This window comes from Dromiciops gliroides, chromosome 1 (assembly GCF_019393635.1).
Source record: "Dromiciops gliroides isolate mDroGli1 chromosome 1, mDroGli1.pri, whole genome shotgun sequence".
Lineage (NCBI taxonomy): Eukaryota > Metazoa > Chordata > Mammalia > Microbiotheria > Microbiotheriidae > Dromiciops > Dromiciops gliroides.
Window position 1 is genome coordinate 17839588 of NC_057861.1, and position 143411 is coordinate 17982998.

The following is a 143411-nucleotide window of genomic DNA, read 5'->3' on the forward strand; positions in this document are numbered from 1 at the left end:
CCCCCATTGCCCCCCCCAAAAAAAAAAAAGAAGTTGGTGAGGGGAGAGAGAGGTAAAAATCTAACTATCTCTAAGAGACCCAAGCATCCGACCCGCCAAGCCAAGGTCAGGAACCCAAAAGCCTCTCCTCAAGGGCTTCTCCTAGAATCCCCCTTGTGAAATCGGAAACAGGGCTGTGTACACACACACACACACACACACACACACACACACACACACACACACACACACACACACACACACCTCCAAGCTGATTGGTTGGTAGCTCTGATTGACAGGTCCCATGGGTGGTTCTATAGATGTAACTTCCTGACACCAAAGTCACATGGTTTTCAAATCACATGGTTTCTCCTCATGGCTGAGCTTCCCTGCAATATCTCTCCTAGCAGGGGGTGTCATTCCAATTCTCACAGTAGGAAGGAAGGAAGGAAGGAAGGAAGGAAGGAAGGAAGGAAGGAAGGAAGGAAGGAAGGAAGGAAGGAAGGAAGGAAGGAAGGAAGGAAGGAAGGAAGGAAGGAAGGAAGGAAGGAAGGAGGGAAGGAGGGAAGGAGGGAAGGAGGGAGGGAGGGAGAGAAGGAAGGAAAGGAAGAAGGGAAGGAGGGAGGAATGACTGAGCAAGTGATTTTACTTCCCAGTCTCCACTTTCTCCCTTTGTAAAATGAAGAGATTGACTGTTTGGTGTCTGAAGTCCCAGCTCTAGATCTAATATCCTATTGTGAAAAGAGAAAAGGATCTGGGGTTCCCACATCTCAAAATGAAATATTTGTAAAGTACGGCACATAGTGGGTGCTTAAGAAATGCTTATTCTCTTCCCCCTTCCATTTTTTCTAAAGGTCACTAGCTTTCACCAGTGGTCCCATGACCATCCTGGGCCCCTCCCGGACTCCTCAGTCTTATTAAAACTGGAGGACAGAATCTGTGAAGCAAAGCCTTTCATGACTGGGGAGTGGCACAGGTGCTACAATCTTCCTCCGGAAGTAGTTCTATGCAAAATACATAAAGATAAGAGCAAGTTGCATGGCTCAGTGGATAGAGTGCTGGGCCTGGCACCAGGAAGACCTGAGTAGGAATCCAGCCTCAGATACTTTTACTGCCTGTGTGAGCCTGTCTTTACCCTCTGCCAGCCTCAGCTTCCTTAACTTTAAAATGGGATAACTATAGCATCTACTTCCCACGGTTGTCGTGAGGATCCCATGAGATAAGATTTATAAAGTGCTTAGTACCCTGCCAGTCCTAGAGTGGTTGTGTGAGGAGAGCCCGAGCTGTGCTGACTAGTGTTAGGATGGGCAGTTCTCAGGTTCACCCAGCAGCAGCTGGCACAGGAGGGCTTTAGTACTGGAGTAACCTGAAGTGAGGAAGTATCTTCCAGACACCACAGTGAGGGAGAATTCACTACCACTCAAGTTGACCCATTCCACTTTGGAATGACAGGACCCTATATGTAGAGTTAGAAAGGATTCTGAGTGCTTCCAGACTAATGACCTTATTTTATAGATAAGAAACTGAAGCTCTGAAAGGTCCAGTGACTTGCCCAAGGTCACACAGCCTGACAACTCTACATATTAAGCAGTTTAGGGGTGGTCTGAAGTCCAAGACTACTAACTTGCACATGTAGAAGCTTTGTATTTCTCCTAATTGTAGGCTCTTACTGAAAGTCAGCATGAAGGGTTGCCTCTATGTAATCCATGATGTCTCTTCCTCTTCAGAAAGCATCTTGCATAGTTTGTTCATTCGACAAGCACTTACTAAGTGTCTCCTCTGTACCAAGTCCTGTGCGGGGTGACATAAATGAAACAATCCCTGCCCTCAAGAAGCTTATGTTCTGTTGAAGGGGAAATAAAAAATTTAAACAGAATTAAACAAAACATTAGATGCAACATTATGAACTAGATGATGGGATCCAAATGGTCCGCCTCTGAGCCCCTGGGGGTTTCACTCGTGGATTAAGGGAACCTCAAGGTCAACAGCAATTCACTCATAATGAACCTGCTCTGTCCTCGGCAGGGAGGCTCCTGTGGGAAAGGGACAACCCTAAGCTATGGCTCCGATGTGGACCTGGTCATTTTCCTGAGCTGCTTCTACAGCTTCCGAGAGCAGGCCAAGCTCCGAGGTCACATCATCTCACACGTGGAGGAGAGACTCACCAGGTGTCGGAAGAGCCTGGCCTTTGACATTCGGAGCATCACTGTGAGACAGAACGGGCATAGGAAGGCGGCTCCTCGATCCCTGTCCTTCTACATCCAGGCAAAGAGAAGGAGTGAGCCTATTAAAGTGAACATGCTGCCAGCCTTCGATGCCCTGGGTAAGGGTAGAGTGTCACCTCCTCGAGGGTGCTAGGCAACCATGCCAGGCTGCAAGGTAGGAGGTCTAAAGGGAGTGCTCTAAAGCCGCTTAAGCAAAGTCAAATTAAGCCACTTATCATCCAGGCACTGGACTAGGTGCTGAAGATTGCAAGGAAAGTCCCTGCCCTCAAGGAGCCTTAATGGGGAAGATAACATCTAAAGAACTAGGAACATACAAGATCCATACACAGTCAATGGAGGTAACCCCGAATAGGGAAGGCATTAGCTGCTGGGGGAACTGGGGAAGACCTCCAGCAGAAGAAGGTGGGATTTCAGCTGAGTCTTGAAGAAAGAGGTGAAAGTCAGAAGGAAAAGTGGAGCCCCAGAGTCTGGAATTTGTGTGTGAGCCCCATGTTGGCCAGTATAGCTAAATCACAAAAGTGGAGGGGAGGAAAATGCCAGGTCATGAAGAGCTTTCCATGCCAAAGAGAGGACTTTTATATTTGATCCTAGAGGTGATAGGGAGGCACTGGAGTTCACTGAGCAGGGCAGGCATGGCCAGGCATCTATAGTTTAGAAAAATCAAGAGGCCAGAGGCAGAATAACAGTTTGGCAGCTGTGTGTGACATAGATGGGAGAGACTAGAGAGGAGTCCAATTTGAAGGCTATCAGACTACTCCATATGGGATGTGCTGATGGCCTGAATTAAAAAGAGCTAGCATTGGGGCAGCTAGATGGCGCAGTGGATAGAGCACCAGCTCTGGAGTCAGGAGTACCTGAGTTCAAATCCGGCCTCAGACACTTAAAAAAAAACCTTAATAGCTGTGTGACCTTGGGCAAGTCACTTAACCCCAATTGCCTCACAAAAAAAAAAAAAGAGCTAGCATTTATCTAGCACTTTGAGAGTCAATAACTGAGAAAGACAGAGATCTAGATAGACAGACAGGCAAACAGATAGATGATGATGATGATGATGATATAGATAGATAGATATCTAGATATCTAGATATCTAGATAGATAGATAGATAGATAGATAGATAGATAGATAGATAGATAGATAGATAGATAGATAGATAGATAGATAGATAATCAGCTTAGTTGCACAATGGATAGAACACTGGGACAAATCCAGCCTGACACTAGCTGTGTGATACTGGACAAGTCAATTCACCTTCTCTACCTCAGTTTCTTCGTCTCTAAAATGAGCTGGAGAAGGAAATGGCAAACCATTCTAGTATCTTTGCCAAGAAAACCCCAAATGGGGCCACAAAGAGCTGGACGCAACTAAAAAACAACTTTAAAAAATGACTGAGAAAATGGGAGTGTCCTGGATGGAATAACAATAGCAACAATAACAATAGATAGCACAGATATCACTTCAAGGTTTACATATCTTATTTCGTTTGGACAAATATAAGGAAGTTAGGGAGACAGATGAGTTTGGAGAATGGAAGAGTAGATGATGAATTCTGTTTTACAAAAGCTGAATGGCCACCTTTTGAGAGGGCATCTTGTAGGGAGACATCTTGTTCAGGTACAGGTGGAACTCAGGGGTGTACAAGACCTAACAATCAGAGAGTCGATTGTTAAATTTTTTCAAGGTTAGCATTTACACCTTGGAAATGGCAAGCTACAAATCAAGATTTGATTTATTGTTTTGTAGCTTGTCTAGGTTTAAGGAAGTGATGGAGAAAATCTTAATGATAACATTTTCATGTTATTAACATGAAATTATTAACATGGAGTAGCATGCTAATAACATAATAATAAGTTATAGAGAAAATGTTATAAGCATGTGGGACATATTTTTTTCAGACAACCAGCAGTTGAGCTAGTAAATGCTTAAAGTCACTTTTACCTCTGATATTGTGATTCTGAGTATCTGGGGGATTTGGCTTCAGTGAGTCCATATTTCAGTGAGTTCAGCCAGCCCCACTTCCTAAGAGAAGGAATCCTCCAACCTTGCTAGACCTTGTCCTGAGAGATCTTCCTGTCCCTTAATCCAGGATTTACTCTGTGTTCTCTCACAACAGGAAATCTTGCCCCAGATGAGAAGCCACCTTCCGAGGTCTATGAAAATCTAATAAACAGCCAAAGCAAGGCTGGTGAATTCTCTTCATCCTTCACTGAATTACAGAGGAATTTTTTCAAGCACAGGCCAGCCAAACTGAAGGCTCTTCTTCGACTGGTAAAGCACTGGTACATGAAAGTGAGTGGCATGGTGGAAGAAGGGTGGGCAAGGGGGTCCCCACTGCAGTGACCATTTCCTAGGGTCATGTTGTTGCACAGTCAGCAAGGAGACTCTATAGCATGTTTTCTGTGGTTTGAGGAAGATCCAGGTTCAAAACTCTAACCCTCACAGGCACAGTTTATGAGTTGTGTGACCCTAGCCAAGTCCTCTAACTTCTCCAGTCCCCAGCTTCATCTTTAAAATGGAGCTAGTAAGAGAATCTACCTCAGTTTTTTGTTAGGTTCAAAGAAGAAAATGTTTGTCAAGGGCTTTGCAAATTTCAAAGAAACAAACAAATGGGCAGTCTGTTTTATCAGAGAGAGGGGGGGATCTTAGAGATCATTTAGTCCAGCACCAGCTCCAACCTCATTTTAGAAATGAGGCAAAGATCCACAGAGGAAAAGTCATTGGCCGAGAGGGACCCAGATTAAATAAGAACCAGGATAGCTATGTGGCCTTAGGCAAGTTGCTTTACCTCTCTCAGCCTCAGTTTCCCCATCTGGAAAATGGGAAGAATAATAGCACCTACCTCCCAGAGTTGTCATGAGGATCAAATGAGATAATATTGGCAAAGTGCCTAGCACCTAGTGGGTGCTTTATTAAGGCCTATTCCTTTCTCTCCCCTTCTTTCTATATAGAGAAAGAAATAAAGTATTTATTAAATGTTTATAATGTGCTAGATACTATGCTAAGCAGAATGGAACTAATATTGGCCTAATTCCCAGGGGGCCTCTGTCTCTGGCTTCTACCTGGATTCAAAGTCCCCAGAGCTAACAGGGTGACCCATGGAGATGACATACTAAGGTCTTGAAATTCTCTCTTAACACGGAAGTCCATAAGAGGAGCCCTTAATTCCTACATCTAAAAGTGGTATGTAGGCCCTTAGAAAGGTTAACAGGGATGACAAAAGAACCAATCAAGCTTAATCAGGACCAGCTCATTCTAGGCTCATTCCACTTAGAGTGATTGTACTGATAAATCAAAGGAAGAATAATAGGTAGCTAGCACTTTACAAATATTATCACATTTCATCTGCACAACAAGCCTGAGAGGTAGGTGTTATCATTATTCCCACTTTACAGTTGTGAAAATTGAGGCAAACAGAGGTTAAGTATCTTAACACTTAACTGAAGCAAATAGAGATCAGTCAATCATTCAAAAAATTTTTATTAAGCATTTTCTATATACCAAGCACTGTACTAATCTGTGTAGATACAAAGAAAGGCTAGGCAGTCTCTGCTCTTGAGGGGCTCAGTCTAACAGGGGATACAATATGCAAGCAACTGTGTACAGACGAGCTATGTGTAGGAGAAATTGGAAATAATCAACAGAGAGAAGGCACTAAAATTAAAGGGGATCAGGGAAAGGCTTCCTGTAGAAGGTGGGATTTTAACTGGGACTTGGAGGAAACCAAGAGACAGAGATGAGGAAGAAGGGCATTCTAAGCATGAAGGACAGTCAGAGAAAATACCTAGTCAAGAGTTAGAGCATCTTGTTTGAGGAACAGCTGGGAGACCTGTGTCCTATCCATAGTCCTATTCTGCAAGTTCAGTGTGTCAGTGGTATAACGTGGCATCCCCCCAAAACTAATCTGCCCTAGACTGCATCGAGACACAATGTCTAGAACAACAGAGGAAGCATTTCTGCTATGGGCTGTCCTGGCCAGCCACACCTATAGCACAGTTCCAAAAATGACATTGTAGTGAAGTCAAGTTATGACTTGCCCAAAAGAGGTTTACTAAGACTGTGAGAAGACCACAGACTGTGGCATGTGGGCACTGGTTGAAAGAATGAAGAATGGGTTAGTCTGAAGAAGAAAGAAGCTGAGAGAAGTACCAGGGCTGTCCTCAAGTGGTTGAAAGGCTACCTTTTTGAGAACCAAGAGCAATGAAGGGGGGAAGGTGTAGAGACACCATCCTGAAATCAGGAGAAACTTCCTATCAATGAGGGCTGTCCTGAAGTGGAAGGCTTTCTAGGAGGTGGTGGGCAGTCCTTCAAGGGAGATCTTTAAGCAGAGGCCAGATGGTCCTTTGTCAGGGATACCGGAGAAGAGAACCTTGGCTAAATATGGATTGAGTTCACTTGATACCTCTCAACTCTTGTTTCCTGAGATGGTGGCTCTGTAGAATCTTCGGCATAGGAAGTAGGATACCTCAGCCAATGGAGAGTGGCCAGATGGACCCAAGATTTCCCTTCTTATTGAAATTTTTACTTTTCCCAGAGCAAAGGCAGCTTTCTCTAAGCCCAGACTCACTCCCTGCTGGCCAGATCTTTGGGCCTGTGCCAGACAATTTGGTGCATTGTCAGTTAAGAGGGTGTAGAGGTTAGAGTGCCAGACCTTGACTCAGGAAGACCTGAGTTCAAATGCTGCCTCAAACACATACTAGCTGTGTGGCTCTGGACAAGTTAACTTAATCTTTATCAGCCTCAGTTTTCTCAGGGGTGAAATGGGGGTGATAATAATATTTATTTCACAGGACTGACCTTTTGTCAAGGATACCAGAGTCTTAAAAGAGACAATATTTATCAAGTTCCTTGTAAACTTTAAAACTATTTACATTTTGCCAATGAAATAAATAAATAAATAAATAAAAATAAGCAAGCAAGCAAGAGCATTGAAGGTGATCTTGTAAACCCTAGGAATTGAGTGTCATTAAAACCCTTGATGCTGGGGCAGCTAGATGCCGCAGTGGTTAAAGCACCGCCCTGGATTCAGGAGTACCTGAGTTCAAATCCAGCCTCAAACACTTGACACTTACTAGCTGTGTGACCCTGGGCAAGTCACTTAACCCCCATTTCCTGCAAAAAAAACACAAACAAACAAAAAAAAAAACCCTTGATGCTAGGAGTTCTTTCTGGATTTTTGTCAAGAGTATCACCTCCTAGGGGGGCAGCTAGGTAGCACAGTGGATAAAGCACCAGCCCCAGGTTCAGGAGGGCCTGTGTTCAAATCCAGCCTCAGACACTTGACACTTACTAGCTGTGTGACTCTGGGCAAGTCACTTAACCCTCACTGCCCCGCAAAAAAAAAAAAAGAAAAGAAAAGAAAAAAGAAAGAAAGAAAAAGAAAAAAAGAAAGTATAACTTCCTTCTAATAGCCTAGGTTCACTAACTCAGCATCATCGTCAGTGCCTCACTTTCTCTTGCCCCATCATGGTCAGTCAAGTTATCATGTCTTATTTCTAGCTCTACAATCTCTTTTTTTTCCTACCCTTTTGTCTACTCACATAGGCACCTCGTTCATTCAGGCCTTTATCACCTCTCATCTAGATTACTCTAATAGCTCTCTATTGGTACCCCTGTCTCTAGGCTTTCCCTTCACAGTTCTATCCTCCACGCAGTTATCAAAATGATATTACCAGGGGCAGCTAGGTGGTACAGTGGATAGAGCACCGGCCCTGGAGTCAGGAGGACCTGAGTTCAAATCCAGAATCAGACACTTTACACTTACTAGCTGTGTGATCCTGGGCAAGTCACTTAACCCTCATTGCCCAGAAAAAAAAAAAAAGATATTACTAAAGCATAAGTCAAATTGTGACAGACCTGGGTTCACTGATATCCAGTGGCAAGCTTTTCACAATTTAGCTCCAATCTACCTTTCTAAACGCATTGTATATTACTTACTTTCCAATATTTTATAGTCCAACCAAATGGGTCTTCTTACCATTGCACACATATGGTTCTCTATCTCCAATCTTGTCATCCCTGGGACCTAGCACAGTGCCTGGCATCAAGAAAGTGTTAGTGCTTGATGCTTTTTCATTCATTAATAAATGTGCGTTGACTGAATGATTGACTGTAACTCATGAAGGATGGTCTTGCTGTTTTTTCATAGAAAGTGAAAGCTAAATGCCCCCGAACCTTTCTGCCCCCCAAATATGCCCTGGAACTGCTAACCGTCCATGCTTGGGAAATGGGCACTCAGAAAGCTGAGAACTTCAGAACTGACGAAGGCTTCGTGACTGTAATGGAGCTGCTCCGGGATTATGAAAACATTTGCATCTATTGGACCACAAATTACAATTTCCAAAATGCCATCGTTCGAGACTTTGTGAAACAGAAATTAAAGAAGACTAGGTGCCTGGCTCCCTTCTCCCTCCCTCTGTTCTCTGGCAGGAGGGGATATGAGAGGGAAGAGAGGGGAAGAAAGGGGAGGGAAGGGGGGGGGGCTTCTTCTTTTCACGTGGGGAAGGCATGAGATCAGGAAAATCAAAGCTACCAGAACACATAGGAGATGAGATGGTGAAGGTTTTTGTAAAGTGAAAGGGTAAAATGGAGCTGATATGGGTAGGACTAAATTGCTTATATCAAGTACCTCACCCCCTCTCTCCATAAAAACCCAGCTGGCAGATGGGTGCCTCCTCCCATAATAATAAAAATGGCACCTACTTCCCAGGGTTATTGTGAGGATCAAGTGACATAATACTGGTAAGGTACTCAGCACATAGTAGGCACTTAAATGCTTATTCCTTTCCCCTTCTACTCCCCTATCCTCTGATTCTCCTCCTACTCCAAGGGGAAGCATCTGAATGCCCACAGGTCAGGGAGGTTGTGGGGTGAACGTAGACTTCTGGAATGGGCTCAGTTTTAAGTCCCACAGACTCTATGGTATGAAAAGTGGGAATAGCCCAGCTGGCAAGCATCATCCAATGCAGTCCTGGAAATGGTGCTTGCTTCTCTTTCAAAGAGAAGTAAAGGGAGCTCAAGTTGGAAGCAGTCATCTAATGTAATCCTTACCCCTAAAGGAATCCCCTCTCTAAGAAGTCATCCAGCCTTACCTTAGAGAATTACATTAAGGGGAAATTGCATCAGTCTTTATTCAAGAAACCCCTTCCACTTTAGAAAAGCTGCTCTCTCTCTCTCTCTCTCTCTCTCTCTCTCTCTCTCTCTCTCTCTCTCTCTCTCTCTCTCTCTCTCTCCCTCCCCCCTTCCCCCTTTCAGTTTTCTTGTTCTCTCTCCTTTCTTCTCATTTTCTCATTCTCATTTTCTCTCCTCCCCCTTCTCTCTCCCCATTTCTCTTTCTCTCCTTTCTCTCTCTCCCTCTCCCCCCTTTCTCTCTCTCTCCTTCTCCCACTTTCATTTTTCTCATTTTCTCTCCTTTCCTCTCATTTTCATTCTTTCTCTCATATTATCATTCACATTTCCTCTCCTCCTCCTCTCTCCTCTCTCCCTCCTCTCTTTCATTTTTCTAATTCTATCTCCTCTTTCTCATGCTCATTTTCTCTCCTCTCCTTTCTCTCCCTTCTTTCTCTCTCTCCTCTCTTCTTTATCCTCTCTCTCTCTCTCTCTCTCTCTCTCTCTCTCTCTCTCTCTCTCTCTCTCTCTCTCTCTCTCTCCCCACCCCCACTCTCTCATTGCTCCTTCTTCTGCTGTCTAGGGCCAAATGAAATATTACATTGTTCTTTCACATGACATAGTTAACACCCCCAATTCCTTCACACAGTGATCATTACATGGATTCCAGTTCTCTCCACTCCTCAAGCCATGTTCCAAATGAGCCCAAGAAAATAAGTGTCTGAGGCTGAATTTTAATTCAAGTCTTCCTGACTCCAGGCATAGCTCTCTTTCCACTGCACCAGTTCATTATCTATGGAACAAGGATACTACTGGTTCTGCTTGGCCTCACAGGACAGAACTGGAAGCAATAGGTTTAAGTTCAATGCAACAGAAGTGATAGGGCTAGGTGATAGGGCAGGGCACCATCATGAACTTACCTCTCTGTTCCAGACCCATTATCTTGGACCCAGCCGACCCTACCAACAATGTGGGAGAGGGAAGGAGATGGGATTTGTTGGCCCAGGAAGCTACCTACTGCTTGAAACAGGACTGCTGCTATGATGAGAATGATGAAGAAATCACAGGCTGGGGTGTCCAGGTACAAACCTCCCTCCCCATGGCCTGGCCTCATCACCCACTCTGCCTCTGGACTGGACCCCAGCCCCTCTAACATTCCCAGGTCTTCTGGGACCCTCTTAAGGAAGAATCTGAACAGGATCAGCTATTTTATCACCTCCATGCCCCAAAGGGACAGCCTGGAGTGAGCTCAGTAGGGCAAGGAATCTGGCAGAGAGATCAGGGTCAGAATTTGAACTTGGTTCTTCTTACTCCAAAGCCAGAGTTCTTTCCACTGTACTGACTCTCCAATGATCATCCCAGTAACAGTCCCAGGCCTGGCTCCCCCTCAGCATGGAGAGTCAGTTAAGATCCTAGAATTATTGGATGTTAGGAATGGAAGGCAACCCTGTAAGTAGGAATTCCAGTATCTGGGGCAAATTCATTGGGTTAATTTTGCTGCTAATACTCACTTTCAAATTTGGTTGATAGAGGTGACCAGGCCCAGAGGAGGAGCATAGAACACCTACCCCCTTAGGGAAGAGTCACCCATTAATGTCTGTGTGAAAAGGCCAAGGAGAAACCAGTGATAGCATCAGGACCTTGGGATGGGGGTAGGGGTGGGGAGGGTGCAGTGATAGCCTGGGACTGGGTGAAGGAGAGGAGGAAGGGAAGGGATTATACCAAGAGATGCAAATACCCTCCAAAAAATGTCAACACTCTGGGTAAATGCCTTGGTGGACCCATCCTTGTTACAGAAAATGGGAATTAAGAGATTGCCTAGGTGGCATAGTGGATAAAGCACCAGCCCTGCATTCAGGAGGAGCTGAGTTCAAATCCAACCTCAGACACCTGACAATTACTAGCTGTGTCACCCTGGGCAAGTCACTTAACCCTTTTTTTGCCCTGCAAAAAAAAAAGGAAAGAAAGAAAGAAAAAGAGAGAGAGAGAGATGACCTAAAAAGTTTTTGAGAGGCAATATGGTAGAATGCAGTCAAGAGGAGCAGAGTTTGACTCCTGTGCCTACCATATATTAGCTATTCAACAGTCCCTAATCTCTGAATCTTCCTTTATCTACCTGTGAAATGTCACTGATGATAATCCTGCCTGCAGCACCTGCCTCTGGGGTCTTATGTGAGCCTCTAGTGAGACTGGGTGTGTAAAATACACTGTAAATATCTGACTGTTACCTCTATACATCAGATTTCTATCTCCTAACCAGATTCCTTCCTTTTCGAGGTGAGGAAACTGAAGACTAAAGAGCAGTAAGAACTTATTCATGGTAAAGGCAAAATTTGAACTCCACTCCTCCCAATCTTCTCATTCCAGTCCCAGAAATCTTCCCATTCCCAGGACTGTGGATAGAAACACACCTATCTAAGTACTAAACATTCTGAAAATAAAAGGAATTGTTAGGTGGCAGCTCAGTGGGACAATGGATAGAGCATTTGATTTCAACTCAAGAAGACCCAAGCTCAAATACAGCCTCAGATACTTGCTAGCTGTGTGATCCTGGACAAAGTCAATTAACCTCTGTCTCCCTCAGTTTCCTCAACTGGAACATGGATTTAATAATAGAACCTACTTCACAGGGTTGTTGTGCGGATCAAATGAGATATTTATAAAAGGCTTAGCAAAGTGCTTAGAACATGGTAGGTGCTATGTAAATGCTAACATTGTTTTTAGGTCTAGTTGTCACTATGAATAGTGTGTCTGGTTCGGTAGGCCACCAAATGTCCCTGTTCCCATCCCTAGGAATGGAGGATGGTGGTGTTTTCTGAGGTAGTGGATACATCTCCCCACCAAGAATCATTGATGTCCTTTTTTCTCCCTCTTTACCAGGGAGCCAGAAATGTTCAGGTGGTCCTGAGACAGTCCGATTGGGAAAACTGGACACTCTGGGTGAATCCCTATGACCAAACCTGGAAGATGAAAGAAACAATCAAACAAGAACGAGCACTCACAGGTCAGCTACGTCTGTCCTTCCAAGATCCAAGTGGTGAAAGGCAGCTCCTCAGAGGAAGTGACACGTTAGCTCAATATGGGATCTTCTACCGAATCGTTATCTATTTACTGGAAACCTTCAGCCCTGAGATCCAGATCTTTGTGAAGGGCCCCGATAACCACAGCAAGGTTTATGCAGCTGACCCTGATAACTATATCCAGGACCTGAAGCAGAAGATTGAGGATGCAAGGGGGCCTCCAATGGAGTGCCAAGTACTAGAGTTCGAAGGTCAAAGACTTCGTGATTACAAGTGCCTCAGGGATTATGGGATCCAGGACAGTGACACCATCATCATGAGTAAACGCTGACCTCCAAAGAACTGAGAGAAATAATTATCTCACTCTTATATTAATCATCAATTACTGAATCAGGACCAAGATTTTTTTCCTCCTTATTTCTTCATTCAAAGGAAATAAAACTAGGCTTTTTAATCTCTGAAGGATAGATGAGATTGCCCAAATCACCAGGGATTTGTTGATGCTTTTGAATCCTAGGAGGAAGATTACAACCAACTAGAAAACTTTACAAAGAGTTTAATCCAAGGTGAATTCTGATCCATTGTGTTCCATTCAGGCAGGCTCTGGTAGAGGAGTAGATCATTTTTCTAGATTGATGGAGGCTAGGGGTGGTCTGGGAGCAAGAGTGATCAAAGTCATGACCCCCAGCCTCTCATTAGAATAAGTGTATCTCATTAATTGTTGACCAATCAGAGTTGATTGTTGCATGTAGGGAGAACTCACTTTTCCAAGGGCATAAAAGCCTTGAGAGGGCAGTACAAGTGGTCTTTTGGCATAGAATAGTGCCAATGAACCCTTTTATGAATTGTTCTCTAGCAATAATTCATGAAATAATTAATTGCAGAGAAACTCTATGTCTCTCCAACTTTTTATATGTCACCAAACACAGACTTCTATGGGATACACTTCAGGACAAGAAGATCCAGAAAACAACAGTGAATCCCAGGGATAGCTGGAGAAGAAGCAAGTTATCATTTCAGTATGATTCAAATAATAACTATTATTATATAATTAATGATATTGTCCTAATAGTTATTATTGGTAAAGGTTAATGTCATTATTCAAATAACAAGGGAAATTTCATTCAGTTGTAGAAATTAGGAGAAAACCTTACTGCATTGTTTAAACCTAGGCCTGTGTAGATGGGAAGATGGACAACCTCTACCTGTTATTTAGAGACCGTTAACATAGAACCTAGTTACACTCACCAAAAACTGCAATTTTGTTGCAAGGAGTTTTCTCACAATTAAGCAACCCATATGCCTTATCTGGAAACAGGCAAGGTACTGGTTAATCAGTTGTTTCCATGTTCCATTGATTGAATGAAAAAACCCTTGCAGGGAGTAGAACACCAATTTTTCTAATTTCAAGAAATTGCACCTTTTCGCTTTCCAATCCTCCCAATCTTCTCATTCCAGTCCCAGAGATCTTCCAATTCCCAGGACTGTGGATAGAAACATACCTGTCTAAGTACTAAAGATTCTGAAAATAAAAGGAATTGTTAGATGGCAGCTCAGTGCAACAGTGGATAGAGCATTTGATTTCAACTCAAGAAGACCTGAGCTCAAATTCAGCCTCAGCACTGCTTAATAAATTGAAGTGCTTGGAAGCTCAAACGTTTGTTTCCTGTCATTTTATCATTCATCTGACTCACACAAAAATACACAGATCTGGGTCGACTGGTCGATGGGTGGATGCGTCGATGGGGCGATGGGTAGACAGACAAGGGAGCACCAGACAAGCAAATGGACAGATAGATCAATCCATGGATCAACAGATGAAAGATATGCAGACAAGGCAGCGACAGATTGACAGATTGACAGACAGACAGATATGTTGTGGGTTGTGGACTATCCACCTGGTTTGGGAGGGCTCTGTCGCCCAAAGAACTGGAGGCTCACTATGAGTCTTGTAATTTAGAAAACTTTATTATTAGAAGAGAGGAATATATGGCTGGGAGACAGTCACTGGGGAGATTGGCTCTCTGAGCAAGAAAAGAGCTGATCTCTTTCTATGTTTACAAAGAAAGATGTCCAGACAACTGGAAGAGGGTGTGTAGACTTTGAATCAGCACCCATACATCTCAAGATATCATCTTTGTTCCTTGCAGACCCGGGTCTCTGAGTCGGGCTCACTGCATTGCTGAGGTGGGAGACACAGAGCTGTTGTTCACTTCAGCTGTCTTTGTCTTTGCACGTCCATGGTTTCAGGATTTCTTCCGACTTGGGGTCTCTTTCAGTTTCTTGGGGTCCCGTGCGCCACTGCACCCACTACATTCCCCCTTCTCTTCTTGTTGGCGAGACAGGGGCAATGTCCTGTCTTCTGTAGGTAGCTTCCTCGAGGTGGAAAAATGGGTTGTAGACAGGAGCCCTGCGAGAGGCCCCGGCCTGGTCTGGGAATGCTTTCTGCTTCGTCCCCCAGCCGCCCGGTGCCCGCTCCCTCGGCGTGCCTCACGCGCGGTGTGGCGGAGCCCACAGCTGTCGCTAGCGATCCGGCTGCTCGGCGGCGGCGTCTTTCGTGTGGATAAAGTCTTCCAGAAAGTGCAGCTGCTGAGTGATTTCGGCGTCCAGCAAGTCGTCGTCCACGGCTTCCTCCAGGTTGGCCAGAAAAGTCAGGAAGTTCGAGTTGCCCAGGCGGGCCACCACCGCGGGGTGCGTGGCAAGGGCCCGGAAGCCTGCTGGCGGTCGAACGTCCTCAAGCACCTGGCTCAAGTGCTGCAGCTGGCTCTCCAGCTGGCCCGGGGACAGCTCCGCCAAGGCCGCCACCGTGGCCTCCACGGCGTCTGCCGACCACTCGGCCGCCTCTCCCTTTTCCTCCAGCTCGCGCAGGCCAGCCTGCAGCTTGGCCAGCCGCAGGCAGACCAGCGCGGGCTGCAGTTGGCTCAGAGAGGCGCTGACCTTCTCCAGGGCCTCCAGGAACTGCTGCCAGCCCATGAGGTCTTGCACTTGCCACACCCAGGGACTGTCTCTGACCCAACCGGGAATCACCGTCAGGACGGCGCGATGGATGATCTGCAGGTTCTCCAGCTCATACAGAAAGCCTTCCTCTTGCAGGATGCTCAGGCTCTCTCCAACGGCTTCAAGCTTCTCTCTGCACGACATTCTCAACCAAGATGCTGCTGCTGCTGGGGCTGCTGCTTTGCGTGTTCTTCTCTTTCTAGTCCTCCTACTTGTTCTTCTAGGAGATTATCCGATCCTCACACCTCAACTCTGCTTCAGTCTGCTTTGCTCAGCTCCGGGGTTCAGAATGAGTGAGGCCTGCTGGACAGGAGGCCCTTTATAGAGGACTGAAGTGGGAGGGGCCGGTAGGCAGGGCTGAGGATTTCTCTCCAAGTCTTCTCCCCGGGAGCTGAATTCACACCTCACTGCCAAAGGCCTTGTCTTGCCTAGTCATGCCCCACCTCTACTGTCTTTTCCCTTCCCCCACACCCAGCTCCTCCCTCGGTCCCTGTTTGGCCCAGCCTCCTCTCCATCCTCTTCACTGGCCTCCCCTGAGGCTTGGGGTGGCTGGGCACAGCTGCTGGCCTGTATACATGGCTCTCTGGGGAAGCCCTTGCCTCCTTGGTGTACAGGCCTTGGGAATTCTGGGGAGTGCACACCTTGGGTGAACCTGGGGACAGAGGCCATCCAAGACCCCCAAAGGAAACTGCCACCCTGATTCACTTGAGTGACTGTGGATCCTGCAGCAGGTGGCATTGGCAAGGCCAGTGGGGCAAAGGAGCTCTGCTTCCCTGGGGACTGCGCCTAGCTGCTTTCCTCACCTGCTCCATCCATTCACTCCACACCAATTTTCTCCCTTCTCTCTCCCATCTCTGCCGTGAGCTCAAGGGCTTCCCTGGGCTTCACCAGGGCTCAGGTCCTCCAGGCTAAACATTCAGAATTAGCTCCTTTGCTCCTCTTCTGGGACGGTTTCTCCCATTTCTTTCACAGATCGATGCATTTCCCTAGGACCAGGGCTCTCCCACCACTCTTGGTCTCCACTCAAATGCTCAACAGCACCCCCACCCAACTCTCTTCAGAGACTTTCCTCCAGTGGACAAGGGTTTCCAGTCACTCAGGCCACTGTAACCCAAAGGACTGCTACAGCTTCAGGACCTACCCTTCCACACCCCAGGGACCAGCTCCCGGGTCCAGAAAAGAGGACTGACTATTTCATTATCCGTGCACTCACCCTCAAAACCTGGGGGACACACAGGAAACCTCCCAACTCCAGCCATCAGCCCAGTAGGTTGCCTGCCTAACCTCAGCTTCCAATGAAGACAAAAGCGACTCAGACTCAATCGGTGTCATACACCTCTCCAAAGAGTCAAAAGAAAAACACAACAGAAAAATGGGTGGTTTGGATGTCCCTGTTGATTAAGGAGAGAGGGAGGGAAGGGTCTGGTCGGTGAGGTCCGAGGGTCACAGATGTGTCTGGGTAGCTGCTTCAAGTTGGACAGGGCTATAGGGCAGTCTCTAGACTTTGGGGGGAGGAGTAGAATTCTTTGTAGGCCTGATCCAGAGGGTGCAGAGGTTTCCAGGAAGTGGTCATTGCTACCCACTATGGTGGGTTGAAAGCCTTGAGCCTGGACAAAACACATTTTACCAAGAGGCTGAAGAGACAAGGGCCAAAAATCAAAAGGATAAGAACCAATATTGCTAGAGGAAGAAAGGGGCCAACCAAGACAGAGTCCAGGAACTCCAGGATCCCAAGTTAGGAGTGAAGAGCTGTTCAGGAGTGTCCTTCTTGGGGGGCAGCTAGGTGGTGCAGTGGATTAAGCCCGGGCCCTGAATTCAGGAGGACCTGAGTTCAAATCTGGCCTCAGACACTTGACACTTACTAACTGTGGGACCCTGGGCAAGTCACTTAACCCCCATTGGCCAGCAAAAACAAACAAACAAAACGAACAAAAAAAGGAGTGCCTTTCTTAAAAAAACCAAACAAACAAACAAACAAAACAGCCACAAACAAATACTCTACATTGCCTATAACATCTGCAAGTGTTTCAGGGCACCTCTTCAGGACAGTTACTTCCCCTGTTCAAGTTTACTTGTAGAGACTCCTCAAACATTCTTGTTCAAAATCCTTTGCATAAGAAATCCCAATACAAAGTAGTGTAGTCTCTCATATTTTACTCAGGTCTTTATAATTTCTGTTTAGATTGGCAAGCCTTTTGGTAGTTCAAATCTAAATACTCGTTGATATAAAGTCATTACCCTTTAATTCACTTAATCAAAGCTTTCCTCAGGAAGAACAGAAACATATGAGGATCTCATCCTCACATAAAATCTACCTTACGTAATGACCTTTCATAAGATAACCATAAACCAATTTACATAAAATTCACCAAGTTAACTTCAATTGTAGTAAAAGACTGAGGATGACACTTAAGTAATTCATTTCAGATCAGTGCATGTCACACATAAGATGTCCATAATAAACCTTTTTTGTATTATAGGACATTCTTTCCATATGACTTTTATTTCCACATTACACATAAACTCAAATCCAGTTGACCTTTCCATGGGTGTAACAAACATTTTACAATTATCCACCTCTAAGAAAACTGGTTGCATTAAAATTCTTTTCTTAAAAACAAACTTGGGGCAGCTAGGTGGCAAAGTGGATAGAGTCCTGGCCCTGAAATCAGGAGGACCTGAGTTCAAAACCAGCCTCAGACACTTAACACTTAGTAGCTGTGTGACCCCGGGCAAGTCACTTAACCCCCATTGCCTCACCAAAAGAAAAAAAAAACCTTAACATGTTTCTGATTCAGTTTTAATAATTAATAGGATTGGGAGCAGCTAAGTGTCACAGTGGATAAAGCCCTGGCCCTGGATTCAGGAGGACCTGAGTTCAAATCTGGCCTCAGATACTGGACACTTACTAGCTGTGTGACTCTCTCTGGGCAAGTCCCTTAACCCTCATCACCCAGCAAAAACCAAGAAAAAAATGAATAAGATAATAGTTTGGTCCCCAACACTACTGCATCCATACCTAATTATTCTTACATCAGTTTTTAAAAACAAAACATTTGAGGAACTTGTTTTATACACAGAAGATGCATAACTAGTAACAGACAGATAAAGCAAAATTCTCATGCACTTTAGTTGTTTAAAATATAGAAAGGGCTAGAATTTCTAGGCTAAATACTTTAAATCTTATATCTGCATCTCACTATAGTAACCCATGTATTGTAGTATTAACCTAAGGGATGAAGACACAATATTGTGTTCATACTGATCACATGATATGATTATAGGAATTTGCCATAAAAGAAGAGGGACAAAGCTCTTAGGGAATAATGCTACCCTTAATTTCATGTCCATTCCAGGCAAAAGTTATATAGATAGCCAATTGCACTGGGCCAGGCTCAAAATCAGCCAGGTCAGATATTTAACATTCCATGTGTCATATTGGGAAATTGAGTCAGGAGAATCCTTCCTCAGCCTTTCCCAAAATTCATTCTTCCAGACTTTCCCTTGAAAACTCCACCTGCAACATAAAAACCCCAGAGGGTTACTGGCATCATGGCTCATATTTGCTTAACTATACTCCTTGAAAAAAAAAAACTCCTTGATGATCATACCTGGAGTAAGACTCATAATAATAGCAGTTAACAGTGCCAAAATATCTTCAATAGCAAGTTCCAATAATCAGTGCTGTGATTGAATCCATCTCTCAAAGATCACATATCCTAGGTAGCAAGCATTAATTATAATCTCTCATTGGTAACAATAAGAGATTCATCTTAAAAAAGAATCACAACTTATCTTATACATATGGAAAGTTTAGGCACTAATTTAACGATTGATTAATGCCAACAAATTCAGTTCAAAACAACAAGAGTTTTTTCACAGCTTATTACAGTAATTTAAATGGCTTAGTATTAGTTTAATAACCAATTGATTGATTCAATATTGCAATAGCAAACTTCCACTTTGTTTACCCTGATAATGGAAATATGCTATGAGAGTTATAAGCAGGGCATAACAATCCTAAGAATGAAACTCAATGAGAATATTCAGGGTCTCAGAAAATCTTTTCTCTAAATTAATGAAGCCTCACAAATCACAGTAGGTTTAATCATAATTGTTATCAAAATCAAATTGCCGTTGCAATAAATTAGCTTACAAATAAGATAGCAGGCCTTCTAAAATCCCACAGGTTTTAATTGAACACACACATATATATGTGTGTGTGTGTGTGTGTGTGTGTGTGTGTGTGTGTAGTAACAGTTGGAATGATGCCACCTGCTGGAGACTTACTATAGGAAAGCTCTGCCATGAGGAGAAGGCCTCTGAGGACAAGCCATGTGGCTTTTCTTTGGCGTCAGGAAGTGGCGTTTGCTTGTAGTAGGAAGAGGGAGTGAGGCTGGCTCTCTCAATTTCTTTCATCAGGACTCTGGTGGAGAGTGGAGCTAGAAATGTGCTCTCCCTTTAATAGATAGATGAATCTAGGCCTCTTTCTCTCTCTTCATCAAATTCTTATTCTCCTTAATAAATGCTTAAAAGTCTAAACTCTTGCTAAAGCTTATAATTTATTGGCGACCACTCATTAGATATTTTAGGCAGTATAGCTAGAATTTTAGCCCCTTACAATATATATGTGTGTGTGTATGCATATGTGTGTATATGTATATATTATGTATATGTATATATATTTTTTTCTTAAATATTTCTTCCTGAAAGTACATTTCTTTTGAGAAAAAGCTTAAAATTTATCCTGATATTAAAAGGAATATTCACCAATCACAGCTTAGAGCTAGATATAGTTATTTTCAATTCTCATGGAGTTGCAATGAGCGATAAAAATTTACAGGTATACACACACGTGTAAAAGGTTTCACATAACATCTTTCATTTGCTTTTTTTCCCTTTTCTTCTTCTTAAGTTTAAACTTATACTGGTGTAAAGACCAATCATTAGAAATTACTTATATATAATAAGCAAACTCATAAATTCTTAGTAAGACCACTCCTTGTTTAGGAATTTCATAACCTGTAAAGAATTCTTTTCTCAGGGCAGATGACCTTGCTCACACAGATGGTTTCAAGAAACCTGACAAGTTTAAAAATGAAGAGGAGTCTACAAGGTCTCTTTTTTGTGTCTTTTCCCATACAGTAATTACCAACTTTCCCTTTATTTCCAAAATTCTTTCAATACTTACTGAGTTTCATCTCTCAGTAATGAACCTAATTAGCAGGATTTTAAAAATCCATATAGTACATAATCTATTACAAAGAGAGGTAGGAGTCTCATATAATTTACTGTTGTTTCCAATTTTAACACACACACACACACAAGAGTGGGATATGGTGGATGGATGAATCAATTCAGACTCTGAAGCTGAGGTCCCTGTTATTGCTAGACCACTCTGCCCTTACTCTATCCCATTGCTAAAGCACACTCCTCCACCCTTGTTCTAAGTCCAAGCAGGGTGTTGTAGCAATCTCCCTGAGAGACACATATTTTGCCTTACTGAACATGGTGTACCCCAACTCCCTCCTCCTTGCTGTCTCCTGTTAGTGCAGCCCCACACTAGAACCACCCCTCCCTTCTCGAATTCCAAAGCCCTAGCTCCTGGTACCACCCCTCCCCTCTTTGGTGGTTTCACAACCACCTGCACCCTTTCCCTCTCCCCTTTCCCCAGCTGAACATGCCTTCATACCCTGATCACGAGCTCAACACTCATACCAGGTTGGGATAGGATTGGATGTTAGATTGTGAGCCCACCTAGTGCACAAGGGGACTGCCCTCTCAAACTTCTATAAAAACCCAACTCCTGAGCTCATCAGGGCGCATTCCTCATTCCTTGCATGGGGTCACCATTCTCACAAGAATGAAATAAAGCTGTCTCTGCTTTTCTTGGTGGTCTCCTTGAATTGTTTAAGTAAACTGAAGCAATTGTCCTATACACACACTAATTCAAAAGTTACCTTAAAACTGACCAGTACTTTAGTTTGCAAGACTCCATAAATTTGGAACATCTAGTTGGATATTTATTACTTGTTTGGTTCTTCCCACATTCACACAGCCTTTTTCTTGCTTTGTGAGCCAAGAAATGGTTAAGCACCAGTTCTTCATCTTGAAACTTTGCACTGGCAAAGCTCCCAAATCTGTCTCTAAATAACCAATTGTTGCAGGTAGGTGCTTAAAGTGACAGTATGTGTATTCTTTTTTTTTTCCTCAAAATTTCCAAACTGTTCTCACTTTCTCTGTTCACATTGTCAGTGCAAACAGTGTATAACTTTCTTTCTACTTACTTTAACCAATCATAAAATAATCTTTGTTTCCCTGAACACACTTTCTCTCTCCATTTTTCACCACCCCCACCTCCAACACTGCTGCAATCAGTATCAGGGAGTGAAGGAGGAAGAGAAAGAGAGAAAAAGACTTTCTGTTTCACTTTTTAAAATGTCTATGTAGAGGGCAGCTAGGTGGCACAGTGGATAAAGCACCAGCCCTGGGTTTGGGAGGACCTGAGTTCAAATCCTGCCTGAGACACTTGACACTTACCAGCTGTGTGACCTTGGGAAAGTCACTTAACCTCCATTGTCCCACAAAAAAAATATCTATGTAACTACTTGATCAAAACAATAATGCCAAATATCTTAGTTAAGGGTGTAAGTTCTTAATCCCAGTACTTCAGAACACATGGTCAGTAGACCAATAGCTTCCTAACTCATTCATTTTAACCATATATATTTTTTAATTTGACATCTAGATTATAAGAGAAATTGCTTTTCTACCAGAGTTGATAAAATTGTTTAAAATTTAGAAGCATTGTACTTTAAAACAATGTTAGGAATTTTTAAAACTTGAAACAAAACCAATCAATTCCCAATCAGCTGTTCTTAGTTTAGTTGCCTGTGCTTTTGCTCTATACTTTACACAGAACAAGTTAGGGTTTAAATGTGCAGGCTTTTTTTCCTTCTTCAGCAGCACTGGAAAGCAGAGGCACTTAAGGTACTTGGTTTAATGATGAGAGGGAGTGTCACGTTTCACAGGAGTTAAATAATTATCAAGTTGAATAGCACAAGAAGATGTTTAAGATTGTATATAATGATTACAATAAATAATAACCAATATCTTACTAAAGCCCTATATATTTTTTTCAAAGTTAAACCCAGTGAGAGTGCTGCACTGGGGGAGGGAGGAGGGAAGAGGTAGAATGGTGTGAAATCCCATATGAAAGAAACAGGAAAGGGTTTATGGAGTGGGGGGAGTGATGGGGGAGGATCAGGGCAGCAAATGAACCTTACACTCATCAGAATTGGCTCAAAGACCTTAATCTCATCAGAGTTGGCTCAAGGAGGGAATAGCATTCACTCTCAATTGGATGTAATGATCTATCTAGCCCTGCAGGAGGGTGGGAGGGGTGGGGAATGAGGGGAGAGGGGTGAAAGAAGGAAGGGTGGATTGGGGGAGGGGGCAGCCAGAAGCAAAGGCCCTTTGAGGAGGGATAGGGTAACCATACTGTTTTTACTTTTTTTTCTTTTTTGAGGTATTTCCTTTTTTTCTGATTCTTCTTTTACAACATAACTAATGCAGAAATGATTAATGTGATTGTACATATATAAGCTATATCAGATTGCTTTCTGTCCTGGGGAGGTGGGAGGTAAGGAAGAGAGGGAGAAAAATTTGGAACTCAAAATTTTATAAAAACAAATGGTGAGAGGGCAGCTAGTGGCACAGTGTATAAAGCACAGGCCCTGGATTCAGGAGGACCTGAGTTCAATTCTGGCCTCAGACACTTGATACTTTTTCGCTTGCTCTGGCCCAGATTTTCCAATAAAGCGGATTTCATGTGGACATTCACATAGGGTTCTTTGCAAATGCCTCAAAATGTTTGGGGATCAAATGTTCCATATTTGGGCCATTCTTCCTGTAATTCCTCATGCCACATAAAACACAGTCTGATAAGCTCTCCTCCAGTCATGGTTGTATTTAGCCTAAGTTTTCCCTTATTCCAATCCATGAGTAGCTTTCCTAATGGGGAATCCCAGGGAATCCTCTTTATCCTAATATCATCCAGGACATGCCAAATTTTCCATACCACACAACAAAGCCACACAAAACCAAAAATAGGAATAAAAAATATTCATTAAATTCAAACTGGCCAACATCTCTGATTAGTGAAGCTAAAGCTAGAAAAGGGGTACTTAGGAAGTTTAAAAGATCCATTTGAAAATTTAAGGTTAAAACAGCTGATACTTAGCAGTACTTTCCAATTTAAGGGGACAGGGGAGGGGAAATCTTACCCAACCAGAAGATCAGAAGATGAACATTTGGCTTATCTCTTCGTGGTTGCCAAACTGTGTAATTTAAATTTCTACACATAGGTTCTAATCTGTCCCCCCAGTTTTGGGGGGAAACTGACTAAAATCACTGATAAACAAGTTTAGGTTTTTAAGGGTTTATTGAAAGATAGTAAAAGAAAAGAGAAAGATTGAGAACAGAATTCCTATAACCTGGCAATCCTAGCTTTCCTAATCTCCTCCTTCTGAAGTCTTGTCTCCACCATGGCAATGTCTCAAAGCCAAAGAGATGGAGCTTCCTCTTCAGCCTCCACTTCCTCCTTCCTGTTCTCCTCCCAGAAATGGGAGGTTCTTCAAGCTGATTGGTTGACTGGGCCTGAAGGTAGTCAAAGTTCAAAGTTGTTAGCTTTTGAGAACCATGCTTTCTTAAGTACCCTTAAGTACCAGCCAGGTATGCTTAGAATCTAGTTAACTAGAAGTCAGCCAGTAATCCAGTCAGCAGTCAGTTACTTTATCCAATTCAACCAGTTTAAATTAATCTTCAGGTGGGCTCCTGAGTATCTGCTAAATCTCATCTATCACATTCCATTATCTTGACACAGAGGAGAAATTCAATTTGTTCTGTTTGGCTCCAGAAGAAAGAAATAGGAGCAATGGGTAGTGTGATGAAATGATGGAATTTAGCAGATATTCAAAGACCCACCTGGAGATTAATCTATACTGATTGAATCAAGTGAGAGTGATTGACTGCTAATTAAGCCTACTTTAAGTTAATTGGATTGTAATCACACCTGGCTATCCCTTAATAAAACAATGTGGCATACCCCAAATTCTGACTGCTTAAATTCTTTAACCTTAACAATCTTTTCCTTCTTCGGGTAAACTGTTTGTTTGTTTTGAACCATGAGTTTAGTGAGTCTATTTATGGTATTATGTTTAAAACCTATTGCTTGATTTATCAATGGACATATTGAATATTGAGTCTTATTTCTTTTTAATGAATTGTTTATCACTTTAAGTATCTGTTACTGTCATACTAGATAGAGAATTCATGTATAAGATAATGTGTTTACTTGCTAAAAGAAGATTATGTAATAATGTCTAATATTATCAGTCATTTACATTCATATATCATTTACATGTCATTGTGACTATGTATATTGTGGGTATGGTTTGGAATTATTGTATATATTACAAGTACATTATCAGTTATGCAGCATAACATGCATTTTTACCATCATACTGTCTTTGGTGAAATTAATATGAGATTTATGAATTATGGAAACTTATCATCTCAGAGACTAACTGCTCTTACAATGAGTTTGATATAGGCCCTGTAGAGAATATATGTACAACAGGAGGAGAGACAGGTACATGTAAGTCTATGGTTTGCTTATGATGGCAACTATATAGACCACAATTGCTGGACACAGTCCAGTTTCTTCCTCTCTCCCTTCTAAAAGTTTTCTTTTTCTTTCACTAAGTCTGATGGCATAGTCAGAATCCATCCACCTAAAGCCTAGGACAATTACTGGATGTCTCGAAACCATGAGATGTGGTATGATAACCTTTCCATAACATTTTCAGGTGTCATGAACACATTACTAAATTTGGCTTTGATCCAGACACATGGTGGTAAGAAGTGTTATAGATTGCATAACTACCTCAACCCTCTATTATATAAAGGAGGGAATGTAATGGAATGTACTAAATTTGATCATTGACAACCCTATGCTAAGGTTTAGTAAAAAATCCAGCAGTTCAGTTAAAGAAGAAGAATCCAGCTTTCCAGACCAGAATCCAGCTTCCTCCTGATGACATCTTACCACTCCAAGAAGACAAGAGAACTGAGAAAAGACTTACAAAGACTTAATTATTTTTTTACTGTTTCATCTAGGAACACCTGTTCCTAGAAGAAACAAAGGGGGGGGGGAATGTGATGAAATAATGGGATTTAGCAGATACTCAAAGACCCACCTGGAGATTAATCTATACTGATTGAATCAAGTGAGAGTGATTGACTGCTAATTACGCCTACTTTAAGTTAATTGGATTGTAATCACACCTGACTATCCCTTAAGAAGGTATTGTTCTCAGAAACTAGACTGTGAACTCAACTTGAGAACACCTTCAAAGACAATGGATTTGGATGACGCCAACCAATCACCTTGAAGTAGTGTGTAAGGACCGCCTCTGTTTCAGATGTATAAAAAAGCTTCCACAAACAGCTTGTGAAGGGAGTTCCTGATTAAAGCAGGCTCGTGGAGGAGGACTTCAGGAAGAACCCAATCAGGCTGGAACTCTAGGCTAGACTGGATCTGAAGCTTCTGATTTAAGGCGACCACACTTTAGATTTTAAACATCACAGTAGAAGTAGCAAAGAGCCCAGTTTTGGCTTGACCCTCACAATTAAAGTTATCCTCAAAGGGAAGTATATTGCTTTCAGAAGTAGATTCCCCCTGCCTTCTTTGGAGGTCTTCAGGTAGAGGGTAGCCAAGCAATTCCCTTCATGAGTTGGACTAAGTGGCAGCTTCCAATTCTCAAATTATTCTGCGAAGGAAAAGTTTATGGATGGCACCAGATTTGAGAGTGGTCCCATGGGTAGTCCTTAGCTTAAGCATTCAAGAGTTTCAAGAAATAGAGCATAGGACCTTCTGGAGCTATGGTCAATAACCTGGGTCCATGGACTTATCTTTCAAATTTATTGATAGATGTCTTTCAATAGAATTGTTTTCCTTTGCAATCCATTGTATTTTATTTTATATATTGAATAAAACTATTCTGAGAAAGGGTCCACAGGCTTCACCAGACTTCCAAAAGGATTGACAGAACCCCTGTTTAGAGAGAAAAGATGTTTTGACAGGGTGAGCTCCTTGAAGAAGGAAAAGGCATAGTTTGCATAATTCCTGTACAGGTTCCTGTTTGGAGAGCAATATTATATATGTTGTCAACAAGGTGACATTAAACATTTGACATTTCTTCACATTTATTTCCCAGCTTATATGATGTATCCCTTCAAGTAAACTGGGGCTCCTTGAAGGCCAGGGACACTTTATTTTGGGGTTTTTTTCTTTCCCAGTACCCATCTTAAGCCTACCCAGTAGGCTCTTAATAATTGTTTAGAGAAAGCTAGATGGCACAGTTGGGTAGAGTACCTGGTCTGGAGTCAGGAAGACCTAAGTTCCAACCCAGCCTCAGACACTTATTAGCTGCATGACCTTGAGAAAGTCATTTCACCCTATTTGTCTCCATTTCCTCACCAGTAAAATGAGCTGGAGAAGGAAATAGCAAACCACTCCAGTATCTTTACCAAGAAAATCCCAAATGGGGTCACAAAGAGTCTGACACAACCGGAAATAATTCAACAACAACAACAATAGATGTTTGTTAAATTGAATCTTAGGGGCAGCTAGGTGGCGCAGTGGATAGAGCACCGGCCCTAGAGTCAGGAGTACCTGAGTTCAAATCCGGCCTCAGACACTTAACACTTACTAGCTGTGTGACCCTGGGCAAGTCACTTAACTCCAATTGCCTCACTAAAAAAGAAAGAGAAAGAAAGAAAGAAAGAAAGAAAGAAAGAAAGAAAGAAAGAAAGAAAGAAAGAAAGAAAGAAAGAAAGAAAGAAAGAAAGAAAGAAAGAAAGAAAGAAAGAAAGAAAGAAAGAAAGAAAGAAAGAAAGAAAGAAAATAAATTGAATCTTTATTCAGTCCCTGGGATGACAGCCAGAGACCATAGTCTTTGAGTGATAGAAACAATAGTACTAAAGTAAACTTTGAGTCTTCAAACATTTCTAGGACTAGAAGGAGCCCCCAAAACCACTAGTTCAACCCTCTCATTTTATATATAAGAAAACTGAGACCCAGGGAGGTGTGGTGACTTGCCTAAGGTTACACAGGTAGTAAGTGGCAGAACTGGGATTCAAACCCAGGGACTCTGAGGTCATTAAAAGAAAAAAAGGAACCTAAGTGAGAAATGAAACTGATCACGAAACTGATCTGCTGCAGAGTCCAAATGAGGAAATGAGGAAGTGTCTTTTATCACCTTCCAAATGCTACACAAACGTAACTTGGTTTCACACTATTTATCTTCATGACTCAGCACCACAACTCATGGGTACTGAGGGCAAGAGATAATGGGCCCCAAGCCAGAAAACTGATAGAAGTGCCTTTCATGTGATTACAGTTTCCAAACATCAGTCAATTAAAAAACATCTATTAGGAGTTCTCTATGTGCCAGCCACTGTCCCAAATACTGACAAGACAAAGAAAGGTTAAAAGTCTCTATCTCCAACATAGAGGCAAATAAGTATGCACATATGTAGGGCTGGGTGGTAGAATAACTTGAGTTAAGCAAGCATGCTTTATTATTAAGTTGTTTTTCAGTCATGTCTGACTCTTCCTGACCCCATTTGGGGTTTTCTTGGCAAAGATCCTGGAGTGGTTTGCCATTTCCTTCTCCAGCTCATTTTACAGATGAGGAAACTGAATCAAACAGGGTGAAGTAACTTGCCCAGGGTCACACAGCTAGGAAGTGTCTGAGGCTGGATTTGAACTCAGGTCTTTCTGATTCCAGGACAGGCATTCCATCCACTGAGCCACCTAGCTTCTATCCACTTAAAATAAATGACAAGAAACTACACCCTAATATTTTTGTCAGATAAGAGCAGTCAATAAGGGCTTTGAACTATGTGTTAATTCACTGATCATAAGTCCAAAATATCCTTCATCGATTTTCAGATCCTTGAATAGCTTTAGATGAAAGGGCATGGGAAATACATTGGCATTGACTGAAGAAACTTGCCATGTTCAGAGTTACAAATTGACTTGCTGTTTTATAGATGAACTCCACCCTGGAAGTAACCAAGAAGTGTATTCATAGCAGCCAAGTGTGTCCAAATTACCCTTTTATTCCACATTCCAAACTGAATTTGATGGGCAAACGCTTTGTAGCAACTACTCTAAGTTTGAGACCACTCTCCCCAGGGTCTGAAGTGGTTCTGGGAAGAGTGTGCCTCTGGACATGGAGGTAGGGTGAGGAAGAGATACTTTATCCATCTGCTCTTTTCTCTATCTTCTCAGTAAATATCCCTTTTGTAAAATCTAATTGAAGTAATTGGTTAAATGATATTGAGACACTCATCAATGGTATTGAAGAGGTATTAAGTGGCACTGGTTAGAAGATATTGAAGAGGGGGCAGCTAGTTGGTGCAGTGGATAGAGCACTGGCCCTGGATTCAGGAGGACCTGAGTTCAAATCCGACCTCAGACACTTAACATTTATTAGCTGTGTGACCCTGGGCAAGTCACTTAACCCCAATTGCCTCACCAAAAAAAATAAAATAAAATAAAAATAAAAAAAGATATTGAAGAGATATGTGGCAATTGGTATTAGAGGCAACATACTGAAAATATGACTTGGGTTGATAGCTTGAAGAAGCAATGACTTGTGATCACTTAGTGCCCCTCCTGAGAACCCTGAGGTCTATATATAGTTTTATTCTAAGAACCTCAATGAGAGTGGGAGTTGGGGGGCAGCTAGGTGGCACAGTGGCTAAAGCACCAGCCCTGGATTCAGGAGGACCTGAGTTCAAATCCAGCCTCAGACACTTGACACTAGCTGTGAGACCCTGGGCAAGTCACTTAACCCCTATTACCCTGCCCCCCCCCAAAAAAAAGTATTAATGGGAGTGGGAATTGGGATAAGTACCACTAGACCACATAAACATTATAATTGAATTGTTCCATGACTCAAGCAGTAGCTGTTCATGGGAATACAAGCCCTTCGCAAAGTAAAAATTGTTCCTTTCTTTAAACTAGAATCTGGCACATAAAAATGAATAAATGTTTGTGGATTGGTTGATTGATTCAGTATCAACTTGAAAGTAAGTCTCCTGTGGAGTGTCCCAGGTACTTGGCTTTGCATAGTTTAACTTTTCTTTGTTTGATTGTTTTTAACATTGGATAAAGGTTTACATGACAAGCCGGTCAGATTTTTGGATAATACAAAGCTAGGAGAAATGGCTATCCCATCAGATGACAAAAGTAGGATTTTTTTAATCCTTGACAAGTTAGAGCATTGATCTGAATAGAACAAATGCAAAGTCTTACATTTAGGTTAGAAATATTCAAACTCAAGGAACAGCTAGGTGGCACAGTGAATAGAGCACCAGCCCTGGATTCAGGAGGACCTGAGTTCAAATCCGGCCTCAGATACTTGGCACTTACTAGCTGTGTGACCCTGGGCAAGTCACTTAATCTCAATTGCCTCACCAAAAAAATAATAATAATAATAATAATTCAGGCTCACAAGCACAAGATGGGCAAGGCATGTCTAAACAATGGTTCCTTTGGAAAAAAGATCTGGAGGTTTCAGGGAACCCAAAGGTCAATCTGAGTCACTAGTGTAATGTAGCAGAATCTGAACTACAAGAGAGCATGCAGGAATAAGGAAGAAAAGTTATTCCTATTGTTCTCTGCTCTGCTCTGTCATGCCCAGACTATCCCTGGAATACTAAATTCAGTACTGAGAGTAGCACAGCCTCAGGTGGAGTGTCTGAAAATGGACCTTGGACCTTAGACCCAATGTGTGCCTAATCCTTTTTTCTGAGGTGCTCTTCCAATTGAACTGACTCCAAGGTGTAAAAAAAAGAAACTGGGAAGCCTTTCTCGGCAAATAAATCAACCTTTAATAAGAGAAACAAAGATGGGGTCTACAATTCAACCAGGAAAGTCTGAGACCCCAAGATAACAAAATCCATGGCTCTTAATAGGTCTCTTGATTTATATATGGTACAGCAAAGTCCTCTAGAAGCTGATTCATGCAAGATTACGTTTTATAAGTCATTATCTGCTAACTTTATGATGTCCCAACTTTGTTCTTTCCATGATGTCTCAATTAGCCCTTTACAATTATTTTAATATAAAGATTAATACATAGGTATGCTTGTTATGGTCACATACTTAAGATACACACTTTATGATGATTTAGTTACACTTCTAAGGTTAACTAACACAGGATTTTTCCCTAAGACATCAAAGTTTGGATATACACAGGTTTTTACCCAGGACTATGTTCTTACTATAAATCACAGTAATTTGTTATCCTAAAGATTATAGCTGATAAAAGATTAGCAAGTATAGGGCAAAGCGGTCAAGACATTGATTATTGACCTTTTTCCTTTCAAAGGTGACTTAATTACATTTAAGGATCATAAGATCACTGACTTAGCCCTGGTCATATAATGCAATTCCATTTAACCAATATGGCATCTGAAGCCCTGAGAGAAGTGACTCACCCAAGGTCATACAGTAGTAAGTGACTGAGATGGGATTCCAACCCAGGTCTCCTGACTCAAATCTAAAGTTCTTGCTACTACTGCAATATGTCTTGGGAGAAAACTAACAACTAAATGTGAAGGATTTATGGAATCCCTTCATCAAAAAGGGAGGAATAAAAAGAAAAAACAAACAGGAATAGTTTGAAAGAGAGAGGACTCTATTGGTAATGACTGGGCAGGGACAGCCATGAGTGGGGATGCCCTTCCCTGTCTCCCCCACCCCATCTGTTTGAGCACAGGCCATTAGGGTCCCACAGGTCTGCTGGCAAAAGGGCTCCTTTCCCAAAAACTTCCTGCCAATAACTCTCCATCCTTTATAGATGGACACTAAAAATCCCACCCCCGACCCAAAAGAAGAGAATCCAGAATTCCCACTTCAATGTCACCCTCCATCCTCCTCCCTGCTTCCACATAATGATGGGCCAGGTCTATCAAGGCTTTCTAACCTGCAGAATGAATATGTATGCCCATTTTTCAGAGAGTCACCAACTCCACTCATTCTGGTAAATTGGAGGACCACCCAAACTTACCATCTATGCTGCCATTTTGTCCTAAGGTCCTCTGGGCTATACCATAGTGAGAAATAATTCACTTGGACCCCTCCTCTATTCCAATCAGTATTAATCAATTTGATACGATTCCATAGGGATAGTGATTATAAGTTCTATATATTAGGCCCCAGAGCTATAAGCTTCAGATTGTAAGTTCAAGTGCTTAATCTTAGGAAGCTAAGTAGAGGCACTCCATCCTTATTTTTTCCTTGTCATGGTGACCATGCCCAGTGTGGCAGAGGTGACTTAATTACATGGCAAGTCCTCCAACTTATTTTTGTACCTCCAGACCTCTCTCTCTTGTCCATCATGAGCAGGTGAACATCATATGACCATTTAGTCAGTGGAGATGCCCCATGTTTCACCCAACCTGACACCCCCCCTCCCTAATTTGTCATTTTGGGCCCTCAAAAGCAAGGTCCATCAACCAATGGAGTTCTGCATTTCACCATGCCTCTTTTGCATATTTGGGAATCAAACTCTATAAAGATAAGGCCCTGGAAGAAGAGGGATCTCAGATTGTGAGAAAGATCTGAGGTCCACTTCATTAGAAGGGCCCATGGACCTTTTAATCAAGTGCCATTAGCTCAGAACTCTGCCTCAGTCTCTTTATTGCAGGTTGGGCGATTTCAATCCTCACACCATCTGCCCTGTCACTATGCCCTCCAGACCTCTGGGCACTATCAAATGATCTGCCAATGTACCCAGTGGTCTCCTGGGTCTTGCTGTCTAGCCTCTCTCTGCACGCTTAGGACCTCTGGGCCTTTCCATTCATCCTGCAGCTAAACCCTGTTACGTGTATTCCAGTAGTATGAGCTACTGGAGAGCAAGGGCTGTCATGATTTTTTTCTCCTTGTATCCTAAGTTATCCAGTGCTTGGTACACAGGTAGCACTTAATAAATGCTTTTTCATTCACTCCACTCATTCAAGTGTCAAGTGACTGTGAGATTTATGATCTAATATCCAATCACATGACATTACCATGGTCAAGTCCCAGAGCTGTGCTCCCATCCTTCTTGGTCCGGTTGAGGAGAAGGAGTTAAGTCCTTCCAGGTAGATTGTGTTCTGGGAGGGCAAATCCTGAGGTTCTGAATCAGGGCTACCTTGAGAAGAGACAGAGAGTTTCAGTTTCCCAGCAAATTCCAAACTGAGAAGGAAAGTGAAAACACTCCTTCTGACCTTTAATCTGATTGGTGGAGTGGGGGTGGGTGAAGTCTGGGAAGTTAAAGCCTCCTTTAAAAAGAGCTTCTGCAGAGAGAGGTCTGAGTATTTTTCTGGAGCTTTTCACCCAGCCTGGCAGAGACAGAGATGTTAAAGGGCTTGTATGACACCCCTGCTGAGGAGCTCGATGTCTTTGTGGCTGAAGTGCTTCAGCCAGATACAGAGTGGAAGAAGGAGCTCCAAGATGTTTTTAACAGGATGGCGAGATTCTTTAAAGAGCAGTGTTTCCAGGACTGTTCCATAGGAAACCAACAGGTCAAGGTGATGAAGGTGGTGAAGGTAAGAACAAGTTCCATTCTTCAGAATAGGCAAACACAACCCCACCTAAGAATAGGAGGAAGGGTGATATCATGGCAGAAGGAACACTGGCTCTGAGGTCAGAAACCCTGGGTTCAAATCTTACCTCTGATACTTCCTACCTGTGTGACTTTGGACAAGTCATTTAATCTCATAGGCCTCTGTTTCTTCCACTATAAAATTAGAGGATTAGATCTATGATCCTAAGTCACTAAGACTTTTCAAAGAACATGAGCATCAGTGATAGCCAGGGAATCGGATAGGAAGAAGAAAAGTATTTGAGGTTCACCTTGTGTGGGGGGTGAGAGAAAAGAGACATGAGGACCTGGGATCACCTGCTCCTTACTTCACAAGTAGATGTTACCCTGAACCCTTAAGCCAGCCATTAATTTCCCCAATAGGACATATCCACTATGACCTACTCTATACATATTCCCTCTCTCCTCTGTCCACTGCTGCTGGCTCTAGGTAAAAAGGTGAGCTCTCTCCAGGAACTACTCTGGGTCCACTTTCTGATTCCTCTGAATCAAGTGGCACAGAGATATTTGATAAATTAAGGCCAAACCCCTTGATCCAGGCTCATCCCCCACCCAGCAACCCAGTTTCCTCTTTGGGAAAATGTGAACAACCTCTAAAAAGTTTGAGCATACTCTCTGAATAGTTCCAGAACAAGCTAAAGTTTACCACTATCTCCTCTAATGCCAACTCCTCTGTCTCTTTGATAAAATCCTTCCTCTGCCTCTCATATCCTCTGTTCTCAGCTCCCACTCCACTCTCTTCCACACATTTCCCTTAGGATTGTGCTATGCTTTTAGACTTCTCTTCTGTTACCTATATTTACTTCCATCTTTTCTGCATGGCTTTTAAAAATCTAAGTTCATGAGTTTCCTTTGGATTCACAATAGTTTTTTTTTAGATAACTCACCTTTTATCTTCATCAGAACTCATTTTGGGAGTCCTCAGTGAAGAAAGACCCAAACATGAATTTCTTGGATAAACTTCTCGTCCTTTCTCAATCCTATCTATCTTCCTCCTTCCTCGAGTGCCAAAGATCAAAATCTCTCAAATCAGAAAGTCTAGGAATTTCTGACTATCTAATTGCCGCAGTTCAAGGGGCAGGGAATGTGGCTTTCTCCAGTCTCTGGACTATGTGTTACAGTGGATAGGGCACTGGGCCTGGAGTCAGGAAGACCCGAGTTCAAATACAACCTCAGACATTTACTAGCTGTGTGGTTCAGGGCAAGCCACTTGATCTCTGTCTGACTCAATTTCCTCAACTGTAAAGTGGAGACAATAGTACCTACCTCTCAAAATTATTGAGGATCAAATAAAATGATGTTTCTAAAATTCTTAGTATACTGTCTGGCACACAGTAGGCACTAAATAAATGCTTCTTTTCTCTCTTCCTCTCTGGTATCATGAGGACAGAGATGGTCCAAAAGATATTTTCCATAATGGAGACCAAAGGGCCTTTCTGAGCCTATGACACAATGAAAAGAAAAGTGACAGAGTCAGAGAACAAGGGCTCAAATCCTGGCTCTGTCATTTACTACCTGTGTGACCTTGGGCAAGCTATGTCTCTTCATTTGTAAAATGATGATTTTGGACTCAATGACTTGCACCATCCCTTGGAGCTCTATACCTAGGATGTTGTGATTCATAAATGCTCCAGCTTAGAGGCCTTAGAGAATTCCACTTTGGTAACAAAGGCAACTCGATTTCCATCCCACCCCAGATGATAATGAACCTGGTCTTTCTTTGGTAGGGAGGCTCCTTCTCCAAGGGTACAGACATAAAACACATATCTGATGTGGACGTGCTCCTTTTCCTGAATTGCTTCTCCAGCTACAAAGACCAATACAAACACCGACATACCATCATTGAATTCATGATGGAGAAACTCGAGGAATGCCAAAAAAGCATAGCCTATGATATTACCAACATCTCTAAACAAGAGTCCTCAAAGAGGTCCGTGCCCCCACGATCCCTGAACTTCGATGTCCAGTCAAAAAAGAGGAAGAAATTGATCCATGTGGATGTGCTGCCAGTCTTTGATGCTCTAGGTAAGAACAAACTAATGCCTTCTTGAAAAGACAGTCTTTCTAGGACAAGGGTTCTTAACCAGGGGTTCACAAAGGAATTGGACAGCTTTCATAGAGGGTGGGGAGGGGGTAGAGACAGTTCCACAAACATGGGTGGAAAAAAATTGCATCTTCATTTTAATATAAAACTAATAAGGCTGAAAAGATAGATTGGAGCCAGATTGTGAAGGTCTATCGATGTCAAATTGAGGCATTTTATCCTAGGGATGTTAGGAAACCACTGAGCATTTTTGAGTAGGGAAGTGATATGGCCAGATTTTGTTTTAAGATGATTATTATATCCACACAATGTCTTCCCCCCCCCCCCGTCAGGAGATTCAGGACTTACTAAGCAGCAGGTCTATGAAAAACTAATCAAGGAGAAAGGGTACCCTGGAGAGTTCACTCCATCCTTCAGTGAACTGCAAAGAAGTTTTGTGAAAGATCGTCCGACCAAGCTGAAGAGCCTTCTTCGACTAGTGAAACACTGGTACCGACAGGTAAGATGGGTGAGGCAACCAGAGGCTTCACAGTGGCTTCTGGGTGTCAGGGGAGAAACAGCCTGGAAAGACAAGGGTGGGCAAGGGAAATGGCAGCGTCTTTGTGATAAAGAGAAGGATGTGACCATAAAGGTGCCTTTGGACGCATTACAACATTCCTCTGGCAAGAGCATTGAGTGTTTTCCCCCAGGTTTGAATCCTGGCTCTACTATTGATAACCTGGGAGACCTGAGGCAGATCATTTCATTTCTCTAGATTTCTGGTTCCTTATCTCTAAAATGATAGAGTTGGACTAGATAATCTCCAAGGTCCCTTCCAACCATAAATGTTAGAGTCTTGTGAGATGTCCACTCAGGTATAAAGACTGCTAAGTCGCATTGCTAAATCAACAACAACAACAAAAAAAAACTCGGTTGGTGCTGTCTTGGGTGCTGATTAAATGATCCATGACCTCAAGAAGCTGGCATTCTGTCAGGGGAAATACTATGTATATGTTCAAACATATACCCCAAAATACAAGGTGTGTTTGCTATTAAATAGAAACAAAATAAATAAAGTAGTTTTCCTTGTAATTCTTTGTATTTTATTTCATGCATTGTAAAATTCAATCTTTGGGGCTTCGTTGGGCCCCAAAAGGGTCCAGGAAACAAAAATAGTGAAGAATCGATGATATAAGGTCTATATCAAACAATCAATAAGCATGCATTGTGTTTGCCGTGTCCCAAGAACTGTGTTCCGCACCCCCACACACACACCCACCACCAAAGATACAAAGTGAAAGAGTCCCTAGCCTCAAGGAAGCAGTTAGGTAGCATAGCAGATAAAGCACAAGACTTGGATTGAGGCAGATGAGTTCAAGTCTTGCCTCAGACATTTCCTGGCTCTGTGGCCCTGGGTAAGTCATTTAACTTTTCCTGGCCCCAGTTTCCTCATCTGTAAAATGGAAATGATTCTAACACCTGGCAATCTCCTAGAGCTGTTGTGAGAATCATATCTGGGTAAAAGGCTTTATAAATCTGAAAGGACAATTCTGGGGAGATGGCATGCACATAGATAGATAGGTCTATACAAGATATATACAGAGTAGATACAAGGTAGCTTTAGAAGGGAAGGCTCTAGGAACAGGGAGGAGAGAGGGAAAGGTATCTTGCATAAGGTGGCATCTGAGCTCTAAACGTTGAAGAAAGTCACAGATCCTAAAAGGCAGAGGTGAGGAGGAAGCATGTACCAGGCATGTACATGCATGTACATGCCGCCTTCACCTTCATCTAAGAGAGCCAGTGGAGAGACAGGAAATGAAGCATTGTGTTTGAGGGCAGAAAGACGTGTCAGGTTGTCTAGAACATGTAATACATGAAAAGGAGCAAAAAGTTTGGAAATGTAGAGAAGAGCCCAGTTGTGAAGGGATAGGTCCATAAATGCCTAAGAAAGGAGTTTGTATTTCATCCTAGAAGCAATAAGGAGCCCCTGAAGTTTGTTGAGTAAGAGAATAACATGGTCAGTCCTGTGTTTTGGAGGTGGGGGGAAATCACCTTGTCAGCTAAGTAGAGGATAGATTAAAGTGAGCAAAGACTGAGTCCGGGGGACCAGTTAAAAGGCTATTTCAATAATCCAGATGTGAGGTGATAAGGTCCTGGTTCAGGGCAGTGGCTATGTGAGTGGAGAGGATGGGATATAGGTGAGAGACGTTTTGGATAGAAACCACAAGAGGTGATAAGATATATGGGTCAAGTGAGAGTGAACAGTTGAGGATAACGATGAAGTTGCAAACCTAGGTAACTAGAAAGAGGATGTCCTTTAATTAAATAAAAGAAGAGAACCTCAAGTAGAAGGTGGGTGTCTGTGCTGAGCTTATGAAGAAAACTGGAGATTCTAAGAGACAGGAGTGAGATGGGAGAGCATTCCAATGTGAGGACTAAAATCTAATGTGTGGTCGCCTTACCTGCCCCCAGTAGGGGGTGGGGCGAAGAACTAGCTAAGTTTACTTATAAATTCAGCAACAGTTTAGGCTTTTAAACATTTATTAAAGTATATTAGGGGTTAGCAAAGAGAGAGAGAGAAAGCCGCCTTCACCTTCATCTAAGAGAGAACATGTGAAGTTCCAAAAGTTAGGAAACCTGGCTACCTTCCTCCTTCTGCCACCATGAGCTTCTTCCCTAACCAAAGAGAGCGAGTCCCATCCAGTTGTCCTGGAAACCCCCTGTCACACAGGAAGCAGGGAAGTCCCCACACAGAGCTCCAAGTTAATTAGCTGGTCCATTGATTGACATGACTTACAGGTGGTTCTATGAATAGAGGTAACTTCCAGATGCCAGGAAAGGTCATCTCGGCAGGGGGGTGGTGCCCTGGTTCTCACACCAGGCATGGGAAACCACTGAGATGGGAGATAGAGAGGTGTGTAAGGAACAGCAAGGACAGTTTGGCTGGACCAACAAGTACACAAAAAGGGCTAAACAATGTAAGATAAGGGTAAGTTAGGGTCAAGTTCTAACTAAAATATATTTATTGCTTACAAGTGGTTGCTTTCACAGTATCTCCTAAATCCCAGAAAAGGTATGACTTGTTTCCCTTAGGCCATTTCTACAGGACTGTCTTTGACCTCAGCAGCCCTCTCCCAGCCCAAATTCTGTCCCCCTCTGATGACCCAAGAGAAAAATTAAGACCTTACCACATGACGCTTATATGACCTAATAAATCTTTAGACACTAAAACTGTTGTTGCTGCACCTTGACCTGAAAGCAATGTTCATATCAAATATGATAAATGTTTAATACAATGCCTGGCACATGGTAAGTGCCCACTAAGTTCTTGCTCTCTTCCCACCTTCTCCCTTTTAGTGTAATGTATAGATATGATTAGGCTATGGTGAAAGTGGGGCTCAGAGATGTCTTATCAATACCCAGAAATCTTAGGAAAGAGTGAAAATGAAATTCATGGGACCCTTGAAATTCAAGAGACAAGCTAAGTTTCTAAGTTATCTCAAATAATTCAAATGGGTGAGAAACATGTAGAGAAAAGTTGGATGGAGGAGACCTTGGACTTTACTTAGCAGTATTCCCAATCTGCAGTCCTAAAACTCCTTGATCTCAAAATGTCCCTATCTCTTTTAATAGTATGTGAAGAACAAATACCAAGGAAAGCATCTGCCCCCAAAATATGCCCTGGAGCTGCTGACTATCTATGCCTGGGAGACAGGAACCAAAGAGGCAGAGAACTTCAATCTAGCTGAAGGATTTGCCACTGTGATGAAGTTGCTGAAGGATTACAAAGATATATGTATCTACTGGACTAAATATTACAAGTTCAAAACTCCACTAGTCAGCCACTTTGTGAAAAAGCAGCTGAGGTACATACCACAAACCAAGGATAAAAAAAGGTAAGTAACTCTCCTCTCCTTGCCTCTGTTCCCTATGGGTGATGATCAGTGGGGACTAAAGATGAGCTGTCAAATAGCAATAGCTGTCAATCATTCCAGGTGATGTGAGAGCTCTGGGCCTGGAGTCAAGAAGACCTGAGTTCAAATCTAGTCTCAGGCACTTACCAGCTGTGTGACCTTGGGCAAGTCATTCAACTTTTGTCTTCCTTGAATTTCCAAACTGTAAAATGGGGATAATGATAGCACCTGCCTTCTGGGGTTGTTGTGAGGATCAAATGAGAGTGTATTTATAAAGTGTTTGGCACAGTGCCTAGAACATAGTAGGTGTTATATTAAAATCTTAGCTAGTTGAGTCACACAGTGACCCTGTAAGGTAATTGTTACCATTATTTATTGCATTTTTACGGATGAGGAAATTGAGGTTCTGAGAAATTTTTCCAGCTAAACCCTGGGGTTTTTGTATTTCAGGCAAAAACAGGGTATGAGAAACTCTTAGATGAGCGAATCCAAGTATATTCTAATACTTGTGTCTGAATATGGAGGGGAAATCAGAGAAAGATTAAACTCAGATATTTGCCTTCCATGCTCAAAGAGGCGATAACAACTAGCAGATCCTAAGTCCTTTGTTCCAAGATGCCTGCAAGGGTCTAGTGGCCTGCCTCAGTATCTCCCTTCTCTGCCAGAGCTCAGGTCACCTTCCATTTACTACTTTCACCTGTAGTCACTGTGTTGCCCATTCTTTCCAGATAAGCTAGTTAAGTGCCAGGTGGGACTTGCCATCTACCCTTGCTGCTGCTCAGCTCATAGGCTCCCCACTCCTTTCAGTCTGCTCTCTTGCCAATTATGGAAGTCTCTTTAAGAATTTGGGGGGGGGCAGCTAGGTGGCCCAGTGGATAGAGCACTGGCCCTGGATTCAGGAGGACCTGAGTTCAAATCTGGCCTCAGACACCTCAGACACTTGACACTTACTAACTGTGCGACCCTGGGCAAGTCACTTAACCCCAATTGTCTCACCAAAAAGAAAAAGAAAAAAAAAAAGAATTCCTGGGTGTGACTCAGGCATATCTTCTGGCTCACAGATTGTGATAACCCAAGATTTCTTAAAGGGTTGAGAAAGAATGCTTGTTCTCTGAACTACAAACCCCAGGATAACCAATCTCAAATCGCTAAGTATATAAGGAAACAGTTCCCTCAGCTGGTTTCAGTGTAAAATGGGATGATCTTCTCCTGAATTCGCTCCTTTCCTGTTGGGAGATGACAGCAGTCTCTGCTGCTATATAAGGGTACCACAAAATTTCCTTGTATTCCTTACAAATGGCCCCCACAACCCCTTAAATCTACTAAAAGGGATACAAAGCACCTTATAATCATTGACCCACTTAACAGTGATCCAAATTTTCAGCTAGTGCCTCTTTGATAAGTAAGTGAGAAGAAAAGTAGCATTCTCTTCAAATACAATTACTCTGCAATTTCACCAGCACAATCCATCATTCCTTGGCAAGAGAGTCATTTAGTCATCCCTTAACTTCTATGCCAGGAATTTGTAAGGTCCTGGAGGAAATGGAAAAGGGGGAAGGAGAGCAGCAGTCATGCAGAACCTGACAGATGGAAAATGAACTCTTCTTCTGCTCTGCTCTCTCTCTCTCTCTCTCTCTCTCTCTCTCTCTCTCTCTCTCTCTCTATCTATCTATCTATCTATCTATCTATCTATCTATCTATCTCTATCTCCTTCCCTCCCTCTTTCATTCTTCCTCAGAAGTCTACAAAACACTGTCCCATGGAGCCAAGTACAGAAGGCACTGGGATAGTCTGCTACAGTCTCTTATCTTTACAACAGTATTCATAGCACATGTATCATACAAATGTAAGATGAAGGGGTTCGACTAGGATCTCCAAGGTCCTTTCAAGCTCAACATCTGTGACCCCATTAACTAATCATGGGATCATAGATTTAGAGTTAGAAGGAACATTAGAGGCCACTGAGTTGTACCCCCTCATTTTATAAATGAGGAAACTGAGGCCCAGAGGGATTAAGTAACTTGCCAAGGGTAATACAGGGAATAAGTATCTGAGGTAGGTGTGATCCCAGGTCTTCCTAACCCTGAGTCCAATGCCCAATCCATAGCACCATATTGTCTCCAACAACCTACATAATAAGAAGTATGATAGTAGAGGGTTCTTGTAAGTTTAAATGGAGAGAGTGGCAAGGATGGGCAAGAAATTAGTCAATTGTATCAAATTCCTCACCTCAAAAAACCCATTCCCTCAAGGAACCAGGGACATAAGGTTTGGAGAAGGCCTCACTTTCTGACTGAAAACTTCCTCTTCTCCCTTCTTCTTCTTCTTACCCCAAGGGTTGTTTCAGGAGGTAGTGAGTTCTCCATCAATGGAACAAGAGTTCCATTGTCTTGAAGACAAGAAGCTAGATAAACATTGGCCAAGGACATTGCAGAAGGTATTCAGGGTTCAAGGACAGCTTAGAAGTGCAATTGATAGAGTTCCAGGCCTGGAGTCAGGAAGACCTGGGTTCAAAACCAGCCTCAGACATGTACTAACTGTGAGATCCTAGACAAGTCACTTAGTCCTGTTTGCCTCCATTTCTTCATCTATAAATGAGCTGGAGACTGAAATGGCAAAATACTCCAGTATCTTTGCCAAGAAGATTCCAAATGAGGTCATAAAGAGTGAGACATGACTGACATGACTGAAGAATAACATGACCAATGGCAGTATCAGCTGCTAAAGAGAATTCTAAACACAAAAAACTCTGACTTCAAATACCAGCATTGGTACTTCCTAGCTGTATTCTATTTTGTTGGGTTGAATCAACCCAACACAGCAAGCATTTATTGAACATCTACTATGTGCCAGACATGCATTAGATACAGAGAATACAAAGACAAAACAAAATAGACCTTCTTTCAAGGAGCTTTCATTCTCCTAGGGGGAAACATATACATTAATAAGAATAACAACCCCAAAAATATGTATCTATTTTTGGTTGTACCAGATCTATGATTTCTTCTGTGAATGAAACTTCCCATGAGGAAACTCCTTCTACCAGCACAGATCAGCACTTTCTCTAAAACCCATAGTATGAGAAATTTGCCTGGGCCACTGAGAGGTTAAGTGACTTACCTAGCATCTCAGACAAGAGGACTGGCCAAAGCCTGGCCACTTAATCAGCAGAAACATACCAAGAGTTGTTTGAACAGTACAGAGTTGAGGTGAAATACAAAAGACTTAATGAATAGGCCTACAGACAGTGTTACATTTTCATAACAGTATCAGCCTTCCAAAAGATTGTAACAATGATTATAAGCCAAATTACTGGATGTTGGGGGTTTTGTTTTGTTTTGTTTTGTTTTTCTATATTAGCCACTTTGCTAAAGAAAACATAAGAAAAATAAAATTTTTTTAAATGCTTCAATCTGCATTCAGAGTTCATCAGTTCTCTCTTCAGAGGTGGAAAGCATTTTTCAACATGGGTCCTTTGGAATTGTCTTTGATCATTGTCTTGATCAGAGTAGCTAAGTCTTTCATGGTTGATCATTGTTACAATATTGCTTTTACTGTATACAATGTTCTCCTGGTTCTGTTCACTTCATCTTGTATCAGTTCATGTGTCTTCTAGGTTTTTTTCTGAAACCATCTTGCTCATCATTTCTTATAGCACAATAGTATTCCATCACAATCATAGACCACAATTTGTTCAACCTGTCCCCAATTGATGAATATCCCCTCACTTTAATGGAATGGTTTCTTTTTTTAAATAAAGTATTTTATTGTTTTCCCATTACATGTAAAGATAGTTCTCAACTTTTGTTTATACAAGCTTTCCAATTTCAGATTTTCCTCCCTCCCTCCCCTCTTCCCCCCCCCCAGACAGCAGGTAATCTGATATAGGTGTTATATATATATATATATATATATATATATATATATATATATACACATAATAACATTAAACATATTTCTGCATTAGTCATGTTATAAGAGAAAAATCAGAGCAATGATAAAAATCCTCAAAATAGTAAAACAGCACCAAAAACAAAAGAAATAGTATGGTTCATTCAGCATCTATACTCCACAGTTCTTTTTTTTCATGGATTTGGAGATCCTCTTCTATCATGAGTTCCCTGGAACTCTTCTGTACCATTGCATTGGTGAGAAGAATATAGTCCATCACAGTAGGTCAACACACAATGTTGATGATACTGTGTACAATGTTCTTCTGGTTCTGCTCATCTCACTCATCATCAGTCCACGCAAGACCCTCCAGGTTTCTCTGAACTCCTCCTGCTCATCATTTCTTACGGCACAATAGTATTCCATTGCATTCATATAGCACAACCTGTCCAGCCATTCCCCAATTAATGGGCATCCCCTCAACTTTAATGGAATGTTTTTTGATGGAAATAGTAATTAAGCAAGTCATTTCCTTCTCTGAGATTTGAGGGGAGAAAAATGAGAACCACAACTATTTTTAACATTTTGATGGACTAACAATATAGACATCTCCCAACCACCTGGTGGTCTGATATTAGAAAGTCCCCAATCTATATAAAAAATATGGTAAAGTGGAAGGTCTCATTCACTACTCTAACAGTTACTTGCTGTCCTTCAATAAGAGACTGAAGTTTTGTCTAAAAGGACTTCTTTCAAAATTGTAAAAGTCATTTTCCCTTGTCTCTTGCTCTTGAACATGCAATCTTTTCTTATTCTGAAATATATCCTGTCACTTATATTCAAAATACTCTCCTTTTCTGCCTTGACTGATCCCCCTCTTTCTCTACCTCTCCCTTGCCTGAAAAATGCTTTACTTTTCTATCCTAGATTGCTACAGAATACTACTAATTGGCTGTATACTCTAAGTGAGCTTGAACAGTTCTAAAAAAAAAAGTGGCAGTGGGGAGGACAGCTAGGTGGTACAGTGGATAAAGCACTGGCCCTGGATTCAGGAGGACCTGAATTCAAATCTGGCCTCAGACATTTGACACTTACTAGCTGTTTGACCCTGGGCAAGTCACTTAACTCTCATTGCCCCACAAAAAAAAATAGCAAATTCAGATTTCTGGGGTACAGTGCTTTATCCACTGTGCCACCTAGTTACTCCCTGAATTTGCTATTATTAAGAGCAGATTACTTGGCATGCTAATAAATCTCTTTACTTTCAATTTGGCTTCCTGTCTTTGACCCATGGTTATCAGACCACCCCCATGGGTATACCTCACTCAAGAGATTGAGAGGATTGCCCAACAGCTTCCATTGCTTTATCTATAAAATGAAGAGGTTGGACATAATGATGAAGATAATAATAGTTAGCATTTATATAGCACTTACTATGTACCAGGCACTGTTCTAGGTACTTTACAATTATTACCTCATTTGATCTTCACAACAACCCTGGAAGATAGATACTATAATTATCTCAATTTTTCAGTTGGGGAAATTGAGGCAAACAGAAATTAAGTGGCTTGCCCAGGGTCACACAAGTAGTAAGTGTCTGAGGCTGGATTTGAACTCAAGTCTTCCTGACTCCAAGCCTGGCATTCTATACCCTGTGGCACCTAGCTACTTAAATTGCCTCTAAGGTCTCTTCCTGCACAAAATCTATGACCCTATTATCTTCTAATTATTTTCCAATTTTAAATTCTATGATCCTCAGCTAGGAGGGGGAAAATACTCTAGCCTGGCCCAAATGGTTCCAACAGAGCTGGACAAGGATCCATCCTGAACAAAAGTGACAATTTTCTTTGGTATTATAGGCCAGTCATCTTGGACCCAGCAGACCCCACCAACAAAGTAGGAAATAGATCAGAGTGGGACCTGGTAGCAAAGGAGGCTTCTCACTGCCTTCGCCAGGCCTGCTTTCAAATGAAAAATGGAAGGCACATCTCAAGCTGGAATGTAAAGGTAATGACTCTCCCTTTGGAGCTGCAGAGACCTCTATCTATTTCCTCCCCTCCTCATAGACTCTAATGTGACTGTGGGATTCCTTGGGTCCAACAAAGCCTTCCTGTGAATGCAGTCTGGGCTAGATGAGCCGAACTCCATTCCCAGGATTGATTCTTCCTGGGACTGGAATAATTTTTCTTTAACTATAGGATCTCTGTAGTTGAGGGCATGGAAATGGGTGACAAAGAATATTCAGTGTATTTCCCACAAGGGCTTGCTGGGACCTAGGGCAATAGAGACCCATGGACAACCAAAGCTACTTAACATTCTCTCTCTCTCTCTCTCTCTCTCTCTCTCTCTCTCTCTCTCTCTCTCTCTCTCTCTCTCTCTCTTCCCCAGGGAGCAAGAAATATAGAGGTCATTCTAACACGTCCTAATTTTTGGACATTGAAATACTGTGTGAATCCCTATGACCCCATCCAAAAGATGAAAGAAGAGATTGAAAGAGTTAAAAATATCCCTATAGATGATCAGCGGCTCTCCTTCAAGGAACCCAAGAGAAAGCCCAAGGTATTGATGGCACACAGCACCCTGGAAGAATATGAGATCTTCTACCAAATCAAAATCCAAGTGCTGGTCATCAGTTCTGCCAGATGCAAAATCCATGTGCAATTTCCTGATGACACCTGCCAAACCTACCCCCTTGAAAGCAGAGATACTGTCCTGACGGTGAAACAGCAGATTGAAGAGCAGGAAAGGCAGCCAGTGACAGAGCAGGTCCTGATATTCCAAGGCGAATTCCTTCGACAGAAAAGATGTCTCAGATACTATGGCATTAAAGATGGTGACACCCTGGAGTTAGAGTTGAAGACCAGAAAGCAAAAGAAGAAATTGAAGGCCAGGAAAGGAAAGGAGGTGTTGGTAATAGATTAGCAGTCATGGGGACATCCTCATGCTCCCATCACTGAAGCAAGTCCTGACTCTGACTCCTCCTCTTCCTTCCCCACCCCTCCTTCTCCCTTCCATATCAGAAGTGGGACATGCCAGACAGTGGCTCCCCTGAGTGTTGGACTGGGATAATTCTTTAAAGGGGTGAGAAGACTGTGTAACTGTGTTGCTACCCAAAATATAAAAAGGCCCAGCTAAGTGAAAATTTGTGTCAGCAGCTACATCTCAGTTCTCAATGCCCTCTAGAAAGTACCTGCCTAACTGCTGTGATGATTCTGGAGAAGAAGGGGAAGGAAGGAATGGTTAGTTTTGACCTGATATCTTTTTAAATTGTTTCTTTTTCTCTCTTCTTAAATTGAATTTTTCATTTCATTTTGCACCTCATAAATTCTTTTTATTGCATTTCTTTCTTTCTTTTTTGTAGGGCAATGAGGGTTAAGTGACTTGCCCAGGGTCACATAGCTAGTTCATGTCAAGTGTCTAAGGCTGGATTTGAATTCAGGTCCTCCTGAATGCAGAGCCAGTGCTTTATCCACTGTACCACCTAGCTGTCTCTTTATTGCATTTCAACCCTCAAGCCTGAAATTCCTGAAATGGCTTAATTTAGACCTGGCTCAGAATAGAAGGAAAGGAGCCAGGGATGGTAGGATTGGACATTCTCTTTTAGGCTGCCCTTCTAGCCAGCCCCTCAATCCTTCTGCTCTTGCTCTGTCATCCTATCCTACCCCGATTTTACATGAGGAAGAGATGCCTCTAGGGAGGGCCTGGATGAATATGTTATGTTGTGTGTTCTGGGTCCATTGTTGGCTCTACAGATCAATAAAACTTGTCTCTTTTCAGACTTATCTTCTTGTTGGTGCCTCTGGATCCTTGTGTCCAACAAGAGGCATCGGGCAGGGAGGAAGCATCATAGGCCCCAGGGAACAGGGTCACATATGGGAGATCTGTGACCCATATCGCCAAATGTAAACTGGTGTGCACACACTTCAATCCATAATGAATTCCTGGAAAAAGACTCAAGAAGGTCATAAGTGAATGAGCAAATAAGTATTTATTAAATGCTTCCTGTGTACTAAACACTGAAGCCACAAATACAACAGTGACCATAGTCCCTGCTTTTCCTGAGCTCACACTCTAATTGGGCAAGACAACACATATAAGAGAGCTAATTTGCAAAGTCAATGGAAATCCCCAGAAGTCCTAAAGGTTCATCAAGAGGGTAGATGGCAAGGCCCAGGGGCCTTTGGGGTGTATCAGCCAGTCAGATGGCAGTGCCTAGAAGTCTGGAGGATGCTGCAGCAGGGCAGATAACAAAGCTTTGATGTCCACCATCTTACTGGAAGGGTTATAGTTGGTGATTCCCTGCTAATCTAAGTGGTAAGAACATCCCTGGATGCCTGGACTATTGCAACAACTGCTGGGGGGAGGGGGGTCTGTATGGCTCCAGTCTCTCCCCACTCCAGTGCATCCCCAACTCTGCTATCAAAATGGTCTTCCTAAAGCTCAGGTCTGCCTGTGGCATCTCTTCCCTTCCCCCTCCTCCTCTCCTTTGGCCACTCAATAAACTCCAGTGTTTCCTCAGAGGGATACATGGGAGCCTGCTCCTACCAACTGTCTATGTGACCCTGGGCAAGTCATTTGATCACTGAAACACATTAAGAACATAAATTTCTGAGTTGGTGCTAACCTACGTTAATTCATGGAGTTTTACCATCTGGGAGTTCCCCTGTGCCAAAAAAAATCAAGGGACACATTCCTATCTCTATCCTATTCTCTGTCTATTTATTCTATGCATACTGATACATATCTTTGTTGTCTCCTCCATTAGAATATAAACTCCTTGCTAGTAGCAATTTTTCATCCCTTGTGTTTGTGTCCCTCAGAGTCTAGCACATAATAGATATTAATAAATGATTGTTGATTGATTAACTGATGAATTGGGAGCCACCTACATGAGGAATGATGAGTCAATCTCTCCAGACCCATTGATCAGCCTCCAGATAGTGAAGAACCAACAATTGAAATTCTCTATAATTTCTCCTCCCACCAGCCCAGTGCAAAATTAGTGTCATCTTAAAATTAATTAAGAGAAGTATAGTGTCCATGATGGGGGAGATGATAGTCCTCTACCCTGTATGGAGTGTTCAGGGAGGACTAGCACCTCTGGTGTGAGGGCTCACCAAGCACTTTTCAGGGCTACTCCTCTACCTTTGGTGTTCACCTGTCACCCAATTCTCACCCATGGCTCAAAGAAGCATAGCATGTGCAGCGGCCACACCCTGATAAAACTGTCTCAGCAGATGGGTTCAATCAGATTGAGGGTAACCAGTGGGCCTCAAAACTACCAGTGAGTTAGGGGAATTTCTACCCCAATAATTGAAGACTTCCCCCTCCACCATTGAAATGAGTGGATAAGAACAATTTGTTCTAATGGAGCACATAGAGCTGGGTCAGATATCAAAGATCCCAAGGTCATCCGCTGCATCCCAGTGTTCTTGACTTTTGTCTTGCCACTGGACTTCGATGACTCTGGAAGAGAGAGTGAGGCTGATGACTTTGTGCAGCTCTGCCTTGATTTAATCGAATTCATGCATGAGTCAAGACATCACCCCATGATGTCCTTGATCCTCTTTGAAAAATCAAGGATGAATAACAACATAAGGGCAGCTAGGTGGCACAGTGGCTAGAGCACCGGCCCTGGAGTCAGGAGGACCTGAGTTCAAATCCGGCCTCAGACACTTGACACTTACTAGCTGTGTGACCCTGGACAAGTCACAACTCCAATTGCCTCACCAAAAAAAAAAAAAAAACCAACTCAATTGAATACCAACATGAGCTACAGCCAGAATATTCTGGAAACTTCTAGATGTCTCATTTTAGGAAGAATGTTAACAAGCTGGAGAGCTTCCAGAAGAGATCATTGGATAGGGGAAAGAGAAAACTGCCAATTGTTATGCATCAACCTAGATAACAGAGAAAAATGACACTATGCATCAAATAGCTATTGAAATGCAAAAATACTGAGGCAAAAAACATCCCAGAAAGAAACCAGCAGTAAAAATACATAGCCTCCAACATCCAAGCACAAATGCACAAAGTTTAGACAATAGTAGTACAGACAGAAGTCTTTACAGGAAAATGAAATTTTGAACTCATAGGTACCACCTTGACTTGGTAGAATGATACCAGTATTATTCCAGACATAGGAACTCTGGCAGGATATACCTCATTTAAAGCAACTTAATAAGCAGATTAGAGGGTGGGGTGGAGAGACAAAGAACTTATATTGGGGCAGCTAGGTGGCACAGTGGATAAAGCATCGGCCCTGGATTTAGGAGGACCTGAGTTCAAATCCGGCCTCAAACACTTGATACTTACTAGCTGTGTGACCCTGGGCAAGTCACTTAACCCTCATTGCCCCACACACACAAAAAAAAAAGAACTTATATTAAGAAAACTTACTCACATAAAGAATTCTGAGAACCAAGCAGTAGAAGTTGGGAGGTGAGGCTGGGGACAAATAGAGAATGGTGGGGAACATTTAGGTGAAGATCAAAGGAGAAATGTGTTTTTTTAATCCAGAGTGTATCATAGAGCTCAGCTTTCTTAAGCTGTGGGTCATGACCCCATATGGGGCCATTTAATTGAAATGTGGGGGGGGGGGGTCACAAAAATTTTGGAAGCAGTAAATGGTTATATATACCTATTTTACATACTTATGTGCCTGGGGTTGAGTAAAAATTTCTCAACCTACCACAGAGCACTGAGGAATTGGGGAAACCCATACCAAAAGTCTGATATAGTAGTGTTGGGGGACTCTAGCTATGCAAACATCTGCTAGAGTGCTTTCTCAGCTTGGTCCCAGAGGATAGAACTTGGAACGATGAATGGACAGTGGTAACATGGCAGATTTAGGCTGGATAGAAGGAAAAACTTCCTGAAGGCTGTTCGACAATCAAATGCAATGTTTCAAAAGGTCAAGTATTGCATTGGAGGGTCTCAGGCAAAGGTTTGATGACCACTTGTTAGGGAGATTGTAGAGGGAATTCTTGCTTGGATTCTAATTGAATGAGATGTTTGCTATGGTCCCTTCCAACTTTGTGATTCTGGAAGAGTCGGGTCACACTGATCAACTAAATGGAGGACTGAACATCTTCTTTTGATTCTCTCAAACCTGTTCCAAATTCAAATAATGTGTAAGTAATAAAAGTCATTGTAGCTGTCTCCATAATAAAATAACAACAGAGGCACAATTGAGAGATTTCTCTCTGAAAGAACACAAGAAAAGGGGGAAGGATAGAAGATAGATCTTAATTTGAAACTAAAATGTAATGTTCTGAAAAAGAAAAAATGTAAAGATTTAGAAAATTAAATTTTAAAACTAACAAAACAAATTGAAGAGGTAGAGTAAAGGGTAGAGTACTTGACTGAAAAGGGGAAAGGGGGAGGATTAGATAACTAAATTAAAAGGAAATTAATAAGTTAAGCAAAATTTCAAAACTAGGGAAAGATGTGACGCATGGGTAAGGAGGAAATCTTGAGGATGAGGGGAAGAGAGCCTATGAGAATAGGGTTGCCTTCAAGTAAATAAAGTAAAAACAATTAAAAAGACAAAGTACTATCCTTACAGAGGCAAAGGAATTTTTTAAAACATAATTAAGAAAAACACTATTAGAGACAAATGGAGAAAAATATAAGCCATTATAACTTTAAGTGTGAATGTATTAAACAATCGAATACAATGAAAAACGATTTACAGACTACAAAACCTAACAATCTGTTGCTTACAAGAAACACACCTAAAAAGCAAAGACATACATAGAATAAAAATGACAAAACAAAATTTACTTTATATCAGGTGAATCCAAAAAATGAGGAATTGCAATTGTGCTATCAGACAAAGAATAAAGAAACAATTGCAACATAAAAAGAGATTAAGCAAGAAAACTTTATTATGCTGAAAGGACTCATAGACAATGAGACAATTTCAGTATTAAACTGATATGCTCCAAATTACTTAGCATTTAAATTCATAAAGGAACAGTGAGCTGAATTACAAGAAGACACGGACTAATACAATAACAGGAGACTTTAATGTTCTCAAAGTTTTGCACAGATCCAATGGAAAGATAAAGAAAAACAATAAAAAATTGAATAGCTGAAGAAACTAGGGCTAAAAGAGTTATAATATGGGATTATGAAAGAATGAATGCATTTCTTAAAATCACGTGGAACTTTTGCAAAAATTGATCATGTAGTATGTCACAGAGATATTTCATATAAATATAAAAAGACAGAAATAGTAAGTACATTCTTCATAGACAATGTTAATTAACAATAAAAATGTTAATCACTTTGAAGAACACAAACAAAAGACACAGGCTCAAATGGAGATTTAACATCAAAATCCTCAAAAATTAGTAAATTTTTAAAAATCATTAATAATTATGTGAAAGAAAAATTATAATGATGAAACAACATGCAAAAATTTCTGGGCTGGAACTAAAACAATCTTTGAGGGGAAAGGTATAAAAATTACAATAACAAACTAGAAAAAGACAGGATTAACAAGTTGAATGTGTATTTTTAAAATGAAGCCAACAAATAAACCTAAAATAGTATAAAAGAGATGATTAAAAACTAGAGGATTAATAAATAAATAGGAAACCAAGGTAGAAAACAATAGAAATGATAAATGCAACTAAAAACTGGTTATTTGAAAAGACTAACAACATTAATAAACCTTTATCCAACCTTACTAAAAAGAAAAGGACAGAAAAATCAAATCAATAAACTAGCAAATTAACAATGTGAAATCATAACAAAATCAGAAAAAAAAATAAAATGACCAGACTCAACCTTGAAATTTTGTCCTAGAAAGGGTCAGTGTGATTTGGGATTTCCAGACAGGAAAACCAAAAAATGAAACTCAAAGAGTGATAAACATGGCAAGAGATCACCTTAAGGTGGCATAGAAAAAGAGAGTTCATTGAGACTCCATATGGGCATCCCCTAGCTATGCATTTGACCCTAAGAAAGGGAAAACTGATCCTTGCTTCAAAGATCCTTCTTCCTCTTCTCCAACCCTTGAGTCTCATGGGATCAGGCCCAAGAATTGGAGCATTTAAGAACTTCTGATTATAAGACTAATGAATGCTAGAGTGGAGAGTCATCTTAAAGAGAAAGGCCAGTAGAACAACTTGGAACTATGTCCAAAGGTGTGCTAAAAAAAAAACTGTGCATACTCTTTGACCCAACAATACCACTACTAGGTCCTTATCCCAAAGAGATCAAAGAAAAAGGAAAGAGGCCTATATGTACAAAAAATATTTAAAGCAGCTCTTTTTGTGATGGCAAAGAATTAGAAATTGAGGGGACACCCATCAATTGGGTAATGGCTTAACAAGTTGTGGTATATGATTGTGATGGAATACTATTGTGCTATATATAAAAATGATGAGCAAGATGGTTTCAGAAAAAAACTGAAAATTTATATGAACTGATGCAAAGTGAAGAGAGCAGAACCAGGAAATCATTGTACACAGTAACACCAATATTGTAAGGATGATCAACTGTGAGAGACAAATACTATGATTGATACAATAAGACAAAAATAATGCCAAAGGACTCATGATGAAAAATACTCTCCACCTCCAGAGAGAGAACTGATGAATTCTGAGTGCACATTGAAGCATACTTTTTTACTTACTTTATTTTTCTTGCTTGGGAGGGTGGGGGAATGGGAGGGAAGCAAGATGGACAATACAGAAATATGTTTTGCATGACTTTACATGTATAATTGATTTCATATTGGTTACCCTCTAAATGGGGGGGGTGGGAGGGCTGGAGAGAGAGAACTGAGAATTCAAAATGTTTAAAACAATGTTAAAATAAAGTATAATTATTTAAAGAGAGAGGTGGGGGCAGGGGCAGAAAATAGTCTGGGAGATGCTTACCTGGAGCTGCTTCCAAAGCTAGGAACAGGAATCATTGTGGGTCTATTGGAAATACTGTCCCTGAAATTGGATGCCTTTCTTTGAGGCTCAGAAACTCTAACCAGCCAAGAACTGGAAGGAAGTAGGGATCAAGGGAGTTATGTGGGAACCATGTTTCCAGAACTAGCTTGTGTTATGTGAGGAGATTCAGGTGAAGAAAGTAATAAAGATGAGAAGATGGGGCATCCCAGGGAATGAGGGCACCTGACCTCTTGCAGCAGGTTACCTGAACTTCCCAATATCCAGGACAGTATAAAAACCCAGGGAACCAAGCCAAAAAAAGAGGACGGTTTATGATTCCCCATAAAACAAAAGAAAGAGTGTTGGGGCAGCTAGGTAGCTCAGTGGATAGAAGTGAAGGACCTGAAGTCAGAAAGACTCATCTTCCTGAGTTCAAATGTGGCCTCAAACATTTACTAGCTGTGTGACTCAGAGCAAGAGAGAGGAAGGAAGGAAGGAAGGAAGGCATAGTGGGGCAGCTAGGTGGCAAAGTGAATAGAATATTGGCCCTAGAATAAGAAGGACCTGAGTTCAAATCTGACCATTGACACTTACTAGCTGTGTGACCCTAGGCAAGTCACTTAACCCCATTGCCTCCCTCCCAAAAGATGGGGGAAGGGGAGGGGGCAGCAAGGTGGCACAGTGGATAAAGCACTGGCCCTGAATTCAGGAGGACTTGAGTTCAAATACAGCCTCAGATACTTGACACTTACTAGTTGTGTGACCCTGGGCAAGTCACTTAACCCTCATTGCCCCACAAAAGAAAAAGAAAAAGAAAGTTTGTTATAGAAACCTATTATCACCACGAACTTTCCACTTCTACAGGATATAATATGGAATGTACCTGGAAGCCAAATTGTGAAGGGTCTTATTACACCATTTCCTTAGTGTGGGAATTCATTCCATCAAAATTCTAGGGAAGTGTTAGCAGTTTGTGTTACCATGAAGTCACTCGCCCAAGGTCACTCAGCTAGTAAGTGACAAAGGTCAGATCTGTATTCAGAACTTCCCAGCCTCCATGAGGCAGCAATGGAAAAAAATAACTTTAACTTTGCATGGTGAGCTTGGTGACACCCAACCTGAGTTTGAATCCTGACTGCCTCAATTCACCTCTGCTTCCAAGTTCTCCATCTACATCCCCATGACCAACATGCTAATCTCAATGCTAATATTTGCCTTAAATAACAAACTAAGGGGCAGCTAGGTGGTGCTACAGTGGATAAAGCACCAGCCCTGGATTCAGGAGGACTTGAGTTCAAATCCAGCCTCAGACACTTAACACTTACTAGCTGTGTGACCTTGGGCAAGTCACTTAACCCTCATTGCCCCACCCAAAAAAAAAAACAATCAAGCAAACAAACACAAGCTAAAGTGTATTTTCATTTTTAAGAGAGGCTTCTGACAGAGCCATGCAGCTGAACCTGCCCTGTCTTCCATCTTCATTACCCTTCTCACACTCTGTGATCCAACCAAACTGGACTCTTCACAATCCCTGACACGTAACACTCCCTTCTTCCTGCATCTTCCTGGCCATCCCTCATGCCAGGAATACCTTCCCTCCTTCCCTCTGCCTCTTAGATCAGTGACATCAGACTTAAATAAGAAGCAGGCACTGAACCTGCCAGTAAGGATCCCTCTGGGCTCCATATTGACTTAGAAAATCACAAATTAACACTATCTCTTGCAGGAAGGGCGTTCTATTTTAATTTATTTTATTAAATATCTCCCAAAGACATTTTCATCTGGTTCAGGCCACAGTGAGGACTAAATATTTGACATTTCTGTTTTAGAATACCTGGTTTCCTTCAAAACTCAGTTTAGGTGCCCCCTTCTATGTGGAGCTCTTTCTAATCTCAGAGACACTAGAGAAAGAAAGCCAGGTTGCCCAGTGGTTAGAGTACAGGGCCTGAAGGAGACAAATGGAGTGTGACCTTGGGCAAGTTGCTGAGTTCAAATTTGGCCTCAGATATTTACTTAGCTGTGGGATCCTGTGTAAGTCACTTACCCTCTGCCTCATTTTTCTCAACTGCAAAATGGGGGTCATAATAATAACAACCTCCTGGAATAGTTGTGAGGGTCAATGGGGTCATTTTTGTGAAGTGCTTAACACCGGGCTGGACACTTAATAAATGCCTGTTTCCTCCCCACTGGCACCCTTCTAAATATCTCCCCCCAAAATAGTTTATATTCATTTAGTATAGCCTCATATAGGTACATGTAAACTACTTCAGGGCAGAAGCAGTTTGATTTTTGACTTTGCAAAGTACATTATAGAAGGGCAGTGAGGTGGCACAGTGAATAGAGCACTGACCCTGGAGTCAGGAGGACCCGAGTTCAAATCCAACCTCAGACACTTGACATTTAATAGCTGTGTGTCCCTGGGCAAGTCACTTAACCCTGACTGCCTCACCAAAAACAAAGTACAGTGCCTGATACAGGGTAGGTACTTATTCATTAAATTAATGATTGATTGACCTATAGAAATTGCTCACTGCTAATAAAAGTTCAAGCCATTGCAAGAGGTTTTCTTGGGATAAAAGGAGTCTTCCCCTCAATTCATGATTCTATGGGCTGCTGGTTACTCAACCCATTTGTTGTTGAGTCATTTTTCAGTTGTGTCCTACTCTCCATGTTCCCATTTGGGGTTTTCTTGGCAAAGATACTGGAATGGCTTATCATTTCCTTCTACAGCTCATTTTACAGATAAGGAAACTGAGGCAAACAGGATGAAGTGACTTGCCCAGGGTCACAAAGGTAGTAAGTGTCTGAGGCTAGATTTGAACTCAGGAAAAGGAATCTTCCTAATTCTAAACCCTACACTCTATCCACTGCACCACCTAGCAGCCCTACTGTGAGGGATAATCAATCCTCTTTTCAATAATCCTCAGGAACTCATCATCAATGTGACAAAAGGCTCTCTTATTTCCTTCTTGTGAGGAGGCACCCTAGTGTGCAGCCAATAGGTGCCCCTAATGGAGGCTCGCAGGCCCCATTTTATCCCCTAGTCCCTAGCACGAATAGACCCTCCCCTTTTTCATCACTAATTGATTACTTGAGGGTTACAATCTACCAGCAAAGACTAGCTAATTGAAATGTAGTATTCCCAACCATAATTATGGACATAATTGAGACCAGTTGGACCTAATTGAGACCAGCTCTGGGCTCCTAGAACCATGTGATTTTGTTTGCCGGAGGGGGAAGGAAAGGATCTGAGATCTTTGTCCTACAAGCAGGTGAGGAGGGGTATGATTGACTGTTATATCCTCATTGAGAGGAGACAACTACCCATTTTCTCACACCTACCCAACCCATACCAGAGGCTAGTCCAGCCTGCAAGCAGGACTGCCCCTTCCTTTGGGGAGGGGGAAAGGAAATTGGGTAGAGTTGCGGCAAGAATGAGAGGGCTATGGAAAGAGAGGAAGGTTGGGTAAACAGGGATATTTGACCCTTGGCAAGTCACTTAACCTCGGTCTCCCTTAGACTCCTCAACTGTAAAATGGGAATCATAAAAGTTTGGAGTGTGTGATGCAGTCCAGAGAAAGTGCTTGAAGAAAATGGAGCATCAAGGACATTTCCAAAGAGAAAGTGCCTTTAGCAAGAGCTGAATAGTCGCCTACCTAGGGAAAAATGAGTCAGACTTCAAAGAGTTTGTATCTAAAAGTCATAGAAAGGAAACTCAGAAAGCAGAAAAATGAAACTAATGTGTTTAGTGGCTAGTAAAAGGCCAGCCCCCAAGGGGGTTCCAGAGGACATCCAGGCAGGGGCTGTGACTTAGCAGACACCCTTTGCTCCAGACTTCAATTCCAAGAATAGAAGCCCCAGCTGTGAACTGATTCCATAAAAGTTCCCCATTTTCCTGGCACTTTTCCTATCAAGGCAGAGTAAGAAGAGGCAGAGCTACCTTAAGGAGGAAGACAAGGGTTGAGCTGGACAGCCATTTATCTGTAGCCCTACCCAGCCCTAAGCACAGATGGAGTCACCTCTGAGCCTGTTTGATGTTCCTGCAGAGAAGTTGGATGCCTTCATAGCCCATGAACTCCTCCCTACCAAAGAGTTCAAAGAAGGGGTTCATGATGTCTTCCAGGAGATACAGAGACTCTTTCACGGTTGGTATTTGAAGGCTCCAGAGGCCAGGGTGCTGAAGGTGATAAAGGTGAGAGCTGCCCCTGGGGGTGGGGTGGACTATACTGCTGTGCCATAGGAATTGCTGCCTCTCCTCCTATTCCCCCTACCATGAGAGCCACAAACACAATCCAGGAGTCAGTTGGTCAAGTCAAGTCAACAAACATTGATTAAATGCCTAATATGTGCTGGGCATTGTGTAAGGGCTAGAGATATACAGAAAGGCAAAAAAAAAAAATCTTTTTCCTCAAGGATTTTACAATCTAGTAGGTGAGACAACATGCAAATAACACATACAAACAAGATATATACAGAATGGGGACATCACCGAGGGAAGGGGATTTGGAAAGGCTTATTTCAGAAGGTGGGATCCTCTCTGATGCCTGAAGGGAGGAATCTAGGGAATCCAGGGCACAGAGATGAGGAGGGACAGCGGTGCATCTAGATTAAAATTTTGCAAGAGTAGTCCCAAACTCCCTATTCCCCACTTCTCTCCATCAATATCTCTGGGCTCTACCTTCCCTTCTGCCCTCCAGCACTCAGGCAGAACCAGTCTTAAAAGTGACAGATTCTCTAGGTCCTGCTATAGCCAAGCCTTGGTCCATTCACCATACCAAAATGCCTCTATCTACCTCTGAACCTACACCTCATTCTTGCTTATCTAGTTTCCTCTGTATATAATTCTTTGATCCCAAGCAATTCTTCACCTAATTTGCTAAACTAATTGGGACCAACCTACTAATCTATTGTGTACCCAACATTCTAAACTATTGTGCACTCAATTTGTTCACAGCAAATGTGCCCAACTTGCTAATGTTCTCCCAACTAGCTAAATAAGGAACACCAATTTGTTTAACTACATGCTAATTTGTTTAACTAAGCAAATGTGCAGAAACTTACTAAGTTAATATCTCCTGGCTTAGTAGACTAATGGATTGCTAAACTACTAAGCTACCTCATGAGTACCCTGCTAAGCTGATATGGTCCCATCTTGGTAAACAAATTGGCATGAATGTCTTGAACTAGTGTGCCCAAATTGATAAACTAATGTTTACCCAATTGCTAAACCAATGGGTATCAATCTGCTAAGATAACACATTAATAATATTTTCTTTTTCTCAATTACATGTTAAAAACAACTTTTATCATTTATATTTTAAAATTTTGAATTCCAAATTCTCTCCCTCCCTCCCCTACCCCTTCCCTGAGACAGTAAGCAATTTTATATAGGTTATCTATGTGCAGTGACATAAAATATATTTCCATATTAGTCATGTTGTAAAAGAAGTCACAAACCAGAAAAAAAAACCTAAAAGAAAATAAGAGAAGTAACAAATCATCTGCTTCAATCTGTGTTCAGACTCCACCATCTCTTTCTCTGGAGGTAGACAGAATTTTTCAGTATGAGTCCTTGGATCATTGTATAACTGAAAATAATAGCTAGGTCATTCATAGCTGATAATCTAATATTGCTGTTACTGTGTACAATGTTCTCTTGGTTCTGTTCATTTCACTTTCCATCTATTCATGTAAGTCTTTCCAGGTTTTTATGAAGTCATCCTACTCATCATTTCTTATAGCACAACAATATCCCATTATAATCTTATGCCACAGCTTGTTCAGCCATTCCCCAACTGATGGTTATCCTTTCAATTTCCAATTCTCTGGCACCACAAAAAGTTGCCATAAATATTTTCATACAAATTGGTCCTTTTCCCCTTTTTTGATCTCTTTGGGTTACAGACAAGAGTAGTGGTAAATGCCTAACATTTTGAGTTACGAGGCACCAAATTACTCAACTAAGATGTTCCCAACTTGTTAAACTAATGTGTGTCTAACTTGCCAAGCAAATGGGCACCAGCTTTCTAAGCTAATATGCTTCCAACATTCTCACCTAATTGACACAACTACCTAAATGAAGAAGTTCTCTATTTGCCTACCTAATGACACCAACGAGGGAACTCAACATGTTCTCTACTTATTAAATGACTGTGTGTCCAACTGACTAAGAGTCCTAGGTCTGTTCCTCTAGTCCTGCCACTTCTCCCACTTCCTATTTTCTGTTTACTGCATTTGTCCTGTGGCAGCTTGAGGAGGGTACAAATCCCCAGAGGATGTGACTAAGTGTGATACTGGGGAGGAAATAGAACCTCGGTGCTTTCTAGAAGCCTTGTACCATCTGGCTGCACGACATCCTGTGGGCAGCTCCCAGAGGTGGTCCTGGATACACCATAGGCTAAAGAGGACATGCCTGGGACCAGAGATACCTAGAGCTAGAGGACCAACATCTGGGTTGGTATTTGTAAATGATAAGAGCTTCACCAAATCAATTAAACAATTAATAAGGATATATTGAGTATGTTCAAGAATAAATCAAGTATGTTCAGCCCTGGGATAGGTATTGTGAGAGATGCACAGAGTGTGACCTTAGTTGAGTCATTACCCTCTGCAAATGCCAATTCCCTTCTCTGGAATATGAAAGGGTTAGACTAAGTGACACACACAGAAGCTTTCAGTTCCAAATTTATGGTTTTACAAGAGATGGAAGGAACAGTCCCTGCCCTCAGAAACAGAGCTCTCTATCTGGGTCCTCCAATAAGCATTAACTGAATTTACTTTGTGCCAGACACTATTCTAGGTAGGGACAAGGGATAAAACATAAATAATCCCTTCCCACAAAAAGCTTCTACTCAATCACAAAGAAGCAACATAAATACAGATAAGTAAGTACAAAATATGTACTAAACAACAACAACCCAACCCACATGTTACTCTCAGGAGTCAAGAGAGCTAGTTGCAATCCCAGCTCAGTGGCTGGACAGGGATGGGAGCTTGGGCAAGTCACTGGATATCAGTTAGTTGCAGAGAGAATCATAGTAAAGGTGAAGGTCACCTTCAAAGCCATCTAGTTCAATGTCTTCATTTTGCAGATGAAGACCAGAGACATGAAGTGAACAGTATGGAGTTAAATGACTAGTGGATGCTAGAAGTCAGACTGGAACCCAAGTCTTCTTGATCCCAAGGCCAGCTCTGAAAACACTAGGCCATGCTGCCTCTCATCCCATGCTACAGATGAGGAAATTGAGGCTCAGAAGGGGATGTAAAGAGAAAGGAAGAAGCACTTTTTGGGGGGAGGGGAAAAGCATTTAATTTTCTTTTGTTCTGCCATTTATGTAGTATTTTTTCCAATTACATGTAAAGATAATTTTAACAGTCATTTTTACAAAATTTTCAGTTCCAATTTTTTTCCCTTCCTCTCTCCCCTCCCCTCTCCCTAAACTGGTAAGCAATTTGATATATGTTATATATGTACAACCATGAAAAACATATTTCCAAATTAGGTATGTTGTGAAAGAAGAAACAGACTGAAAGAAAAAAAAACACAAAAAAAAGAAAGTAGAAGTAGTCTTCCTTTATCTACATTCAGATTCCATCAGCTCTTTCTCTGGATGTGGAGAGCATTTTACCTCATGAGGCCTTTAGAATTATTTTGGATCATTGTATTGCTGAGAGGAACTAAATTATGCATAGTTGATCATTGAACAATATTGCTGTTACTGTGTACAATGTTCTCCTGCGTTTGTTCATTTCACTTTGCATCATTTCATGTAAGTCTTTCCAGGTTTTTTTTAAGTCACCTGCTCATCATTTCTTAAAGCACAATAATATTCCATAACATTCATATACCATAGCTTGTTCAGCCATTCCCCAGTTGATGGGCATCCCCTCAATTTCCAATTCTTTGCCACCACAAAAATAGCAGCTATAAATATTTTTGTACATGTGGGTCCTTTTCTTTTTTATGATCTCTTTGTGATACAGAACTTGTCATGGTATTTCTGGACCAAAGGATATGCACAGTTTGATCGCCCTTTGGGCACAGTTCCAAATCGTTCTCCAGAATAGTTGGATCAGTTCACAACTCTTCCAACAATGAATTAATGTTCCAATTTTCCCACATCTTCTCCAACATTTGTCATTTTCCTCTTCTGTCATATTAGCTAATCTGATAGATGTGAAATGGTACCTCAAAGTTGTTTTTATTTGCATTTCTTTAATCAAAAGTGATTTACAGGGGGCAGCTAGGTGGCACAGTGGACAAAGCACCAGCCCTAGATTCAGGAGAACCTGAGTTCAAATGTGGCCTCAGACACTTGACACTTACTAGCTGTGTGACCCTGGGCAAGTCACTTAACCCTCATTGCCCCACCAAAAAAAAAGTGATTTAGAGCTTTTCTTTATATGATTACAAATAGTTTTGATTTTTCATCTAACAACTAACTGTTCAAAAGGACATCTCCAACCTAATCCTTTTAATCCTTCAAGAAGACAGGAGGTCCACAGGCATCATGCATTACACATTTTCAAACTTTTTTTAATGTATTCATTAATTTTGTAGATTTTCTTCTTCTTTCTTTAAACTTCTTTAAACTTTATTCTTCAACTTTAAAAACAATACTATTTGTTATTTTGGATGACTTTCTGGGAGAATCAGATGAAATGATACTAAGGATTAGTATGAAGATAAAAAAGGCATTAATAAAAATGTATTTTTAGGGGCAGCTAGGTGGCGCAGTGGATAAGAGCACCAGCCCTGGAGTCAGGAGTACCTGAGTTCAAATCCGGCCTCAGACACTTAACACTTACTAGCTGTGTGACCCTAGGCAAGTCACTTAACCCCAACTGCCTCACTAAAAAAAAAAAAAATGTATTTTTAAAACTTCCTGTTCATACCCTTTGCCCATTTATCAATTGGGGAATGGCTTGTAGAAATAAATACTTTTTGAGAACCTACTATGTACCAGTCATTATAAACATATTTTTATATTTTATGTATTATTTATAATCTCCCCTATTGGACTGTGAGTAAAGCATCTTATATATGTCATTTCATTTGCCTTACAACAATCCTGTGAAGCTTAGACTCTAAACTCCTTGAGAGCAGGGATGTTTTTGTATGTGTTTCTTTGTATAGTTAATGCTTAGTAGGTACCTTGCACACCGTAAGTACCCAAAACATTCTCATTGATGATGATGGCAATTTGTTGGGCTTGGCCCTAGGAGACAGAAATAGGAACAATAATTGAAGTCACAGAGAGACCCACTTATATTTACTCAAACAAGCATTTATTGAGCACCTACTATATACCAGGCACTAGAGATACAAATGGAATAAATGAAACAAAACCTTCCTAACAATTAGAGTCATCCAGGAAGGGAGGCAGTAGGTTCCCCATGAAGATCTTCAAGCAGAGGGTGAATGACTCCCACTGGGGACACTGAAGTCGGGGTTTGTATACACAATGCTTGGATCAGACAGTCTGTGACGCTATTATTCTATTCTTGGCAGGCAGGGTCTGTGATGGATGGAACCATGCTTAATTACAAAAAAGAAGTCCAGGTTGTTGTATTCCTTGACTACTACAGCCCCAGAACAGAGGCTTCCTTACACCTTGACACATTGATGCTGATGAAGAAGAGTCTTCTGGACCACTGCTGGAATGACCTAGACTACAGCATCAGTGAAATATATGTGGACCCTGAAGTCCCTAGCTCACTCATCTTTACAATTCAATCCACAATGACATCAGAGCCTATCGATGTGGTCATCCTGACTGCCTACAATGCCCTGGGTAAAGTAGACATTGATTGCCATTCCAGACCCCTTGCTTACCAGATCATACCTTCTGGGGGTATGGTTAGAGCACTGAGCCTAGAGTCTGGAAGGCCTGAGTTCAAATCCAGCCTCAGATACTTACTGGATGTGGGACTCTGAGCAAGTCATGTAACCTCTGCCTACCTCAGTTTCCTCAAATGTAAAACTGGGATCATAATAACACCTACCTCCTTGAATTGTTGTGAAGTGCTTTACAAATGCTAATGCCATCTATATAAATGCTAATGCCATCTATATAAATGCTAGTTAGCTAGCTGAGGGGATCTTCCATCCCAGGGCCCCTTTGGTCATGGCCCCTTCTTAGATATCCATTTCTACAGTCCCCTCAGTCACTAGAGAGCTGGAGTAATAAAGCATTATACCATTATAAAGAGATTTACTCTGACTGACTGTGGTAAAATATGAAAGTTTTTAACAGTCGGTTAGGATAACTGAAAAACTGGCGTCTTTCAGTTATCCTAACCGACTGTTAAAAACTTTCATAAAAGCTTCTTCCATTTACTAGTTTGGGAGATAAATTAAGGGAAAGGTTAAGTAGGGGAGATTTATGATCTAATATCCAATTTTAAATCTCACACTGACTGAGGAATATCATGGATGATGTTCAATCACATAGGACTCTTCATGACCCATACTTTCCATAGGGTTTTCTTGGCAAAGATAATGGAGTGGTTTGCCATTTCCTTCTCTAGTGGATTAAGGCAAATGGAGGTCAAGTAACTTTCCCAGGGTCACATATTTAATAAATGTCTGAGGCTGGATTTGAACTCAGGTCTTCTTGACCCCCAGGCCTAGTGATCTCTCCACTGACATGGATGATAAATTCATAATATGTATGTGTATATATGTGTCGGGTTTTTTCTGTATTCAAGCAGTTTCTTCCTTCATAAGAACTTAGTGGTAAATTTGGGTATTTATAATAGTCAGAATGACTTGGTTGTTCTTTAAATAATAGTGTTGTTGGTGTATAGAATGTTCTCTTGGATTCTGGTCATTTCACTCTTCATTATTCTGTGGAGGTCTCTCCATGCTTTTCTAAAATCATCGGGCTCATCATTTCTTATAGCACAATAGTATTCCATCATAATCACATACCATAATTTGTTCAGCCATTTCCCAATTGATGGGCATCCCCATGATTTCCCATTCTTTGCCACCACAAAGAGAGTGGCTATAAATATTTTAGAACATGTAGGTTCTTTTCCTTTTTCCCTAATCATCTTGGGAAACAATCCTAAAAGAGGTATTGTTGGGTCAAAGGGTATGAGCAATTTAATAACTCTTTGAGCATAATTCCATATCTCTCTCCAAAACTGTTGGATCAACTCAGATCCAACAATGAATTAAGGTCTCAATTTTTCCACATCCCCTCCAACATTTGTCACTTCCCCTTTCTATCATTTTACCCAGTGTGATATGTGTAAAATGATATCTCAAGGTTAGTTTAGTTTCTCTAATCAGTAATGATTTAGAGCATTTTTTTCATATGACTATAAATCATTTTGATTTCCTTATCAGAAAACTGCTTGTTCATATCCTTTGACCTTTTATAAATTGGGGGATGACTTGCATTCTTATAGATTTGTCAAAGTTCTTTATATATTTGATATGTGAAACCTTTTATCGGAAGAACTATCTATAAAAATTTTTTCCTAGTTTTTTGCTTTCCTTCTGATCTTGGCTATATTTGTTTTATTTGTACAAGTACTCTGTAATATAATCAAAATTATCCATTTTATAGCTCACAATGCTTCCTTTCTCTTGTTTGTTCATAAATTATTCACCTATCCTTAAGTCTGGGGGCAGCTAGGTGGTGCAGCGGATAAAGCACTGGCCTTGGATTCAGGAGTACCTGAGTTCAAATCCGGCCTCAGACACTTGACACTTAACTAGCTGTGTGACCCTGGACAAGTCACTTAACCCTCATTGCCCTGCAAAAAAACAAACACACACACACACAAACAAACAAACAAACAAAAAACAAAACCTATCCTTAACTCTGATAGGTAATATGTTCCATGTTCTTCAAATTGTCTTGCAATATCTCCCTTTATATCTAGGTCACATATCCATTTGGACCTTATCTTGGTGAATGATTTTGGTCTATGCCCAATTTCTGCCAGACTGCTTTTCAACTTTCCCAACAATTTTTTTTTACTAATGAATTCTTATCCCAAAAACTTAAGTCTTTACACTTGTCAAACACTAGGTTACTATATTCATTTTCTGCTATAGATTGTATGTCTATTCTATTCCACTGATCTACTTTTCCATTTCTTAGCCAGTACCAGATCATTTTTATAATTATTATCTTATAATAAAGTTTAAGATCTGGTACTTCTAAATCTCCTTCCTTTACATTTTTCCATTAGTTCCTTTGATATTCTTGACCTTTTGTTCTTTAAAAAGAATTTTTTAATTATTTTTTTTCTAGCTCAGTAAAATTTTTCTTGGTAATTTAGTTGGAAATCCCTCCAAATCCCTTCAAATAATGCCATAAGACAATTCCTGGAGCAGCAGAACCCACAAAAGGACAGGGTGAGATTATTTTCCAGCCAAAGACAGTTTAGAAGGTCAGCAGAAGGCGGGAATGAAACCCAACCCTGAGATAGAGCCAACACAGATCCAGCCCCAGACAGGCTGCAACAGAAAAAGAGACCCCCAGAACCTCTGAACTGGCTGCAATGCTGGCATCTTCTGGAACTAAGATCACAGTCTGGTGAGAGGGTCGAGTGGTTGGCCAGGGAGAAATTACAGAGATCTCTCCTGGAACTGAAGCAGAATTCAGTTGTTTTACCCCTGCTGAGAACCAGAAAGCAGTCTTGAGTGGTGGCAGCCCAGGGAGGGCCACAGGCTTGCCAGAGCTATCAGCCACAGAGGGAAAAAATTGTTTTCTGGTTGAAGAGCAAGTAGGCCTGGGGTTATTTACAGACCAGAGCACAGACCAGGCAAGTGAAGAACCTGCCACTCCTTAAATTGTACCACCTTGGTAATTTAATTGGGATGGCATAGAATATGCAGATTCATTTTGGTAAAAAATGTCATTTTTATTATATTGGCTCTGCCTATCCATGAACAATTTCTATTTCTCCATTTATTTAAATCTAATTTTATTTGTGTATAAAGCTGTTGATGGTTTTGTTCATATGGATCCTGGGGTTTTTTGGGTAGGTATATTCCCAGATTATTTTATATTGTCTAGAGTTGTTTTAAATGGGGTATCTCTAACTATTCTTCCTACAGAATCCTAATGGTGATATATAGGAATGCTGACGATTTATGTGGGCTTACTTTATATCCTGCTATTTTGCTGAAATTCATTATTTCAATAAACTTTTTAGTTGAGTCTTTAGGATTTTCCAAGTATATTATCATATCATCTCCAAAAAGATAGTTTTATTATCTCATTCCCTATTCTGATTCCTTGTATTTCTTTTTCTTTCTCTTATTGCTATTCCTAGGATTTCCAACACACCCTTGTTTCATACCTATTCTTACTGGGAAGGCTTCTAGTTTATCCCCATTACTAATAATACTTACTGATCATTTTAGGTAAATGCTTCTTATCAATTTAAGGAAAAGTTCATTTGTGCCTATACTTTCAAGTGTTTTAATAGAAATGAGTATTGTACTTTATCAAATGCTTTTTCTGCATCTTTGATTTCTGTTACTTTTATTACTGATATAATCAATTATGTTCATCGTTTTTCCTTATGTTAAACCATCCCTCCATTCCTGGTATGAATTCTGCTTGGTCACAATATATGTCTTTGTAATATATTGTTGTAACCTTTTAGCTAGCATTTTATTTAAGATTTTTATGGGGCAATGAGGATTAAGTGATTTGCCCAGGGTCACAAAGTAAGTGTCAAGTGTCTGAGGCTGTATTTGAACTCAGGTCCTCCTGAATCCAGGGCTGGTGCTTTATCCACTGTGCAACCTAGCTGCCCCCTATTTAGGATTTTTACATCCATATTCATTAATGAAATTGGTCTACAATTTTCTTTCTCTGTTTTTACCTTTCCTGGTTTACATATCAGTATCATATTTATTTCATAAAAGGAGTTTTGCAGGACCAATCTTTGCCTATTATTCCAAATAATTTATTTAATATTGAAATTAGTTGGTCTTTAAATGTTTGATAGGAATCACTTGTAAATCTGTCTGGTCTTGGCACTTTTTTCTTAGGAAGTTCTTTTATGGTCTGTTCAATTTCTTTTACTAAAATAGGTCTATTTAGATATTCTATTTCTTTTCTGCTAATGTAGGCAGTTTGTATTTTTATAAATATTCTTCCATTTCACTTAAGTTGTTCAATTCATTGGCATATAATTAGGCAAAAATAACTCCTAATGGCTTTGATTTCATCTTCTTTAGTGATATATTCACCCTTTTTTATTTTTGATACTAGTAATTTGATTTTCTCTCTTTTTAAAATCATATTAATGGGGGCAGCTAGGTGGTGCAGTGGATAAAGCACTGGCCCTGGATTCAGGAGGACCTAAGTTTAAATTTGGTAGAATAGATAGTTAAGGCCTGTTCCCAAGCAGCCTTGAGCACATCTGGAGTTCACCAGCATGGTAGAAACAACAGAACTTAGGACCAAGTTAACAAGAATAATTAAAATAGGAAGCAATGAGGCATCCCAAGATCCCTCTCCTCACTCCATTCCACCCAGGAGTAATGTCCAGTCCCAAGCCCATCAACTGAGATACTTGTCCTCTGCACAAATATGTAGTTTGGGCCCTGAAAAAGCACAAGGCTTATTGGCAATATTTCTAATGCACCACATTCATGAAGTCAGTTTATCCAAGAGGCTAAATCTCAGGAGAGAAATGAAAAGACTTTTGACCTCAATGGAGAAAGGGTCGGAGGTGTATTTGGGAGGATACTAGCACTTAGTATAGTTCCTGGCACATAACAGTTATTTCATAAACACTAATAGCATCAGATAGAACTGGGAGATCCCACTGGGGATATCATACCAAAGAATTGAGAAGCCTTGTGCAATAGATTCCCTGTCTTCCCTCATTGGATCAAAGATTTAGGGACCATCAAGTCTAACCTTTTCATTAAAAATTGAGGTTCCTAGAGTTGAAATGACTTGCCCATGGTTACTCCACTGTAGTTTGCACAAGTGGTTTTTTATTTTATACAATTCAAATTATCTATTTTATCCTTTGTGTCTTTATTCTTTGATTTAGAATTCTCCTAGCCATAATTGTAAAAGATACCTCCCTCCATTCTCCTGATTTTTTATGATGTAAGTTTTATATTTAGATTGAGTATTAATTTAGAACTTGAGGAAATGTCTAATCACTGATCCAAACAGATTTTCTGCCAAACAGAACACCAGTTTTCCTAGTCTTTTTTCCCAAATATGGAGGGTCACGGTTTTAACAGTCAAAATTGAATGAACAACTATCATCAACTTTAAAAGTTAATAAAAGAGAGATGTTAAGAGATTCAGGGGACAGCTACATGGCACAGTGAACAAAGCACTGGCCCTGGATTCAGGAAGACCTGAGTTCAAATCTGACCTCAGACACTTTACACTTACTAGCTGTGTGACCATGGGCAAGTCACTTAACCCTCATTGCTACGCCAAAAAAAAAAAGAGAGAAAAAGAGATTCAGGCAGTGGAATTAAAGCAATTCAGTCTACAGTCGAGGAAAGGAATAGCTGTGGCACTGGAAGACAGTGTTTGACATAGCAATGGATAGATATTAAAAGGTAAACATACTGATGATTAACTCTGATTCGAGAGAAAGGTTCATTCTGTTATCTATGTCTATATAACAGAGGACAGTATGGTATAGTACAGTATAGCATAGTATAGTATATATTACACATAATATAGTGTGATACATTATATAAAATGTATTATAATATGAATGTATCCTCCATAATGACATGTATGATATATTGTACATTAAATCCTATGTATGTATGGTATATAACACATATGGCGTGTTTATTATACAGTATGTTTATATAACAAGTGGTATATTATATGTATTATATGTATATTATATATGAGTTATGTCTTAACATATCTATGATAACTTTTTGAGTCTATACTAGACAGTCATTCAGTATCTACTGTTAAAACCATGACCCTTCTTATTTGACAAAAACTAATAGGAAAATTGATGCTCTGTTTGGCAGAACATCTGTATGTCTTATTGTGTACATGAGTATTATGTATGTGTTTGCACATGTATACATATGTGCATGCATAAATATATGGTTGCATTGTGTTGTTTGTATATGATATATGTGTGTGTATTTATACGTATTTTCTCTGTATTATATTGCTATATAGAATACATATATATATCATAATTGTGTGCTTCATATTATGTTTATATATTAGTTATATGATACATTATATATAATTTTATATACGTATATAATTACAAGTATATGTAGTTTCCATAACGGTAATTTTCTAGGTTCCAAATTCCTTTGAAGGCTGATGTAACTCTTTCACTGTCACCTGTCCCTTGGCCAAGATTCCCAAGGTCTCATGCTGTTCCTTGCCCCACATCTCAAGCTCCTCATTATATTCTGGATGTGCCTTTGGGGAATGAAAGCTAGGGGCAATGCTCTTGTGTTCTATTCCCACCCTGTCATCAGTGCACTTATTTTAATATCTCCTATTTTGTTTGCATTGTTGTTGCTGCTGCTGAGTCATGTCTGGCTCTTTGTGATCCCATTTGGGGTTTTCTTGGCTGAGTTACTGGAAGTGATTTGCCATTTCCTTCTCCAGTTCATTTTATAGTTGAGGAAACTGAGGCAAACAGGGTTAAGTGACTTCCCTAAGATCATACAGATAGTAAGTGTCTGAGACTGGATTTGAACTCAAGTCCTCCTGACTCCAGGCCCAGCACTCTATCCACTGTACCAACTAGCTGCCCTTTTGTTTGCAATAGAAAACTCCATATTATCAAGTGTCCCATTTTAATAGTAAATTGTGCCAGTCTGCAGTTTTGTCCTCACTTTTTCTCACTCTGACAGATAAAACAGGTTTTTGGCGGGGAGAGGAGGGCATAACCATGCCATGATTCTTCATGTCCATAATATGAGCAGCCAGGGCCCAAATCAACACAGACCCACAGAGGTCAAAGATAGGAAGTGTCAAAGCTAGGATGTGAATGTGGGTCCTCTGATTCCAAGCCAGCATTCTTCCTCCAGTACCACATTGCCTCCCTCCTCAAGACTCTCTCCCTTGATTCTTGTCTCCGCAGAATCCTCGCATCGCACTCGTCCATCCGAGATCTATGTGGACCTGATTAGAACTGATGGCCTCCCTGGACAATTCTCACCATACTTCATACAACTTCGGAAAAGTTTTATGAGATGTCTTCCCGTTAAGCTGAAAAACCTCCTGAGGCTGCTGAAGCATTGGTACCTGCAGGTGAGGAGGCAGTCGGAGCTCCTGGGAGCCTGGGAGCCAGGGGCAGGAAGGGAAGAGACTGAGAGTCCCTAGGAACAGAGCCAAGGGGAAACAGAGAGAGAGAGAAAGAGAGAGGGAGGGAGGGAGGGGGAGGGAGGGAGGGAGGGAGGGGGAGGGAGGGAGAGAGAGAGAGGGGGAGGGAGAGAGAGGGGGGGGGAGGGAGAGGGAGGGAGAGGGAGGGGCAGGCAGGCTGACAGAAGCAAAGAGTGCCGGGCAGGAAGAGCCACGTGGACAGACGAACAGATAGACAGAAGGGAAGGTAGGCAGACCCAGAGACAAGCAGATAGGCAGGCAAGCAGGCAGAAGGAACTGTAAAGGCAAACAGAGACAAGCAAAGAGACAGAGAGACAAACAGAAAAAGACAGAGACAAACAGAGATAAACAGAAAGGCAGATGAGGAGAAAGATATAAGTAGTTAGAGACAAACAGGCAGAAAGAGACAAGAGATGGGCAAGTCAACACACATTTGTTTATCTCCTATTTTATGAAAGGAGCTGTGTTAGGTGCTGAGGGTACAAAGATAACTGTAAAAGAGTTCCTCCCCCTGATGAGCTTCCAATCTACTGGGAGAATATAATGTATACACAGGTAAATATACACAAAGTAACATGAGGAGAGACTGTGCTAATTACCAGGAGAATCACGGAAGACTTCTCTGGGGTGGACACCAGAAGGGAGCATTGGAGGCATACCAGAGATGTAATGGAGACAGAGGGAATGGAATGTGGCACCTAACTGGATATGAGGGATAAGGGAGAATGACTCTGAGCTTATGAACCTTGGAGACTGAGGCAATAGTGGTGCCCTCAACAGAAACAGGGAAATTAGAAAGAAGGATGAATCTAGAGGAAAATGATGAGTTAAGTTTTTGACATGTTGAGTTTTAGATGCCAATAGAACCTGAAGGAGATATCAAGCAGGAAGTTAATGAATCTGATTCAATTCAACAAACATTTATCAAGCACGTGCTGATATCAGGCACTATGTCCCTTCTCTCAAGAAGCTGACATTCTTTGGGACCATGTGGGACTAGGATTTTAATTCAAAATAAAAATAAAAATTAAGAATATAAATTTGGTTATCATCTTCATGAGGAAGATAACTGAACCTGGAAGGTTATTTTGTATCACTAAGAGAAAATGCAGAGGAAAAAATCAAGAGGGCCAAGACTGGAGCCTGGTGGAACAAGGAGACAGAGGAGCTATGATAATCCAGCAAAAAAAACTAAGAACGGGGCAGCTAGGTGGCGCAGTGGATAGAGCACCAGCCCTGGAGTCAGGAGGACCTGAGTTCAAATCTGACCTCAGACACTTAACACTTACTTACTAGCTGTGTGACCCTGGGCAAGTCACTTAACCCCAATTGCCTTGCAAAAAAAAACCTAAAACTAAAACTAAGAACAGTCAGACAGAGAGAAGAGAAGGTTTTCATAGAAGCCATTAAAAAGAATGAGGAGTGGGGCAGCTAGGTGGCACAGTGGATAAAGCAGCAGCCCTGGATTCAGAAGGACCTGAGTTCAAATCTGGACTCAGGCAGGACAAGCCTGAGATCTCTGGGGCAGCTCCCCTCAGGGCGGAGGGAGCTGGGGCTTTCCCCAACTGTCTACCCAGCTGGTATTCTCTAAGGCCTACAGGCTTCTCCGCTGGGCTGAAGTGGAGGGGGAGGGGGCCCCAGCCCCTCTTACACAGAAAAAAAACCCTGAGGGCATAAGGCTTTTTAATCTCAGCCTAAAGGCAGGGTCCCCAATTCACAATAAATTCCCACACCCTCTTGACTTTTTCTCTGCATTTTCTCTTAGTGATACAAAATAACCCTCCAGGTTCAGTTATCTTCTTCAAAAAGAAGAAGAAAGGAATGAGATCAATGGCACGAACTGTCCAGTTATCCTTTGTTAGACTAACCCCATCCTCAGAGGCTAGAATAAAAAAAGAGAAAGGGTGATGGTGTCAATATGGGATTTTGAGTTGTGACCTATAGGGAGCTCATTGACAAATGGTTTTAGTAAAGGAGATGAAGGACAGGTGGTTAAGGGTAGCTTTGTGAGTTTGAGGAGAGAGAGAAGGTTTGGAATAGTTCGTGATGTGTAGTATAATAGAGAATCGATCAGGACAATTTTTTTTAATTGCAATATCAAGGGCCTAGTTAAGATTAGGTAACATGATAGTGGGCCCAGTTGATTGGTATATACTGTGTGACTTCCTCCAACAGCTCAAGAGTAGAAACAGAGAAAATAGTGAAAATATGGGAGAAGAGAGAGATGGAGGAAGGAAGGAAGGAGGAAAAGGGAGGAAAAGGGAAAGAAGAACAAGAAAATAAAAAGGGAAGAGGGGAAAGAGACAGAGAGGCACAGAGAGAAAGAGAAAGAAAGAAGATGTAGGAAAGAGAGAAACATTATAGCCTGCTCTGTTGTTCTCCTCTGGGGACAAGGGAGCAGGACTGTGTAAACCCAGATTGATCCAAGAATAATAAATAACTATAATAGCTCACCCATTGTTTCGTATTTAAATCTCCAATATCTAGCCCAATACCTGGCACATTATAAGTACTCAATAAATTTTTTTCATTCATTCATAATGCTTTAAGGTTAACAAAATACTTTCCTCCCAACAATCTCATAAGATGGGCATTATTATTTGGGCAGGGAGGGGGCTGAGAGGAGGGAGAACAGATCTGAAGCTGGGATTTTCCCTCCTCTTATGCAGTCATGCTATCAGTTATGTTGAATGAATGATAAAGTATTTATGAAGCATGTCCAATGCATCAGTGCTGAAGCAAAGAGGTCACCTGGAAGCATGATCATGGTGGAGTCCAAGTCCAAGAAGCCCAATAGGTAGAAAAGACAAGCAAGCAACAGAGTCTGTGAGACACCACTGCACTTACACCCTGAGGAAGATAGTGAGAGTCCATCTTTTAAAAAAGAACAGTAGGGGGCAGCTAGGTGGTGCAGTGGATAGAACACCAGCCCTCGAGTCAGGAGGACCTGAGTTCAAATCTGGCCTCAGACACTTAACACTTACTAGCTGTGTGACCCTGGGCAAGTCATTTAACCCCAATTGCCTCACACACACACACAAAAAGGAATAGAAGAGAAAGAAAGGGGAACAAAGGGAGGAGAAATGAGGAGAATAAGTCAGTCAATAAACATTTGTGAAGCACCTACTATGGGCCAAGCACAGTGCTAGTCACTGTCCTCAGGGAGCTTACACTCTAATGAGGGAAGACAGCACACAAAAGGGCAGCAGCAGAAGGTATTAGACTAGTCATGGTGGAGGCTAATCCAGAGGTTTCAGCCGGTGGGAAATGAAGAGATGGCTGCTCTATAAGCCCTGTTTAGATGGTAGCTTTAGGAGGGGTTCTTTGCTCCATCCTCACATCAGAGGGGAAAGGGGGTTGTGAAGAGATGTGAGTATCAAAGTTGATGCAGTCACAGGATGATGAATTTAGTGGTAAAGAGGTGTCCTGGAAGTATGATGATGGTGGAGTACATTTCCAAGGAGTCCCATAGGTAGAAAAGGAAGGAGAGGACAGCTAGGTGGTACAGTGGATAAAGCACCAGCCCTGGATTCAGGAGGACCCGAGTTCAAATCTAGCCTCAGATGCTTGACACTTACTAGTTGTGTGACCCTGGGCAAGTCACTTAACCCTCATTGCCCAGCAAAAAAAAAAAGAATAGAGAAAAGGAAGGAGAAAAGAGAAAAGGGAGGCCCTATGACTGGCAAAATTAGGCAAAAGCTCATCTCTCAGATCCCAGTGCCCCAAAGGCAGAGTCCAGGGTTCTGTTGGGTGGAGGATGAGAAGGGAAGGAAGAGGCCAGAGAGCAAGAAGCCTGGTATGGAAATGCCAAAAAGTGGTATATGGGCCACTCCATAGTTAAATGACTTACCCAAAGTCACACAGCTTGTATGAGTCAAAGATAACTCCTGAATCCACATCTTCCTGACTCCAAGACTGGCCCTCTATCTGTACTCCACCACACTACCTCTCTCATCCCATTTCATAGATGAGGAAACTGAAACATAGAAATTAAGAAATTTGTGGGGCGGCTAGGTGGCGCAGTGGATAAAGCACCAGCCCTGGATTCAGGAGGACCTGAGTTCAAATCCGGCCTCAGACACTTGACACTTACTAGCTGTGTGACCCTGGGCAAGTCACTTAACCCCAATTGCCCTGAAAAAAAAAGAAATTAAGAAATTTGGTAAAGGTCACAGAGTTAGTAAGTATCAGAGCTGGGATATGAACACCAAGTACTCTGTGGCTCACAAAGCAGTAAGGTAGTTGACAGAGAAGTACATGGAGTTTTGATGAAAAAAAGACACCCAGTGTTCCCACTATTGCACTCACTCATCCTCTCCCTCTCTCTGCTTCTCCCCATAGCACCTGAAATTCAGCTGCCCCAAAGCTTCTCTACCTCCAATGTATGCCCTGGAACTACTGACCATCTATGCCTGGGAGACAGGGACCCATCAAGCAAAAAATTTCAAAATGGCTAGAGGCTTCGTGAGTGTTCTAGAGTTTCTCCGGGACCACAAAGATATCTGCATCTACTGGACCAAATACTACAGTCTCCAGAAGCAGGTCATAAGGGACTTTGTGAAGGAGCAGCTGGAGAGGAAAAGGTAGCAGTCCCCTCCCTACCCCACTGAGAGGCACACAAAGGGAAGGGGGAAAGATGAAGAGGGAGGTCCTCTCATGTCAATAGCTCTCATTCCTAAGACACCTTTAGCAATGGAAGAGAGCCAGGCATGGCAGTGCATATCCACATTCATTGTTTCCAGTGGGTCTGAAGCTGGTGGATCACATAAGCTCAGGAGTTCTGAGCTACAACTGGGCTAAAGCCAATCTGGTGTCTGCGCTAAGTCTGAATACCACCAGGATGCCTAAGAAGGGGTGAAAAGCAGACCACATCAAAGCTTTGGTGATGATCAGCAATGAGATTGCCTGTGAATGGCCACTACCTGTCCAGTTTAGGCAAGATAAACTCAGTCTTTTTTAAAAGGGAATCATGAGGAATAGAGTAGAAGAGAGATGAACAGGAACCAGGGGAGGAGAAAGGAGGATGAAAAGAGGATGAGAAAGGAGGGGGACAGAAGGGAGAGGAGGAGAAGGGAGGGGAGAGAAGAGAAGTAGGGGAAAGGAGAGGGCAGGAGAAAGAAGCGGAGAGGAGAGGGAAGAAGGGAAAGCAGGGGAAAGGAAGGAGGGAAGAGAAAGGTTAAGAGGAACAAAGAAGGTTAGGAGAGAGGTAAAAGTAGGAATGGAATAGGGAAAGGATAAGAGGGAAGAATGGAGTTAAAGAAAAGCGAGGAGAGATGGGAAGGATGGGGGAAGGAAAATAAGAAAGGGGAGTTGAAAGAAAAGAGAGGAGATAAAGAAAGGAGGGGAGAATTGGGGAAAGAGGGGAAGGGAGAGAATGTAAGGAAAGGGCTGAAGGGCTGGAGCCAGGACTCAAACCTTGGTCTTTTTTTTTGGGGGGGGGGGTTAAGTGACTTGCCCAGGGTCACACAGCTAGTAAGTGTTAGTGTCTGAGGTCGGATTTGAACTCAGGTCCTCCTGACTCCAGGGCCGGTGCTCTATCCACTGCAGCGCCACCTAGCCGCCTCAAACCTTGGTCTTTAGACAAAAGCTCCTTTCTCTCCTGTGGGTCTCACCTGCGGGGGTTGGTGGTTGGTTTTGTTTTGCAATGAAGGCTCAGTAAGCAAGTTTCTCCTTTTCCTACAGACCGGTCATCTTGGACCCAGTGGATCCCACACACAATGTAGGAGAGGGAAAGCGATGGGACCTGGTAGCCCAGAGAGCTGCCCAGTGCCTGAAACACATATGTTGTTTTGACAAATATAACCGCCCAATCAAAGCCTGGCGTATGGAGGTACTGACCACTCACGAGTTCTTGGACTTGAAATCTAGATATTGGTTAAGTCAGCATTTCTAGGGAAGTGGGATTTTCATGGTGTCATTCCATCCTTCCCTCCCTCCATGCAGATCCTCCCATCCTGAAGAAGGGGTTGTTTTCTTGAGAGAGTAGGGACCTCCCTCTATATCTCTCGATATTAGGTAGAAACCTTTATTCTCCCTATGTGACTTTTCACTCCCCCTCCTAGATCAGGGCTCTGTTGATAAACTTCAAAGGGTCCATGAACTTGGATGGGGTTCGGGGTGGGGCGGAATCTTTATTTTCACTAACCTCTAACTGAAGTTTGGCATTCCTTCAATTATCAATGTAGGTAAGAAAATCATATTTTGAAAAATAGGTTCATGGGCTTCATAACACTGCCAAAGGAGACTGTGAGATGCAGATCAAAGGGATTAATAACCTCCTTCCTAGATAAACCACATCTGGATAAAATGCCCAGGGAAAAAGGGGAGCTGGCTCTGAAATGCCCCTTTATTCTATTGCTTTCTGAAGAGACCTTGAGACTAGGTGCCCCTTCCATTCTCTCCCCCAAACTTTTTCTCCCTTCCTCTCTCTTCTCCACTTTTGTCCCTTCCCTCTTCTTCCCCTTGCCCTGCTCTCTCCTCTTCTTTTTCCCTTTACCTTTTATCTCTTCTCTTTCCCTGTTCCTCTTTCCCCTCCTCTATCTCCTTTCTCCTTTCCCCTCATTTTCCCCTCTGCTCTTCTCCCTTCTCCTCTCTTTTCTCCCGTTCCTCAGGCATGGATTATCCAAACCCCCCTCCCCCCATAAGACTACTGTCTCTGCCTCCCCATCTCTGCCAGCTTAAAACAGTAGTAAATAAGGATGAACAAGCAAAGAAAAGTCAGATGATGCATGGAGGAACTAAAGGATGTTGAACTTGATTTCCCTTCCTCTCCCTCTCCCAGAAAGTAAGATCTATCCAAGTGACTGTGAAAAAACAGAAAGGAGAGCACCTGACCATCTGGGTAGATCCCTTTTCCCGCATCCAGCAAATGAAGAAGCAGCCAAAGCTGGCCCCCCTCTTCTACCACCAGCAGTATCTGTTCTACCAGGAGGAGCTTGGCAGCTGTCAGCACATACTTCGGTGCCACTGCTCCTTAGCAGATTATGGGATCTTCTCTGATGTCAGCATCTTCCTATCAGAAAGAGTCAACTTAGAGATCCATTTCCATGTGAAGCTCCCCAGATGCAGGATCCTTGATGATTATGTCATGCAGTCCAATGACATCATAAGGAAACTTAAATGTATGATTGAAGAGAAAAGAGGGTTATTCCTGGGAGAGTATATTCTGATGTTCCAGGGACAGAAGCTGAAGATGAATTTCTCCCTTGGGTATTATGACATACAGGAGGGTGACATCCTTGTTCTCTCAGAGAGAGAACACTTGTAATCCCTCCCCAGAAAAGAGCAAGGGAAACATGTGGGATTTTTCTTTTAAACTTTCCCAATGATTAGGGAGGGGAAGGAGAGAGGGATATAATTTGGAACTCAAAACTTAAGAAGAAGAAGAAATTTAAGAATTGTTTTTACATGTGATTGAGGGAAAATAAAATAGTATTTTAAAATACTTTCCCAGTATACTCCAGCATTTTAAAAATTATCCTCATGTCTCTGTCATTCAGGGTACTATCACAGTTCTGTCCTGGGAAAGGGGGTCAATCTCCTTTTGGTTTTTGGTTTGTTTTGTTTAAGTTTTATATTAAATCCATGCTTGTGTTTCCGTAAGAACAATATAGATTCTTTATCTGTCGTTCCAGTCAGTTATCCAGTAGTACAAATTAATTTCAAGTTACATATACTAAGCAAAAGAGGTTGAGCGAGCAAATTGTCGTGTAAGTAGCCCATCTTGAGATTAGCCTGGGGACCAGCAGAAAAAGATTGTTTTAATTTCCCATTGCCACAAGATAGTTCCCCAAAGGACTCATGATGGAAAATGCTCTCCAAATCCAGAAAAAAAGAACTGTGGAATATGGATGCAGATTGAACCATATCATTTCTTTTGTTTTGGGTGCTGTTGTTTTTCTTTTTTGAGGTTTTTCCTTTTTGCTCTGATTCTTCTTTCATAGCATGACTAATGCAGATATATGTTTAATGCAATTGCACATATATAACTTATACCAGATTATTTGCTGTCTTGGGGAGGGGGAAGGGAAGGGAGGGAGGGAGAAAAATTTGAAACTAGAAATCTTATAAAAACAAATGTTGAAAATTATCTCTACATGTAAATGGAAAATAATAAAATACTTTTATAATTTAAAAAACTTTCCCATTGCCTTTGGTGAGAACCCATTCAGTTTTGTGTTGGCTTCATTCGGAGCCATAACTAGCAATTTTGGGGTGAAGTCACATAAACTGCCTTCAAATGAACTTTGTGAATCATCATGTGAAAACAATGTAAGTGATTGCAACAAAGTCAGCTGAACAGGAGGAGAGAGTTTGTTATTAGAATGGTTTCTACACTCCTGAAGAAGGGAATGTGCTCAATCTGAGGAAGCTGTCAGTGCCCTGGGATAAAGACCTATGTCATAGCAACCTAGGTATGGCTCTGGCCCAGCTGCCTATTCTGAACAAAACTGAGAAGTCAATCCAGTTAGCCCTTCCACATCTCGACTTTCCCTATCACAGTTTCATACATTGTGGGTGGACATATGAAATTAAATGGAAATTTGGGGGGGAGTTTTGTGGAAGTCAGATGACCTACAAAGGCCAGGAGACAACACAAAAAAAATGTTCTTACTTAACATTAACCTACATATAGCCTATAACCGATACTGAACCCCAATTTTACAATGAGGTACTATAAACACCCCATATAAGAAAAACAAAAAATTCAAGAGTTCTCTGGTACAAAGGGAGGGCCAAAAATGTTTAAGCGGATTTTCCTTATTGTGGGGGCACCATGCCCCTAATCCCTGAAATCTAGAAAAGATAGCTGTAAAGTATGCCTTCAATTCCTTAGCCTCCCTTCTCTCTGCTGTGACGCTCTCAGCAACCACCTACTTTTGAAAGGAGAGTACTGAGCATCTGATGAATTCGTTCCCGTGGAGATGTGAGGGACTCAGTGCTCCCTCCTTAGCAGGGTTGTTGTGAGGGTCAAATGAGACAATACTTATAAAGCGTTTGAGGGGGGCAGCTAGATGGCACAGTGGATAAAGCACTGGCCCTGGATTCAGGAGGACCTGAGTTCAAATCCGGCCTCTGACACTTGACATGTACTAGCTGTGTGCCCCTGGCAAGTCACTTAACCCTCATTGCACTGCAAAAAAAAAAGTGCTTGGCACATAATAGTCGCCTAATAAATGTTTGTTTCCTTCCTTCCTGTCTCTCAAAGGAATGTATATTTCAAAGGAGAATGACTGGGCAAGGGTCCATGATGAACCCAAAGGAATGCATGCCATAGGAAGATTTTGATTCCCTTCTCCCACTTAATGCCCAGTTTAATACCCTCAGCTAGCTTGGTCCCTTCCCCATGATCTGCTTCTCCTGTTCTTTTCCTCAAATCATCAGACATCAATCAGTTAACCAACAAGCATGGATTAAGCACCTGATAACACCAGTTACTGTGCTAGGTACTGAGAATAAAACAATCCCTGCCCTCAAGTAGCTTATATGGGGTTAAGTTTGGGGTTGGACAGGGGCAGACATGGAAAGAGGACCGACATATCCATATATACATGGTATGTACACATACATATATGCAGGTTATGTGTGCTGTCTACATGAGCTTGTCTAGATGTGGTTCAAAGGAAAGCATAAGTAGATTATCTCTATGGTCTCCTCTGCCATTCTCCAAGAAAGACAGATTCCTGCCTGGAGGGGAGCAAGAGATTAAGGTCAAGGTGGGCAGCTAGGTGGATAAAGCACCAGCCTTGGATTCAGGAGGACCTGAGTTCAAATCCGAGCTCAGACACTTGACACTTACTAGCTGTGTGACCCTGGGCAAGTCACTTAACCCTCATTGTCCCACCCAAGAGAGAGAGAGAGAGAGAGAAATTAGGGACACAAGGCTGGCCCACTCTGCTCTCCTCAGAGAGAGGATAGCAGACCAGAATCATATTTATTTGCTCTTCCTTCCTTCCTTGAGCAGAGACATGACATACTCACATTTCCACTTAAGGAAAATCACAGCAGCAGTTGTGTGGACGATGAATTGGAGGGGAGAAAGACTGATGGCAAAGAAACCAATTAGGAGGCTGTCTCTGTGGTCCAGAAGAGAGGAGATGAAGGCTCAAAGTAAGGTGGTGGTTTCCAGATTGTTTCCCTTTTGTCTTTGTCATTGTGTGTCCTATAGGCATCTCATACCCACCGAATCCAAAACAGAGCTAATAATCTCCACCACCTTTCTCTGGTGCTCTGAGTAGGGAGCAGGGAGAATTTTCACTCTTTTCACTAAAGTAGAGTGCAGGTGGCAAATTGGAGCAACCCCACTGACTCTTGAATGTAGATAGGGGCCAGGCTACTTGCAATGGTGGGCAAAGGGATAGGGACTCATGGAAGCAGCTGGTGGGAAGATGTGGGGAGAAGCAGAAAAGGAAGGACCCCCTGCTCAACTTGGTATGAAAAAAACCTGCAAACACATATAATCTGCAAGTTGTCACCCCTATTAGAATGTAAGCGCCTTGAGGGCAGAGCCTTTCTTTGTATGCCTTGCGTTTAACACGACACCTGGTACAAAGTAAGGGATTAATAAATGTTTTTCAACTGACTGATCCACACTCAGTCCACATAACCACAAAGGCAAAGGCCCTCCCTCATTTCTACTAGGCAGGTAGCACAGGGTGGTGGACTTAGGTCTTCATCCTGGCTTTGCCAATTGTTGGTTGTATGATCATGAGTCAGTCTCTTCCCTCCTCTAAGTCTCAGTTGTCTTAACTGTGAAATGGGGTTGATAATACCTGCTCACATAGGGCCACATAGATCAAATGGGGTGGTATATCGTATTGAAAAGTATTTGTCCAGGGGGGCAGCTAGGTGGATTAGTGGATAAAGCACCGGTCCTGGATTCAGGAGGACCTGAGTTCAAATTCGGCCTCAGACATGAGACACTTACTAGCTGTGTGACCCTGGGCAAGTCACTTAACCCTCATTGCCCCACCAAAAAGAAAGAAAGAAAGAAAAGTATTTGCCCAGTCATAGAATTTCTAGATGATAAGCCTTTCCAAGAGGAAGATAAAGTGTCCTTCAGAAATCGAGAAACTGGGAATTTTACACAAGTTTCTCTAATAAAGGCCTCATTTCTTAAATATATTTTCAAATTGTGCATGAGTAGGCCCACCTAATCTAGTAAAAATGACCATTCTACCTAAATTAATTTACTTATTCAGTGCCATGACAAACTACCAGATAATTCTTTCATAGAGGCAGAAAAAAATAATAACAAAATTCATCTGGAAGAACAAAAGGTCAAGAGTATCAAGGGAATTAATGAAAAAATGCAAAGGAAGGTGGCCTAGCCACCTTCTAAAGCTACATTATAAAGTGGCAACCATAAAAACTATTTGGTACTGGCTAAGGCATAGAAAGATAGACCAGAGGAATGGGTTGAGCACACAAAAGGCAGCAATAAATGACCATAGTAATCTATTGTCTGATAAACCCAGAGATTCCAGATTTCTGGGATAGGAACTCACTATTTGCCAAAAACTGCTGGGAAAACTAGAAAATAGTATGGCATAAACTAGGCATAGATCAACATCTTACAATGTATACCAAAGTAAAGTCAAAATGGGTACATGCTTTAGATATAAAAGGTGATGCCAAAGGCAAATTAGAAGAGGAAGGAATAGTTTACCTGTCAGATCTATGTAGAGGGGAAGAACATATAACCAAAGAAGAGATAGAGAACATTATGAAATGCAAAATGGATCCTTTTGATTCCATAAAATTTAAACACTTTTACACAAACAAAAGCAAGAAGAGTTCAAAAAGGATTTTTAAAATCAAATAAGAGAGGTAGAAGAAAAAATAGGAAAAGAAATGAGAGAAATGAGTGTTATGCAAGAAAATTATGAAATAAAAAGAGTCAACAGCTTGGAAAAGGGAGCACAAAAATTAACTGAAGAAAGCCATTCCCAGGGGGCAGCTAGGTGGCGCAGTGCATAAAGCACTGGCCCTGGATTCAGGAGGACTTGAGTTCAAATCTAGCCTCAGACACTTGACACTTACTAGCTGTGTGACCTTGGGCAAGTCACTTAACCCTCAATGCCCCACAAAAAAAATTAATTTAATTTAATTTAAAAATAAATGAATGCCTATTGACTCCAAGATCAAATACAAAATGTTCTGTTTGACATTCAAAATCCTTCATACTCTGACCCCCTCCTGATTCCCCCTTTCCCATCTTCTTCCACCTTACTCCCCTACACATATTCTTCATGCAGTGACACCAGCCCCCTGGCTGTTCTATGAACGAGACACTCCATCTCTCCACTCTGGGCTTTATCTCTGGCTATCCCCCAGCCCTGGAATATCCTCCTTCCTCCTCTCCAGCTTCCTTTAAGCCCCAACTAAAATCCTACCTTCTCCAAGAAGCCTTCCCAAACCCTTTTCATTATAGTGACTTCCCTTTGTTAATTATTTCCAATTTTTCCTGTATAAAGCTTGCTTTGTATACATTTGTTTGCATGTTGTCTCTCCCATTAGACTGTAAGTTGCTTGAGGGCAGGGACTTTTTACTTTTTTTTGTATTTACTACAGTGCCTGACACATAGTAGTTGCTTAGCAGATGGTTATTGGTTGAAAACAGAACTGTAATTGGGAATTTGGTTGCCCAGGGAAAGGAATACAAAATTATCCTGGGGGAGGCTACATGAAGTGTATGTTCAATTGAGGAGGGTAGAGGGCTCACCCTCTTCTACCATTTGGTAGCTTCCTATTTTATCTAATCATTCTTTTTTCTTTTATGGGGGGGGGGGGCGGGGCAATGAGGGTTAAGTGACTTGCCCAGGGTCACACAGCTAGTAAATGTCAAGTGTCTGAGTTCGGATTGGAACTCTGGTCCTCCTGAATCCAGGGCCAGTGCTTTATCCACTGCACCACCTAGCTGCCCCTTATCTAAACATTCTTGCTAATCTGATGTTAAGTGCTATCATTTCTGTGCTATTGAAGGACAAGTGTTATCAGAACTTTCTATTTGGTACCTTTTGAATTCGGTGCCCTAGAGCAGCCCCAGTCACCCTGTCCTAGTTAAAGTTCTGGTTAAGTGGAAACTTTGGAGGGTAGTTTGACTCCTCGGTCACTGCAAGTACACCTCATGATGGTCCTGGGACTAAGTGTGAGAGCGTAGATGGCAGCGTAAGCTATCTCTGGGGTAGAGAGAGTAATGCTAAGCATAGAGCCTGGCATGAGTAATGTCACCTGCAGGTTCATAGCACTTCATACTCTCATTCTCAGTTTAGAAACTGAGAGGGAATTCTCATTCCCTTCTCTCCTTTGACATGGTTTAGCAGCGCTTGTCCAGGGAATCAGGCTCCCCTCTATTCACTATGCCACATAAAAGACGTCTCAAGGTCATCTTCTGCTCCTTTCTGGGAGTAGATAAGCTAGGCAGCTGGATGGTCCAATGGATAGTGCACCAAGTCTTGAGTCAAGAAGACCTGAAGTCAAATGCTCATTCCCTTACCTAACTAAAGAAAGATCCTTATGTTGGGGCAGCTAGGCTGAACAGCAAATAGAGCACCAGCCCTGGAGTCAGGAGGACCTGAGTTCAAATCCAGCCTCAAACACTTACTGGCTGTTTGACCCTGGACAAGTCAATTCATCCTGATCGTTCCCCCACCCCACCCCAAAAAAAGATCATTATGTTTTTGTCTTATTTCTGCAAACTCTCCAGAGGACCATGTCTTTCTCCTCTTTGTATTCTCCTCCTTTAGACCTAGTCCAGCACCTTGAATGTGAATGAATGACTGTTGCTTGTTTCCATAATCTCCATAGGAAATTAGACTCTCTGCTTGGCCCCAGAGTGAAGAACCAGGAGCAGGATTTGCAAAAAAGTAAATTTAGACTTGAAAAAAGGGGGAAATCGTCCGTCCTAGTCAAAGGAACTGGTTATATTTAGCCTAGACAATATAGGATTTAGTGGGGACGATAGCTGATTTTAAGTATTTGAGGGGCATTCAGGTGGAAGAGGGAAAGCTAGTTCTGCTTGGCCCTAGAGCCCTGAACAAGGAGCAGTGGGTGCAAATGACAGGAGAAGCTAATGGAGACGACTCAGCAAAAACTTGCTCTCATTGAGAGTTGTCCCAAAGTGAGATGGGTTACCAGCTCAGGAGTAGGTAGTCTCTCCCCTACTGGAAGTCTTTGAGAAGAGGCTGGACGAGCCTATGACGTGAATGTCACGGAGGGGACTCTGGTTCAGGTCTGAGTTGGTGTCTGGGTTGCTCGACTGATCCCCAGGGACTCTGAGCCAGAGAACTACAACTCCCAAAATGCGTTGCGCGCCTCCCCGCTCACGTGCAGCCCCGGGAGGATGTGAGGAGAAACAGGAAGACGACCCACAATGCATTGCAACGGCCCAAGATGGCTGCGCCCAGGGGTAGCGTGAGCGACAGCGAGAGCAGCGAGGACGGCGACGCTGAGGAGCTGCAGCGTTGTCAGGAGGCGGCCGTGCCGGCCTGGGGTTGGGGGCCGCGCCCGAAGCGGGAACAAGGTAGGAGCCCCGAGGCCGGGGAAGGGGAGGCCCATAGGCCACACACTACCGGGATGAGGAAGCCACCCTTCTCTTTTGATAGATGGAGAAACTGAGGCATGGGGACCTTAGAACACATGGAGGCTGGGAGGCCTCTGATGAGGACATGGAGAAGGAAAGTGACTCCCATGTGTTCATGTAGTGAAGTTAGTAGCGGGTTAGGATTCGAACCCAGGACTGTTCTGATTCCTCTCTCATGAGAACAAAGATCTAGAGCAGGAAGGGGCCCCAGAGACCCCCTGATCCAGCCCCCTCCCTTTATGTGGAGCTTCCCAGTAGTTGAGGAATGTGCCTGAGGCAGTAAGCAGCAGAAGGCAGAATTTGAACCCAGATCTGGTGCTGAGCCAAGATAGCCTACCGTGCCTCTCTCTAAATGGAGACGTGAGGCCTTTTCTGCCTTGTGGAAGGAGCCCTTGCGTGGCAGTTCTGCCCCTAACTCACAAACAGCCTTGGAGAAAACTGCTCTAGAAAAACCGCTCTAGAACCCACGTCCTCTCAACCCCTGGTCTGGTGTCCTCCTAGGACAGCAGAGACCTCTGGTCTCTGTGTAGGCATCTTACCATGAGATTAGAAACTTCTCAAGGGCAAGAACCTTACCTTGTATCTGTGTGTCCCTTTCTATAACCTAGCACACAACCGGATATAAAATAGGCGAGCAATAAATATTCGTTGGGTTAGGGTGAAACATATAGTTCACAGTTCCTAGAACATCAGAGCTTAGAACTTACAATGTCAGAGCTGGGAGGGCATTAGAACAGGGGATGTTAGGGCTGAGAAGGGCCCTAGAACAGAGAATGTCAGAGCTGGGAGAGCTTTAGAACAGAGAATGTCAGAGCTGGGAGAGCTTTAGAACAGAATGTCAGAGCTGGGAGTGCTTTAGAACAGAGCATGTCAGGGCTGGGAGGGACCTCCATGTTTGAAGAACTTGGTCCACACTCTTACTCTTGCAAATGAGAAATGTTTCCCTAGAAATGAGAAATGACTTGGCCAAGATCTTGTTCCAGATGCCTCAATTTCCCCTTCTTTCCACAGAGGTTTCAGCTCAGGACATTTTGCCAGCCGCCAGACCAAGCCTCAGGTACTTTGGCATTTTGAGCCTGGGGTCTCCACTTCCATGAAGTAGAATCCACACTGTGGTGGGTCTGCCCAGGGGGTTTCGATGCTGTCTGGAACAAGGATCATCAAATCAGGGTCCCTTGAGCCCCCGGGCGAGGAGGTTCCTTTGTTTTCATTGCAGACAGAAGGTGGACGAGCATGAGCAAGATGGGAATGAGCTGCAGACCACTCCAGAGTTCCGGGTTCACGTAGCCAAAAAGCTGGGAGCCTTGTTGGACAGGTAACAAAAGCCACGCCCCCTGGGCCTCCTACCCTGCAGTGAAGTGAGACTAGTGGGCATTGGGAGTGGGTGTCTGAGTTCTCTCTGACTGCAGGTGGGTGGTTTGAGTTTTCCATTTTCTCATCGAATGTGGGCCAGACCAGGGGACAGCTAGATGGCGCAGTGGTTAAAGCACCGGCCCTGGATTCAGGAGGACCTGAGTTCAAATCCGGCCTCAGACACTTGACACTTGCTAGCTGTGTGACCCTGGGCAAGTCACTTAACCCCCATTGCCTGCCAAAAAAAAAAAAAATGTGGGCCAGACTAGATGCTTTCCAAGGGCCCTCCTAGCTCTCAAATGTGTGATGATGATAATGGTTAACATTAAGGTTTACAAATACAATATGTATAAGATCTCCTTTGAACCCACAACAACCCAAGGAGGGAGCTGCTACCACTCTCCCCCATTTTACAGATGAGGAAACTGAGGCTGAACCACTGACCAGAAGCTCTCCTAGTCTCTGTCCAGCCCGAGGCCTCGGTGTTAGGTTTCGAGCTCAATCGCTGGTGTTCTCTCCCGTTTAGCTATATCACCATTTCGGAATCCAGCCCCAGGCCTGCACAGGTTCCCGTGCAGACAGCCCCCGGGGAGGACGACGGTGAGTGTCCAGCCCCCCTTTTCTGAGCTCAGACCCTCAACCTCGGTGCTGGTGCCCCAGCTGCTCCAGCTCACCTCGGGGTTCACTCTCCTGTGTCTGGCTCTTTGGCGTTGCAGGTTTCCGCCTCTTCTTCACGTCCGTCCCAGGCAGCCCAAAAGGCGCAGGTCTTCCCACCACAAGCAGAAAGCGGCCTCCTTCCAGTTCCAGGTGAGCTACCTGGCCCTGAGCCATGCATTCCTGACTTCCTGCCTTTGCCACGTGCCCCAAAGCAGACCCTGCTCAGACCCTGGCGGGCGAGGGAGGAGTCGTCTTCACAGCTCCTGTTTATAGGGCATGTGGAGGATCATAAAGCCATATCTCACAACAGACCTGTACAGGACAGGTGACAGGTGGTATCCCCAGATCCCAGATGAAGAAACCGAGGGTCAGAGAGGTCAGGTGATGCTCCCAGAGTCGCACGGCTAATAAACTCAACTTCTATCCCAGTGGCTGCTCGTTCAGCTCCAGCGCGCTGCCCACTCACCCACCCTGCTCTGTCAGGGGCTTGAGCGGGCATAGCTTGGCCAAGGAGGTGTTGGGCTGGGGGGTCGGGAAGACCAACCCCTTCTCAAGTAGACCTGACTCCGCTTGTGTCATAGCAGTGAGTCTGACAGTGACGAGGAGTGGAGGAGGTGCCAGGAAGCTGCCGTGTCTGCGACAGACATCCTCCGGCACAGAGCGTGGCCTGTCCAGGAGGCCCCCGCAGAGCAGCAGGCGCCCAAGAAGAAGAAAAAGAAGAAGCAGGAGCACAAGCAGGTCGAGCAGGAGAAGGACGCTGGTCCCAGGGTCACCACAGAGAAGCAACCTCGGCCCCCGTCCCTTCACAGGGAGCCAGAAGCAGGAGGGGTCCCGCACAACGGGGGCCACGCACAGCTCCCCACAAAGAGAAAGAAGAGAAGGAAGAAGCAACAGAAGGAAAGGGAGGCTCCGCCATTCCCGGCACAGAAGGGCCAAGCAGCCAGGGCTGCCCAGTGACTCTCTTGGAGGGGCCACACCCAAGGGCTGGAGAGCTGCAGGGCTCCAGGGAGCCCTCCGGGCCCTCTGCTCCAGCCTCCCTTCTTACCCACCTTCTGTCCCTGCCATGGGCGTGGCCTGCAGGAGCACCAGCCTGGCCTGGACGCTCGTACCAAACCACCATCCACATCATGGGACTCCTCGGGGGCCCTTGGCCGCATCAGGGTGGGAGCCTGATAAAGCTCGAGGCCTGTGGCACCCTGGCACGCTCACCCCTGATCAGCCCCTCCTCTGGCTCCTGTTCGGGTCACCCAAGAAGACTTGGAAAAGCCCTCCTTGTCCCTGAAGTCACCCCGGGCCTAACAGCTGGAGAGGCTCCAGACCTGGCCACAATCGAGACATCGTGCTCTCTTCCCCTCTCCACTCCCCAGCCCTGAGAGCCCTGAGGACTCATTTATTCGTTTTCTGAAAAAAGTACAGAAGTTTTCTGAAAACTTCGAGCTTCTCATTTCTACACGTGTTTAACTCAGGGCTGCCCTGAAAGGTAGTGAGCTCCCTGTCACCATAACTATTCAAGCAGGATCGTGGAACTTAAAGCTGCAGAGGGACTTTAGGAGTCATCCAGTCTGAGCCCTCCCCCCGCCATTTTACATGTGTTATTTCCACTGTGCTCTGCTGAGTGCTTCACGAAGGTGTTGTGGAGCGGCTCCCCTCTGACCTCTGAGCTTCTGTCCAGGCCCAAGAGTCAAAGTCTATTTCTGGTTTCCTCCTATTCCATTTTTCTCCCCGTTGCCCTCCATCTCCCCCAGCTTAAAAATGTTGAAAGGGTAGTTTCCAAGGCTTAGAAGTTGTGGAGATGTTGCGTCCCTAGGGTGACAAGAAATGTTGATAAAACCTTAACCTCGGTCAGGAGAGAGCATCAAGTGCAGAACTAGGGAGGGCCCCAGTCAGCCAACATCAAGGGCAGCAAGTGGCACGTTTTAGCCACCCAGAGACATTCAGAAGCAAGCAGCCGGGGCAGTGAAGGGCCCCAAGGGCTTTTACCTAAGAGCGCTGGGGGAGAGGCTGGGGATGTTCATCTCAGAACAATATGATGTGTAGGTAATGCTCAGGCCTTGTGGGAAGGTCTAAATTCAAATCCAGCCTTAGACAATTACTAGCTTTGTGACCCTGGGCAAGTTACTTCACCTTGTTTGCCTTCCATGGTTGTGAGAATCTGATGAGATAATATTTGTAAAGCACCTGGTACCTAGTAGGGGCTTAATAAATGCTTGTTTCCTTCCCAGGTACCTGGGAAGCCGGAGACCTGAAATGATCTCCCTCTTAGTCTGGCCCCTGCCCCCCAGGATCCCCTCCCGTGCCCCCACCCCCAAGGCAGGGTAAAGGAACAGAGCACCAGCAGACAGTTAAATACATATATTTGTCGACTCGCCCCCTGCTTGGGAGCAAGCAGCGAGAGGTTTGTGTCCTGTTCTTTCCGTTCCTGTCCGTGTCGAGGAGCCGCGGGCCCAGCGAGTCCCCAGCAGCATAGGTCGTCCCGTGACCACGCCCAGAGCCCCAGCATCCTCGGCCGGAGGCGGGTCTTCGCCAAGGGCTGGGTGGCTGAAGTCCAGTCCGGCTCCCAGCCGGGTGGGACAGGTCAGCCCCCTGGGCCGCCTCCTCTGACCTTCTAGCCCTCCCCCTCTTGCCCAGCTGGAGCTGCCTCCCATGCATGGACCGATCCCCAGCCCCGGCCACATCGCTCAGTCGCGACGTTGCCAAAGCACCTGGGCTTCCGCCAGGGCAAGCAAAGGCTCCCACCCCAATGGAGCCCAGAAGTGCCGCCTAGAGCCGGGTACGGGAAGGAACAAAAGCTGCGGCTCGGAGGAGGTGGTAGGACCGGCCTGTATAGGGACTGCCCCCAAAGCGGCCGCCAGGTCACGGCCGGCAGGACGGCCGAGGAGTGTGGCTGGGGAATGGGCCGGCCGAGCCGCCCTACTGCTTGGGGCCAGCGGCCTTACCCGGAGAGGCCGAAGCGAAGCTTACCCTCCGAGGCAGGTGGGCACAAGACGGGCAGCAGCAGCCTGGGTCCTGCCCTTCCCTGTCCCTCTGGTCTGTCTCTGACACTGCAGCCGAGCCTGGGGAAAGGGGAGCTCGGGGCCCAGGCAGGGGACCCTGGGGGACTCCCAGCTCTACCATGTGACCTCAAGAGCTTCACGCCCAAGGAGCGTCTGCATCTTCACCTCATTTTCCTTCGTAAAGTGAGGGGGTGGTACTACATGACCTCCGAGCTCCCTCCAGATGCTACGGCACAGGTGGTGTCTGTCCCAAGTCCCTCTTTACCCTTCGAAGCTGCCAGAGATAAGTTGGGAGGTCCGGGGCAGCAGGATTCCTCCTGGTATTGGGCTTCTTGCAGGGTTTTCCTAAGGGTCCTTGTCCTGCTGTGGCAGTGGAGGCCGGGAGGGACTAAGGGGGCTCCAGTGTCTCGTGCCCCTCCCAAGAGAGCCGGAAGGGGGGGGCGTTACTGAGAGGAAGATGCCATGTGTGTGGAGATGAAGGTCTCGATGACCCCGTGGTTGGAGGACAGGAGCTGGCTGTGGCTGTTGGCAGAGTCTGAGCCCTGGTACAGTACCAGGCTGCTGGAGGAGACTGTGAAGACAAGCGTGGCCGTGAGCTACCTGCCCCCGGAGGCAGGACCTAATACGACCCCTCTTCCATCACACAGAGGATGAAACTGAGGCCTAGTGAAGCCATCTCCCCAGTCACAGTATAAAGGACAGAGCCAGGACATAACAATGATGGTGCCCGTGATGATGGCTAGCATTTATACAGCACCTACTGCATGCTGGGAGCTATGTACTGCTTGATCCTCACAACAACCCCAGGAAATAGATAGTTATTATACTCATTTTATAGATGAGGAAACTGAGACAAACGGGTTCAGTGACTTGTCTGGGGGCATCTAGGTGGCACAGTGGATGGAACACCAGCCCTGGATTCCGGAGGACCTGAGTTCAAATCCGACCTCAGACACTTAACACTAGCTGTGTGACCCTGGGCAAGTCACTTAACCCTAATTCCCCCACCCCCCCCAAAAAAAAAAGTCATCTTCTGTAAGGGCTGTGAACTCTGTGCTCTGGCTTTGATTTCCACATGCATGTTCATTCCTCTTATAATAAACCTAGTTTTCATGTACAAATAGTAACACCTATCTCCCAGAGTTGTTGGAGGATCAAATAGTAACTTGTAAGGAGCTTTGCAAGCCTTAAAAGTGCTATGTAAATGATAGCTGTTCTATCAAATACCAGGACCATCTCCCATGGCCTCAGTTTCTACATCTGCAGTATCAGTGCATTGAATTAGATGAGCTGTAGGGTCCCTTCCAGTTCTCAATCCAGGACCTTGTGATTCCCTGCTGTCACAGGCCGTAATTTCTTTTGCATCTTTTCTATGTCCCCTCCACACATTAATTTCCCCTTTATTCCCTCAGTTTCCTGGCATTTAGAGCCAGACTAGACCTGAGAGATCACCAGTCCAGCCTCCTCGTCTTATGGGTGAGTAACTGACTCATCCAGTATTGTCCAGCTGGTAAGGAAGTCAGAGTCAGAATTTGAATCCAAGTCCTGACTTTCCATGACCCCACACCCACCTCATTCCTCCCAGCAAACATCTGCCCATCTGATGATCCCACCACAGGGGCTGGGGTGGGGAGATGAGACATCCCTCACCAGCTGGGCTGGTGCTGAGGTGATGTCCCAGCTGCAGGTGCTGGATACCTGGGTCCTGGCTGGGGATGTGGATGGTCGAAGCCTGAGACACTGGTGTGTGTAACCCAGACTCGCTGGGGGCCTCAGAGTCTGAGCTGAACACCTAAGGAAAGAGAGATGTTGAGTCAAGGGAGATAGGCTGAAGCTGAGGTCTAAACTGAAAGGCATCAGGACCTTGGACAGTGACCACAGGTGAAAGGCAGCCATCCCTTCCCAGCCTTACCTGCTTGGTGGGCGTCAGGCTTGCAAGCGCACTGAGGTTGGCAGTGTCGGTGATGAGCATGGTCTGGGGGAGGAGGCCAGTGTGTGTGTACTGAGTAACATCAGGTTTGTGACTGTAGAGAGCTGTGGAGGAGTAAAGTGAGAAGAGAAGCCAAAGTAAACACAGGGACCAGGGGCCCTCATTTAGCTGGGATGCACTTAGCAGGTGATGCCATGTCTTTTCTGAGTAGACCCAAGCACTATCCTGAACAGGTGTATGCTTACAGAAGGATGGAGGTGTAGATAAACTGTAAAGCACCTTAGTTTGCTATGTGAATGACCATACCAGAAGTAAGCTAGTAATGTGGTCATTTGCAGTGCTTCAAACTTTGAAGCTAGGGGCCCAGGCTCCCACCCTCTGAGCACCCTCTGGTCACTGAGACCCATGGAGGACCAGTCAGGTTGGGACCTCCCAGCCCTCTCTCACAAACACCACTTGGGGCTCAAGATGAGGAGTATGGAAAGGAAGAGGAATAGACTCCAGGGGGCCCAAGCCCCTTACCATGAGAACTCTGCAGCTGGGCCATGGTGGCCATGAAGGGACTCTGAGCCATGTGACCCTGCACCTGCTGCATGAGTGGCTGTTGATAGGAGGGATGCAGTGACTGGGAGAACTGGACAGGCTGCAGAGTGGTCAGGCTGCTTCCCATGCTGTTGATGACAGGCACGCTCTGCGCCTGGCTGGAAGCTAAGCCTAGAACACAGAGGACAAGAGAGTAGAACCCGATTCCCTATTCCCCTTCACTCCAGGGCAGAGTCTAGGACCCAAGGGGCCCTACAGGGTTTGGGGCCTGGGGCTCAGCTCATGTCAATTGAGGCTATACCATCCACTATCATCTGTAAATATTAGATAACAATTTCTGGTCCCCGTCTCCATTCTCTCCCCTTCCCAAATCATCCTTCATACAACTGCCAGAATTGTCTTCATTAGGCACAAACCGGACTAGGTCACACTCCTGCTTAACAACCTGCAATGGTTCCCTATTTCTCCTAGGATAAATCCAAATCCCCCAGTCCAACATGTAAGACATTCCACAGTATAGATGCAACCTCTCTTTCCAGGCTTCTCTCTCATTACTCCCCATTCATAGCCATCTCCCAGCTGTCCCTAGAGTGGTTTACAAAGACCTATGCCTTGATGGTATCCTCTGCCTGTCGAAATCATAGAATTTCAGAGTTGGAGAAAACCTCATAGTCCAACCTGCACCCGAAGAATATCATGGGGAAGAAGGTGGGACATCCCCTCAGAAGAATATCATTATACCCAACAACTCCAGCCTTTCTCCAACGATGACATGGCAACTCTTCGGGTCCTGGAAGACAGCTCTCATGTTCCTTTCCCCACCTCCCCAGCCAAGCCTTCTCTTCCATAGACTAAACACCCCAACATTCTCTAACTGACCTTCATATGACTCTTCCTTTTCCCTCTAAACCATGAGACCCAGAACTAAACGGTCCTCCATATATGAGCTGGCCAAGGCAGCACCCGTTAGGGCAGGCGCCTCTTCATTATTGGACGCCAGGACATAGTGAATGCAGCTCAAGGTCTCACCAGCTTGACTGGCTGCCACATCACACCTGGCAATCCTCTTCCAAGTTCAACATTAAAAGTCCCCTGATGCCTGCTGGAAGTGTTCTCTCTCAAGATGTCCCTAAGGCCCTTGACCTGCATTTCTTATGCATAATCCCAGAATTTGTCAGCCATTGAGTCCAACCCAGACCTGAGCAGGAATCCCCTTCTCAGCTTGCCCAACAAATCATCCCCCAGTCTTTGCTCAGAGACCTCTAAGGACTCCCTCATTTTACATATAGGGAAATTGAGGCCCAAAGGCAGTCAGGATTCTAACTCAGGTCCTCTGACCCACAGTACTCCACCATCCCTTTTTTCTGGGAATTTACACTGGAGCCCTGTGTCCCAGGCTCTCCAGAAGACTGGGAGGGGTTGATGATAGACAAAGCTTTTCTTCTACCCAGGAATCAGAAACAAGAGTCTGTATGCTGTAACAGAAAGAGCAGTGGCCTGGGAATGAGGGGTCCCAGCTTCCTGTGTGACCTGTGAAAAGTCACTTCCACTCTTTCCACTCCATTTCTTCATCTTTAAGATGAGGTCATCTCTAAGGCCCCTCCCAGCTCTGACATCCCCTGTTCTAAGGCCCCTCCCAGCTCTGACATCCCATGTTCTAATGCCCCTCCCAACTCTGACATTCCCTGCTCTAAGGGTCCCTTGTTCTGATAGTCTACCCTTGAAGCCATATCTCCACCTTCACTCCCTTCACCCTGACCCCAACTCACCAATGACCAGAGTAGAAGCTCCTGTGTTAGTGAAGGTGGGGCCCAAGGAAGAAGGCTCACCTGCCCCAATGGCCATGACCCCAGGGAGTGAGGCCATGATCAGGTTCTGGGGCTGCTGGTTGATCCCTGCGGCCGTCGGCTCTAAATTGTGCAGGGCAGTCAGGGTGCTGACAGGGGGCAGGGTCCCCCCCGATGCTGAGACCTGCACAGGAGGAGAGTCAGTGCTTCAATCAACATGGAGAATCACCAAGATTGTGGGGAGAGGCAGCTCATGAAACCCAAAGGAGTCACACCTGCCACCATCTGCCCATCATCCCTCCCACCCCCATTTTACAACCTCCTTCATTTGGAAAATTTCATGTGCCTACAAACAGTGGCATTTCTCCCAGGGACGAGAGCTTCATGCAGATCTCTAGCCCTGCTCTGGGTCAACACCACCCTATAAAGAGGTTTCCCTTGAAGTCAAGAATGGTCCAGTTGAAAGAGAACTCGATTTGGGTTCAAACTCCAGTTCTGTTAATTACCCATGTGACCCTGGACAAATCACTCCCTCTCTGAGCCTCAATTATAAGGAGTTGGGTTCTCTTTCTTTGTTGTTATTCGGTCATGCCTGACTCTCCATGACCCAATTTGGGGTTTTCTTGGCAGAAATACCAGAGCAGTTTGCCATTTCCCTCTCTGGCTCATTTTACAGATGAGGAAACTGAGGCAAACAGGGTTAAATGACTGGCCCAAGGTCACACAGCTAGTAAGTGTCTGAGGCTGGATTTGAACTTACAAAGATGACTCCAGGCCTAGTACTCTAAGCACTAGGGCTCCACCTAGTTTCCCTCTGTGTTTTTTGGTATCCCTTCTGTCTCACAACCTTATGAAACTGTGACCTGCCGCATCTTGATTCCTGTTGCTTCCACTCACCAACTTTGTGACTATGGCCAAGTCACTTCAGTTCTCTGAACTTCAGTGTTCTTGTCTCTATTATGGAATAATCATCTTTTTCACTGCACACTTCACAGGGTCATTGGGAGGAAGGTGCTTTTTAAAATTAGAAAGGATAGGGGGCAACTAGGTGGCACAGTGGATAAAGCACTGGCCTTGGATTCAGGAGAACCTGAGTTCAAATCTGGCCTCAGACACTTGACACTTAACTAGCTGTGTGACCCTAGGCAAGTCACTTAACCCTCATTGCCCTGCAAAAACAAAAAGAAACAAAAAAAATTAGAAAGGATATTCTTGGGAGACATAGTCTGACTTCACAGTTTAGGTAAAAGTCCCATCTCTGACACATCTGGACTGTGTGACCCTGGACAAGTCACTCTGTGTGCCCCTACCCAGTTCTCAAAGAATATATGTTTCAGCTCTCTTCCCAGATGTTGAATCTGTGTTACTGGAGGGAAGTCCTCACCAGAAGCTCCCTGATGCATTCACCAGTCTGATTACCCACTTTTCTTAAAGCTATTTTATTATATAAAAATTATAATTTTTCTTATATAATTATTATTCCTTTGGTGGCAGCCCCAGCGTAGGGTAGCTGAGGGGACACAGCCCCCCAGCCTCTTTGCTTCCTTCAAACAGCAGGAACAGGTTGCCAGGCTTAGGTGCCAAGAACTGGGGTGGGTGCCTTCCTGTAGCCCTGGATACAAGGCAACACATCTGAGCCAGCTCATTGTGGGCTGCAACTGTTTTGTTATCTTTTTTCTCCTAGCACAGCTATAGCACAACTAAACATGTTTCTTGATTCATTGATTGACTAAATAAATCAATGTTGCTGTTGATAACTGGCCCCAGTAGAATGAAAGCTCGTTGAGGGCAAGTACTGCCTTACACACATAGTGACTTGTACCCAATAGGCTCTTAAATGTTTGTTGACTTGAACTGAACTGAACTGAATTGATTCAGAACAGACAATCTAGGGGGCAGCTAGGTGGTGCAGTGGATAAAGTACCGGCCCTGGATTCAGGAAGACCTGAGTTGAAATCTGGCCTCAGACACTTGACACTTACTACCTATGTGACCCTGGACAAGTCACTTAACCTTCATTGCCCTGAAAAAAAACCTGACAATCTGCCCAGGAGGCTGCCCAGGATGGCCCTAGCCATTCCTACTGGGCCAGAAAAAGTCTTCAGTGAGTAGAGCTTCCTCTATAAAAAGCAACGCAATAGAAGGGAAGGGATGAGACACTGGCGGTCAGCACAGAATTCAGTTGACTCACTACTCTAGCTCCCTTCTCTAAGCCCCCATTTCTTCATCTGTGAAATGATGGTGCTTACCTCAAAGTGGTGTGATGGGCGTACCCACTGATTTTATTATTCCTTGGGCAGAGGAAGAGGGAGGGAATGGTCCTGGCTAGCAGGGAGATGGGAAGGAGGGCCCTGGCTGAATGTGGCACTCACCAGCTTGGCATCAGTGCTGAGCAGGCTGTGGCTGGGCTCCAGGCCTGGGGAGGATATCTGGTGCAGGACTGTGGGAGTTGTTACCATGCTGCCTCCTCCATGGCCGCTGCCCCCTGATGATTCTGCCTCACTAGTTGGCTGTTGGCCGTAGCGCACACCTGGAGCTGGGTTGGGGGTGGGGGTGAAGAGGAGACCCAGGTCCTCAGCTTCCTTCATCTCCAGCCTTCCCTGTGTCCCATCCCAATTTTCTGGTCTGTCCTCCCCCCACCAATGCCTACCTCCTCCACTAAAATGTCTCCAGAAGACCAAAGTCATCTGGGGATCCAAAGGCAAGTCCTCGCCCCCCCCCCCCACATCCCCAGCAGCCAGCACTCACCATGGACTTTGCTGGGGGAAATGGAAGGTGGGGGGAGGCCAGGGGAGCCATGTGCTGACAGCGAAGGGCCAGGGCCAGACTGGGGCCCGCTAAATGTGTCCATGGCCAACTTATGCCGGAAGGCCTCTTCCTTCCGCCGATTGGCAAACCAGTTGTAGACACGCACCTCAGTGACCAGGTTAGAGCCCAAGCCCTGGGCCTGTGAAGGGGAGACCCCTCTCTGGATGCACTCAGCCCTGTGGGGACATCCACCAAGCCTGGTGAGCTCCACAGTGGGGAGTGTGGCAAGATGGAGGGACTGGGGGAGACTGGTAGCCCACCACCAAGTTGTCCTCAGCTCATCTAGATGGAAGCCTCTCTGCTGAAGCCTCCTCCTGTTCCCCTCTCACACCATCCACATCTGGGCATTCCCAGAAACACCACAGCTTATCATGGGGAAAAACCTCGGCGGTCATCTAGTCTAACCTTGATCTAATCAGGAAGTTCCCCCTACAAAAAGGTGTAGCCAGGGCAGCTAGGTGGCACAATGGATAAAACACCGGCCCTGGATTCAGGAGTGCTTGAGTTCAAATCCAGCCTCAGACACTTAACACTTACTAGCTGTCTGACCCTGGGCAAGTCACTTAACCCCAATTGGTCCTCCAAAAAAAAAAAAAAAGGTGTAGCCTTGGGGGGTGGGGGAGGAAAACCCATCACTTCCTAAGGAAGCCCAGGATCGCTCTCATGGTTAGGAAATTTGCCCTTATATTAAAACAAAGACTACATTTCAGTAGCTTCCTTCCAATGCTCCTGGTTCTGCCCTCTGGGACCAAACAGAGCAGTCTTGACCTTAGACCATCAGGGCAGCGACAGCCTAGCACTAAGCACCAGCAAGTTCCTACCCAGGGACGTGAAAAGTGTTAGATAACTGCTGGGTACCCTCAGAAGAGCAGGAGGGGAGCCCATTTCCTCTCTAGGAGAGAAATAGCCAAGCTAACTAATTGAGTGTCAAACCTCCCTGCTGAGAGTTTGGGGGGATGGGGAAGTGAGGGAAAGGAGGCAGGGAGAGACGAGACTGAAGCCAGAGGGATCTCAAGATTAGAAATTAACTCTTCATCCAAATCTGTGCCTGGCATATTCTCCTAGAGAGCGTGGACAATTCCTCTCCCTTCCTAGGGCTCAGACAATATCTGAGTCAGCACCAGGGACAGGGACAAGGACAGGAAGGGAGATGAGAAAGGGTTCCCAGATCCATTGGTGAGCTACCCAATGCTTTACCTGTTACACTCCTCCACTAGAGCCTCCCTCTCTTCCTTGCTGGGATTCTTCTGCCTCTCATAAGCCTGGAACAGGATCTGCTGAGAAGCTGGACCCCACTTGAAACGGTTTCTCCTTCCCTTTTTGGTGGGCAGCTCGTCTCCCATGGGCTCCTCAGCCAGTACGCCCTGTCCCGCGTGGGTGAATTCTGTGAGTATGAGGAGCTATGAGCAGACCCTGGGCACTGGGACCTTGTTTGCCCTCCACTGCCTGTGGTCATTTGAATAAGGTGGACATCTGCCCACCCTTTTCCCAAAGGCCCAGAAGGATAACAGACAAGCCACCTCTAGAGAGAGGACCTGGTTCTTTTGCTCCCACCTAGAGGAGGGATGAGCAACCTTGGGTTAGGAGCACTAGAAATAGTTTCTGGATAAGTGAGTTTGGACCATAGGGACACAAGGCCAAGCCCTGAGCCTTGCTGATTCTTAGCCCCTATCTCCCAAACTGCCCCAAAACAGGTAGGGAGTTATGGGCAGCAATCCATGGAGTGTGATTTGAGATACAAGAAAGAGCTCCCAGCCTCCAAATATCTCCTCCACCCAACATGTCCTCAGCATGAAATTCCACCATCGTTTCATTCGCTGCCCCCCTCCTGCCAAGTACCTCACATTTCTTTTGTACTCTGTGCCAGGCAACTAGGTGGCATGGTAGAAAGAATCCTAGGCTTGGAGTCAGGAGCATCTGAGTTCAAATTTTGCCTCAGATACTTATTTAGCCTTTTAACCCTGGGGCAAGCCATTTAGCATCCCTCAGCCTCAGTTTGCTCATCTATAAAATGAGGATAATAATAGCACCTACCTCATAGGATTGTTGTGCGGATCAGATTGAATAACTTATTAAAGCACTTTGTAATATTAAAGCTCTACTGTTATAAATGCTAGCTAGTATTATACACACACACACACACACACACACACACACACACACACGCTGTCTCCTACCCTTCCCCCAATCTCTTTGAGGGCAGGGACTGCTTCCTTTTTTGTCTTTACATCCTCACCACCCAGCACAATGCCTGGCACATAGTAGGTACTTAACAAATACTCATTGACTTGATTGATGTTGTATATTGTCTCTCTGTTCTCTCCCCTCTGTACCCCCCTCCACACACACAATATAAGCAAAAAGTCCAGGGCACTATACAGACATGAAGATGCCAATGGCTGTTACTTACGTTGGGCCACCTCCCGCTGCTTGCGGACATACCAGGTATACAGGGCAGCCCGCTTCTGAGTCTTCATGGGGGTGCCTTTGTTGAGGTGCTGGGACAGGTGGGACTGATTGAGGCCAGTAGTGTCCACCACCTCCCTCTGGGGAATGTTGTGCTGTTGAAGGTAAGACTTGACCATCTTTGCCACTCGCCATGGGTCCTCCCTGGGAAGAAGAGGAAATTAATATAGCAAGCTCAAGAGAAATGGACCCCAGGAAGGCCCTCCTGGGCAACCTCCAAGATTGTACTGGGTCCCTTGAAACCAGCCTAGTGGTGGGAAGTGAGGGAATTGAGGGCATTAGGAAGCAAGTGGTTAATTATGAGGATTGAATGAACCACACTTGACTCCATCTTGTGACTTAATTCTGGAACTAGCTCAGTTCCCTTTCTATTCAATTATGAGTCTAGCCCAACTTCTATCTTATGAGAAAATGTTATTCAATTATGGGAATTGGGAAAAAACCTTATTGTATTGTTTCAACCTAGCTCTGCATGGCTGGGAAGCTGGACTACCTCTACCTGGTGTTTAGAGACCCATAGCTAAGGACCTCAAGTTATACTGACCAGAAACCTAGTCATACCCAAAGACTGATGCAAGGAATTTTCTCACAACTATACATCTCAAGCAACCCATATGTCTTCTCTGAAAATTGGCCCCATATTGATCACTCAGTCACTGTTTCCATGTTTTCTTGATTGTTCACAGACATCTGGGGTGAGTGGAATACCTCTTTTTCTGATTTCAGAGAACTGCACCTGTTCATTCTCACTGTCCCAGCTTGGAAAGTTCCTTCTTTTTCCTCCACTTAGAAATCACCTAATGTTGTATCCTGGTTAATTGTTTCCTTTTAATTAATTGGCCTTGTTTGATTCATTGTTTTTAGTGTACATAAAAATCTGTTTCCAGGGGCAGCTAGGTGGCACAGCGGATAAAGCACCAACCCTGGAGTCAGGAGGACCTGAGTTCAAAATCCAGTCTCAGACACCTGACACTTACTAGCTGTGTGACCCTGGGCAACTCACTTAACCCTCATTGCCCCAACAAAAAAAAAACAAAGAATTGGCTCAAAGAAAGAATAACAAAAATACTCAATTGGATATAGAAATCTATCTTACCCTGCAGGAAAATAGGAGGGGAGGGAGAAAAGAGGGGGTGGGGTGAGTGATAGAAGGCAGGGCAGATTGGGGAAAGGGTAGTCAGAAGCATAACTTTTGAGGAGGACAGGATGAAAGAAGAATGATAATAGAATAAATGAGGGGAGAGAATAGGATGGAGGGAAATACAGTTAGCAATACTAACTGAAATTTTTTTGAAGCAAGTTTCTCTGATAAATGCTTCATTTCTTGAACATATAGAGAACTGAGTCAAATTTCTAAAAATAAGAGCCATTCCACAATTGATAAATGATCAAAAGATAAGAACAGTTTTCAGATGAAATAATCAAAGCTATTTATAACCATATGGAAAAAATACTCTCACTATTTATTGAAGAGATGCAAATCAAAACAATCCTGCAGTACTACCTCATACCTATTAGTTTGGCTAATAAAACAGAAGAGGAAAATGACAAATATTGGAGGGGATATGAGGAAAATTAGACATTAATACACTGTTGATGGAGTTGTAAACTGATTTGACCATTCTGTAGAGCAATTTGGAACTATACTCAAAGGGCTATAAAACCATGCATACTCTTTGACTTAGCAATACCACTATTGAATCCAAAAAGAGATTTTTTTAAAAAGAGAAAAGAAAAGGACCTATGTGTACAAAAATGTTTATAGCCATTCTTTTTCTGGTGGTAAATAATTGGAAATTGAGGATTTGCCTGTCAAGTGGGGAAAGGCTGAACAAATTGTGGTATGTGATTATGATGGAATACTATTGTGTTATAAAAAATGATGAACAGGATGCTTTCAGAAAAACCTGGAAAGACCTATATGAGCTTATGCAAAGTGAAATGTACTGTGTACAAAGTAACAACAATGTTGTGGGATGGTCAGGTGTGAATGACAGCTATTTTCAGCAATACAGTGATCCAAGAGAACTCTAAAGAACTTATGATGAAGAATGCTATCTTTTGCCAGAAAAAAGATGGTGTCTGAATATAGATTGAAGCATATTTTTACTTTATTTTTCTTGAGGATTTTTTGTCCGTTTTCTTTCACAAAATGACTAATATGGAAATGTTTTGCAAGACTACACATGTATAATCTATATCAAATTGCCTGCCTTCTTTAGGGGTAGGGAAGGGAGAAAGGGAGAAAATTTTGAACCCAAAGTTTTGAAAATAGATGTTAAAAACTGTTTTTACATCTAACTGAAGAAAAACAAAATACTATTTTTTTTAAATAATAATAAATAAACTGCTATGTATAACCTATATCTGATTGCTTACCACCTCAGGGAGAAGAGAGGTGAGGGAGGGAAAGAGGGATAAAATTTGGAACACAAAACTGTAAATAAAAGTGTTTATTATTTTAAAAAATAAAATGTTTTCCATAGCTCAAACTATATTATAAATCAGTAAACATCAAAAAATTTTGTATTGGTTAAAAAAGAAAAAGAAAATCAAAATAGACTAGAAAAGGGAGAATCAAAAATAATGGAAGTCAGTAATTTAGTGCTTGATAAACCTAAACACATCAATTACTTCAGAAAGGACTCTCTGTTTGATAAGTAGTGCTGGAAAAACTGGAAAGCAGTCTGGCAGAAATAAAGCTTATACCTACATCTTAAACCATACTTCACAATACATTCTAAATTGATACTCAACCTGGATAAAGATCATACCATAAAAATAAAAATTGGAAAAGCAGTAGGTCATATAGCTTTCATTGCTTTGAGTAGGAAATTGATTCTTTTTTATCATAAAAGTATTTTCTTATTTTCTAGTTACATGTAACAATAAGAGATTGATTCTTGAACAATAACTGGATAGAAGCAATTTACAGAAGGTAAAGTAGATAATTTTGGCTATGAAAATGAAAACCTTTTATACAAAAAAAATTAATGGATAAATAAGTAAATCATCAAGTGGGAGAAAAATCTTCATGTCATATTTCTTGGATAAGTGTTTAGTATCCAAAATATCAAGCTAGCTAACAGAATATATAAGAATATTATATATAAAAGTTTGTGTATATGTGTATATACATATATGCATGCATACATACTATATATAAGATCATTGGCCTTTTCCAATAGATAAGTGGCCAAAGGTATCAACAAACAATTCTCAAAATTCAGGGCAGTTAAGTGGCTCAGGGAATAGAATTCTTGGCCTAGAGTCAGGAAGACATTAGTTGTGTAACCCTGGGCAAGTCACTTAACCTATGTCTGCCTCAGTTTTCTCATCTGTAACATGGGGACAATAATAGCACCTACTTTCCAGGATTCTTATAAGGATCAAGTGTTTATCACAGTAGCCGGCACATAGTAGGCATTTAATAAATACTTGTATCCTTCCCCCCAAAAAAAGAATTGAAAATTATTAACAACCACATAAAATGCTCCAAATAACTAACAATAAGAGAAATGCAAATAAAAAGTTACTGAGGTATTTTTATTTATATATTTATATATATTTTATCTCAGACCCAGCAAATTGGCAAGAGAAAAAATTACTCATGATGGGAATAATCAGTATTGGAAAGAATGCGAAAATGTGGAAAGTCAATAACACTAATACTGCTAGGTGGTACAATGATTAGAGCCAGGCCTGGAATAAGAAGACCTGAATTCAAATCCAACCTCAGACACTTACTAGCTATGTGACCCTGGGCAAATCACTTCACCTTGTTTGCTTCAGTTTCTTCATCTGCGAAATGAGCTGGACAAAGAAATGGCAAACCACTCCAACATGTTTGCCACAAACAAACAAAAGAACAAATGGGGTCATGAAGTGTCAGACATGACTGAAAAACGACTGAACAACAAAACCATTGTTGGTGGATTAGCCTAACCATTCTGGAAAACAATTTGGGATTCTACAAATATAATTGAGGTATGGTGAACCCACAGATCCCATCAGCTTGCTCAGTCAATGCAGCCTCTCAGCATGAGTGGCTAGGAGTTTGCTTCCAGGAAAGTCAGGATGCTATGTGGGGGAAATCCCTTGGAAAAACCAAGGAGTATGTGTGCACCTTCTGGAAATGGTTCTGGTCAGTTCTTTGATTGATTATGGAAGCAGCCTAAAAGACCTGTCAACTTTGGCTACTTTCTCTTCTCTCTCAGTTGAATGTAAAGAATCTAGATGACACCCTTACCCATGGCATCCAATGAGAGAGCATGCAGTAAGAGCATAGGCTTTAAAGCCTTCTTTCCTCTAAACCCAGTGGCCCTAAGAAATAGGCCTAAGTCATTGGTCTTTTTGTTGGTTCTTTTCCCTTTTAGGTAAAAGGGGTGGCATTTCATAGCCTAGTGAGTCCAAAAGGTCATCATTAGGATCAGTAGCATCTTCTAGGGTGTGGGACCTGACTGAGTACTGCAGCCAGTTCAGCTTTGATGCCCCAAAGAGCAAAGCATGACCTTCTGGACCCAGACTAGTCAAAGTTAAGATGAGGGCTCATCTATAAGCAGTCCTGCCTTTGAACATGACCTTGATAGAAGCAATCCCATGTAAGAACTGAGCTAAGTTTTGGACCTATTCCACAGAGACTGAATCAGTGTAGAGGAAGAGGATACCCTAGAGACATTGGGAGAAATGATTGTCCCCCCCCAATTAATGTAAAGTGTTTTGATGGAAGTGGGGGACTAGTTACTAGCCCTGAATGTAGGAAGACAAATTATGGGGCTCAGGAAGATGGCAGTAGAAAAATGAGCTATCCCAACCCTTCAGAGCACCCTGAGACACTGAGGGGAAAGTGTGGCCTGCCTCTTTTGCGGGGAGAGAGCCAGAGCATTCATATTGGACAAATAAAGTAGAAAAAAATGTCCATACCCTTTGACCCAGGGATAGGCATGTATCCCAAGGGGATTAGTGATAAAATAACTAAATAAATAAGTCCCAATCTACACCAAAATATTTATAACACCACTTTTTCTGGTAACAAAGAACTGGAAATAGGGGAGAGGCCCATCGATTGGAGAATGACAAAACCAATTGTGGTACATGAATGTAATGGAATATTACTGTGCTATGGAAATGGATTAAATATAATGAATGTAGAGAAGCATGGAAAGACATGAACTTATGCAAAGTAAAGTAAACAGAACCAAGAAAACAATATACACAATTACCACAACAATGTAAATGGAAAGAACAACAGAACAACCAAAAATGAATTATGCTGAATTGCTGGGAACGAGGCTGGGCCCAAAGAAGACATACTCCCTTCCCTGCTCATTTCTTTGTAGGTGTGGGGTGAGTGTGGAATCCATAGTTATAGAACATGACATATCTTGTCAGATTTTTTTTTTCAATTGTCTACAGAGGTGTCAGAACTCAATTATATTTGTAGAATCCTAAATTGCTTTCCAGAATGGTTGGTCTAATCCACCAACAATGTATTAGTATTACTGTCTTTCCACAATCCTTCCAACATTGACTATTCCCATCTTGAGTCATTTTTTGCCAATTTTCTAGGTCTGAGATCAAACCTCAGAACTGTTTTAATTTTAATTTCTCTTATTATTGATATATTTATTTGTTTTATTTTTTCTCTTCTTTTTCATTTTTCTTTTTTTAATTCTTTGTTATAAGGGATAGCAGTCTGAGATGGGGAAGAAGGGAAATTCAGAAGGAAATAGAGGTAACAAGAAAACAAAAGATATCAATAACATTTCATTTTTTATGACATCCATATCATTCTTCCCCATTTTACAGACAAAGAAACTGAGACTCAGAAAAGTTAAATTCCTTTCCCAGGATCACAGAGCTTGCTCTTACTCTGAAATGCCAGTGTACAGCCTTTTCTTTATTTTTGGCCCAAATTTGTAATTTCATGGGTACAGGGAACTTTGAGTAAGTAATCTCCCTTTACCAAAAGCAGATGGGCAACTCATCTGCAACTAATATTAATAATAATTTTTGTAATGATTTAAGATTTTCACAGTGCTTTGCATATCTCATTTAATCCCCAGAACAACCCTATGAGGCTGATTCTATTATTATCTCTATTTTACAGATGAGGTAACTGAGGCTGAGAGTAGTAAAGTGACTTGCTCAAGGTCACATGTCAGAGGTGGGATGTGAATCTAGGTCTTCACGACTGAGACCAGTTCTCTACTATACCATGACAAGAGATGACAAAGATGAAAAGGAGACAAAGAAATATGGGAAGGCTCATCTGAATTAAGAAGAGTAAAGAATCTTTAGCAGAATCAAAATAAAAAATCAACATGCTAACTTTATACTAAAAATAGTAATAACAACAGCAACAAAATATGGGAAAACATATGGAATAAAAAGATTGGAAGGGGACACAGGAGCAAGAAGAATATATTTGTTCAAGTTTTGGGTTTTGTCAAGGTTGGCATACACTTTAAAATCAAAGTATAATGGGGCAGCTAGGTGGAGCAGTGGATAAAGCACCGGCCTTGGATTCAGGAGGACCTGAGTTCAAATCCAGCCTCAGACATTGACACTTACTAGCTGTGTGACCCTGGGCAAGTCACTTAACCCTCATTGCCCTGCAAAAAAATAAATAAAATTTTAAAAAAATAAAAGTATAGTGGGGCAGCTAGGTGGCACAGTGGATAAAGCACTGGCCCTCGATTCAGGAAGACCTGAGTTCAAATCCAGCCTCAGACACTTGACACTTACTAGCTATGTGACCCTGGGCAAGTCACTTAACTCTCATTGCCCTGAACCCCTAAAAAATCAAATTATAGATATGTTGGAATTTAGAGCTTTGTGCATGATTTTAATTTGTGAGTGCTTGAGTGTTTGTCGATGATTAATATTTCTAATTTTAAAAATAAGTCCCCCTCAAAAAAAAGCATGCTCTGGGGTGCCAGGGCCTGCAAGTCTTCACCTCTCTATGTTTTTCCAACCCCCCCCCACTCTAATTCTCATCTATTTCTGACCTCTGAAGGCACCCATGACTCCCCTCCTTCCATACTGACTGTGTTGACTTTGCAGTTGCCAGGTAAGGCTAGATGATAAAGGAACAAAGTCCATTTCTATGCTCAGGGGCAGGTAAACACCTTTATCTCATCTCCACCCCAAGGCCAGCTGTCGTCAGTCCCCGATCCTGCCTGGGACCAAGAAACCTTTTGTATTTAACAGTCCCTCCTCTCCTCCCCCTTTGTCCTTTTCCATGGGTCTGAAAGAACCTAGTTGAGGCTCTTAGCTTATGGATTATGGAATCCTTTCTTATTTGGATATGCCATTGTGGGGTCTCAAGTCAAAGAGCTAGCTTTTTTTTTCACCATCCTACCTGGCTCATAATGAAAGGGGCTTTGTTCCAGGACACTGACACCTGGGAGAGAGGCAGGTGTCACCCTTCCTTCCTTCAGTGACTGTTACAACTTTACCTCCTACAATGAACTCTTTGTGTGATGGGCTACGCCTTCTTGTAGCACAACACACTCTTGGTTTGACTGTCCTCTAAACCAAAGGTATCAAACTTGTGGCCCCCAGGTGCAAACTGCCTGCAAAACTCCAAAGGGAAGATTGTACCAGATTAAAATGCAATTAGGCAACGTTTAACAAAATAAATGAAAATGCAATGCAACATAGATAATGTTAATTTGTGATTTTCTAAGTCAATATGGGACCAAATGGATCACTTCTGTGGATCTGACAACTACCCACTCTCTGAAAAATGTTTTTTCCTAGGTTACAAAAAGCTCATTAATGGCTCTCCTCTATCCATCTGACTTTCTCTTTTTCTCTATCATAGCACTAGAGTTGAAGTCCCTTCCTAGCTATGTGACCCTAAAGCAAGTCGTTTAACCTCTCAGCCGCAATTTCCTCATCTATAAAATGGGGGAGGGGTGATAATATCACCTACTTCATAGGTTTATTATGAGTATCAAATGAAATTGTATATATAAAGTTCTTTTGAAAACCTTAAAGTTCTATATACACATTAACTACTATCTAGTTGAACACCCTTATTGTATAAGTGAACATCTCTTAAATTCACTCTCTTCTCCCATCTGACACTACCACAACTCTGGCATAAACCATCATCCCCTCATGCTTTGATTACTGCAATAACCTGCTGGTGGGTCTGCTTCAACTAAGTCTCACCCTACTCCAACCCATCCTCCACTCACTTGCCAAAGTGATCTTCCTAAGAACAGGTCTGACTATATCAGCTCCCTACTCAGTAAACTCCATTGGCTCCCTCTCACCTCCATGATGAAACAAAATCCTCTGTTTGGCTTTTAGAACCCTTCACCACTCAGCCCCTTCATACTTACCTTTCTGGTCTTCTTAAACCTTGCAAACTCCACATGCCCAATGACACTGGCCTCCTCACTGTTCCTTGCATATGATGCTTCATCTCCCAACTGCAAGCTTTTCACTAACTGTCCACCATACCTGGAACTCTCCCTCTTCCTCTCTATTCCCTGGCTTCCTAGGGAGAGATAGGTGGTGCAGTGGATAGAGCACTGGCCCTGGATTCAGGAGGACCTGAGTTCAAATCCGGCCTCAGACACTTGACACTTACTATCTGTATGACCCTGGGCAAGTCACTTAACCCCAATTGCCTCACCCCCATAAAAAATAAAATAATAAATAAATAAAATCTCAGCTCAAATCCCCCTTCTGCAAGAAGTCTTTCCTAGTCCTCCTTAATCTTAATGCCTTCTCTCTGAATCTCTCATAGTCTCTCTGAGACCATTCCCAATTTATTCTGTCTATATCTTGTTCATACAGAGTTGTTTGCACATTTTCTTTCTCAACAGACTGTGAGTTCCTTGAGAGCAGACTGGGGTTTTTTTGCCTTTTTTTGAATCCTCTGTAGTAGGTGCTTAATAAATTCTTCTTGAAGGGAAGCTAGGTGGTACAGTGGATAGAGCACCAGCCCTGGAATCAAGAGTACCTAAGTTCAAATCCAGCCTCAGACACTTAACACTTACTAGCTGTGTGACCCTGGGCAAGTCACTTAACCCCAATTGCCTCACTAAAAAAAAAAAAGAAAAAAGAATAAATTCTTCTTGACTGAAAACAAAACCAAATCCCAGAGAAATGAAATTATTTGGCCAGGGTCACATTGGTAGTAACAGCTGGGATCTCAGTCCTGATCTCCCCAGGGTGTTATTTTCACTCCACTATGGTGTTTCTATAGATCTATGATCTGTCAAGCCAGGGCACAGTGAGGAAGGAATTCCTACCAATCAGTGACCAAATGTAGACATCATTAACAAAGATTCCACTTGTAAACCAGCTTGAGTTATTTGATTATGAGTCTAGAAACCAGACTGTTTGATATACATGTAGTATGCTGTTAAGAACTCCAGGTGTGGCCCCAAATAAATGTGGAGGAAAAGTCACTAGAGAAAAGAAGCAAGAGCCCTGGGGTTTAATCTCATGAATGCTAATTTCTTGTATGACCACAGGCAAGTCATTCAACCTTCCTGTGTCTCAATTGTAAAATAAATGAACCTTATCCCCCAGCAGCCATATCAAAGGTGCCTTCAGTTGGCATTGATCTTGGCACCATTTATTAATGTGTGAGTCTTTCAATATGGGAAAATAGTGATCATTATTAATGACTAACAAAACAAGTCCACTCCAAGCTGCATTGAATTCACCAGGACAAAATGTTTAATTGATGCTGCTTCTAAGAAGTCAGTTTCAAGGAGTCCCACCAACGGTTTTTTATTCCAGATGTTACTGGTTACAGATCTGCTGGTACAGTTAGTTGTACTATCAGACAGGAAGCATCAGCCTTCCAAGATGGTGAACAATGTGGGAAGGTCTGTGGTCCAGTTTAGTACATGGGAAAGACCAACAGTTTCTATCCAAAAGAAATATCTTCTATAATCGTGACCAAAATGGAAAACAATTGCCAGTGTTTATCTTGTGAAAACTGTTCCAAATACTGTGATCATGGTAACAGTCTATTTCAATGACTCCCAATGCCAAGCCACCAAAGATACTGGAACCTTCTGGTCTCAGTGTGCTCAATCATCAACAAGCCAATGGCTGCTGCTATTGCTCATGGTTTGGAAAAGGAGGCTGGTTCCAAGAGATGTGTTGATCTTTGACCTTGGAGGTGGCTTCTCCATCATTAAAGATAACATCGTTGAAATCAAGTCCACAGGTGAAAGCACCTATTTGGATGAGCAAGACACTGACAACCATTTCACTGCTGAATGGCACAAGTGAAAGTATAAGACATCAGGGGTAGTCTTTTTCTGCTTCTGGGTCCAGGGTCAGCGGGGAAAAATAGTGCCGCCCGTGAATGTCTCCCTGCTCATCAAGGTGGGACGGCATTCGGCCCTGCTCTTGGGTGTAGTCTATGGAACGAAGCGCTATGCTTACCTAAAGACCCGGACAGAAAAAGAATGGAAGCTAGTGGCCAAGCAGAAAAAGAAGGAAGAAGAGATGAGGAGGGTTCAGCAGCAATTGGAAGAAGCCCAAGGCAACACCATATTGAAATTAAAAATTTGCTGTTTTCTTCTGCAAGAGTTACGGTCTAATAAAGCTTTCTATAATGTAAAAAAAAAAAAGACATCTGGGGTAGCTAGGTGGTGCAGTGGATAAAACACTGGCCCTGGATTCAAGAGGACCTGAGTTCAAAATCCAGCCTCAGACACTTGACACTTACTAGCTGTGTGACCCTGGGCAAGTCACTTAACCCTATCTGCCTTACCAAAAAAAAAAAAAAAAAAAGCAAAGTGTAAAGTATAAGACATCAGTGAGGACAAGAGGGCTGTCCACCACTTCCAGATAGCCTGTACACAGGCAAAGCACACCCTGTCTTCTAATATCCAGACCAGTATTAAGATTGGTACCTTTTGGGACAGCTATGTGGCGCAGTGGATAGAGCACCGGCCCTGAAGTCAGGAGGACCTGAGTTCAAATCTAGCCTCAGACACTTGATACTTACTAGCTGTGTGATCCTGGGCAAGTCACTTAACCTCAATTGCCTCACACACAAAAAAATTAATTAAAAACAAAGGAATAGGGGACAGCTAGGTGGCGCAGTGGATAGAGCACCGGCCCTGGAGTCAGGAGTACCTGAGTTCAAATCCGGCCTCAGACACTTAACAATTACTAGCTGTGTGACCTTGGGCAAGTCACTTAACCCCAATTGCCTCACTAAAAAAAAAAAAAAAAAAAAAAAAGGAATAAGAAAAGGCACTATGGGCCCTGGAGTCAGGAGTACCTGAGTTCAAATCCGGCCTTGGACACTTAACACTTACTAGCTGTGTGACCTTGGGCAAGTCACTTAACCCCAATTGCCTCACCAAAAAAAAAAAAAAAGAAAGAAAAAAATAAGAAAAAAGAAAAGGCACTATGGGATATAGATAAGTAACAGATCTATGGAATTGTCTTAGTGGGTGTTTCCATTCATATCCTCAAGATCCAGTAACTCCTAAAGGACTTCTTCAAGGGCAAGCCTGATGAAGCTGTTATTTATGGTGCAGCTTTCCAGGCTGTCATCTTTTCTAGGAATAAATCTGAGAAGTTCGTGACTTACTCTGTTGGTGTTCCTCCTTTTCCCCTTGGTACAAAAACTCTTGGCAGAATTATGACTGTCCTCGTCAAATACAGTACCATCATGCCTCTCCCCAAGCAGACACAGACCTTCACCATTCATTCAGACCTGCAGCATGGAGCATTTACTTAGGTTTATGAAGGTGAGAAAGCTATGACAAAGGTTAGCAACCTCCTTGGCAAGTTTGAGCTCATAGGAATTCCCCCCTCCTCCCCAGGGTGCTCCTTGGACTGAAATGACTGACATCGACATCCTCAATGTGTCTGCTGGAGATAAGAGCACAGGCAGATGAGTAGGGTCCCCATCACCAAGGACAAAGAAGACAGGGGAGCTCCTTGAAGTCAGGGACTGGAGTTTTTGCCTTTCTTTGTATACTGAGTGCTTAGCCCAGTGTCTAGCACAGAGTAAGCACATCATAAATGTCTGTTGCCTGACTAACGCTGAGCACACAGTCCAGGAAGCTGAGAAATACAATACTGAAGATGAGCAGCAGAGAGAAAACAGTGTCTTCCAAGAACTCACTCATACCAAAAGAATTCCACATGAAGAGAAACTGCAAGGCAAAAATGGTGATGAAGACAAAAAGGGCATTGACAAAGACTAGCTATGAACCAGACAGCAGAGGAGGGAGAATCTCAACATCAGCCAGAAGAATCAAAGAAGGTTGGCCACCCTGTCATTATCAAACTGCAGTTTAAAAGTCAGGTCTAAAATGTCGTGTAAATTCAGGGTCTTCTGGGTGTGCATAGGAGAGAAGTGAACAATATGGCATTTTCCGGGACCATAACCAAAGGGAAACACAATTCCTGTCTTTGAGAATAAAACTCTATTTAAAATTGTTATCATTCGAAAAATAGATTGTTGCCAGGTGATTTATTCAGTCCTAACATACTCCAGCTCCAACTCTCCCTGTTCTAAGGACCCTCCCAGCTCTGACATTCCCTGTTCTGAGATCCTTCCCAGCTCTGACATTCCCTATTCTGAGACCCCCCCTTAGCTCTGACATTCCCTGTTCTAAGACCCCCCCTTAGCTCTGACATTCCCTGTTCTAAGACCCCCCCTTAGCTCTGACATTCCCTGTTCTAAGACCCCCCCTTAGCTCTGACATTCCCTGTTCTAAGACCCCCCCTTAGCTCTGACATTCCCTGTTCTAAGAACCCCGCCCCCTTAGCTCTGACATTCCTTGTTCTCAGGACTTTCCCAGCTCAGAAAATCTATGAGTCAACATATTTTATGAAAAGGAGTCATTATGAATAGTGAGAACTCCACAAGACTTAGAAACAAAGGAGATCCCCATAGATTGTGAAATAATCACTAAGCAAATCATGGTACAGGAAGCTTCACATCCAGCCATTTGCCAGGACATCTCACCCTCTCCTGCCAGCATGTGTGACCCTCTTCTCTCCCTGTGCCCCCTCCCTAAAACCAAACTCCCTTCCCTAATTACTCCTCCCCATGTGTGTTGTCTTCCCACATTAAGAAGGACAAATCTTACTTCTTTTGGAACCTTTCTATCCCCAGAGCTTAACATAGTGCCTGGCACATAGGAAACTCTCAATACGTGCTTTCTCACTTATTCATTCATGCAATATTATTGTGTGGTAAGAAATTATAGATATGAACAACTTAGTAGAGCATGTAAAGCCTTATATGAATTTATGCAAACTGAAGTAAACAGAACCAGGAAAACAAAACATACAACTAAAACAGAGTAAATGGAACAAACCCCCACAAAACATAAAATAAAACTTTCATTTCTATGTAATTATGACAATGACAAAGTTTGGCCCTAGAGAAGAGTTCTGAAAATGTGCCTACGGGGGCAGCTAGCTGGAGCAATGGATAAGGCACCGGCCCTGGATTCAGGAGGACCTGAGTTCAAATCCAGCCTAGGACACTTGACACTTCCTAGCTGTGTGACCCTGGGCAAATCACTTAATCCTCATTGCCCCGCAAAAAAAAAATAAGGAAAGGAAGGAAGGAAGGAAGAAGAGAAGAAAATGTGCACCCCTCACCTCTTTGCAGAAAGAGGGAGATGATCAGTGTGGAATTTGTTATATAAAGTTAGATACAGTCAAGGGTGTGCTGGTAAATGTTTAACAACCTGCTTCAGACCCAATTTTAAGTGTAATCTGCAATATTAATATTTTCTCCATCGCTTTATTAAAACTAGACAATCAAGAAAACCACAAATCAAGCCTTGATTTGTAGAATTTTGCTGGTTTCCAAGGTGTCATTGCTCACACTGAAAATGTAACAATCGGCTCTCCAAACCCATTCAAGCTGGCCCCAGAACAGACCCAGATACAGCCGATGTATTGTTTGGTTTTACTGACTTCTTTTAATCTTTCGCTTTTATTCTTTTTTCAAAAGTTAGCGTGTAACTTGTATGACAAAATATAAGTTATATCAAAACAAAATACAATAATTAAACAAGTTTCCTAAAAGAATATTGTTCCCAAGAAGGGGAGATGTCACCAAAAAGGTGATGGCTAGCCTAAGAATGTAGAAGAGAAGTTATGGGGACTTGGGGCCTGGCACCACCCCCAGCCTGTTACCGGTTACTGATTACAAACCTCAGCCCATAACTGAGGATGAACTAGAAGGTTGCCACTCTCTCCCCTCTCACTCCAACCACAGTATGAGCCCCACAAATACTCATTGCCCAAAGCAGAGAGTCCTGCACCTCCTGTTGTCCAATAAAGAGAAAAGGGAAGCCAAGACAGGGCAGCCTTCCATGGCACACAGGATCAAGAGTCTAATTCTCCTAAGTCTACACTGGCAATATGGTGTGATAGCAAGAGTTATTGGCTCCTAGTGGCCCTTCAGTCTAAGGAACTGGGGTCAAATCCTACCTCCGGCATTTATCAGCTGTGTGAGTTGGGGGCAAATCATCTAACTTCCTCAGCTGTGGTTTCTACATCTGGGAAACAAGAGGTTGAACTCAATGACTTCCACGAGCATGCCTGCCTTTCCACTGGCCATCCCCTGTATCTGAAATACACTCCTTCCTCCCCACTGTCCTGCGGAAGCCCTGATTTCTTTTAAGGGTTACCCTCCAAATGAAGCCTTCCCCTCGGCAGGTGCTTTCCCTGCCCCCCAGAATTACCTTGTAGCTGTTAGGTCTATACCCATCTGTGTATGCATTGTTTCCCTGATAGACTGTAACTTCCTTGAGGGCAGGGATGATTTCATTTTGGTGTCTATTGCCCTAGTACTTAACACAGTACCTAGCCCATAGTAGGTGCTTAAAATAATCTATATAAAGCACCTCGCAAACCTTGAAACACTATATAAATGTTAATGATTATTATCACTAAAAATGATTAATAATTGACTGATTCTAGCTCCAGACCTCCTATTCTAGCATTCTTACTAGGGAAGAGAGGATCTTAAGAGAGGCTAGAGAAGGGGAGTCCCAAGGAATAACTCTGAAGAACCAGAGATTTAGGTCTCAGGTTAGCTGCTCTGAAGTCCACCTACTGACCCCGTCTCCACCTCCATATGCCCCGACCAGTTGAGATCCTGCTTCTTGGGGAACCCAGGTATGTGCCAGATTTGGAGCTTCTTGGGAGAGGGGAAGGGGCACGAGAAATCCTAAGAAGCTTGGCTCCTCATTGGGTCATATCCTAAACCAGCTTTGTATATTCCACGCACAGTGGATGGACTCAGGAAGAACAAAGTTCAAATCCTGTCTCAGACACTTCCTAGCTATGTGACCTTGGACAAGTCACTTAATTTCTATCAGCCTTCATTTCCTTATTTGTAAAATGGGGGGAAATAATAACATAGCAACCAACCTCAGGGAGGTCTATGGCCTGGACTCTGCCCCGAACTGCCCCCTTGACTCTGGCATCCTCCCTAACAGATTCCAGATGATCCTCCAATTAGGGGGTCCACCCTGAGCTAATGAGTTCGATCATACTCAAGTTGAGAACAGTGACCTGGCCCCAGGGAACCCAGACAATCCCTATCCATGGGGCCTGGGCCTTCCCTGTATCATCTTGGCCTTGCGTCCTCCGGGTCCTGGCCCCTGGCCTGTGCCCTCTACCTAAGGCTGCCCTTCCTTCTCCTCCCCCTCCCCACATCCCCCTTCCCTCAGCTTGGAGCCCCCCCTTTTTTTAAGGGCGTTTTCACCTCCCTTTTGTTACCTGAACAATAAGTAACCCGGGTAGTTAGTTATAAACTCCAGCAGGAACAAGAGTCTGGTTGATAATTTATAGCAACATCTCAAATTTAAATGGAAAGCAAATAACAACCTGTTAGCATTAAAGAAAGCCCAATCCCGGAGCCTGGCTGGTGCACTTGGGCCTCAACGGGGCTCCTCAGCTCCTTCTTCTCCTCACCTCCTCTTTTTCCTACTCTCAGCCTTCTTTCCCCTTTCCCTTCTTGTCTTCTTTTCCCTTTGTCTCCAAGCCCTCCATCCGCCCTCTTCCCTTCTCCCTCTCAGGCTTCAGGTCCCTTGCTCCATTCCGGGATGGCCCAGTAGTTGGACTTCAACTCCTGGTGTTTTCAGCTGGCTCCCCCCCCCCCATGAGGCCCTTCGATGAAACCCCCCACCAGGCTGCTGACTGGCGGAGGCCCCACCCAGGCAGGTAAGAATGGCCCCTGGTGTGGGGGGTGAGGGGGGAGAGGAGGGATGGTGCCTTCCCTGGGGCCTTGAGATCCACCCCAGGCTCCCCAGCAGGGTTGGCCTAGCCTCAAACCAGGAGTTCCACTCCCCACTCTTCCCTCCTCCCTTTTCGCCCTCTCCCTAGGCCTGGAAGTTGTGCCTTGGCCTCTGCCCCTCCCCCCCCCAGTAGAATCTACCCTTTGCCCCACAGCTTCCCTGCCAAGACTGGGGGCCCCTTACAAGCATCAGGAGTCAGATCTGGGAGACAGTCGAGAGATCACCTAGTCCAAGCCTTGTATTTTATGGGGGTTGGGAAAAACAGAGGCCTTGGGAGGAGAAGTTTGCCCAAAGTTTCACAGCAAGTGAATGGTTGTGCTGAAACTAGAAGTCAGGCCTCCAGCCACCGCCTGCTCCTCTATTCTTCCCTCCGTGCCAAGCTATCTTTCTGTTCCCCAGCCCAACCACCCCTCAGAGGCCCTGGATTTCTTTCTTTTAGACTCTTCAAGTCTGCCCTTTGGGCACATGGGCAAAAGATCTGCTTGCCAGGTATACACCTCTATACATATGTGTGTGTATAAAGGCACATCTGCATATAGGTGTGTGTGTACAGAGAGAGAGAGAGACCCACACACAGACCAACTATCCTTAGGGCTGACCCAGATGGAAGGCTGATTCCCTCCCTACCCACCTTCCATCCAAGCACACTGTGAATGGAGGGTCCTTGTACAGAAATCCATCTCCAACTATAAGTTTCTTCCTCCATCCCCATGCCCCTTCCCCCAGATTCAGGACCTTGGACAGAAAGGAGGGTCTTTGCTCCAATCCCTGGAACCATTTCAGGGAGAACATTTAAAGGCCTCAGCTGGGAGAAGCCTGATTCCCCCAGTCCCTGGACCCTGTGCTCTTCAAATAGAAAAAAAGCTGAGAAGTCTCCTAGCTAGAGACTTCTGTAGCCCTGAATGGCCCCCTACACCTACACCCACCCCCTCTTTCCTTCCCTCTGGGAAACCTGCCCAAGGCCTTTGGAGCTAGGTGGCTGGCCATGTCTTCCCCAGGACACAATCATCAGAAGTTAATGATCACATGGCTTATCAGGAACTTTTCAGTTTATAAATTTATAAAAAAAAAAAACAAAAGAGAAATAATAAAGCCCCTAGATAATTAGTAACCAGGCAAACCTGACTGGGGAGGGGGGAGCAGCCCAGCCCCACATCCCATATAGTCCCAGGAATGGGGAGCCAGAGAGATGGGATCAAGCAGATGAAGGAAGCTGATCAGGTAGGGCTGGCAGAGAAGGAAAGGAAAAGTATGTCGGCCGTTGGGGTGGAGGTACTATAAGGGAAGATGAGGCAGGGAAGAGGAATCAGCTTTGATCCTATGAATCCATCTGCCCCAAGGTAAGAATGAATTACTCAGACCTTTCCTTGATTGGTGGGGTACTTGATCTCCTTTCCAAACCTACCCAATTCCTAAAGCTCAGAAGGGTCTCCCAAACTCTGACCAACACCACTATCCCCCTCCTCTCAGGCCACCTTTCTAAACCTCAGAGATTCACTCAACTTTTGACCATGGGAACTCAGGGTAAAGGATGTCCCCAAGAAATTTTTTTAGATTTCATAATAAAATGGTTCCAGTGCTTGGACATACTCACCCCTAACACACACACACACACACACTTTCCCAACCCAGTTCTCTCAGGGAAAACCAATTTCCCAGCCCTACTTGCCCCTTTCCCCTCTAAGCTTTAAGCCAAGTCCTGGTTTTAAGCCACAACCCTCCAGCTCCCTACAAAGTCCCATCACCAAACTGATGAAAACCAGGTATAGTGACTCTAAGCCAGAACAGATCCTGTCCCACTGCCGGGGAGAGGGTAGGCAGTGAACAGGGACACCACTAAGGCAGGGCGAGCAGGGTGGAGGAAGTTGACCCCAGGCCCATGCCGGAGGGAGAATGGGGGGGAAGGTGCCTTACTGTAAGAGTGTCTCCACCACAGCCTTCTGGTGGGCTGCCTCCTCCGGGCTCAGGTTCTCCAGTTCCTTCAAGATGGGGGGCGTGAAGTCCTCCCCTTCATCGTCTGTCTCATCCTCAGAGCCCCGTGGCTCTCCCAGCCCGTTGGGGAGCTCAGCCAGCTCAGGAGCACAGGGCTCCCTCTTGTCCAGAGAGGTCTCTCCCGTCAAGTCATAGGGTCCTGACTCACCCAATGCCCGGATCAGGGTTTCCTTAGTCAGTCCTGACTCCAACAGGGCGGCCAAGAGCTCTGTCTGTAACTGGCTTAGCTGGGAGACCATGGCTCCAGGTTGGAGGCCAGTGGGCCACGCTCCCTCCACCAGGTCCCTAGGTTTCCTCAGAGCATGGCCAGGGAGCCCATTCTCCGGAGAGCAGAGACAAGCCTCCCTTCCTCCCTTCTAGTTCCCCCCAAAACCACACTTACCAAGCCCTGGGACCCCCCCCACCCACACCCCTATCCTAGCCCGCCAGTGATTCAGGGCCCCTTGCCTCTCTATTTACATTGGAGCTAGAGAAATTCTCTAAGGTTCATATTTATCCCTGTGCTTAGCAAGGTACTGAACTTTGGACTTCAGCCCTACAGCAGCGCGCAAAGTGCACCGGGCTAGGAGAGGGGAACAAGGGATGCGGCAGGATGGGAGTGGGTGGACTGGGTGGGAGGGTGAGGGTGGGAGGACAGAAAGCTGGGAGCTGGGGCGGGAGGTGGGGAGGGTTGGACTAGGGGATGTTAGAAAATCCAGGGAGGGGGGAGGGCACCGGTAGGAAAAGGGTCCATGTGGTGTCCAAAGAGACTCAGTTTGGGATTCAGAGCACCTAAATTCAAATCCAAAGAAGTATCCAATTGTATCTCCGACACTCACTAGTTGTGTGATTCTGGACAAGCCATTTAACTCCAAGCCTCAGTTTCCTTTTCTGTGAAATGGGGGCGGGTGGCCGGTTTGGACTCTATGGCCTCTAAGATCCCTTCCAAGACTAAACTATGGTCCTTCTCTGTGCCTCAGTTTCTTCCTTTGTAAAGTGAGAGAGTTGGACTAGAGATCCCTGAGTTCCCCAAATCCTATGGTTTTAGCAGAGAAAGGTTGCTGGGGTTAGACATTAGGATATAACTTCATGGGAGGCAAAGATGGTTTCTTCTGCTCTGGTTGGGGTTGCAAAAGTAACTATGCCCTCTTTGGGAAAGAATAGAGATCTGGCCAGCAGAGAGGTCGTGCCAGGCTTCCCAAAACTGCTCTTCCTACCAAAGGCTTTCCCTCTCCACGTCACTGGAGGCTTGGGAGCTAGACCCTCTCTGTACCCCTTTTCAATCACTGGATCCTCTTGCTCTACCCCACTGGGTGACTGAAAGGAGGAAGGGGACGGAGTAGGAGTGGCCATAAGCCAGAGGAGAGGTCCTGGGCATAGTTGCAATAGCACTTGCAAAGGAGCTGGCTTCAGTGCTGAATCACTTACTACCAGGATGCCCCCCTCCAGTGACCTTGGGAAAGGTATCTCGGTATCTCCCTTCTGTGGCCTTCCAATTCCTCACCTGTAAAATGATGCTGTTGAAATAGATGATATTTACGATACTTCCCAGAGCCTTGTTTAATGCCTGGCACCAAGAGAATTTTCTCATTGTGATTTTTAAAGTTCTCTCTCTCTCTCTCTCTCTCTCTCTCTGTATGTCTGTCTCTCTGTCTCTCTTTGTCTCTGTTTGTCTCCTCTTCCCTTCTCTCTCTCTTTCTTTCTCTCTCTGTCTCCCTCTCCTTCTGTTTCTCTGTCTCTGTGTCTCTCTGTCCCTTTCTTCTTCTCTGTCTCTGTCTCTTTCTGTCTCTCCTCTATCTCTGTCTCTCCTTCTCTGTCTCTGTCTCTCTTCTTTGTGCGTCTGTCCCTGTCTCTGTCTCTCTATGTCACTCTCTCCATCATTCCCTCCCTCTCACACACATATGAGTTCATCAGTGTAACTCCGACTATAAAAACTTCCTCCACAGATACAGATCAGCAACTCATCTGTAGTTTATACTCTTGAAAGTTGCCCAAGAACAAAAAGAGATTAAGTGACTTGCCCAGGATCTCACACAGACAATGTGTCAGATATGGGCAGGCAGGACTTGAACCCAGGTCTTCTTGACTTTAAGGCTGGGCCTTTATCTGTTCTGCTATACCCCAGTCCCTAGAGTCTGAATTTGCCGCTGTGTCCCTAATCATTTCAATCAATCTGTTCCAGACACCGTGTTGTTGTTCAGTCATTTTCAATGTCCAACTCTTTATAACCCCGTTTGGGGTTTTCTTAGTAAAGATACTGGAGTGGTTTGCCATTTCCTTCTTCAGTGTATTTTACAGATGAGGAAATCGAGGCAAACATGGTGAAGTGATTTGCCCAGGGTCACATAGCTAGTGTCTGAGGCCAAATTTAAATTTACAAAGATGAGTCTTCCTGACTCCAGCCCTAACACACACACACACACACACACACACACACACACACACACACTCCACTTCACCACCTAGTTGCCTCACTGTTCTAAGTAAAAAAAAGGGGGGGGACAAAAGACAGTCTCTGCCCTCAAGGAGCTTACAATCTAATGGAGGAGATAGCATGCAGACAAATATATATACAAAATACTTCATCAGGTAGCCACATGCTCTACCCAGTTCTGTTGACCCCACCTATACCAACCTATCAGGGTTCATTAAACTCTGTCCCCTTTCCCCCGAGCAGAAGAAGAACTGTCACTCTGAATACTAACAAGAGAGGAACCAAACTAAATAAGCTAGAGGAGAGACCGGGGTTGGATGTAAAGAAAACCATCAGGGAATGAGGACAGTGAATTGTAGAGGGAATTAGTTTCCCTTCCCCTTAGCGGGTCCAATGGAGGATCGCTATCCATTTGTTTGAGTGGTCTGGATGAAGCCTTATTTGGAGACAAGAGGTTAATTAAAATGGTCTTAGTCCCAGTATTCTATTTTTTTCCCCACTGTCAGTTTCAAGGTCCAGAAGGGCCTTGGTTCTAGCCCCTTCATTTTACAGATGTTGAAACCAATACCCACTGAGATAAGGTGGAGGAAATTTGAATTAGTCCAAGGAGAGGAACCCAGGAAGACCTGGGTTCAGGTCCTGCTTCTCAACCATCTGGCAGTGTGGCTCTAAGCAAATCATTTACATTTTCTCAACCTCAGTCTCCTCATTTGTCCAATGGGAATGATAATACCCGGTAGTGCCTGCCTCTTAGGGTGGTGCTAAGACTCAAGGGAGATACATAGAGAGTTCTTTGCAAATTTCAAAAGATAAAGATAGGGATTAGAAGAGGAGATTTCCTCGTCCATGAAACAGGAATAACGATAGCGCCTGCTTCCGGAGGTTGTCGTGAGGACCAAAAGAGCTAATATATGGAAGGTGTTTGACAGCACTTTAAAGGGCGTTAGCTAAAGGTAACTGGCTCACCTCCGCAGGCTAGCACCTGTTCTTTCACTTAGTCCTAGAGAAATACTCAGAGCTTAGAGTGGTAATGAAGAGGTAAAGTGACTTGCCCCAGGTCACATAGCTAGTTTCTGTCTTCCTGGCTCTATGACCAGCTTTCTCTCCACTAAGTAGCCCTGCCTCTCTAAGCTTTAGAATTAGAACACTGGGGGGCAGCTAGGTGGCGCAGTAGATAGAACACTGGCCCTGGATTCAGGAGGACCTGAGTTCAAATCCAGCCTCAGACACTTGACACTTACTAGCTGTGTGACCCTGGGCAAGTCACTTAACCCTCCTCGCCCTGCAAACAAAAACAAACAAAAAAACAACCAAGAATTAGAACACTGGGGGCAGCTAGGTGGCACAGTGGATAGAGCACCGGCCCTGGATTCAGGAGGACCTGAGTTTAAATCCAGCCTCAGACACTTGACACTTACTAGCTGTGTGACCCTGGGCAAGTCACTTAACCCTCCTCGCCCTGCAAACAAAAACAAACAAACAAACAAAAAAAAAAAACAACCAAGAATTAGAACACTGGGGGCAGCTAGGTGGCGCAGTGGATAGAGCACCGGCCCTGGAGTCAGGAGTACCTGGGTTCAAATCCGGCCTCAGACACTTGACACTTACTAGCTGTGTGACCCTGGGCAAGTCACTTAACCCTCCTCGACCTGCAAACAAAAACAAACAAACAAACAAACAAAAAAACAACCAAGAATTAGAACACTGGGGGCAGCTAGGTGGCGCAGTGGATAGAGCACCGGCCCTGGAGTCAGGAGTACCTGGGTTCAAATCCGGCCTCAGACACTTGACACTTACTAGCTGTGTGATCCTGGGCAAGTCACTTAACCCCAATTGCCTCCCTAAAAAACAACAACAACAACAACAAAAAAGAATTAGAACACTGGATAAAAGTCAGACAAGAGGCAGTCTGCTCTCTAGAGGATGGACCTTGAAATCAGGAAGATCTGGGTTTTAATCCTGCCTCTGATAAGTAGCCCTTTCAAAACACTAGAGACCAAGGACAAGTAACTCAACCTCTCAGTGCCTGCCCCAGGCATTGGTCCAAGCATTCAATGCTTTCTAAGAGTTAGAGGAAGACCTCTAAGTTATAAGAAGACTGGTATAAACTGATCAGCTGGTGCAAAATAATATAAAGAAAAACACAGAAAAACTTTAGAACTCTAATCAGAGGCAGCTAGGTGATACAACGGATAAAGAAGTGGCACTGCAGTCAGGAAGATCTCAATTCAAATGCAGCCTCAGATACTTAGTTTCATGACCTTGGGCAAGTCACAACCTGTGGCAGCCTCAGTTTCCTCATCTGTAAATGGGGGGGGGGGGGTGAGGGGGGTGAGGGGAGGTGGATAACAGCAACAACAACAACACTTACATCCCAGGGTTATATTAAGAATAAAATGAGATACTGTAAAGAAATCTGACAAAACCTACAAGTACTATATAAATGCTAGCTATAATTATTGCTGTTTTCTGTTTCTTACATCACTATAGTATCCCATGTGTCTCTACCCCCACCCTTCCTTTAGAACCATACTATATGACATATAGTATTTGTTTGGGGGGGGGAGATTGGCAAAACTGATCAAAACATCAAAAAACTATCAGGTTGTTTACCGTCTTGGGGAGGGAGGGAGGGAAAGTTGGAACTCAAAATCTTATTTTAAAAATGAATGTTGGGGGGCAGCTAGATGGCACAGTGGTTAAAGCACCGGCCCTGGATTCAGGAGTACCTGAGTTCAAATCCGGCCTCAGACACTTGACACTTACTAGCTGTGTGACCATGGGCAAGTCACTTAACCCCCATTTCCTAAAAAAAAAAAAAAAAAAAAAAAAAAAAAAAGAATGTTGAAAATTGTCTTTATGTGCAATTGAAAAAAATAAAATGCTATTTACCAAAAAAAAGTCCATAAAGATATGCGGTATGGTAAATGTGCTACACCTGGAGAGATCAGTCAATATTTATTATTAATTAATGTGGTAGCCAATCATGGCAAGAGTACAGGTGTCCACAGAGCATGGAATGGGTCAGGGCAAGGGTCAATGGAGATGCTCCCCCATGGGATGCCAACAAAGCCAGCTGAGACTCTAGGAATGTTTATTCATAAGAGAACTGATGATGAAACATGCTTTGATCTTTAAGCAGAGATGGTATATAGAATGAGGAGTATACTTTCGGACATGGTCAGTGGGCTGATTTGTTTTTCTGAACCTCACTCCTTTGTTTACAAGGGAAGGTTCTTTGGAGGGGTTTTGTTGTTTGTCTACAGTCATTTCAGTTGAGTCTAACTCTGTGTGAGTTCATTTGGGGTTTTCTTGGCAAAGATGCTGGAGTGGTTTGCCATTTCCTTCTCCAATTGAGGAAACTGAGGCAAACAGGGTTAAGTGACTTGCCCAGGGTCACATAGCCATTAAGTGTCTGAGGTCTTATTTGACCTCAGGAAGATGTGTCTTCAAACCTGGCACTCTCTCCACTGACTATTGCAAAATGACATATTTTTAAAAGTTCAATAAAACAAAAAAAAAAAGACTCTACATTACAGATGAGTTTATAATCTGCATCACTGAAGGGGGTTTCCATAGCAAGAATTCCCCCTCACCATTAAAATCACTGATCCAGAACAACAATAAAAAGAAATGTATCACTTGGTTTTTTTGCACAGGCAAATACGTAACAGAGGTGAGTCCTATCTATGTCTTAAAATACAATTCTCTTTCCCGTGCCTAGTCATGGGTTTCTGATATTATCAGCTTGGAGTTGAGGGGATTGGTAGATGCTTTAACTCTCTGTTGCTGGCTTTCAGTTATCCCATGATCCCTGTACCAGGTAACAAAATTCCCTACTGTATACAGTAGTATAATAAAACTGTATTAAAAAAAACCTATACTGAATCTTTCATTTATTGGCTCCCCTATCTTCACCCCTGCAGAGCTTTGGGGAAAGAGTAACAAGAGGTGAAAGTCTCACAGAGATTTTTGGACTCATTTGGCTCATCCAGTGTCTCCAGATCTGTGGAATGCAGTCAGCTGGTGCTATCATATTCAGTCAGTGAGATATGGGGAATAGTGAGCTCCTGCAATTGGCCTATGAAAAAAGGGATCTTCAGAAGGTCAGAAGAACTAGGACCTCCTAGAAAGTTTAAATAGCTCTTTGTATAAGGAACTATGACCCTGCCCTGCCACATCTGCGCCACCATTGAGCAGGGTCTATCAGGGTCACCACTTCACCCTTGGAATTCGAGTGCCCTCCTCCTGAGGTGGAACTCTAAAGGAGATATTTAGCAACCCTGCTGGTTGAAGGTACCAGTACTTGGCAACCCTGCTGGTGTTGGAATTTGGTGTATAAAATCCTGTCTCCTACCTCTTGAAACTTATTCCCCTCTATCCTCCAACATGCATTCTCCACATCAACCAGCATCCTTTGGTTCCTTCCCGTTTCTGGATCTTGGCTCATACTACTGTCCTTCCCTGGAATTCCCTCCTCCTTCCTAAAATCATGGGATTTCATTAAAAGATACCTTAGAGGGGCAACTAGGTGGTACAGTGGATAGAGCACCAGCCCTGGAGTCAGGAGGGCCTGAGTTCAAATCAAGCCTCAGACACTTAACACTTACTAGCTGTGTGACCCTAGGCAAGTCACTTAACCCCAATTGCCTCACCAAAAAAAAAAAAAAGATACCTTAGAGATAATTTAATCTAACCTCTTTATTTTGCCCACAGGAAAATGAAAAGGGAAGAGACTCGCTGCAGTCACACAGTAAGCAGATGGCAAAGCCAGCATTCAAACACCCAAGACCCCCTACCTCCAAATCCAATTCCTGGAAAAGGATGGCAAGAGCTGGAGCTGAAGGGGACCTTGTGACTGGATTTACCTCACCCATTTTACAAATGAGGAAACTGTATTTCAGATACTTGAAATGACTTTCCCAAGGTCACACTGATAGTAACTACAAAGTGGTATTCAAACCCAGATGCCCTGACTCACAATCCTTTCTGCCTCTCCAAACTTTTTCTTCCCTTTAAGACCCAATTCAAGTCTCTTCTCTATGAAGATTTCCCTCACCACTTTAGCACACAGTTATCACTCTTTCCTAAGAACTCGAGTATTTTTATCAGCATATATGGAGGTGCCAAGTGTAGAATACAGAGTAGTGGAAAGAGTCTTGGTCTTGGACTCAGGAGCCCTGCATTTGAATCTTGCTTCAGTCATCATTTCCTACCTGTGTGGCAAGTCATTTAACCTCTGTGCCTCTGTTTCTTCATTTGCAAAATGAGAGGTAGACTTGACATCCTCCAAGGTCCTTTGAGGTCTAAAGATATGATTATGGAAAGATCGCAAATTCTCAAAGCCTCAATTTCCTTATTTGTAAAATAGAAATTATAACAATAGCTTATGATATGTAATTATATAATAGGCAGTGAGGTGGTTCACTGGATAAACTGCTGGGCCTGGAGTCAGGAAATCCTAAATTCAAATCTGGTCTCAGACACTTATTAGCTGTGTGACCCTGGGCAAGTCACTTTACCTCTATTTGCCTTAATCCACTGGAGAAGGAAATCGAAAACCACTACAGTATCTTTACCATGGACAGTATTAATGTGCTATGGTCCATGGGGTCATGAAAAGTCAGACACAACTGAAAGAACAACAACAATAATATATACATAAACCTATACATATGCACATAAACATATACACACATACATATACATATATATTTGTGTTTCAATTATATCTGACTCTGCATGACCCCATTTGGGGTTTTCTTGGCAAAGATACTGGAGTGGTCTGTCATTGCTTTCTCCAGCTCATTTGACAGATGAAGAAACTGAGGTAAACACAGGGTTAATGACTTGCCCAGGGTCACACAGCTGGTAAGTGCCAAATGTCTAAGGCTGGATTTAAACTCAGGTCCTCCTGAATCCAGGGCTAGTGTTTTATCCACTGCACCACCTAGTTGCCCCCTTGAGCTGTCTTGAAGGAAGAGAGGAATCCTACAGGCAGGAGAACCTTCCTCTCTAAGGTCTCCTTTCATCTACTCTGTATAAATCTGGCATGTATTTATGTTCTCCCTGATTAGAATGTGAGCTCCTTGAGGACAGGGACTGCTTTTGCCTATCTTTGTATCCCCAAGGGCTCAGTATGGTACCTGACACATAAGTAGGTACTCAATAAGTGCATTTTGACTTGTAATGCAGAACACATTTAATAAATGTTTGTTGCCTTGTAATACAGTAGGCATTTAATAAATACTTGTTGAGGGGCAGCTAGGTGGCGCAGTGGATAAAGCACCAGCCCTGGATTCAGGAGGACCTGAATTCAAATCCACTTGACACTTACTAGCTGTGTGACCCTGGGCAAGTCACTTAACCCTCATTGCCCCACAAAGATAGATAGATAGATAGATAGATAGATAGATAGATAGACAGACAGACAGACAGACAGACAGACAGACAGACAGACAGATAGATAGATAGATAGATAGATAGATAGATAGATGCTTATTGACTTGTAATACAGTCAGCATTTAAAAAAATACTTGTTCGCTTGTAATACAGTTGGCATTTAATAAATACTTGTTTACTTGTGATACAGTCGGTATTCAATAAATATTTGTTGATAAGTATTTTTATAGCCTTTTAAGATTTGTAAAGCACCTTATAAATACTATTTTATTTGATCTTCCCCAAAACCCTAGGAGTTATTATTATCCCCATTTTAAAGATGAGATGTGGAAACTCATATATTTGTTGAAATAAGTACTATTATTGTCTCAATTTTTTTTTAGACAAAACTTTATTTTACATATCTCTTTTTTTTTTTTGTGGGGCAGTGGGGGTTAAGTGACTTGCCCAGGGTCACACAACCAGTAAGTGTCAACCGTCTGAGGCCGGATTTGAACTTAGGAACTCCTGAATCCAGGTCCAGTGCTTTATCCACTGCGCCACCTAGTCGCCCCCCTTTACATATCTCTTAGCAGTCATATCACAAGCAGCAGCCTAGGGGCCTCCACAGGCGGGTTTCACCACAGCCTCCGGGTCTCTCCTTCCGACTTGAGCAGGGTAAGCACATCTCCCTTCCGCATGGGGCCTTTCACGTTGTGGATGATGGAGCGGCTCGTGTAGTCCATGAACTCCATGCGCACCTGGGTGCACTGGCCCTGAGAACCTATCTGGCCCAGAACTTTGGTGACCCAAACTAGCTTGATGGGCTGCACGCGGCTGGTGTCCATGATGGCAGCAGCAAAAAGAGGAAAGAGAGAGATGAGAGGTCTCAATTTTACAGTTAAGGAAACTGAGACAGGCCAAGTGGTTTGAGCAGGTTCTAACAGACTCAGACAACTATGATAAAACCCTGAGGTGATATTTGAACACTGGTCTCCCTTAATGACATCCTTTATGCCATTTCTCTTGCTCAGACCTTGATTGACCACGTGGGGCAACTAACTCGTGTCCATTAGCAACTTCTCCTTTGTCATTTGACAATGAAGAAATAATAATATCTATGATTATATTAATGGCATATCAATCCTATAATCCTCATATTGTATAATATTGTTAAACTGGTGTCAATATTAATATAATATTGACAAAAATACATCAATATCATGACTGTGGTGCTAATAATTAATCATGGTGTTATTTTAATAATTATTCTCATCACTAGTATTTTTATAGCCTTTTAAGATTTGCGAAGCACCTTATAAATACTATTTTATTTGATCTTCCCCAAAACTCTAAGAGTTATTATTATCCCCATTTTAAAGATGAGATGTGGAAACTGATATAAGCAGAAGTAAAGTGACTTAGCCACATTCACATAGCTAGTGAGTGTCCGAGGCCAGATTTGAACTCAGGTCTTCCTGACTCCAAGTCTAGCATACCATCTCCTAGCTGAAATATGTTCAGATGATGAATTACAGGACAAAATAATGGACAAGTGCAAACAAACACTATGGAAGGTTGGGGCTGGGGCAAGGGATAAATAGCCATGACTAAAATGGAGAAAAAACATGCAGAAAATTGTGACGTTGGAGTTTCACCTTAAAGAACGTGTAATCAAGAGAGAAAAGTAAAATAGCTGGTATTTATAAAATGCTATACATATATTGTATCATTTGATCCTCACAAGAACTCTGTGAGGGAGGTATTGAAAATATTGTTGCCCCCATTTTACAGTTAATGAAACTAAGGTTAAGAGGCTTGTTTAGGGTCACATATCTAGTATGTGTCTAAGACAGGATTAGAACCCAGGCTATCTGGACTGTAGGTACAGCATACTATCCAATAAACCACACTCCCACTCTACTAGTAGTAGTCATGGTGACCGTAGTTTATATGGGTCACAAATAACATTAAAGCTTTGAAAATAAGAGAGTGGATGGTGCCAATGCCAGAAATGGCAAGGTCGGGCAACCTCTAGGCATTGAATAGATACTCATTTGGAGTACCAAAGTGAGGTCAGGGCTGTGTAGAGAGTCATCCCAGCTGGACCTCTGTGACCTTGGGCCAAGCACTTAACCTCTCTAGGCTTCAGTTTCCTCCTCTGTAAAAAGAGGGGTTTGGGCTAGAATGACTCTCAATTCCTCTTCCAAGTCTAAATCTATTATCCTAGAATCCCAGTTATTCGGTCTTTCAGACAGCAGAGGGCGCCACATTATCATCTCTGTCCAAAAGAATCATTTATCCCCACCATGGATAGGTGGGATTAGATTGTTTTTAACTGGATGGAAGTCATTCAACAAGCATTTATTAGACACCTACTATGTGTCTGGCACTGTCCTAAGCACTAGGGATACCAAGAAAGGCAAAAGACAGTCTCTGTTCTCAAGGAACTCAAAGCCTAATGGAGGGGATGACTTGATAACAACTATACAGAATAAATTAGAAGTGATCAGCAGAAGGAAGGCACTAGATTGGAAAAGGCTTCTTGGAGCAGGAGAAATTTTAGCTGGGACCCAGAGGAAACCAAGAAAGGCAGGAGGTGAAGGGGAGAAGTGAAAGAATTCCAGGTATGGAGGAAAGCCAGGGAAAATGTCCAGTCACCAAGCAGGAAGCCTGCCCTCCATGAGTTATAATAATAATGGGTCACATGTCTATAGCCTTTTACAATTGTTGTTGTTTGTCCTTTGTCTTCGAAGAAGACCGATGGCATCACATCGTGATCTCTTGACTCATGGGTGAATTGGATTTAAATGACACAGACCTGCACAAAGTAGTCAGCCTCCCTCAATTCCGGAGTCATCTCTCTCTCTCAAGGAGCTTACAATCTAATAGAGATTTTGTGAGCTAGTTCTTGCCTGGGCTTTCTTTGTTCACCCTCTTATACAACCCCCCCCCCATTCATCACAATAATAACACAGGGTTGTTGTAGGCATCCGAATGAGGTCCCAGAATGTCATCCCTTTCATGGATTCACCCAGTTTTTTAGACTGAAAACTTGTAGCGTGTAGTCTCTAGAGGTATAGGCACTAGCTCACAAAATCTCTATTAGATTGTAAGCTCCTTGAGGGCAGGGACTGTCTTTTGCCTCTTTTTGTGTCCCCAGCACTTAGCACAGTGCCTAGTACATAATAGCTGCTTAATAAATGCTTATTTATTGGTTGACTAATTGACTGGGGCAGAGTACACTGGGGACATTACTGTCCTCACCTTGGACACTATGTGTCTCAGCACACCCAAAAATGGCACTGGCTTTGGGTGCTGCCATGTCACACTCTAGATTTTTGCAGTAGCTTGCTGCTCAGTCTCCCTGCTTCATGGCTCTCCACTCCACCTCATCCAGCATGCAGCTGCCAAAGTGATTTTCCTAAAGAGTGGCACTAACCAAGTCATTCCTCTCCCCAGTATTATTCAGTGGCTCCCTATTGCCTTTCGGATAAAATACCAACTCCTCTATTTAGCTTTTACAGATCCATACAACGGGATCCAAGTCTTTTTCTAGCCTCATTGGACAGATTCTCCCGCCCATGGGCAGCTAGTTGGCACAGTGGATTGAGCACTGACTTTGCAATCAAGGACACAAGGATTCAGACAAAACTGAAGTTCCTCCCACATACTGTGATCCAGCCCAAGCAAACCTTTTTTTTCTTTCACACGTACTCCATTTCCTAGTCTTCATGCCTTTTCATAGGCCTTTCCTCATCCTCCCTCCTTGAATCTGTCTCATGGTATCCCCCTCTTCTTCAAGTTATAAAGCAGGCACCACATGAAGCTTTCATTGATGCTCACTATTCCTATTACCCTCTCTCCCAAAATATAATATATTTATTTGCATTCATTCTCTTTATATTTATTCTGAATATATATGATGATTGAAATCTAAATGGGTGGTTGCCTTAAATTAGAAGCTTTAGCACCAGTCTTTGGGCATTAAGCACTTATTAAAGCATACTAGGTATTAGAAAAAAAAGAACACATGGAGTTAAGAAAAGGCCTATCTGGGGTGGCTAGGTGGTGCAGTGGATAGAGCACTGGCCCTGGAGTCAAGAGTACCTGGGTTCAAATCCAGCCTCAGACAATTAACACTTACTAGCTGTGTGACCCTGGGCAAGTCACTTGACCCCAATTGCCTCACTAAAAAAAAAAAAGAGAGAGGAAAAAAAAAGAAAAGGCCTATCTAGCTTAGAGTTCCAGCCTGGTCTGGTTCTTCCTCAAGTCCTCCACCACGAGCCTGCTTCAACCATGAACTCTCTAGCAAACTGAGTGGAAGCATTTTATAGGTCCAGATCATAGGCGGTCCTTATACACTGCTTCAAGCTGATTGGTAGGCGGCATCCAAATCCATTGGTTCACTGAACTTGAAGGTGTTCTCAAGTTAAGTTCAAAGTCTTTAGCTTCTGAGAACCATACCTTCTTAAGGGCTAGCCAGGTGTGATTACAATCTAGTTAACTTGAAGTAGGCTAATCAGCAGTCAATCACTCTCACTTAATTCAATCAGTTTAGATTAATCTCCAGGTGGGCCTTTGAGTATCTGCTAAATCCCATTATTTTCTCACATATACATATACATATACATATACATCATTAGCATCCCCAGTGCTAATCCCCTGAAGCAGACATGCAAAACTCGGGGCTAACAAATTGCTGAGTGCTGCAAGAACCAAATTAAAATGTACTTGGAAAATGTTTAACAAAATAAACTAAAATACAACATAGATAATGTTTATTTGTGGTTTTCTAAGTCAACATAGGATCCATTTCAATTTGATACCACTGCCCTAAAGAACAGCCCTGTGATGTGGCATACATGTTGGGAAATGTGACTCCTGATTGACTGACTGATAGCCTTCTGAGCGAGAGAGAGAGAGAGAGAGAGAGAGAGAGAGAGAGAGAGAAAGTACCATCTGAATAATAAATCAAAGACCACTACTGGGGCAGCTAGGTGGCGCAGTGGATAGAGCACCAGCCCTGGAGTCAGGAGTACCTGAGTTCAAATCAGGCCTGAGACACTTAACACTTACTAGCTGTGTGACCCTGGGCAAGTCACTTAACCCCAATTGCCTCACTTAAAAAAAAAAAGACTACTACTTACTAGCTGTGTGACCCTGGGAAAGTCACTTAACACTCATTGCCCTGCAAAAAAAATCAAAGACTCATGGAATAACAGGGAAAACTGGCACCCCAAAATGTCCCTTGATTTCTAGTGCCTATACCTCTAGAGACTACCAAGAAAAGAAAGACTTCTCAGATGAGATCATTTTCTACCTAGTTAAACTAAGATTTCATCTCAACCCCAAGTCACAAAGCCCTCTTTTAATCTTGTGCATTCTATTGCCTAAATCCATCTGGGTAGCTTCCTCAATTGTTGTTTTACTTGTTTTCTTTGATAAATATGTTTGCTTGCCCTCCAAGTTTGTCTTTGGTGTATTAAATATTTAGTGAGATCATTGTCTACCCAGTTGAGCTGAGATTTCTTCTCAATCCCAGGTCACAAAGCCCTCCTTTAATCTTCTGTATTGTATTGTATTCTATAGTTTCCCCAATTACTGTTTTACTTGCTTTCTTTGATTCTTGCTTGGTCTCCATAATTTTCTTTTGTGTGTTAAGTGTTTAGTGGAAGTGAAGCTAAACAGACTGAGATTAAACTGTTACCTTCCATGTCTGAGGTCTGAGGAAAATGGCTTTTATTCTCAACCCCAAAAAGTGTTATATCCTTAGATAACAAACATCTGAGTGTGAGAGTTAGATATAATTCTACATCCAATATATTTCTTTTTTTGTTATTTTTGGTTGTTTTTTGGTGGGGGATGAGGCAATTGGGGTTAAGTGACTTGCCCAGGGTCACACAGCTAGTAAGTGTCAAGTGTCTGAGGCTGGATTTGAACTCGGGTCCTCCTGAATCCAGGGCTAGTGCTCTATTCACTGTGCCACCTAGCTGCCCCCATCCAATATATTTCTTGAAGATAGGAGAATGAGAGAGTGATTGCCTAGACAAGGTCATCCCCTGCTCCCCACAAAGATGGAACAGCAGGCTTCCTGACATGTGGGCTGGACCTTTCAGATCTGCCTATTAACCCATGCTACACATAACCACCTGTTTCTATCTATGTGACATATGTCCCTGTTGTCTCCCCCGTTAGAATGTAAGTTCCCTGGGGGAGTATCCCTAGCACAGTGCCTGGTAAATGGCGGGCATTTCATAAATGTTTATTGATCAATTGATTTTTATTGACCTTGCAGCACAATAAAAATGCCAGGTGTTTGTTTTCACATAAAAAGAGGCATTAAATACAGAGAAATAAAGTCTGATAAATCATTTGGTAGCTTCAGAAAAGTCACTCTATTCCTTCCCCAACCTCTAGTTGACAGAGAATATGAGAAAATTTCAGGGCTTGACTATACCCCAAGGAGATCAAAGACCTAAAGAAAGGCTCAATAAATTGTACCTCCACTTTTTGATGCAGCAAAGAAGTGGAAACAAAGCGGATGCCCATCAAAAGGGGTATTACATGAACATTGTGGTAAAAAATATGAAAGTTTTTAACAGTCGGTTAGGATAACTGAAAGACGCCAGTTTTTGAAGGACCACCCTTTTGGGGAGGAGACGAACAGTCCGCCTGCTGCGCACGTCAGACTGCCTGCGGTGCACTGGACTTCCGGGGTGGAGAGAACGGAAGTGGGCTTTTTGCCTGCTTGGCGGGGCTCCTGATGGCAGCGGCACAGATGGTCTCTCTCCAAAGGTGGCTTTTCGGTTTGGTGAGTTTTTATAAGGAATATAGACTAAGCTTAGATTTAAGACGATTTGTATTGTGTTTCTACTTTCCTATCCTTCTAATCAACATCACCTTGTGACTACCATAACAATAAAAGGTCTATCTAGAAAACCAAAAGCTTCTTCCATTTACTAGTCTGGGAGATAAATTAAGGGAAAGGTTAAGTAGGGGAGATTTATGATCTAATATCCAATTTTAAATCTCACAACATCATGGAGTATTATTGTCCTGTAAGAAATAACAAATGAGATGAACGTAGAGAAGCTCTGGAAAATTCTAAGAGAATGGATTACAAGAATGTAAAGAGAAAGCTAAGTGGTGCTGCAGTGGATAGAGCAATGATGAACCTGGAGTCCAGAAGATTCATCTTCCTGAGGGCAAATCCAACTGTTTATATCATAAAGTTTTTTCAAGTTTATTATTTTTTTCATGATACAAGATGTGAATGTTTTATATCACGACTTCATGATCCCACTTGGGGTCTTCTTGCCATTTCCTTCTCCAGCTCACTGTACAGATGAGGAAACTGAGGCAAACAGGGTTAAGTGACTTGCCCAGGGTCACACAGTTAGTAAGTGTCTGAAGCTGAATTTAAACTCATGAAGATGTCTTCCTGATTCCAACCCAAGGGCTCTATCTACTTCACCATCTAGCTGACTCAAACTATGTATGTGCATACCAACTATCGATAGGATAAATTAGAGATAACCAACATAGAGAAGGCACAAGCTTTAAATGGAGTCCAGAACATCTTCTTGCAGAAGACAGGAATTTAGCTGGGACTAAAGGAAGATAGAAAAGGAAATATAGGCTATCTATAGATCCAAATAGAGGCCATCTATATGTTCGTGTACTTGATATAAAGCATTCACGTATTTTACCGTGTAAAAAATCAATAAATCTGAAAATAAAACAATATATTGGTCAAGGGGCAAAAAAGTGCATGCCCCCAAATCTGAGGGATATAAACAGCAACTTATTACCATTCCAGTAATTATTAAACTCTGGTCAGCTAGGCAGCACCATAGCACACAGAATACCTAGCCTGGAGCCCGGAAGACTCATCTTCCTGAGTTCAGATCCAGCCTCAGACACTTACTAGCAGTGTGTCCCTGGGCAAGTCACTTGACCCTGTTTGCCTCAGTTTCCCCATATTTAAAATGAGCTAGAGGAGGAAATAAAAAACCACACCAGTATCTTTGCCAAGAAAAAAACAAAATGGGGTCACAGAATCAGACACAATTTGAAAATGACTGAACAACAAATTATTAAACAGGTTAACAAAAAGCCCTATAACATCTATAACACCTTTGGTAATCATCACAAAGTCTTTAACTCAGTCTGTCCTCACATATTACAAATATATAAAATAAAGAACCCTCAAATGTAACCACATAGAAAAGTGTTCTCTATTTAAAACATGTAAGCAACATAATAATGTCAAAAATTAATATAAAATGTAATTTTTTCAGGGAGACTACTTTAGTTCACTGTGGTTCATACTTTGCTTTAAGCCTAATACCACCTTTCCTAAAAAGAGCTCAGTGTGCAGTCCAAATTAAAGGAGTCAACCCAAAACATGTTATTAGTCACTCAATGTATATGTTGTTGTTCAGTCATTTTTCAGCCATGTCCAATCCTTCATTACTCCATTTGGGGCTTTCTTAGCAAAGATGGTGGAGTGGTTTGCCATTTCCTTTTTGCAGTTCATTTTATTTTATTTTAATTTGTGGGGCAGTAAGGGTTAAATGACTTGCTCAGGGTCACACAGCTAGTAAGAGTCATGTCTGAGGTCGGATTGAACTCAGGTCTTCCTGAATCCAGGGCTGGTGCCTTATCCACTGAGCCTCCTAGCTGTCCCCTAGCTCATTTTTTATAGATGACGAAACTAAGGCAACAGGATGAAGTGACTTGTCTCAGTTTCTCCTTCTGTAAAATGGGAATTAGAAGGGTCACACTGCTAGTAAGCATCTGAGGAGGATTTGAACTTATGAAAATAAGTCTTCCAGGGAGCAAGTGGGTGGCCCAGTGGATAAAGCACTGGCCCTGGATTCAGGAGGACATGAGTTCAAATCCGACCTCAGACACTTACTAGCTGTGTAACCCTGGACAAGTCACTTAACCCTCATTGCCCTGCACCCCCCTCCCAAAAAAAGGGGGAGAAAAAGTGAAGTGAGCAGAACCAGGAGAGGATTGTATATAGTAACAGCAATACTGTACAATGATCAAGTGTGAATGACTTAGCCCTTCTCAGCAATACAATGATCCAAGACAATTCCAAAGGACTCACAATGGAAAATACTACCCACCTCTAGAGAAAGAACTGATGGAGCCTGAATGCAAACTGAAACAAACATACAATTTTTCACTTTTGTTATTTTTTATTGTTTTTTCTTTCTTCTTTCACAATATGACTAATATGGAAATATATATGATTGCACATTGTGGTAAAAAGTTTTAACAGTCGGTTAGATAATGGAGAGACGCCAGTTTTTTTTAGGACCACCCTTTTGGGGAGGAGACCAACAGCATGAGCTACACACACCAGTCCGCCTGCAACGCATGCCAGATTGCCTGCTGAGCACTCGACTTCCAGGGTGCGAGCTTAAAAGGCAAGGAGAGAACGGAAGTGGGGCCTTTTTTCCTGCTCCGCTGGTCTCCTGGCTGCGCTGCACAGACAGACGCGGACTGGAGTTTGACTCGGCCCGGCTCTCGGCTAACAGCACCCGCTTGACTCGGTCTCTCGCCCCAAAGGTGGCCTTGGGTTTTGGTGAGTTTTATACGGAATATAGACTAAGCCTAGACTTAAGACGATTTGTATTGTATTTCTACTTTCCTGTCCTTCTAATCAACATCACCTTGTGACTACCATAAAAATAAAAGCTCTATCTAGAAAACCAGAAGCTTCTTCCATTTACTAGTCTGGGAGATAAATTAAGGGAAAGGTTAAGTAGGGGAGATTTATGATCTAATATCCAATTTTAATCTCACAACATGTATAACCTATATAAAAGTGCTTACTGTCTCAGAGAGAAGAGAGGGGAGGGTGAGAGGGAAAGGATTTGGAATTCAGAATTTTTCTTAAATGAATTGTTTTTACATGTAATTGGGGGAAAATAAAATTTTGTTTTGTTTTGTTTTTGCAGGGCAATGAGGGTTAAGTGACTTGCCCAGGGTCACACAGCTAGTAAGTGTCAAGTGTCCAAGGCCAGATTTGAACTCAAGTATTCCTGAATCCAGGGCCAGTGCTTTACCACTGCGCCATCGAGCTGCCTTCAAAAATAAAATATTTTTTAAAAGAAAAAACAAGTCATTTTATATTTGATCCTGTAGGCGATTGAGAGCATTAATTTTCACTTTTACTCTCATATTATTGTAGTTATTGTTTATTTTTTCACATGATTTCATGGAATCACAGAATTTCAGAGTTGGAAAGAGATTCTAGTCCAATTCTTACATAAAAGGAGTCCACCACACTCTAACATACCCAACAAGTGGCTGTCCAGCTGCTCCTCAATGGAAGGGTCGCCCACCATCTCTCTAGGTAGTCCAGTCCATTCTAGGGCACTTTCCTGACATCAAAATCTAAGTTCCATAAGACTTTTTTCCAGTTTTTTTTCTGTATACCTCATCAAGTTGGATCCATTTTAAGCATTAGAGATATATAAAACCTAAACAAACAAAACAGACATAGCACTGAAGGGTTACTCATGCTTTAGAAGGATCTTTTGCTTACGGGATTCACCACAGGGTTTCTTTAAATAGCCAGCCCTCATGTTATTGCCTATCATAGTACTACATACAGGGGGCAGCTAGGTGGCGTAGTGGATAAAGCATCGGTCCTGGATTCTGGAGGACCTGAGTTCAAATTTGGCCTCAGATACTTGATACTTACCAGCTGTGTGACCCTGGGCAAGTCCCTTAACCCTCACTGCCCTGCTCCCCCTCCAAAAAAAAAGTACTACATACATCATTAGAATGTAAGCTCCCTATGGGGCAGCTAGGTGGCACAGTGAATAGAGCACCAGACCTGGATTCAGGAGGACCTGAGTTCAAATCTGGCCTCAGACACTTAACACTTACAAGCTGTGTGACCCTGGGCAAGTCACTTAACCCTAATTGCCTCACTTTAAAAAAAAAAAAAGAATGTAAGCTCCTTAAGAGCAGAAACTGATTCACTTTTTTCTTGGTATTCCCGGTGCCTGACACATAGTGTTTAATAAATGCTCATTGATTGATTGATTGATTGTCTGTCTGGACGATTCTTTATCAAGTTGGACTTCTTCCTGAGTGAACAGCTCGATCAAATTCTATTGAGTAATTAGCATCTCATTTAGGACTGTGCTGTGTTCCAGGATTTGTCATTCAAAACAAAGCATCATGGGGCAGCTAGGTAGTGCAGTGGATAGAGCACTGACCCTGGAGTCAGGAGGACCTGAGCTCAAATCTGGATTCAGACACTTAACATTTACTAGCTGTGTGACCCTGGGCAAGTCACTTAACCCCAATTGCCTCACCCAAAACCAAAAACAAACAAACAACAAAAAACAAAGCATCATGAAGATGGCTTCATTGTCCACAGGGAATTGCTCTTTAATTCAAACTTTGTTGACACATATCCTGCTGCCTGCAATGAGACTATCAATCTCATCTTCCCTTCCCCATTGCAACTTCCCTCCCTGCAACCTCAAACTCTACCCCTTCCATACCACATTCTGTTCATCTCCTTCTCTAAGTGACACAGTGGATAAAAGTGCTGGACCTGGAATCAGAAAGTCCTGAGTTCAAATCCAGTCTCAGACACTAACTGTAAGTGCACCAGCCTTTGGAAGTCTCTTCATTGGGGCAGCTAGATGGCGCAGTGGATAGAGCACCGGCCCTGGAGTCAGGAGGACCTGAGTTCAAATCTGGCCTCAGACACTTAACACTTACTAGCTGTGTGACCCTGGGCAAGTCACTTAACCCCAATTGCCTCACTAAAAAAAAAAAAAAAAAAAGGAAGTCTCTTCATCTCTCTGTGCCTCAGTTTCTTCAACTGTGAAATAATAAGAGCACCTGATTTCCAGGGCTGTTGTCAGGAGAAAATGAGATCAATATTTGTGCCTTACACATAGTGAGGTTTCATCAATGTTTATTTCCTTTCCTGCCCTTCCCCCCTTTCCAGCTCCCCTTTATGTGTGGCCTTTACCCATTGGAATATAAATTCCTGGAGGACAGGGACTATCTTGCTTTGTTTGTCTTTGTTTAATCAATGCTTAGGGCGTGCGGTGGCACATTAATAAATGCTTTATGTATCTATTTTCAGAGCACACAGTTAATAAAATCTTTATTGAATTAAGTTGACCTAAAGGCTGGTCAATGATCCCATAGAATCAGAACCAGGAAGAAGCTTATCAGGTTAAACTGGCCGAGCTGCTCATTCACTCCAGTCTGGGTACCTTCTACCCTTGCCAACTCCAAAGACAAACTGATAAGGTCTCCTTTCAATTTCTCAGCTTTCAAGACTCTAAGGGGCTCTTCAGATTACACCAATCTCCACAACACTTTCTACCTACCTTAGAGGGCTCTTTTGAAAGAGTGTTTTTTAAACTGTAAAATATTGTGAGCTAATAATTGATTATTGTTATTGTTATTATTCATTATTTTGTGAGGGGTTTCATGGGATGGTAGACAGGGGGCTAGACTGAGAGACAGCAAAGAACTAGATTTGAATTCTGCCTCTGATGCTTAATAGCTGTGGGACCCTGGGCAAATCACTTCCCCATTCTGAGACTTAGTCTCTTCACCTGTAAAATGGGGACAACGCTAGCTGTAGTGTTTAGTTTGAAGGGTGTGAATCTCTTTGCATGCCTTGAAATGATATGTAAGCATCAGGTGCTTTTATTATATGTGTACACATGTGTGTATATACACATATGTACATAGGCATTTACACCTATACCTACCCCTACCCCTACCCATACACATGCACATACATATACGATGTCTTCTTCCACTATCTCCTTTTTCACTCTGTCCTCCAATGAAGAGGTGACCCTTACACTCGTCAAGATAGATTGCTCTAGATGCTCCTGTGACCCCATCTCCTCCCAGCTTCTCCAATAAATCACACTCACCATAACCTCCATTCTCTCTCCCTTTATTTTCAGTCTCTCCCTATCTAATATCTCCCCCATCCTTAAAAACTCGATTTGACCATATCCTCTAACTGTTTTTTTTCTGGGACAATGAGGGTTAAGTGACTTGCCCAGGGTCACACAGCTAGGAAGTGTCAAGTGTCTGAGGCCAGATTTGAACTCAGGTCCCCCATGAATCCAGGGCCAGGGCTTTATCCACTGCACCACCTAGCCACCCCTATCCACTAACTTTCATCCTCCATTTCTTCTCTCACTCCTCAGCTCTCTGCAATTTGACTTCTAACTTCATCAGCTGGGGCACTGGCCCTGGAGTCAGGAGGACCTGAGTTCAAATCCGGCCTCAGACACTTAACACTTACTAGCTGTGTGACCCTGGGCAAGTCACTTAACCCCAATTGCCTCACCAAAAAAACAAAAACAAAAACAAAAAACTTACTTCATCAGTCAACTGAAATTGTCCCCACCAAAGTTATCAGTGATCTCTTAAAAACCATTAGCCTTGGGGCAGCTAGGTGGCGCAGTGGATAAAGCACCGGCCCTGGATTCAGGAGTACCTGAGTTCAAATCCGGCCTCAGACACTTACTAGCTGTGTGACCCTGGGCAAGTCACTTAACCCTCATTGCCCTAAAAAACAAAACAAAAACTATTAGCCTTTTCTCAGTCCTGTGTCTTGGTCTTTCTGTAGTCTTTGACATTTGTCAATTATTTTCTTACTTTGGATCTCCCAACCCCATGACTTTGCAATGGCTATTCCTCTTGCCTGGAACCCCCTGCCCCTTCACCTTCCCCTCTGAGTTTCCCTGGCTTCCTTCAAAAAGGCAGCTCAAATTTCTTTCCCTCTGCAGGGGGTCTTTCCCAGTCTTCCCCAGCTGCAAGTGATTTCCCTTTCAGGCTACTTTCACCTACTCTATATGCATTTTCTATAGCTTTCCATTTACATACTAGCTCCCCAATTAGACTAAGTGTTACTTGAGGGCTGGGTCTGTAGTTTCATCTTTTTTCATCTCCCCAGAATTTAGCACAGGGCTGCAAATGAGAGGATGTATGTAAATCACTTTGCAAGCCTTAAAATTCTACATAAATGTCAGCTATTTTAATTTTTTTAAGATATCTTCCTTTAGTATCTCTTGCTCCCCTCTGGTCTCAGAGTAAAATGCTTGTTGAATGACTGACTGGTCATTTCATAGGCATAGTATATTATTGGTATATAATAATAATAATAATAATATTATTATTATTATTATAGGTATATTCCTCCCAGTGAGGAAAAATCTCTCTACTAAATAAGTTCAACAACTGTTCTGCCACTTACAAGTCAGGACACTGAGACTTGACTAGGGTCTCACAGATAATATGTGACAGAAATGAGACTTTATGACCCACCCTATGTCCACTCTGCTACATAATTCTTGGGACATATCGAGGAATTAAGGGACTATTAAAGTTTAAACTGGCCAACTAGATATCAGGAGGGACACACCTAAGAAGTAGGGGGAGATTAAATTCTATAGCAGGAAAATCAGTTGGGCATGGCTACTGCCTGAGCTAGGAGACACAGATAACTCCAGAGGTCCGGACTATCATCCCAAAAGAAAAATCCCCCTGACTCTCAGGAATCTTTCCCCACCCAACCACCAAAAGGAACTTTCCATTGTCAGATGGTGACTCCATACATTCTCTTTTCTTTCTTTCTTTTTTAGGGAGGCAATTGGGGTTTAGTGACTTGCCCAGCTGATGATGAGTGAGATGAGCAGAACCAGAAGAACATTGTATACAGTATCATCGACATAGTGTGTTGATCTACTGTGATGGACTATATTCCTCTCACCAATGCAATGGTACAGAAGAAGATCTCCAAATCCAGGAAAAAAAAAAAAAAGAACTGTGGAGTATAAATGCTGAATGAACCATACTATTTCTTTTGTTTTTGGTGCTGTTTTTCTATTTTGAGGTTTTTCATCATTGCTCTGATTTTTCTCTTATAACATGACTAATGCAGAAATATGTTTAATGTTATTATGTGTAATATATATATATATATATATATATATATATATATATATATATCAGATTACCTGCTTCCTGCTTTCTAGGGGAGGGGGGGAGGGAGGGGAGGGAGGGAGAAAAATCTGAAATTGGAAAGTTTGTATAAACAAAAGTTGAGAACTATCTTTACATGTAACAGGAAAAAAAATAAAATACGTTATTAATAAAAAAAAAATTTTTAAGTGACTTGCCCAGAGTCACACAGCTAGTAAGTGTTAAGTGTCTGAGGCTGGATTTGAACTCAGGTTCTCCTGACTCCAGGAACCGTGCTCTATCCACTGGGAAACTTTGAGTTTCTGCTACGTACAGTTTGTTTGTAAAGTATATATGGTGCTGTGTAACCCTTGACTCAAAGGGCCATTTGTATAAGATTCCGTTCATTGATGGAGATTGATTCCTCAAGGCTTCAACCTCGTATGAAGAGGGAAGTTGGTGAGGGATGGAAAGAAGAGAGATCCTGGTCTTCTGACTTCCAACTTGGAGAGAGATTATTGTTCATCCTTCATTCTGGAGGAAGACTGATGACATCAACAGGGTGATGTCTTGACTTGCAAGTAAGTGAATTGGATTTAAGTGAGGCAGAGCTAGCTGTTGCAGTCATCAGCCTCTGAAGAGAGAGAAGACAGGCGGTTCCAGAATGTCTTTGTGGTGTCAGCTTCTTCCCAGTCTTTCTTTCCCTTCAGGGATGTGAAGAGGTTCTGAACCATGTCTTCTCTCTAGAAGCCAGAAGCCAGGAGATCAGGATCGATCTTCTCTCCAGCTCTCAGAACCTCTTCCCCTCACATAGGCAAGGAGCAATGAGTAAACAGTCTCCATCAGTGAAGAAAGTTTTATGCAGATGTCGAGTTAGAATTGTAAAGACAATTTTAAAAGGCTTAAGAACACTCAAGTGGTAGCTAGGTGGTGCAGTGGATAGAGCACCGGCCCTGGATTCAGGAGTACCTGAGTTCAAATCCAGCCTTAGACCCTTGACACGTACTAGCTGTGTGACCCTAGGCAAGTCACTTAACCCCAATTGCCTCACCAAAAAAAAAAAGAACACTCATCAATGGGGGCAGCTAGGTGTCGCAGTGGATAAAGCACTGGCCCTGGAGTCAGGAGGACCTGAGTTCAAACCCAGTCTCAGACACTTGAGACACTTACTAGCTGTGTGACCCTGGGCAAGTCACTTAACCTTCATTGCCCTGGGGGGAAAAATATTTGTTCAGGGAAGCTAGGTGGCACAGTGGATAGAGCACTGGTCCTAGAGTCAGGAGGATCTGAGTTCAAATTTGACCTCAGACACTTAACACTTACTAACTGTGTGACCCTGGGCAAGTCACTTAACCCCAATTGCCTCACAAAAAAAAAAAAAAAAAAGAACACTCATCAATGCAATGACCGACCACAATTCCAAAGAATCCATGATAAAAAGCTCTTCCTGCTTCCTGACAGAAAGGTGATGGATTCAGACAACAGATTAAGATATATATTTTTAGACTTGGTCAATGCTGGAATTTGTGTTGCTTAATTATGTGTATTGTGACAAAGAGATGGGGTTTTTTTGTTTGGATGGTTTGGTCTGGGGTTTTTTGTTTGGTTTTTGCAGGAGAGGGGTGATGAGAAAAGAATGCTTGTTACAGGAAAAAGGGGGGAAAAGAGAAAAGGTGTCTGCACCCATTCCTTAATTTCCTTCTGTTTTCTTATGTGTATTTTCCTTTTTTAATGTTTCATTTAATGCTTCATTCTCTTTTCTTTCTTTTCTGGCCCCCTATTTTCCAAAGCTTTGCTAGAACAGCAGAATCTTTGAAAAGTCCTAACCCACTGGAAAGACTTTGAGTGCAAATTGGATAAGGACTCTGTTTCTGTCTGAGGACTAGTTTAGACAAGTTCCAAGAGGCTCGTCCTCCTGAGGCTGATCACTGGATGATTTATTTGCGAGACTACAACAACCTGTGAAAACTATTTTATTCTTTGAACTTCAGCCTCCCCTGCTGTCAAATAAGGGAGCTGGATGAGATTACTCCTAAGGTCCTTCCCAGCTTTAAATTCTATGATTATATGATCTTACTAAAGCCTGGCGGTGTTTAGCTTTGTGTAGGTGGAGGGAGTAACTACATAAATGTGCTAATGAA

The 143411-nt window shown here is 43.1% G+C and overlaps 6 protein-coding genes across 8 annotated transcripts in view; 4 read left to right on the forward strand and 2 right to left on the reverse strand.

Moving 5' to 3' along the window:
- Nucleotides 1-13971, forward strand: part of LOC122734748 (2'-5'-oligoadenylate synthase-like protein 2) — a 15320-nt gene extending 1349 nt beyond the window's left edge. The window contains exons 2-6 of the mRNA XM_043975809.1: nucleotides 2005-2302; nucleotides 4317-4492; nucleotides 8349-8590; nucleotides 10241-10388; nucleotides 12188-13971. Coding sequence (XP_043831744.1) covers nucleotides 2005-2302; nucleotides 4317-4492; nucleotides 8349-8590; nucleotides 10241-10388; nucleotides 12188-12658 — 1335 coding nt within the window. The 3' untranslated portion in view covers nucleotides 12659-13971. The remainder of the gene's footprint in view (nucleotides 1-2004; nucleotides 2303-4316; nucleotides 4493-8348; nucleotides 8591-10240; nucleotides 10389-12187) is intronic.
- An 18831-nt stretch (nucleotides 13972-32802) lies between these two features.
- On the forward strand, nucleotides 32803-45800 carry LOC122744419 (2'-5'-oligoadenylate synthase-like protein 2). The gene is made up of 6 exons (XM_043989906.1): nucleotides 32803-32994; nucleotides 34778-35075; nucleotides 35430-35593; nucleotides 38707-38969; nucleotides 44738-44885; nucleotides 45267-45800. Exons 1-6 carry the CDS (start codon nucleotides 32803-32805, stop codon nucleotides 45798-45800), a joined length of 1599 nt encoding a protein of 532 aa, XP_043845841.1.
- A 10980-nt stretch (nucleotides 45801-56780) lies between these two features.
- LOC122737077 (2'-5'-oligoadenylate synthase-like protein 1) lies at nucleotides 56781-77506 on the forward strand. Its single transcript, XM_043979494.1, has 6 exons — nucleotides 56781-56963; nucleotides 62283-62565; nucleotides 69860-70029; nucleotides 74443-74684; nucleotides 75784-75931; nucleotides 76883-77506. Exons 1-6 carry the CDS (start codon nucleotides 56781-56783, stop codon nucleotides 77366-77368), a joined length of 1512 nt encoding a protein of 503 aa, XP_043835429.1. The 3' UTR covers nucleotides 77369-77506.
- A 6970-nt stretch (nucleotides 77507-84476) lies between these two features.
- C1H12orf43 (chromosome 1 C12orf43 homolog) lies at nucleotides 84477-88968 on the forward strand. Of its 2 annotated transcripts, none has more exons than XM_043975174.1 (6): nucleotides 84477-84625; nucleotides 85697-85742; nucleotides 85902-86000; nucleotides 86565-86638; nucleotides 86755-86845; nucleotides 87277-88968. In XM_043975174.1, the coding sequence occupies exons 1-6, from the start codon at nucleotides 84496-84498 to the stop codon at nucleotides 87650-87652; spliced, it is 816 nt and encodes a 271-aa protein (XP_043831109.1). In that variant the 5' UTR covers nucleotides 84477-84495; the 3' UTR covers nucleotides 87653-88968. The 2 variants fall into 2 exon arrangements, with proteins under 2 accessions (XP_043831109.1, XP_043831110.1); XM_043975175.1 differs by having other exon boundaries at nucleotides 87280-88968.
- A 64-nt stretch (nucleotides 88969-89032) lies between these two features.
- Nucleotides 89033-117880, reverse strand: HNF1A (HNF1 homeobox A). 2 transcript variants are annotated; one of them, XM_043975172.1, is made up of 10 exons: nucleotides 117411-117880; nucleotides 99167-99366; nucleotides 97954-98140; nucleotides 96697-96932; nucleotides 96321-96484; nucleotides 93931-94132; nucleotides 92141-92332; nucleotides 91601-91722; nucleotides 91339-91480; nucleotides 89033-90259 (listed from the first exon to the last, which is right to left on the reverse strand). In XM_043975172.1, the coding sequence occupies exons 1-10, from the start codon at nucleotides 117725-117727 to the stop codon at nucleotides 90132-90134; spliced, it is 1890 nt and encodes a 629-aa protein (XP_043831107.1). In that variant the 5' UTR covers nucleotides 117728-117880; the 3' UTR covers nucleotides 89033-90131. The 2 variants fall into 2 exon arrangements, with proteins under 2 accessions (XP_043831107.1, XP_043831108.1); XM_043975173.1 differs by having other exon boundaries at nucleotides 91387-91480; nucleotides 117411-117878.
- Nucleotides 117881-126920: 9040 nt separating this feature from the next.
- On the reverse strand, nucleotides 126921-127130 carry LOC122744427 (40S ribosomal protein S28-like). The gene has a single exon (XM_043989917.1). The coding sequence runs from the start codon at nucleotides 127128-127130 to the stop codon at nucleotides 126921-126923; it is 210 nt and encodes a 69-aa protein (XP_043845852.1).
- Between the last annotated feature and the right edge of the window lie 16281 nt (nucleotides 127131-143411).

Bases quoted from the DNA above. Each gene is read 5' to 3' on its own strand.
- LOC122744419 (XM_043989906.1), top strand. From the start codon at position 32,803: ATGTTAAAGGGCTTGTATGACACCCCTGCTGAGGAGCTCGATGTCTTT. The intron at 32,995-34,777 runs GTAAGAACAAGT...TTTCTTTGGTAG, and splicing joins AGGTGATGAAGGTGGTGAAG to GGAGGCTCCTTCTCCAAGGG. The intron at 35,594-38,706 runs GTAAGATGGGTG...CTCTTTTAATAG, and splicing joins TGAAACACTGGTACCGACAG to TATGTGAAGAACAAATACCA.
- LOC122737077 (XM_043979494.1), top strand. From the start codon at position 56,781: ATGGAGTCACCTCTGAGCCTGTTTGATGTTCCTGCAGAGAAGTTGGAT. The intron at 74,685-75,783 runs GTAGCAGTCCCC...CTTTTCCTACAG, and splicing joins GAGCAGCTGGAGAGGAAAAG to ACCGGTCATCTTGGACCCAG. The intron at 75,932-76,882 runs GTACTGACCACT...TCCCTCTCCCAG, and splicing joins TCAAAGCCTGGCGTATGGAG to AAAGTAAGATCTATCCAAGT.
- LOC122744427 (XM_043989917.1), bottom strand. From the start codon at position 127,130: ATGGACACCAGCCGCGTGCAGCCCATCAAGCTAGTTTGGGTCACCAAA.
- HNF1A (XM_043975172.1), bottom strand. From the start codon at position 117,727: ATGGTCTCCCAGCTAAGCCAGTTACAGACAGAGCTCTTGGCCGCCCTG. The intron at 98,141-99,166 runs GTAAGTAACAGC...TCATACTCACAG, and splicing joins GCAGCGGGAGGTGGCCCAAC to AATTCACCCACGCGGGACAG. The intron at 90,260-91,338 runs GTGAGGGATGTC...TTGTCTTCACAG, and splicing joins CCTCAGCACCAGCCCAGCTG to TCTCCTCCAGCAGCCTGGTA.
- C1H12orf43 (XM_043975174.1), top strand. From the start codon at position 84,496: ATGGCTGCGCCCAGGGGTAGCGTGAGCGACAGCGAGAGCAGCGAGGAC. The intron at 84,626-85,696 runs GTAGGAGCCCCG...TTCTTTCCACAG, and splicing joins GCGCCCGAAGCGGGAACAAG to AGGTTTCAGCTCAGGACATT. The intron at 86,846-87,276 runs GTGAGCTACCTG...CTTGTGTCATAG, and splicing joins CGGCCTCCTTCCAGTTCCAG to CAGTGAGTCTGACAGTGACG.